Source organism: Urocitellus parryii, chromosome 11, assembly GCF_045843805.1.
Source record: "Urocitellus parryii isolate mUroPar1 chromosome 11, mUroPar1.hap1, whole genome shotgun sequence".
NCBI lineage: Eukaryota > Metazoa > Chordata > Mammalia > Rodentia > Sciuridae > Urocitellus > Urocitellus parryii.
Window position 1 is genome coordinate 24848364 of NC_135541.1, and position 109698 is coordinate 24958061.

Below are 109698 nucleotides of genomic sequence, written 5' to 3' on the forward strand. Positions count from 1 at the left end.
ATCAAGTTCCGGGCCAGCCTCAACAATTTAGCGATACCCTGTCTCAAAAATAAATAAATAAATAAAACCAAAAACTAAAAAGGACCAGGGATGTAATTCAGTAATAAGTGTTCCTGGATTTAATCCCCAGTACACAAAATAAGGACGATGGTGAATATGATGATGAAGATGGCAGTGGCTGGTGACAGCACTTGGAACATGCCAGGCATGTGTGTCCCGAACCAATTATACAATTTTCACATGTTATGGGGAACAACCTCTTTATAACAGACAAGGAAACGCACACAGAGGTTAAGGAACTTTTCCCAGGGCACACGACAGTGGAGCTGGGTTGGAGCAGGTAGGCATCTGTGAGTTAGTTGTTCAGTGGATCCCTGAGAGTTCAAGAGTTGAGAGCAAATTGCTGAGCCAGAAGGGCTACCAAGGAATGAACCACAGCCTCGCAGGGGGCTTCCAAGTAGATTCAGGATTAAATGTCCACCCAGGCATGGTGGTGCTCACCTGCAATCCCAGCCACTTGGGAGACTGAGACAGGAGGATCGAAAGTTTGAGAGACGCCTCAGCAACTTCTAAAGACCTTATCTCAAATAAAAAAAGATCTGGGGGTATAGCTCAGTGGTAGAGCACCTCTGGGTACAATCCCCACTAACACACACACACACAAACAAAAAGACACAGATTAAATCTCCAAATAAGGGTATGCTGCCCTCTCAAACCACATTTTGATGTGATCACTTCAAAATATCAAACACAAGGAGATTCTTTTTTTTAAATTTTTTTTAATATTTATTTTTCAGTTCTCGGCGGACACAGTGCTGAGGATCGAACCCGGGCTGCACGCATACCAGGCGTGCACGCTACCACTTGAGCCACATCCCCAGCCCCAACAAGGAGATTCTTAATTTAATAATTTGCTGATGCCTTAAATACATGCCTAGCCCTTTACCCAATCCACAGCTACAAGACCCATAAAGAAACTGAACTTTAACCTATGGATAATGCACATAGCTGTGGAAACTGCCTGATGTGAGGCCAGAGCTAGGATGCAGAGAGGAATGCGGATTGCTGGGAGGGAGACTGGAGTCAGGGTCTGAAGTTGAAGGCAGATACAGTAATGGGGGAGAGAAGGGATTGGCAATGAGCCTTTAATGATGATGGGATGGAGAGGCAGAGGAAAGTGTTGTTTAGGAGGCTGAATCCACAGAGTTTAGGGACATAGGGAGAGGGCAGGGTCAAGGGATTGTCCAGGTCAGGGGCTGAGTCTCCTGCCCACAGCCCCTTCACTGTCCTCTTTGCACCTTGTGCATCCCCCTACACTCCCCTGAATCCACACCACAGCATTCAGAGCCTTCAGTCTAACTGGTAATTCCAGGATTAAGTTTTGTGCAATGCTGGGCTCCTGGTTAGAATGCAAGCAGCCCAATATTGAGCTGATTCTTAGGGCAGAAACTATGTGTCTCAATTTAGGATGAGTGGAGATAGCTGTGCACTCTCAACAACAACTTCACATTTCTATAAACCTAAACAGCAGGTTTAGGTTTTAGCCACACAAAATAACTTGGCCCACAGTTTAATTCAATAACACCTAAGGCAGGCTGCCCTGCGCTGGGCTGTGAACCAGAGAGGTAGCAGACAAGACCCTGCTCTTGACCCATTCCTACTCTGACAAGAGCGACCATTGGTGAATTTTGTCATTTTTCCAAGGCAGAATGAAACATGTGCTCCCAGAGGAGCAAAGTCCCTGGAAGGGCAGAATAGGAGGAGTTGGAAAGTGGGGGCTCCTCAATGTGAGTGGAACCCCAGAACAGCAGACCTGGTAGGGAGCTGAGGTGAGGAGAGTTTCCTAGAGAAAGTAGTGTCAAAACAAGGGCTTTCCTCAGCCTCCTGGTGGCTATGACCTTGGCAAGTTACTTAAACTATCTCAGGCTGTTTTCCATCCACAAAAGGGGACGTGAGAACAGAGGATTTCGAAGGGTATTAAATGAGAATATATGCAGTGCTTGGCACAATCACTGTCTTAAAGCAAGTACTTAATAAACATCAGCTATTGTTATTATTAAAATATTATCACACCATTCAAAGCACTAAAAAAACCTTTTCCTGATTACAAAGATAATTTATAGTAGAAATTTTGGGAGTGGGTACTGGGAATTGAAACCAGGGCCTCACTTATGCATAACATGAATTATTGTGGAAACTTTTGAAAATGTAAACAAAAAATGACCATCTCAAAAGGTTTTTAAAAAGTCACCAAAGTGGGCTGGGGATGTGGCTCAAGCGGTAGCGCGCTCGCCTGGCATGCGTGCGACAACACTAGGTATTGTTGCTAATTATATAAATAAATAAATCTCTGAAAATTTCATAGGTAAAAGCATCTCTCTGCTGTTGTAATTTGCACATGGGAACTTACTAATGGCTCTCTGCCTTTTGAAGCGCTCCCCTCTCTTGGCTTTGAGGACACCTGTTCTCCTGCTTCTACTTCTCCCTACCCCCCAGGTCTGTCCACAGTCCCTCTTGGACTTTCCACCTGGTAACAAGCTTGTCCCTCTGAGAACTCAGTGCCATCACCCAATCATGCCCGACTTCAAGTACATTTGCAGAACAGACCTGTCTCCTGCTGCCAGAAGATATATCCAAAGACTGAGCAGATACAGCCAAAGCCAAAACCCGGGGAGCCCAGGGAGGCACCGACCTTCTGATGGCAGTTCAGTCATGAGTCTACCTTCTAACACCTCTTGAGTCCCTGGAGCCTTTCCATGCCCACCCCCCGACACTGGTGTGGTTCAGGAAGCATCCCCTCCACCCTGGTGACTGCAACAGCTTCCAACCAGTCTCCTTGTTGCCACGCTCATGACCCACCTGCCCTCACTCATCCCCCAGAATGCATTTCTAGATAAAAATCTGTTTGTGTAGATTGCTTAGAGTAGAATTTCCCACACTGAAGTTTCTGAGAGGTTCCTCCGAGAGGGGTTTGGTAAACACTGTCCTCTTCATGTCCCCCTTGGGAGAGCCCTGATGAGGCTAGCACTTGGCCAGCTCTGAGAGTCCTGCAGTAAAAGATGCATGTTTAGCTTTACCTCAGCATCTTTCAAAAGCAACTGTCCATGGTTTTTTCATTTTCTAAGTACTGGGAACCAAGCAAGCATTATGTGACCAAGTGCCCATAAATACATGGTGACCTGGCCTCCACCACCTGGTCCCAGCTGCCAGCCACTCTCCACAATCTTATCTGGTCACCAGCCTTGCACACCTTTCCACTGTCACATGGGACTAACTGTGGTTCCCTTTCTATCCCGCTGTTGACACTCCTGTACACCTGAACTTGTGGCTTCCTGGACTGAGAATGGCCAGGGGCCCTCTGTCTGTCCAGTGTCACCTCTCTGATGCAGCTGAAGCAACACCTCCTTGTCCTGACACCCTCTCTACCTGTGTGAGCAGACCCATCTCCCCTGCCTCGCTCACCCAACTTACTCACTGTATCAACTGAAGGGCATTTCTTTATTCACCTGTGCTCCTGCACTGGGCTGTGAGCTTCTTGAGGCAGGGACTGTCATTTTAATTGACCTCTGGATCCCAACCTCATGTTTAGGGGTTTAACAAGTATCTGTGAAACCCAATAGTCTCTATTCCTCTGAAAATGGGATAGACCCAACCTTTTCAAGGGTTAGATCTCACAACCTTCATAAGGCTTTCCATTAAGAAGCGTTCCTTCCTTCTTCGGGATGAAGAACAGAAGCACAAAGCCACCCCAGAGAGGGTCCGATCGCTAGCTCTGTGACTGGCCCTCGGGTCACAATGCAGACCCGTGAGTTTTCATTACTGAAACCATGAGGTTAAATTAGTCCTGCCAGGCCTAGTATAGTTAGAATATGAAAAGAAATGGCAACTTAAAAGAGCAGAGAGAACAGTTCTCCATAAGAAAGGTCTACAGGAATGGAGATTATCCAGGGTTATCACCAGCAGTGTTAAGGTTGAATTCTGTGATGTCCTTGATCTTAGCACAGATCATAGCTGAATTCCTATGCCATGACTCTGCCAGACCCAGAAGCTGCCATGGGGTAGGTATCCAGTAACAGATGACCACTGAGTTCTCCACTCATCTTCCCAGCTGGGTGCATGCAGGATGCTGGGAAAATCCAGTTCATCATGTTCCCAGGCTGTGCTTACACATCATAAAGAAATAAATAAACATAATGACATAGTATGGCCCTGGGTTCAATCCCCAACACCAAAAAAAAAAAAAAAAACCCCACCATAATCCTATCTTCATGTGGAGTCTCTAGCCAATGGGTCAGGGCACCTCCTATTAATAAATTAAATATTCCAATTAAAAATATCGTCAGATGTATTGATGAAAAAAACAGCAAAACAGAAAAAATGATATCTCTAATATCTATAAAGACAAGTTGAAAGTAAGTGCATGAAAAAAATATTTATCATGTAAGTATAAGAGCATGAAGATTAACGAAGTTCTCTCTTCAGATCAGGTAAAATAGACACCAGCATAATGAACATTAGCAGAGGAGATGATAAGAATGTCACCTCATAAAAATTGGTGGGCACAGTGGCTCCAGCAGCTTGGGAGGCGGAGGCAGGAGAATTGCAAGTTCAAGGCAAGCCTCAGCAACTTAGCAAGGTCCCATACAAGTTAGTGAAACCCTGTCTCAAAATAAAAAAAATAAAAAAAGACAGGTGATGTGGTCCAGTGGTAAAGCACCCATGAGTTCAATTCCTGGTACAAAAAATAAATGAATGAATAAATGAATAAATAGATAAATAAATAAATATAACCTAATCAAAATCCATTCCATAGTACTAAAATAAGAGGACATTATGTACCTCAGCAGGGCAAGCTCAGGTTCCAACTTCACTAAATATTGGTGTTGTCTGATTCAAAACTGTTTAGAAAGTTCTCATTTATTTGGGAGTCAGTGGAAATGGGCATCTTTGAAAGTTCCCACCTAAAATTAAATTCATCCTCTGACCCAAATGAGAGAATGGGGAAGGGCTGGAGTGGAGGAAACCTCTCAGAATGAAGTTTACATGTTGCCAAATCTGAACCAGACCAATTTTGATGGATCCCAGCAATAGTTTGCATAAACACACAGAGCAAGGAGCCACCTCTCTGTCAAGTAGACATGGAGGCTGTCAGGTTTTCTCCCCTAGATGGTGAACACAAAGCAGAAGGCACTCTTACCTATGGAAACAGAGTGTTACCTCATCAGAACCCATTCCACAGTACTGAAACAGGAGGACATTATATACCTCAGCTAAGTCAAAGTCCCAAGCACCAGTAGCCAATACTTGGCCAGCCATGGCTCCATCTTATATACAATTGACCAAGGGCTGCAAAGCATCTGCAAACTGGTCCCAAAACATCAGGGCATCCTTCAACTTGTGCTGCCCGAGGAAACCACACAAACTCCACTGTTTTCAGGGATCCATTTTAATGAATGGCCCCTCGAAAGGGGCATATTGTTTGTTGTTTATACATAGAGAGAGGTAATTCCATGTTGGAATAGTTAGAAATACAGATAAAAGTGACCAAGAAGACCCTAAAAGCACACACACACACACACACACACAAAAAAAACAAGATAAAAAATGTAGCTCAATTGGACTCTTAGACTTCATCAAAAGTAAGAACTTTTAGGTATCACACATGTCATCAACAGAGTAAAAGTGATCCACAGACTGGAAGAAAACTTTCACAAATCATGTATCTAATAAATGATTAACACCCAAGATGTTTAAAAACTACAACTCAGCAACAATAAAGCGAACATCCCAATTTAAAATTGGGCCAAAGACATGAATAAACATTTCCCCCAAAGAATATATCTAGATGGACAATGAGCACAAGATGATCAATAGCACTGATCATTAGGGAAATGCAAATCAAAACTGCCATCATTAGCCATCCCTAGAATGGTTATTATTTTAAAAAGAAAAAAAAAAACAGAAAATAACATGTATTGGTAAGAATATGGAGAAATTGGAACCCTTGTACACTGCTGGAACAACTGTCAGGTGGTGTAGCCAAAAGGTGGAAATGACCCAAACATCCATTGACAGGATAAACAAAATGTGGCATATACACACAACGGAATATTATTCAGCCTTGGAAATGAATGAGATCTGACACATGCTACAATGTGTATAAGCCTTGAAGACACCATACCAAGTAAAAGAAGCCAGACACAAAAAGACAGATGTTACATGAATCCACTCATATGAGTTACCTAGAGGAGTCTAATTCATAGGGGAAGAAACTAGTATAATGACTGCCGGGGACTGAGAAGAGAGAAGAGGGGAATTACTGTTTTGTGGGTATGGAGTTTCAGTTTGGGGAAATGAGAGAGTTCTAGAAATGGTGATGATTGTACAACAACATGAATATATTTAATGTCACTGAACTATAACCTGAAAATGACTATATTGGTAATTTTACATTATAGTACCGTTGACCAAGAATAATGCTTAGACATTTGTACTCAAGTCATACTCTAGAATGGACCAAGCAAAGTGCAGGACAGGTATAGAGGCCTCTAGCATCTTATAATCATTCCAATGGCTATGCACATGGACTCACCCCTAAATTATGTGTTAAACCTTTTGACAGATTGTGCAGTAAAGGACCATGGTTAAGGGCAAGTAATCCTCAAGTCAACAGCACCAGCTGTAGTCCAACAGACAGAAGTTCTTTTCAAAGCTCCACATCAGCCACATGTCAAGTCACCTCTGTCAACCTCTGTCTCCTCATGTGTACAGGGGGTCATAATTGTATCTTCCCAGAGAGCTGCAGTAATGGGGTTTCAGCTGCCACTCCTTCACCTCTAGACCCATGGCATGCCATCCTGCGCCCACCTCAGGGCAAGACTCAGAGTGCATCCTGCACAAAGGCTCGCTTGATGAATGAGGAAGAGAATGGTCTAGAGTAATAGGCAGGCCCTCCAGAGACGGGGTGGGCCAGCACCATGGCCCCAGGGGTCCCGTGAATCTCCAGCTCCACCACTCTGTGGGCTCACTGCCTCTCCTCCATCCTGGGAAACAGCATGGAAGGCACCTGCCTCACAGGGTGACTGGGCAGCTGGCTGTTAATAATAACAGCCCATCTACAATAGAGCTCTCCCTCCTCCAGAACTTCTCTTTGGTGTTTGCATAATTCCACACCAGAGTCCAGGAGAGAGGCACCATCCTGCAGGTGACTTAGTCATCATGAGCCTTGCCCAGGAGATGGCAGCTGATGCTATGTGCGGGACAATGTGGATCACGTGGAGTCTCGGTGTCTGTGGGGTTCACAGGCTGAGCTCAGAATCCACACAGGCTGCACCCCGCCACCCTGCCTAAATTCCTGGCCTCTTTCTCTGCCCTCTGGTGGACATCAGCAGCCTAGCACCTGGAGGGAGATGACAACTAAGCATTGATTCCAAGGGACTTGGGGACTCCGTGGGACCTCTGCCATGGTTCCTAAACCTCTGAGCCCTAATTTCCATCTGTTAAATGGCAACTAAAAATATCTACCTCTTTGGGCTGTTGTGAGGATGCAAAGCACACTCCCTGTGCTTGAACAAGTGTGGGTACAACTTCATCAGTCTACAGAAGGCAGAGCCTACAATTGGGATGACAAATCCTGTCATCAGAGAAGAATGTAATGACAACAAGTTTAGAAGACATGTTTGTTATTGGAAACCATAGTTGTTTACTTAAGCTGTAAATGGGCTCATGGTCCCTGGGATAATTAACCCACTTGTGGATAAATAAACTCACTAGGCTTATGTATTTTCTTTTCAAATAACCAAGATTAAAGTATTTTTCCTTCTTCAGTTGTTCCTTTTCTTGGTTTCTGACTTTACTATTTCCTTCCTTCCCATTTTGGGAGGTTTTTTATTGCTTTTTTCCCCACTATCTTAAATTGAATGCTTATCTTATTTATTTTTTGTGGTACTGGGGATGGAGCCCCCAGCCTCACCTATGCTAAACAAGCACTCTACCACTCAGCTACCTTCCCAGCCCTTCCCTTATTTATTTTTAATAATTTTATTGAGGTATAATTTATATGCCCTACAATTCACATGTTTAACTATAAAATGCAATGATAACATTAATATCATCACAATATTTTAGAATAACTCAATAACACCCAAAAGAACATCATAACCATCTGCAGTTTATCACCATTCCCACTCCCAGCCCTAGGCAATGACTAGTCTACTTTTTCTGTATATATTTGCCTTTTCTGGACATTTCAAAAAAATGAAATCATACATAGTGTTTTGAGTCTAGCTTATTTTACTTGACATATATTTTTGAGATTCATCTATGTGGTAGCATGCAGCAATATTTTGTTCTCTTTTGACATAGAATACAAAAATCTTGATTTCCCAGCCATGTTTTCCATCTTTAATGAGAAACAGATTTTTGCAGGATATGCATCTTAAGATGTGTCCTTACATCACCTGCACTCTTCAAACTTGCAAAGGGACTTTCTCACAGCCTCTACATATGCAGAAAGCAGTCCTAGGACTCTAGACTATGTGATATCTCCTTTATATTTAAGCATAATCCCCAATAAAGCCTTGTTTGGATGGTATTACTTGCTTCTTCATGATTTCTGCTCTGAAACAGCAAAAGAACCCAAGGCTGAGCTGGCAAGATCAGGAACACTTCTATTGCCAAGTAGTATTCCACTGTATGGCTGAATAGACCACATTTTGCTTCTCTGTTCTCCAACTGACTTGTGAATATTTGTGTTATTTCCCCCTTTTAGACTATTTTCAATTCTTGCTATTGAGTCTTTGTGTATATGTATGTTTTCATTTTCTTGGGGGCTTTTTAAAAATTGTTTCCTGATAAATATATTTAAAGTTAGAAATTCGCCTCTAAGTGCTGCTTTAGCTGTATCCCACAAACTTTGATATGTGGTTTGTCAGTATTTTACAGAGCTGAATATTTCTCAAATTTATGACTTCTTTTTTCCGCCAAATGTTATTTTTTTCCACCAAACATTACCTACCAATATGATAGTTTTCAAACATGTAAGCCACTGTTTTGCTATTATAATTTGTAACTTTTCTAAATCTTGGTTGGGAAACAGAGCATAGTGCTAATTCTTTATTTTTTTTATTTTTTTATTTTTTTAGAATTTTTTTTTTTAATATTTATTTTTTAGTTCTCGGCAGACACAACATCTTTGTTGGTATGTGGTGCTGAGGATCGAACCCAGGCCGCACGCATGCCAGGCGAGCGCGCTACCGCTTGAGCCACATCCCCAGCCCCAGTGCTAATTCTTTAGAATTTGTTCAGAATTCTTTAGAATTCTTTTATGACCTTAAACTATAGCCTCTATTTTTGTAAATACTCCATTCGTGTTCCTTGGGAACTCTTTGAAATAAATGGTTTCTCAAGAAGATTCTAATGTAAACACAATATGAAATCCTGTTCTTCCCCACATTCCTCACACAAATGCTGCCAAGGACCTTCTGGCAAGTTTCAGTCTGCACCTAAAGGCCCATGAACATTGCCCATAGCTCTGATGTCCCTCATTCCCTTCATCTCCTCTTCACTAGTGACCTCCTTTTCCTCTTCAGTGAACCCCATGTGGTTCTTACCATCATCCTGTGTCTTATCAAAGCCCAAGACGGCTGTAGACCACAAACTCATATCCTCCCAGCTTCTTGCTACACCAGTGAAAACACTCCTCTCCCTGCACCTCCTCCAGACTGCCAATCCACTAAACCATCAAATTTCTATTTCTGCCTTAATTTTTCTCTGTTTTTAATTACTCTTAATTGACACATAGTAATTGTACAGATGTATGGGATATACTGTGACATATCAATATATGTACCCAATTGTTGTAATGATTAGATGAGGATAACTTGAAAATCTATTACCTCAGGCATTTATCATTTCTTTGTGCTGAGAACATTAAAAATCCTCTCTACTACTAGCCACTTTGAAATATTTAATTATTGTTGTCATCATAATTATCCTACTGTGCCAGAGAACATCAAAGGTTATACTTCCTGGGCTGGGTTTGTAGCTCAGTGGTAGAGCACTTGCGTGCTCTTGTGTGAGGCTCTGGGTTCAATCCTCAGCACCACATAAAAAATAAATATATATTTTTAAAGTTATACTTCCTATCCAACTGCACCCTGGCTATCTTACTCCATTCCTCCCACCCCAACACTTTTCCTGGGATTTTGTAACCCCTATTCTATTCTCTGCCTCTATGAAATCAACATTTTAGCTTCCACGCATAGTGGAGAAATTGTAATATCCGTCTGTCTGTGCCTGACTTACTTCACTTAATGTTCTTCTATTTCTGTGAAGAATGTCAGTAGTATTTTGATAGGAATTTCCTTGAATTTGTGGATTGCTTTGGGTAGTATGGACGTTTTTTTCTTTTCTTCTTTTTTTCTTTCTTTTTTCCTTTCTTTCATTCTTTCTTTTTGCATTTTCTTCAATTTCTTTCATCAGTGCTTGGTAATTGTAGAGATCATTCACTTCCCTAGTTAAATTTAGTCCTAGATATTCTATTTATTTATTTTTCTAATTATCATGAACTAGATAGTTTCTTTGGTTTCTTTCTCAGCAATTTCATCATTGATAACATAGTCATAGATTGATAACATAGTTTAAGCATAAAAGCTGCTCAGCTGGTATGCAACCCTTTGCCTGTATAAACTGCATCAGGGAGAGTGGACCATGTATAAAAAAAAGTTACTGATTTTTTTTTTAGAACTTAACTTTTTTAATATTTATTTTTTTACTTGTAGTTTGACACAATTCCTTTTTTTAAAAAATTTACTTATTTATATGTGTTGCTGAGAATCGAATCCAGGCCTCACACGCAGGAGGCAAGAGCTCTACCACTGAGACACAACCCCAGCCAAAAGTTACTGAATTTTGTTTGTTGGTTTTATGCTCTACAATCTTACCAAATTCATTTATCAGTTTGTGGTTTGTTTGTATGGCACAGTCTCTAGGTTCTTCTATATTTAAAATCAGGGCTGGCCTTGGACTTGCAAACCTCCTGCCTCAGCTTCCCGAGTAGCTGGGATTACAGGCTTGCACCATCATACTCAGCTTATAATTTATATATATTTTTAAGCATATCAAGATTTTATTATTAGTCAACATTAATTCCATGTTACCCACATATTTACCATTTCTTTTTTTTCCCCAGTCCTTTCTGCAATCTTGAACTTCTATCTGGGATTATTTCCCTCTGTCTGAAAAATACTCCATCTTATTAACTGCAATATAGTACGGTTGGAAATTACTATCTTTTTTATTTTTTGTCTGCTGAAAAAGCCTTATGCCACCTTCATTTGGGAAGGATATTTTTGCTGAGCATAGCATTTTAGACAGGCAGTGACTCTGGGCTTTCATTGTCTCCTCGCATTGTTTCTGTTGAGAAGTTGGCTGTCAGTCTAATTAATCTTCCTTTGAAGGTAAGTTGTTCTTTTCTCTGATTGCTTTTAAGATTTTGTTTCTGGTTTTCAGTTATTCTGTCCTGATTGTGCATAGCTGTACTTGTGAATTAGACCTCCTTACAGAATTTCTGTCTCTGCTGGGCGAGGCAGTCTGCCATGGGCCCTGAGCATCCCTGCATATCCTTGCCGAGTGTGCTAAACTTCAAGGCTGGTTTGTTGGGTGCTATAAAAGTCCCTGATACTGAGCAGGTCCTGTAGCTAGTCACATAGGCAAATAAGTAGATCTAGGCAGCAAGAGCATGACTTCTATGCCGCTGCTCATCCCCCAGGAGAGAGGTCTGGCTTGTTCACTGCTTTCTAAAAAGATGCTGGTTCTTAGCTCCTCAGCTGGTGTGCAACCCTTTGCCTGTATAAACTGCATGGAGGAGAGTGGACCATGGAATATCTTTCCATGGGGGATGAGGGTTGCTTTCTGGCCCACCTATAGTCCTCTGCACTTATTGACAATTACACCGCCCCTTGGATCATGTTTCCCCTGTTAGGTCCCTGGATAAAGACAGCAGTCCTACCTGGAAAATACACTGCCTCCTGGTTTCATGTATCAGTAAAGCCCTCTTCTTATCAACAGAGACCTTGCTCTAGAGACAATAGTCAGAAACCTATTCTATACTTGCTACCTCAGCCAATGAGATGGTACCAACTCCTGCATGGCTCTGATGGACAAGACTCTGGCTTTATTTTACATTCTGAATAAACAGTGAGGAACTTATATGGTTACCACCACATGTTATATTTAGATTGGTAACATAGTTCAGGCATAAAAGTTCATCATATGCCATAAGAAAAGAAGCTACGGGCTGGGGTTGTAGCTCAGTGGAAGAGTGCTTGCCTAGCATATGTGAGGCACTGGGTTTGATTCTCAGCACCATATACAAATAAAATAAAGGTAAAAAAAGAAAAGAAAAGAAGCTACGAAGTGATCTGAAACAACCCTACTATTCCCCTCTGGAACAGAATTCAGTGGACTGAGTCAAGTATCCTGGGTACATACACAAGATCAATACTGCAGGTTGACCTCATACTGCTGCTTGGGATTCTATTCATAATCCATCCCTAACCAAGTATTGCATGAGAAAAAAATGAGGGGTATGTTCCCAGACCCAGTCAGTGTGTCTACTCTGAGTGTCTGATAGGGTGGCAAATTCACATGAATTTTTGAATTCACTTAAAAATCTGTAGGGCTGAGGTGTGCATCATGGGGAAAGGTCATCCACCCAGGGGCATTGAGAGTTGCATGTGCACCACCTGACACTTGGTGGTTTCTGCAACTTGTCAGTGAGTGACTGGGAAGGTCATGGAGACCCCAGGTGACTGAATGCATCTAGTCACTCTCCAGAGCAGGGGACTGGTTTGTCGGGTGCTATAAAAAGTTCTGGGCCCTTGGCTCACTTTTAGCTGTAGCACAACTGCTTCTGTGCACTGGCTTCATCTAGGCCCACTGCCACACCCCTGTGAGGCTGGAGGCCATGCTGATGCTCCTGCTGTTTGTTGCATGGTGAGTAATAACCGGTTTTGCCCTGACCCATTGAGCTTGTTGTCTACTTTCAACATTTATGGATCATGACAGGGTTGTTATTTGCCCTTTTTTTGGAACTGGGGGTTGAACCCATGGGTTCTTTTCCACTGAGTCACATGCCCAGCCCTTTTTCCACTTTTTATTTCATTTCAAGATAGCATCTTGCTAAGTTGCTTAAGGCCTTGCTAAATTGCTGAGACTGGCCTAGAACTTGCAATCCTCCTGCCTCAGTCTTCCAAGTCACTGGGATTAAAGGTGTGTGCTACTATACCCAGATTATTTAACATTTTTTTTATGAGGATAGAATTTTTCCTTGATAGTCCTTATTCTCTATTTTGTACTTTCCATCCCTTTGTCTCTCTGGGATTACAGGTACACACCACCCTGACCAGTTTATTTTTCTTCTAGTGGTTAACCTAGAAATTATGTAAGGTTAATTTTGATTGGTACAATCTTTCTGGCACAAGAGCTTTATAATTCTATTATTCCCCTTTTATGCCATTTTTATTGTGCCATTATAATTTTGTGTGTGTGTGTGTGTGTGTGTTACTGAGAACTGAACCCAGTACTTGATAATTGCCATTCTAACTGGAGTGAGATTAAATCTCAGTGTAGTTTTATTTTGCATTTATCTGATTGCTAATATGTTTTCAATTTCAGGGATTGTGATGGTGTGAAGCTGAGGTGCATTCTTTGTGAAGATCTATCTCCTTCTCATTCATCCTAGAGTTTAGGACAGTTGCCAGGGGACCTTCCTTGATAGTCCCTGATTCCAAACCCTGTCCACTAACCCCACAGATTGTGAAGGTATTGCTCAGCTTCCCAGCTGCCCTTTCACGAATTGCCCTCAGGGGAAAGTAGCTCCAACTATAAGGCTCACCTCCCTGAGCCTGTCCTTCCTGAGCAGCGATCTTGACCCACTTGGTAATTCTTCACTGACTCGTTGGCACTCTGCCACCTTTATGTTAGATACCTATCACTGGGTAACAAATCACTACCAGATTTATCAGCTTAAATAATGCACATTTATGATCTTGCTTGGAGTCTGAGAGAGTCTAGGAATGGCTGATCTGGGTGTTCATAATCCATCCCTAACCAAGTTTTGCATGAGAAAAAAAATGAGTGGGTATGTTCAGGGTCTGGTGAGGATCAACCAAGACGTCAGACAGGGCTGCAGTCATTGGAAGGCTCCACTGGGGCTGAAGGGATGGCTTCCAGGTTGTCACACTCACGCCTGGGAAGCTCCTCTTGTAGATCTCCTCTCCTCTAGGGCTGCTTGAGTGTGCTCATGACAGGGCAGCTGGCTTCTCACTGGAGGAGAAGGAGCAAGGAGGAAACCGCACGTCTCTAATGACCCAGTCGCTCAGTCATTTTCACTTTATTGTGTTTGTTAGAAGAAAGTCAAATCCAGTTCCTAGCCAAAGGAAAGGGACTCTTGACTTCTGCCTTCAGAACAGCAGGTTGTGACTCCACATGGCACTGATGACAGAACTGGACCCTGCGTCCCACCTGTAGGCACCTTCTATCTAGTAGCTACTCTGGGCCAAGCCCTTTGGGGTATGACTGCTGCATTCTCATAGCATTCCACTTGGCAGAGAAGGAAACTGAGGCCTAGGCAGGGCTCTGGGCTCAGGCCTAGCTGGGGAAGACCAGTGAAGTTGCCTTTGATGAGCTTGCCGGTGGGGCCAGGCCCCAGGGCTAGAGTGGAGGGAGGCTGGGATCTGGGTGTAGTCAGAATTCAGGGAACAGAAAGGCATAGGTGACTGAGGCTGCAGAGGTGGGCAGGCCCTTGAGGACCAGGCTGAGGGCTTGGACAGGTCTAGCGAAGTGGGCAAGGTAGGTGACTTATGGGAGGGACAGAGGGGTTGAAGAGAAGGTGCTGAAACTTGAAAAGGGAAACGGTGAAGCCCGACCTGGGCAGGGGAGATGTGAGTTGAGTGAGAACCAGCAGGGCTGAGTGACTGCTGGGAGGGAGGCTTATCAATGCTAATGAGTAACCCTTACGGGACAAGTTCTTTACATTTACTATTGTACTTAATCCTCAAAGCACTGAAGATTATTATCATCTCCATTTAACTGGGGAATGGGACATTTGGCAGAGGTCACAGGGAGTCCCCAAGTCCTGGGAGTCTGTCACTCAGTGTTCAGTTTTAATCCCCTTTGGGTGCTAGGCTGCTGGTGTCCACCAGGGGGCAGAAAGAGGCCAGGAATTCAAGCAGGCCCCATGTTTTCCTGAACTTCTCTTAGCCTTTCTTTGTGGTGATTTTAATGATCAAGAGGGCCCACCCTCTAGCTCTCACTTTGCCCCTAGGGTAAACTGAGGCCGGGGGGAAGGACAATAATTGCCCCACATGGTAAAATCAATCAAGGGCAGAGGTGGGGCCAGAGCCCAGGCCCCGAACCTACCAGCAGTTTTGGACTCAGCTTCCCCCTCAGCACTGGGGGAAGTGTGCAGGGGGCAGGGGGTGTGGATTCTGAGCTCAGCCTGTGAACCCCACAGACACCGGGGCTCCACATTGTCCTGCACTTAGCATCAGCTGCCATCTCCTGGGCGAGGCTCATGATGACTAAGTCACCTGCAGGATGGGGAGAGTGCCTCTCTCCTGGACTCTGGTGTGGAGTTATGCAAACACCAAAGAGAAGTTCTGGAGGAGGGAGAGCTCTATTGTAGATGGGCTGTTATTATTAACAGCCAGCTGCCCAGTCACCCTGTGAGGCAGGTGCCTTCCATACTGTTTCCCAGGGCGGAGGAGAGGCAGTGAGCCCACAGAGTGGTGGAGCTGGAGATTCACAGAACCCCTGGGGCCATGGTGCAGGCCCACCCCTGTCTCAGGGGGACCTCCCTGTTACTCTAGACCATTCTCTTCCTCATTTATCAAATGAGCCTTTGTGCAGGATGCACTCTGAGCCTGGGCTTGTGGTGGGCATGGAGCGCCACTCCTGGGTCACAAGGTGAGTGAGGGGAAGTGGAACAAGCAGATACAGGCTGGCATAGGCCTAGGGCCTACAGAATCTCTGGATCTGGGCATTGAGCAGAGAGCCCAGGGTACCGAAGGCCAAGCCTGGTAGGGCTTGTGCCACCCCTGCCTGACCAGTCCCTGCCTTCCACACAGAGTGACACACTGGAGGCCAGAGAATCCCCTGGAGGACATTCAATCCTTAGGAAAGCCGTGAGGCACTTCCCAGGGATGGGACTCAACCAGGGTCAACTGCAGGGCCTGAGGGCTCTGCTGGGAAGAAGGTTCCCACCAAATATAGTGCAGGGAGCTGCTTCTAGGGCATCCCTCCCAGGTCTTTGCCCTGCTGTCTAAGATTAGTTTGGGCCAGTGAAGAGGGGACAAGTCAGGACTGACCTTTTGTCTGGCTCTGGTAATATCCAGGTCCAATGGTGGGGTTTGAACTAGGGATCATGGGTCCAAAGTCATGTTTTAGGATTACCCTCATAGGCACTGCCCCTGAATAACAGTGCAGGGTGGGTTTGCATACACAGATGAGGTGCAAGTGGGGTTGACATCCAGCTCCACACCCTGCCCTCCTGAGCATAACTGGGGGCCCGGAGTGGGGTTGTGGGACACAGCTGCTCCTTCAGAGTCACTGTGGGTACCATATAGGCCAGCAGTAGCCCCAGTGACCAGTCCCTAAAGCATAGGGTAGGGGTAAGCCTGGATGCTGGCCTGGAGCCCCCGGGCAGCCTTCTTTGAATTTAAGAGTTGCAGTGAGTTGGTGTCTTGACCAGATCTGTACCCTGGGGTCTCGCTCAGATGGAGGGAAGGGGTTGGAGAGAGGCTCCCCCTCAGGAGGCTGGACCATTCCTCTGCAGAGCTTCTGGTGTTCTGTTCTAGATACGCCCACCAAGAGCACCCCAACACCCCAGAAGCTCATCCCACTTTTTATTCTCCCAGGTCCCCAGTCCAGCTTTACTGTCCCGAATGCCACCATGAATTAAGTCTGAATTCCTCTGCAGGGCCTTTGCTTATTCACCACAGACCCACATCTGTCGTCTGCACCTCAGACACACCATTGCTACAAGGTAGACACTCTGCCAGGGGGGACTCCCAGCCCCAGAGCCGTGAAGCCACAGCCCCTGATGCCCTAGGGGAGAGTGGCAATGGTCGGAAGCTCAGAGAGCTCCACAGAGTTCCCAGGTGACAACCAGCCTAGGATCCATGCAGCGTAGGATGATGGCAGGCCTCCCTCTGAGATGCCCACTCAGAACAGCCAGGAAGGTGTTCCAGTCTGGGCACGACCTCAAGGCCTCTCCCCAGCCTTCTGAGGCCATGTAAGGACCTGACCTGGCCAGGCCTGGAGGTCACAGTTCTCAGCTGAGGAGATGCAGGGACAAGAAGAGGCGGCCAGCATGGCGGGAGGACTCCTTTGTACCAGGTATTTTCTCAACCGTGGTGCTGGGCTGCCTGCCAGGTGCCAGGGTGCGGCTCTGTCCTCCCGCCCCAAAAGTAGCTTTGCCGCCAAGCCCTGTACCTGGCTCAGCAGCTCCTTCCCGCGCTTCCTCTGCCAGGCCCGGCAAAGTGAGAGGCAGGACCTGTGGGGCAGGCAGAGTAGGCCAGGCTCCCAGCCTACCCAGCCCATGACTCTGGCCGGCCCAGAGCCTAGACAGAAGGGATGCACTCGGGAATCCTCCTGGTATTTAGCATCTAAAACTGCATTCTTCCAGGACAATAGATTAAAAATTACAAATTCTTAACTCAAAAAAATGTGATAAAATTCAAGCAGCAATATTGGATGTGGATTCTGTCTAGATTGGAGTTCCAGCTCTACCACTTACTAGCAGTAGGACGTGCACAAGTCATTTAACATCTGTGTTGTTTCTTTGTTTGAAAAAAAGTGATGATTTTAATTTTTATTTTACTTTATTGGTACTGGGGATTGGACCAAGGGGCACTTTGCCACCGAGCCACATTTCCAGTCCTTTTTATTGTTATTTTTTAAGACAGTGGTTCACTGCATTGCTTAGGGCCTCACTAAATTGCTGAGGCTGACTTTGAACTTAAGGTCCTCCTGCCTCAGCCTCCTGAGACGCTAGGATTATAGGCGTGCACCACCACACTTGGCTAGGGATGATATTTGTACCTATCTCAGGACTATCATGCGGATTTTAGGAGCTCTCAGAACAAAGTCATAGGACATGTTGAGAGCTGTGGTTCATTGAGACAGTAATAGTGACATCAACGAGAAGAATGCTAACCAAGACTCGAGGTTACACAGAACAGAAACTCACTCAGCCAAGCCCAAAAGAGAATTGAATAACAAGTCTTCAGAGATGTCACATGGAACCCAAGCATAGTGAAAAAATAGGCCTCAAAGAGGAACGAGAACCAGGATCTTAAAAGCCATTGAGCTGTGCTCGCCTGTAATCCCAACAGCTCGGGAGGCTGAGGCAGGAGAATCACAAGTTCAAAGCCAGCCTCAGCAACTTAGCAAGACCTCATCTCAAAATAATAAAAAATAAAAAGGGGCTGGGGATGTGGCTCAGTGGTTAAGCGCCCCTGGGTTTAATCCCTGGTACCAAAAATAAATAAATAAATAATTTTAAAAAGCCATTGAGCAGCCAGGAAGCTTCTCTCCCTCTCTGGGACTTGCCATCACCTATTCTCCCTCTCTATGCACTTCTGCTTTATTCTCTCAGCAGATTGACTTTCGTCACTTCTAGGAAAACTTGTTGAAACATGGCCGACTTTCCATGCTAGGATAGGTGACTAGCAGAGTGAATTGTGCTGTGATCTGTGTCCACCAAGGTTTGTACGCTGAGAGCTTGGTCCAGAGAGGCAGTATCGGGGTGATGGTGGTATTTGAGCCAAGTAATTAGGTCATTGGAATCACTGGCCTTGCAAGTAATTAGTGTAGCTCTCATGGGACCCTGGTTAGTTTTTCTGGGAGGAGTGTTATAAAAGAATAACTCTGGCTGAGGGTGATGGCACACACCTGTAATCCCAGCAGCTAGGGAGGCTGAGGCAGGAGGATGGAGAGTTCAAATCGAGCTTCAGCAAAAGTAAGGTGCTTAGCAATTCAGTGAGACCCTGTCTCTAAATAAAATACAAAATAGGGCTGGGAATGTGGCTCAGTGGTTGAGTGCCCCTGAGTTCAATCCCTGATACCCCTCCCCCCAACCACCCCCCAAAAAAGAATGATTCTGGCCTTTCCTGGCTCTCTGGCTTTCTGTCTCACCATGTGATCTGGCTTTCACCAGAGCCAAACAGAAGCCAGTGCTATGCTCTTGGACCTCCAGAACTGTGAGCTAAATTAACCTCTTTTCTTTAGAATTTTCCCAGCCTCAAGTATTTGTTACAGCAATGCAAAACAGACTAATACAGACTGGTATCTCTGAATCTTAGCAGCAAAAATCACAGAAGGAAGAACCTATTGACTAATTTGGGCATTGCACCAAGAGCCCATCAACTATGACTGGGACGCCAGAGGAACAGTATGGGTCAGGCAAGCTCTCCAAGGGCATCTATCCCAATGGTGCTCTAGCTTTTTGGGAAAGGGCTGGTACTGGGGATTGAACCCAGGGGTGCTCTACCACTGAGGGATATCCTAGTTCTGTTTTTTTTTTTTTTTTTTTTTTTTTTGAGACAGGGCCCTGCTAAGTTTCAGAGGCTGGCCTCAAACTTGCCATCTTCCTGCCTTAACCTCCCAAGTCACTGGAATTACAGGCATGTGCCACTGCACCCATCTCCAATGGTGCTCTGAAGCAGGAGTCAAGAGACTTGCACAGTGACTAGTCCTAGTGTTGCCATGAGAAATTCCCTTTCTGCTTCTGTTCATGCACTGATTTTTACAGTTCTTTATTGCAGCACTTAAGCGGTGGTATTATAATTATTTATGTGGTACCTATTCATCACCAAACTGTGATTTTTCATTCATCCTTTTGATGTAGTCATTATATCTAGAGCACCAGGCTTGCATTAGAAGTGGAGATGACCAACTCCAGGCTTGTTGCCCTCCCAGAGGCTCAGTCTGGCTTGGCAGATCATCATGTGAAATGGATCAATCTCACCACCTGGTTCCTCCCAAGCCCAGGTGCTGGGGACTTTCCCAGATTGACAATGTCAAGATCCCACCCTCCTGTGATGAGGATCCCAAGATTCCTCAACTATTAGAAAAGGTGAGGGCCCACAGGAAATGGCTTCAATGGTGCAGAAACTGGTGGGTTTCACTTCTGCTGGGAGATTTGGGGGCCAGGACAGTCAGCTGATGAAAGGGTAGAACCAGCAGGTGAGAAGCATGGCAGTAACTGACTCCTCAGCAGAGGTGACGACAGTGCTGCTCGGAGGACCCAGCTGGCGACAGCAGGGCCTAACATGCCCTGCTTCTGGGCAGCCTCTCGCTGCTGACTTTGCTCCTCTCCACATCTTTGTTTTCATCTCAAACTACTGATCTCTTCCAAAACCAAATCTTGTCCCTGTTCCCAGCCTGAGTCACCGGGGACTAGTCTCCCTGTGAGCCAATTGGCCATGGCCTTTCTAGTATGCTAAGTCACAAACCTGACACTCTGCTTTCTCAGGGACACCTCTTTGGGTCCTCCAAATCCCTTCTCTCCATAAAGCTGTTTTTATACTTGGATTTCAAGCTGAAAAACTAAACATAACTTTTTTGTTGTTGTTTTTGTATTCTTGCTATAAAAACGTCAGTTTTAAAATTTTCTTTTTTTTTTTTTCAAAACAATCTTTATTTTTCTCTTTTGCAGTGCTGGAACCCAGGGTGTTCAGCACACTTGTCAATTGCTCTACCCCTGAGCCATGTTCCCAGCCCTTTTTCACATTTTACTTTGAGACAGGATCTATAAGTTCCTAAGGCTGGCCTTGACCTTGCAATCTTCCTTCTGAGTTGCTGGGATTATAAATGTGTGCCACCATGCTGGCTAGAACAGTGGTTCTTTTTTTTTTTTTTTTTTTTTTTTTAGAGAGAGAGAGAGAATTTTAATATTTATTTATTAGTTTTCCACGGACACAACATCTTTGTATGTGGTGCTGAGGATCAAACCGGGGCCGCACGCATGACAGGCGAGTGCGCTACTGCTTGAGCCACATCCCCAGCCCTAAAATTTTCTTTTATCCTTTGTGTGTGTGTTTGTGTATGTGCGCACACACATGCTGGGGTAGGCAAGTACTCTGCCACTGAGCTATGTCCCCAGCCTCATGAACACACTAGTCAGTCTGGCTGACTAGGGAGTAGATGACATACAAGGAAGTGGTGAAAATAAAAGGCACAAATATTTAGTTTTTCAAGCGGTTTTCTTCCTACCCATAATCAAATGATTAAAATACAAAGTGCTAGGGCTTCTAGTTGGGTTGGACACAGAATTCTCAGAGTTCAAGAGCTACAGAGAAGGGGAGGGGAGGGGGGATAGTAGACAATAGGACAGACAGCAGAATACATCAGACACTAGAAAGGCAATATGTCAATCAATGGAAGGGTAACTGATGTGATACAGCAATTTGTATACGGGGTAAAAGCGGGAGTTCATAATCCACTTGAATCAAACCGTGTAATATGATGTATTAAGAACTATGTAATGTTATGAACGACCAATAAAAAAAAAAAAAGAACTATGTAATGTTATGAACGACCAATAAAAAAAAAAAAAAAAAAGAGCTACAGAGAGGAAAACCACCAACTGAGAGGCAGGGACAACAGGAGACTTGCAGAGGAGGTGATCTATAAGCTGGGTATGGAAAGGACAGGCAAAACTTTCCAGAGAAACAGGGATGTAGGTAGAGCATTCAAAGCAGTATCCATGACTGAAAGAACATGGATCAAAACAGGAAGTTAAATTATGTACCAAGAACGGTGTTAATAAGTACTTTAAAAATATTAATTTAATCATAAAAACCACTTTGACAACCACATTTTTAACACAATGAAAATGAGGTATAGAGGCCAGGCATGATGGTGCACACTTACAACCCCAGAGACTCAGGAGACTGAGGAAGGAGAACAGCAAGTTTGAGGCCCGGCTCGGCAATTTAGTGAGATCCTATCTCAAAATAAAATAAAGGGCTGGGGATGTAGCTTAGTGACAGAGTGCCCCTGGGTTCAATCCCCACTACTTCTAAATACATACATACAGGGCTGGGGCTGTAGCTCAGGGGCAGAGCATTTGCCTAGCATGTGTGAGGTATTGGGTTCAATCTTTAGCACCACATAAAAATAAAACAAATGAAATAAAGACATGTTGTCCATTTAGAACTAAAAAATTTTTTTAAAAAATATATACAGACAGACAGACAGACAGACATAAATCCCATGCAGCCCTATCTTGAGGTCCTGAGAGTAGCTTTGTATGGCTGGTGGGAGATTCTGCTGAAGAAGAGAGCAGGAGAAACACCTCAGAGGTGTGTATGACATCTAGAGAGGACAGGCAGGCTCCTGATAGCAGAAGAGAATTAGGAAAAACTCTTAATAGATAGAAGATGCAATTAAGAAGAATAGGGATGGGAGAGGCAGGGTCAGAGGCAGAAACCAATCATCAGGAGGCTGTTGAAACAGCCTAGACGAGAAGTGACCGGGCCTGAAGCATAATGGCAGTTGGAACAGATGGGTTCCAGGAAGGTTATGTGGGTAGGATGTTATGAAAGATGTCCACATTGTAATCCCCAGAACCTGTGCATGCCACTTTACATGATAAAAGGAACTTTGCAAATGTGACTAAGAATCCTGAGATGAGGAGATTATTTAGGTTTTCTGAGTGGGCCCAGTGTAATCCCAAGGTTCCTTAATAGAGAGGCAAGAAACCAGACCGAGTAGGAGAAGGAAGGGGACAACAGAAGCGAAGACTGTAGAGAAGTGAAGAGATGTTGCTTCAAGCAGGGAGCGCAGGCAGCCTCCAGCCGCTGGAAGGGACAAGCTGTAGATTTTGCTCTGGACCTTCAGATGGAACCAGCCCTCCTGTCACCTTGATTTGAGCCCCATAAAATTCATTTCAGGTTTCTAGCCATCACAACTGTAAAATAATAAATAAATTCATGTTGTCCTAAGCCACAAAATAGTTGTTACATCAGCATAGGTAACTAATACAGGGCTGGGGTTGTGGCTCAGCGGTAGGGCGCTCGCCTAGCACGTGCAAGGCCTTGGGTTCGATCCTCAGCTCCACATAAAAATAAATAAATAAAATATTGGGTTCAATTACAACTAAAAAATAAATATTATTTTTTTTTTAAGAAAGAGTGAGAGAGAGTGAGAAAGAGGGAGAGAGAGAGAGAACTTTAATATTTATTTTTTTCATTATTTGGCGGACACAGCATCTTTGTCTGTATGTGGTGCTGAGGATCGAACCCGGGCCGCACGCATGCCAGGCGAGCGCGCTACCACTTGAGCCACATCCCCAGCCCAAAAATAAATATTAAAAGAGAGAGAAACTAATACAGGGGACTGGGGCTGTGGCTCAGTGGCAGAGTGCTTGCCTAGCACATGTGAGGCACTGGGTTCAATCCTCTGCACCACATGAAAATAAGTAAAAAAAAAAGGCATTGTGTTCATCTACAAAAAACTAATATAGATGGTTAAAATTTTATGACCATGTAGTTATAAAAGAAGGAAAGGAAGGGGTCACAAAAAGAATGAAGGATGATGGCCAGGATTTTGGCTTGGGTGATGGGGCCAGAGTGAGACCATTATCATCAGGACTGGGAATAGTGAGGAAGGAGAAGTTTGGGTAAAGTAGGAGGATGGTGTGTTCATTCTTTGACTTACCAAGTTTGATATGTCCATGGAACATCCAAGAGAAGAGTTGGGAACCCAGGATGGAGCCCAGATGCCACAGGAGTACACAGGCTCCAGTCTGAAAACTGTTGAGATGCCTTTATGGCCAGGGACACAGGTGGCCTTTGTGGGGCCCAAAGTCTCTCCTAAATGCAGTAGTAGAGCACTTAAACCCCAGTACCAGCCCCCTCCTCACACATTTCCTTCTTTAGCCGTGGGTAGAAAACCAATTCCACATAGTAGAAGTCAAACTGACCCTTCCAAGGAGGAACCTCGTGTTTCACCAGCAGCCTCACGCCTGCCAGGGCCAACAGGGCAGCCCATACAGCTCTCTCAATTGCTCCTGAAGAGCCACCCTGGCCCACTGGTCCCTGTGAAGATATCTGTTAGTGTACAAGCCAATTTAACTCAATCCATACTGTGGACAGCACCAGGGTGTTTCTGACACAACAGATGCCTCAGCAGCATCTCTCATGGGTCAAACTGAGCATCCAAACACAGAATACAAAGTGCATGGGGTAAAAGTTACACATCATTTTTTTTAAAAAAGAAGGGTGGCAGTGTGGGGGGTAGGGGGAAGCCTGCTCATCATGCAGAATAGGTGGAAGCTAAGGCCTGAGAGGAGATGAGATCCTTCAGGAAGGGCCTGTGGCCTACAAGGAGAGGTGACCAGAGAAACTGATTTTGACAGGGTAGGCAAAGTAAGGGAAGAGGCACCCCTGACTTTCTCATCATTATATTTCAAGGGCTGACACACAGTAGAAACTCATGGGATATATTTGATGAGTGAATTAACATGTCATCTGTAAAATATTAAAAAGGAATGAGAATGTGGGAAATGTGTCAATTGCACATGTCAAAAACAAAAATTAAAAAAAAAACAGATACATGTTTATTATCCAAATAATTCAGCATATGTGTGAAACTGGATTCTACTCAGGGCTCAAAATGTAAACAATGTGAGTGTAAGGCTGAACCAGGAAAATGATGGTCAGACCAGTAAATGAAATAAATGCAAATTTAATTATCTTTAAGAGGGGCTGGGGATGTGGCTCAAGCGGTAGCGCGCTTGCCTGGCATGCGTGCGGCCCGGGTTCGATCCTCAGCACCACATACAAACAAAGATGTTGTGTCTGCCAAAAACTAAAAAATAAATAAATAAATATTAAAATTAAAAAAATAATAATTATCTTTAAGATACCCTTATTCTGGGCTGTGGATATATCTCAGTTGGTAGAGTGCTTGCCTAGCATGCACAAGACCCTGGGTTCAATCCCCAGCACCACAAAAAAAAAAAAAAAAAAAAAAAGAGATACCCTTATAGACCCATAAAACTAGAAACAAAAAAATAACCAGCCCAAGTAGGCCAGGCTGTGGAACACCAGCCCCAGGGGAGAGCAACATGACTGTGGAGGATAGGAGTTGTACATGCACCCCTGACTTTCTCATCATGTGTGTACACTTAGAATAAGGGTCCTGAGGTTGCCCATAAAAGAAATCCACTTGGGCACATTTTTTTTTTTTTTAAGGAAACAGAGGTATCTCAGAAGGCCAAGGAAGCACACTAGGCCTCAGGAGTGTCGGAAATGAGGAACTGGACGGTCAACAGGAAGCTCTTTATCTAGTTCTCTTTCTTTGTCTGGCCTTCACTCCTACATCTGCTTTGTTTCTCCTTCCTTGCAGATCACTCTTCTCTGTTCTGCAGGGCACCCATTCATCTGACAAATGTTCATTTGGTGTATGCCCAAACATGGTTGTTATATTTCTGTATTCAAGTGTGCCCAGTTAAGGCTGAGTTGCAGTTTGCAACTGGGAGAAGTCTGTTGGTCCTCTGCTACTTTAAGATGCTAGGCCCTGGGGGTCTGGGGCAGTTGATTCCTCTAAGGAGGGTTACACTAATTCTGATCCCTTTTTCCACAGGAAGACCCTTCATTTCTATGTAACTGCATGAAAGTAATAAGCAAAACTGGGGAGAGGGCACCCTAAGGTAGAGAAACAACATTCATCCCTCCGAAACTTCTAAGCTCCAGGCTCTGATTCCAGCCAGAACATCCTGTTAAGCTTTTTCTTGCTTCCAAGTTCCATCCACATCCTTATTACACCTTTTTTATTTTTTCAGTGCTGAGGCCTTGTGCATGCTCTGCAAGTGTCCTGCCACTGAACTACACCCCCAGACCTCCTTATTACAGTTCATTTTTTTCATTTTCCAAATAGAAGCCAGACTCATCTTTTAACATGCAAATCCCAGTATATTCTCCTGCTAGGCAAACACACAAACCAAAAAATTCTTCAACTCCTTCCATTGCAATTAGAATAAAATCCAAAATCCATCAAGCGCTACAGGATCTGTCCACTAGCTACTTCTTTGACTTTGGCTTTTACAAATGTCCCCTCTCAGTCAAACTGCTGGAGCCACACGGGCCTCCTCTCTAGTCCTTGACTATGCCAAGGTCATTCCCACCTCAGTGCCATCACACTTGCTGTTCCCTCTTTTCCTTACCATGGTATGGCTGATGTCTCAATGCTTCAGGTGATGCCATCTCCTTAGAGGGTCTTCCCTGACCCTCCCATCTGAAGTAGCAATACTGTCCCCGCCCAACAAATCTATCCTGTGCTTTTTTTGTTGTTGTTTATTTGCATGTTCTTCCTCTCTCCCTATCAGCACATCAGCTTCATTTAAGCATGGACTTGGCCTGTCTTCACTCTTTGATACTTTCCCAGCAACAGAACAGAGTCTGGTACTTAGGGGAGAGAGAGAGAGACAGAGAGAGAGAGAGAGAGAGAGAGAGAGAGAGAGAGAGAGAGAGAGAGAGAGAACGAATGAACGAACTAGAATGACTGCCTGAACAATTATGCTTCCATGTGACACAAGTTAGCACAGCTCAGCATTTCAGAGCAGGCTTCTAACTCCACCTGTATGAACTTGCACACAGTGTTCAGCTTATCTCTTTCATTCTTGCCATATGCAAAACTGGGAGGATACGAGTACTCATCCATGGTATTGTTTTGATCGAATGAGTTCACCCACAGAAAGAGCTTGGAAATGATTTGCCATAGAATAAGCACTTGACAGATATCTTCGCTTTTATTATTCATTATTAATCAAGAGTCCGTTCATTTTTGAATTCTTAAAATTTTAATTGTCCTGCTCTCCACAACTCCTATCTTATTTTCACCTGTTTATCAGTTTCCTGTGTTCTGGGAGACCATCTGAAGTTCATTTTCTTTACTAAATTGATCTACTATGTCCAACCTAGCATTCATTGCTTCTATGCAGGTTTTACTTCAGCAACCACATCTTTAATCTCCTCCTAATCCTTCATTATCTCAGATTATTCTGTTCATAGGATTGGTGGTTCTAAATTTATTATGAGCCATTTTGGAACTCCACTGAAACATCAGTCAGGTATCACCTACATTTTCATCTGTTCCTGTAGCAGGTCTTTTTTGGAGGTAGGCAGCCCTTCCAAATCTAGAGGTAAAGTATTCTCTTTGGATTTCTTACTTATCTAGGTTACACCTACAGTGGTCAGTCCTCTTGGTTTATCCCTTCTGAGGGTTTTGCCAGAACATGGACTTTCTGGGCTCAAACCAGAAAAGTCTCAGGCAAAATGTGACGAGTTGGTCTCCTGACATTCACCTGTAGATAGCATCAAGAAAAGCTTGGTTACCAGGCATCGTGGTGCACACCTATAATCTCAGTTACTCAGGAGACTGAAGCAGAAGGATCAAAAGTTTAAAGCTAGCTTCGGCAGTTCAGCAAGGCCCCAAGCAACTTTATGAGACCCTGTCTCAAAATTAAACAAAAACAAAATGGCTGGGGATGTGGCCTAATGGTTAAGTCCCCCTGGGTTTAATCCCTGGTAAAATCTATTTATCCCTATCTATCTATCTACCAAAGATAGATAGATGATAGATAGATAGATAGATAGATAGATAGATAGATAGATAGATAAAAAGGGCTGAGGATGTAGCTCAGTAGTAGAGTACCCCTGGGTTCAATGCCCTGTATGGGGCAGGGGGCGGGGAATAGAACTGCTCTGTCATACTGAGACAGGTCCTCCAAATCTTTCCAAGGAAGAAACTATTTCTGGTAGTTAGAATACTAGCTCCTTCCAAAAAGCATTTAAACATGTGAAGTTCTCTCAGAAATAAAGGAAAAAAATCTTCCTTCAACCCTAAGCCTCCCTCTAGCAAACCACCCTCTGCTTCCTTCAAATAGAAGGTGACACTGTCACCACTTTCCTCCCTTTCACTCCTCAAACCATTTCCATTTTGTAACTCTCAACTGAATCTTCTCTAACCAAGACTACCCTTGTCCTCCCCACCAAAATCCAATGGATATTTCCCATTCCTTATCATAACATGGCCTCTCTCCAATTTCTTCCCTGTTGTCTACTCCCTTTTCAAAGCTTTTTGAGATGTTGTGTCTATGTTCCTCAAGGTTCTGCTCTGAACTATTTCTCTTCTCACTACACCCCCTGCTCAAGTGACCTCATCTTCCACAGATTCAAATACCTTCAATGCTGATGACTTAGAGATCCTATCTCCAACCCAGAATGCAATCTGGGCTCAACCCGAATATCCAGTTCCTTACTATATTTTCCATTAGGATTCTCTGAAGACACCTCAATCTCAGCAAGTTTCCAAATGAACTCATCTTTAGCTTAAACCCACTCTTCCTCCAGAGTTCTCATTTTTACCAAATGATGTGGCTCTGTCCCCTCAACTGCTCAAGTTAGAAACCTGAGCCTCATTTTTTACCCTTTCCTTTCCTTTACCACCATTTCATCAAGTCCTGAAAATTTACCTGCTAAATATCTTAACTATTCTTCTGTCTCTAGCCAATCCATTCTCCCCATTGCACAGAATGATCATACCAGTAAACACATCTGAAACTGTTATTTCATTAATAGTTTGCAGGGTGCTCTATGGCCTGGTCCCTGCACACCTTTCCAGTCTTTGTTTCCTAATGCTCTCCTACCTGGCTCACTCCCATTATTCCTGCTCATATTTTCTTAGATACATTTCCTTGAGAAAGCCTTCCCAGGCTCCTCTGGACACTCAGGTAAAATCAAGTATGTTCCCTGAACACCTTGATGATAACATTTATCATCACCACCAAAAGCATGGAAAGCTTGAACTCTTTAAGGACAGGACTTGTTCATTGATCTTTAGCACTTCAAATGGTGAAAAGCAAGCATTTATTAAGTCTGCAGAGTACATTAACAAACAGATGTTCCTAATTATAAAGCTCTTATCTGTTTATTAGATTAGGCTCCCCAAATCCTCTACTTGCCTTCATGTTATTCCAGTTCAAATTACCATGTACCTCAAGAAAAACACTACTTCAGTTGGTTGCTCATTCAAAACAGCTAGAAGCAGCCCAATACAGGAAAAAGAACACTCCTCCTAAACCAGGAGACCAAGTTCCAGTCACAGCTCTGCTACTATTTGTGCTGCTGCAAATCACTTAGCCTCTCTGGGACTCATTTTCTTCATGTGATGTTATATAAAGTGGCTAATCTAGTTAGTGTTTCTCAAAGTGTGTCCCACAGGGGAGGAGACTCAATCAGAGGGACCCGAGGACTGTGTAGCCCAAAGACCCCAAGCTGCTCTAATTTGATCTGTATTATACAGTAGTTTTATTTGGGGAAAGAAAAAAGGGAATCCATACATAAAATAAGTTTGAAAACAGCTGAACCAGATAATCACTGAATTCTCCCTTTACACACTGACATTAAAAACATGGTGAGTCATGAATGTCATTAATAAGGTTGTTTCTGAAATGCACCTGAGGATTCTGACTGCAAGCCAGACCCAATGGCATGCACCCATAGTCCCAGCTACTCTGGAGGCTTAGGCAGGAGGACAGCTTGAGCCCAGGAGTTCAAGACCAGCCAGGGTATTATGGCAAGACCTCATCTCAATTAAAAAAAAAAAAAAAAAGATTCTGACAGCAGAAGTTTGAAGAGGGTGGGCTGGCTCTTTCATTTGCCATCATGAACTGACTGGTTCCCAGGCAACTCCAATCTCATTATGCAGATCTAGCAGGACAGAGACTTTCCCCCCCACAGATAATACTTACATAGAACCTAGATCCCACAAACCCCTTGAAATTAATAAGGAAGCTCAAGCAGAAGACCCAGGCCTAAAGATTTTCCTTTAAGTCTTTTGTTAAGGCAGCCCATCACCCCAGATCTGGTAACTTCGTGTGACCCTTGCCTCACACCTGATCATGCACCATCTCAGTGACTTTGTGAAATTGGGTCCTTCCTTCAGAGGGCAAGTACTTAGGAGTTAGCATGAGTTACTAAAGACTGTTGTCAGAATACCTGGCTCTCTTGAACTGCAGCTCACTCTGAGTGACTATGTTGGACATCAACATTTGGTTTACTGGGCATCCATCTCATCCCCACCTGTTTCTGTAAAGCTGTTTGTTCCCGACCCCATTCTGGTCATACAGGGAGTTGCCATGTTCTAGAAAGTGGGCTTGCCTGTATCATCCAAGGGCAGATAATAGAATTCATCTCTACCAGTCTTTCCCTGGGATTGTTTAATCTGGTCCTCAGGTCTGCTTCTTTGCAGTAGGGAAAAGCTGTGAGAAGCCAAGTGTAGAAGTTTCCAATGACCAGCTGAAGAAATCTGATTTGCACAGAGAGAAAAATGAAGTCAGCATGCAGAGAAGAGAACCAGGGCAGAGACAGTGCTGGCAGTGTCAAGTCCTTGGTGGCAATTGTTCCCAAGGCCCAGCTGCACCCCTTGCCTTTCGGGGGGGGGGGGGCTCAAATGTTTGACTCTTCCTTGGATACCATGAGCCAATAAATCCTCCTTTATACCTAAATTAGTTCAAACTGCCTTCTTTCTGGTCCCTTACAACTGAAATAATATGAACCCTATAGTAAATCACTTAAATACTAGGAGTCTTGTTTCTTCATTTGTACAAATTACTTCAAAGGTTTTTGGCAAGGATTCATGAGATCTGTAATTTTGTAAAAACCCTGCTAAGCTACAAACCTGTAAGGGGTAATTATTGCAGATATCTGACAATGAAGAGGATGGCAAGTGCTACCTAAATAGGGTTTGGAATTATCTCTTTTTTAAACTATTTTTTTAGTTGTAGATGGATCCCGACAGCTGGCTTGGCTGACTAGATGAGCTGGGTTTAAAGGAGCTGGCAGCAGCAATAACTAAGAAAACAACGAAGAAACCACGCAACACACGAACATGAGTTTCAAGGGTGGGATTGCTCTGCAACCCCAAGGGTCAGCTCCATGCTGGGCAGTACTGGAAAAAGCAAGAGAGAAAGCGCACCCAGAACTCCCCTATTTATTGGGGAAAAGACATTCGATAGAATATTCAACCCCAATAAGGCAAGGGATAGGGTTTTGAAAGGTGGAGTCTAGCTTGATGATGTCTTGTGGTCAGCAGATTGATTGACATCTTGGCAAGTCACACCCACCTCAGGTGCTATATGGGATCACAGGCAGAGAGAGAGGAAAGGCACACTTGCAACACATAGGCCAATCAGTGCACAACACCAGACCATTCCTCTCATATGCTCAAATGCACATAGCTCACACACACAGCCCATGGATGGCTCGAGACAGATGGACACAATACCTTTATTTTATTTAAGAGGATTGATTCCAGGGCCCACACTTGCTAGGCAAGTGCTCTACCACTGAGCCACAACCCCAGCCCCTGGAATTATCTTAAGCTCAACCCTGCTATAGAAAAACAAGTGACCTGCTACCTCACAGGCAGCAATGTCACAGAAGATCTGCAATTTATCTATCTGCTTGCCCACCCCTCTTGCCAATCCATATACCCTTCTTCTGAGAATCACTCCACCTCCACGCCATCCATTTGGTTTCCATGGACACTGCCCTGTCTTTTCAGGAATCCATCTCAGCCTGGTTGATAGGCCTCACAGTAAGCACTAGACCCAGGCTGAGCTAATGGATCCTTTTCCAGGGACTTTTTTTTTTTTTCCATGTGGTAAACCAGGCATGGTAGTGCATGCCTGTAATCCCAGAGGTTTGGAAGGCTGAGGCAGAAGGATTATAATTTCAAAGACAACATCAGAAACTTAGCAAGACCCTGTCTCTAAATAAAATATTAAAAAGGGCTAGGGATGTGGCTCAGTGGTTAAGTGCCCCTGGATTCAATTCCCAGGACTGCCCCCTCCCCTACCCCGCAAAGGAAAAATACATGGTAAATATGAAAAGAAAAAAATTACCATTTTTAAAAAACTGGTAGTGGAGATTGAACCTAGGGGCACTCTACCACTGAGCTACATTCCCAGCCCTTTTAATTTTTTTTTTTTTTTTTTTTTTTTTACCTTCAGAAAGGGTCTCATTAGGTTGCCCAGGCTGGACTTGAACTTGCCATCCTCCTGCCTCAGCCTCTTGAGTTGCCAGGATTGCAGGTGTGCACCACTACACCTGGCCTTGGTAATCATCATACTATTTTCTGTTTCCATGAATTTGAAACTCCAGATACTTTATATAAGTGGAATCGTACTGTATTTGTCTGTGACTAGCTAATTTCATTTGACAGAATGTCCTCAAAGTGCATCCATGTTGCTGCATGTGTCAGAATTTCCTTCCTTCCTAAGGCTGACTATTCCATCATATGTACATACTACATTTTATGTATCCATTCATCCCTTAAGGGCCACTTGGGCCACTTCTATTCCTTGGGTATTATGAATGCTGCTACAAAAACAGGTGTATAAATATCTGTGAGATCCTGCTTCCTGTTCTTTCAGATATGCACCCAGAAAAGGGATTGCTAGATCATATAGCAATTATGGTTTTAATTTTTTGAGGAACTGCCATATTGTTTTCCACAGCAGCTGCAGCATTTCACATTCCCTCCAACAATGCATAGGGTTGTTCCATTTCTCCACCTCTTTGTCAACACTTGTTATTGTCTGTTTTTTGTTTGTTTGTTTGTTTTGTTTTTATAGTAGCCATTCTAATGGGTATTAGGGTGTACTGGGGCTTTGTGATTTGAACTAGAGAAAGCCTAGCACAACCTCTCTCCATCTGTCAAATCTGTAAAAGTGAACCTTTCGTGCTACTGGCAACACTGCCTCTGCCTGGAAAGAGAGGCTGTTGGTAGTGAGAGGAAGGTGAGATGATTTGAAGACAAGAGAGAGGATGTTTACACAGACAAGTTGTGTTTGGGAATTAGTTGCTTTTCTATCCTTGAATTTGATGAGACACCTCAGTGACCTGATTATCAATTCCCTTTTTTACTTAAACTAGTTTAAGTTGGGCTTGTTTCATTGTAATCATGAGTCTTTAAAATAAACATGATAGTAGAGCAGTTAGTTCTTTAGAAATCTTTTTTGATTTTTTTTCCTTAATTCCTTCTTAGAAGTAGATGGGGTGTGACTAATTTGTACATTTTTTAAAACCCTACAGGTATAACCCTTGGGCAAGAGGATCACAAGACTGAAACCAGTTCTGGCAACTTAGTGAGACCCTGTCTCAAAATAAAAAGGACTAGGAAAGTAGCTCAGTGGCAAAGCGCCCCGGGGTTCAATCCCTAGTATCAAAAACACACAAAACCCCTATAGGGATGTCCTTGGAGAAGCAGAGTGTAGTGGGTAGAGCACTGGATTTGAAGTCAGCCTACATTGGCTTCAAATTCTAGTTCAACAAATGTAACTGCATGTGAACTAACTTGATTGTAATAATAATTTCATAATGTATGTATATCAAATCATCATATTATATGCCTTAAAATATATAAATTATTTGTCAAATATAACTAAATAGATCTGGAAAAAATGTAAAAACTGGCTTAAAGTGAAAAACAAAAACACACACATGAAGTTCACTGAGTGCCTTTGAAACAGCAGGCACTGGTGAGTGCCAAGGATAAAGCAATGAACAAGGGACAAAAATCCCAGCCCTCCCTGAGCTGTCTGTCTAGAACGGAAGGACTATTTGCATGTCTACTCTGTCCCTGCCAGGTTAAGCTCTCTATGTTTACACCTTTATAAGAGTTGCAATAATAAATTGCCTGGTCTGTTTAAGGAAACATCATAAGGTCTGCATTTGCTTAACATACAATGGTGAACACAAGCAAGCACTCCAGTGAAGAGCAGCCATGTTTAGCAGGAGTGTATTGCAGGATGCAGCCTCAAGTAGCTACCTCGTGTCCACTGCGTTTCACACTAGTCTTAAAGCAGAATTCACATCCTGGCAGAATTTACTATCCAATGGGAGCAAGAGACAGTTAAAGGTGATATGTGGGCAAAACAGGGAGGTGGAACACAAACTTTGGAGCCACCTAGTTTCCCACCCCAGCTTGCCCTTATCTACTCCACTCAATTTCCTCAGCTGTAAAGTAGAGCTATTAATAACAATGACAACACTATCAGAGGGCTGCTGAGAAGACTAAACAAGGCAGTATATGTAAAAATACTTATGACAGTGCTTGACATGAAGTGATATATAAGCACTTGCTAATATTAATATTGCTACAGATCACATAGGAAGGAAAAACTAAGCCTCCTGGGAGGAGCCAAGGAAGCTTTCTCTAAACAGAGGACATAAGACCCAGGCCTTGAAGGATGTGGAGTTTACTACTCTTCAAGTAGGGAAAGGGGCATTTCAGGTAAAGAAAACAATTCAAGCTAGTAGGCTGACCCATGGAAGAAATCCTATGTATTCAAAAGAAGAAACAAACATAACCATACAGTTGAAGACTAGCTGGGTGGCAGACACACACCAAGGCTCCAGTTTTAGCTATTACTAGTCAGTATAAATCAGAGCTTGCAGATTTTTTTTTTCCCCTGAGGTGCTAGGGATTGAACCCAGGGCCTTGTGCATGCAAGGCAAGCACTCTATCCAACTGAGCTATATCCCCAGCCCTGATATTATGATTTTTAAGAATTGACAACAAACCATAAACCAACACTTCCACAGTATTGATAAATTTTCCCCAATGAAGCAAATAAATCCAATTTATACCAACTGACTACTGGGCACCATAGTGCCAATCCAATATACTATTTACAAAAGGAACTCAGCTGGGCATGGTGGCACACACCCTATAATCTCAGTAAAGTAGGAGGATTACAAGTTGGAGGCCAGCCTCAGCAATTTAGCAAGACTGTCACAAAATAAAAATTAAAAGGGAGTGGGGATGTAGTTCAGTGGTACAGCACCCCTGGATTTGAAAGAGGAAGGAAGGAAGGGAGGAAGGGAGGGAGGGAGGGAGGGAGGGGAACTTAATGATATGATATCCCCTGGAATGTAGATAACTCCATTTTACACATGAGAAAACTGAGGCTGCTTATATAATTTCCCAAAGTTTACACAGATAGTATGTTGAATAGGAAAGTATTCAGCTGCAATTACAAATTGTGGGGTTTTCCCCCTATAAAAAGTCTGGATAGGAGGCTGAAGGAGGAGGGTGGCAAATTCTGAAACAGCTTCAGCAACTTATCGAAACCCTGTATCAAAATGAAGGAGAAAAAAAAAAGGCTGGGGATGTAGCTGAGTGGTAGTTTCCCTGGACTCAATCCCTAGTACCAAAGGAGGAACAAAAATGTCTGGAAGTGGGCAGGTAGTCATTAGTTCAATTATTTCACAAGGTTACCAAAACACTTTCCATCATTCCTCCCCACCATCTTTTCTTTTTTAATTTTTTGGGGAATGGGGGTCTCACCATATTGCTCAAGCTGCACTTGAACTTTGATTCTCCTGTCTCAACCTCCCCAGTAGCTGTGATTAGAGGCATGAGTCACTGCACACTGTGTCCAGCTCCTCCCCACCATCTTTAACATATTCGCCACTGACTCTATATAGTCTCACATTCCTGGTAATGCTTCCCCCCCACCCCAATTCTTGCCTTAAAGTACCACCAGCTAGGATTTTGTCAAGCTTTACTTTCTGAAATATTTCAGAGGTCAGCGCATACGACTCATGAATTTCACAGATGGCAAAATAGAGATTTGCCCCTAGCAAATTAACAGAGCTAATTAGTAAAATGAGGTTGGAATTCAGTGTTCTTTCCACAATACCAATTTAGTTGTCCACCAAAATCTGTTCTCCCATTCTTTCTTGGCACATGGCTGGAGTCCATTTCTCAGCCTCCCTGGCAGATAGGTGTGGCTATATGACTAAGCTCTTGCCAATAGAAAGTGAGCAGACCTGGGAGTGTTACTGCAGGGTCTGAACCTTCAGGTGAGGGTTGTGCCTCCAGCTCTTGCCTACTCCCTGCTCCCTTTCCCCTTCCCACTTTCTGGGACAAATGATGCCAGCTTCCAGCACATAGATGAGGACAATGTTCCAGAGGATGGAGAAGCAACATGATACTGTGTCCCTGAATGACCATCTGGAGCAGAGCTGCCCCACTGACCTGGAGTGCTCTCTTCAGAAAGGCTAACTCCCCAGAGCTGTTATATGAGAAAGAATCAAATGCATTGTTCTTTAAGCTACCATATTGTTTGTTACAGCAGCTTAGTCTCTTACCTAACCAATACAACCTTGTACTTTTCTTTGTACACATGGAGAATAGCTTTACAAATGACCAGTTAGCCAACATTTTAAAAAATTGTTCTAACTGCCAAAGTAGGTGATAATCAAATAATGAAATTTCTGCATGTGGCTACTACACTAAGACTTCTTCCTGGGTAAATGGTATTTAATGACTGAATCAGAGCACTTAGAGACCCACTTAGCTTTTGTGCTTTCAGGAAATTAATTCAACAAATATTTTAATTATTCTCGGCACTAAGGACATAGTCACTGGATTCATAAGCTTGTTTTCTTTTTTTTTTTCTTTAAAGATTTTATTTATTTATTTATTTTTTAGTTCTCAGCAGACACAACATCTTTGTTTGTATATGGTGCTGAGGATCGAACCTGGGCCGCACGCATGCCAGGCGAGCGCGCTACCGCTAGAGCCACATCCCCAGCCCCCATAAGCTTGTTTTCATGTCTCTGTGTTATTGCTGTTGGTTTTTAATATTGTGTGGTTTGTTTTTGAGTTTTTATTTTGTTTTTGCAGTGCTAGGGATCAAACCCAAGGCATTACATATGCTAGGCAAGCACTCTACCACCGATCTATATCCCCACTGCTTTGGTGATTATGTATGTGTGTGCATGTGTGCATGCACACGCACATGTTTTAAATAGAAAAGTTATTTTTGTTGAATGTGAAACTGAGGTTAAGAGTATAAATAATTTTTTAAAAAGAGTACAGATAATTGCTGAAAGCTACAAAGGATCAAACTATGTATCTAGGCTATCAGCAAACTCTTTTCTTCCTCAAGCCTAAAAATTAAGCAAAGTGTTTTAACTAAGACTCCAATTGGTTGTAGCTCAGTGGTGGAGCACTTGCCTAGCGTGTGTGAGGCACTAGGTTTGATCCTCAGCACCACATAAAAATAAATAAAGGTACTGTGTCCATCAACAACTAAAAAGAATATTAAAAAAAAAAAAAAGAATACAACTGGCCAAGTAAGTGACAAATGCCTGTATTCCCAGCTACTTGGGAGGCTGACGCAGGAGGATCACAAGTTTGAGGCTAGCTTCAGCAATTTAGCTTTAGCAAGACCCTGTTTCAAAATTGAGAATAACTAAATAAAAAGGGCTGGGGATGTAGCTCAGTGGCAAAGCACCCGTGTTTAATCCCCAGTATCAAAAAAAAAAAGAACCCAACTCTTTCAAAGTACTTCTTAACTGCTTAAAACAACACTGTCTAAACTGTAAGTACACAAAGCCTAAATCAAGATTTTTTTTTTTACTGGTAGAAGCAGATGAACCTAAAAGCTCACTAAGTGTTGGAATTAATTACCAAAGCCATTTAGATAGCACTCCTGGTGGACTGAAGACTAGGTACCTAAACTTAAGGAATCTGTTCATCTGGGGATTAGCTGAGGCAGATGGCACAAACGGGTGTTCCTCATCCTCACTCCAGCTGAGCAAAGAGCCCAATGTGAGATTTAATACTCCTTCCCAGATGTCCAATGAGATTTGGTAAGAGATTTTGTAGTTGAGTGAAAAAGTGAGTCAAGGTCTGTCCTGGTTTTACCACAACTTGCTTTGTGACTGTGGCACATCCGTGTTTGGGGCCTCAATTTCCCCCTCTGTACAAGAGGCTAAGGATTCTTTAACCTCTACATTGGCAATAATCACAAGACAGAAAAATGACTTTCCTTCCTACACTCATCAGCAAAGCTATTTAGAGGGCAGCGGGCAGAGGGGAAACCTGCTTAAGGTAATGCCACACACCTGGGTACTCAGCAGATTTCTTAGTGTTCTGCCTACCCCAGGTTCTTTGCTACTGTTGAAGGAATTCCTTTTTGCCAAACTTAACAGTTTCTAAGAATATACACAGTAGGCTTAACCGTGATGCCTTGAATTTAGCAGATCAGAGAATAAACTTGTTCTTTGGGGTTTTTTGTTTGTTTGTTTGTTTTTTACCAGAGATTGAACTCAGGGGCACTCAACCACTGAGCTACGTCCCTAGCCCTATTTTGAAGTTATTCAGAGACAGGGTCTCACTGAATTGTTTAGCAGATGCTTCATAAATATTAAGCATTTTGGTTTTTTGTCTTCTTCTTTGGGGGGTGGAGATAAAAACATTCCTGAATTCCAACTGTCAAAGAGATAGTGATGAAGTTATTGCTCTAGGTATTTCAGATGGAAGGATTAAAGGCTTTTGGGGGCAAGATTATTAAAACTAGTTTTTCCTGCTTGTCCATCGAGTCTTTTTTTAAGCTTGAAAACATATTTAGCAACTTGAGAAGAGTATTTCAGAAACTAAGCTTCCTCCCTAGAAACAGCTAGCTTAACACCAGACTTAACAGCTAGTGTCTTCAGTCTCACCTCAAATCCAGCTCTATCGCTTGCTGGCTGCGCTCCTTTGCTGTCCTTGGTCTCCAACTGGTTCACAGCAATGGACAGCCTCTCTCACCCAGGGCTCTGGTGGGAAGATAAATGTATCTCAAGTGCTTGGCTCACAGGAAGCACTCATCTTAGCACCCAGTGAGATGTGGCTTCCTATCCTGCTAGCACCTTAACAAATGAGAACAGGATGGGTTAGGATATAAGGATAGTTTCTCCTCTGACCAGAGAATAAACTTGTTCTTTGGGGTTTTTTGTTTGATTTTTTACCAGAGATTGAACTCAGGGGCACTTAACCACTGAGCCACATCCCTAGCCCTATTTTGAATTTTATTTAGAGACAGGGTCTCACTGAGTTGTTTAGCACCTCCAATTGCTGAGGCTGGCTTTGAACTCACAATCCTCCTGCCCCAGTCTGCTGAGCCACTGGGATTATAGGTTTGCACCACCGCACCCGGAAAATAAATTTATTCTTGAGAATCAAATCAGTGAAAGGTAGTGAGGCTCTGAAATTCAGCACTTACTGATAAAAGGTCCAAAAGGTCCATCAAGTTATATAGTTCTTTCACTCTACCTTCTCTTCTATGCACAGATAACACATTTACCAAAAATTTCTTAAGATCCAGCAGAAATGGTCCTCCTTCTACAACTTCTTCATTTTCCCTCTAAACCAAAATTCTAGTTTTTACAGCTTTTGATTACTCTTTCCTAGACTAGTGGCTTATGTGTATGTACAATATTTACAAGATTTCTGAAAGCAAGAACCACATCTCATCTCTATATTCCCTCAAGGCTAGTCCAGGGCCTCTTACATAACAGATTCTGAACAAGTTATGAAGGGAAGAGTTATTGCTTATTGAATGCAGAGTTCCTGTCTGAAATAAAAAGGTTTTGGAATAGCAGTGGTGATTGCCAAAATAATGTGATGTATAATGCTGCTGACTTGTATGTCTAAAAATGCTTAATTTTCTGTTACAAATAAGTAAATATTTATATAATACTGTTGGCAGCTCAATAACTCCAGAAAGAGCACTTCAACTTGAAATAACAAATCTTCAATAAAAGACCTTCTCTGGATATCTTCCATGAGTAAGTGCTTAACAGATATCTGCTACGTAAGTCTATGAATAATGTCAAATTTGAGAAAAAGTTTATCAAATTGATAACAGCATATTGTGTATGAAATGGATGCAGACTTACATTTTTTTTAATATCAAAGAGGCTTTTGTAAACTTTATTTGGCTTTCAATTAAAACAGAGATTTCTAACTCAACAAGAACACAACAATTATAGCAATTATCACACAGTAGTAGCTCAAAGAATTTCAAAGTCTTTAGTCTTCAAGTTCCAGGTAACAACAATTCAGTTTGATTCCCTCCTTCACTGTGGAATTCTAAGAACTTGTCTGGTTCACTTAATCATCTTACTGGGGATGGTCCTTTCCTGCCATCCACTCAAATCCAGAATTCCTGAATTGTGGCACACAATATCTCAGTCACCTACAGAAGCATCTGGAAATTAGAAATTTTATCCAGAATCAGGGATAAAAAAAAAAAAAAAACTTCTTTTAAAAGATGTAATGAATCCTGGTGTTCACCACTAAAAAGATCCTCAAGTATAAAAATGTGCAATCTGTGCTTCTTTTTAAAATAAAATCTTTTAAGGTTCAAAGAAAAAAATTCCTACCCTGACACAATAGCCACATAAGGAGCTGAAAGACCTGCTGTTTCCATTACAGACAACATGAGACTTTTAAACCACACCACTGAATGAAAGAAAATGGTGAGGCTTTCTAAACAGTACTCCTCAGCCCAGATGTGGAGACAGGCACAGCCCTCCATCCTCAACAGTATTCCCACCACCTTTGCAAAAGCCACTGAGCATGTCTCTTAAATGCTGGATTTCAGCTCTTCATCATGCTGCTGTGAGAATCCCTTCTCTTTAAATTCTTTGTCACAGTCTGGGGAAATACTCTGGCCTTCTGTGGTATTGACAGCATCTGAGTCCAATCTTCTTCTTTTCTTCAGTTGGTGCAAATGGGATTTGGATTTTATATGTGCTGATAACACAAAACCAAACAAACAAAAGCCTCATTAGGACATTTTAGAATTAATCCTAAAAGCAATCTAACTACATAATTTTTATTTTTAATAATAAATAACAGGATTGACAAATAAACTAGTATACCTGTTTAGCATTTTTTAAAGGAAAAATAATTTATATGGCCAGCTAGCTTACAAGTCAGAAAGAACTTCCATGTATCAAGTGCTAGGTGCATCATATCACTAACCCTCACGACAATATTGCTTTTTAAATTTTTATTTTATTATTTTTGGGGATACTAGAGATTGAACCCAGGAGCACTTTACCACTGAGCTACAACCTTTTTATTTTGTCTCAATAAGTTGCCAAGACTGACCTTGAACTTGGGAACCTCCTGCCTTAGCCTCCCAAGTCACCAGGATTACAGCAACCTTGCCCAGCTCTTGTGCTCATTTTACATAGAGGGAAACTGAAGTTCAGAGAGGTCTCACACTTTGTCCAAAGTCACACAACAGGTAAACTCTTTTGCTAGACCTCATTTTCCAGAATCAGATCTCTATGGTATGGGGCTTCCTGTTACAAATACATTTCAACTCACAAGGCTAGAAATCCAAATCTTTGTCTATGCCTCACGCTGTAGCACCAAACATATCAGATGCCTCTCTCCCACTCCTGCCCAGCTCTCACACATTGTCCCTCTTGGTCTGATATCCCTAGTCCTGGATCAAATAAGCCATTTGAAGGACTAACCCACAAGGCTTCCATTCTGTGAGCATACAATGCTCCAGAGAGATAGTAAGGGGTGCTGTCTCTGACCACCTCTTCTTTGAGTCCAGAAGTGAAGCTGAGCACACACTGTGGTATGATTCTATTGCTGACCTCTCACCCCTAAGACAGTTCTCACCTTCTGACTAACTCATATAATATGTCTCATTTTTCCTATCCTGTTTTTCTTCAAGGAAATGTCTTCTGGAAATGCCTAAAGTGAAGGACAACTTGATAAATTTATTTTATGCATAGTAAAAAACATTACCCTTAAGGGCTTAGAAGCATGCATAAGTAAGAAAAGAGGTTAGAAGTCAAATAATAGTTTTTGGGGGGAGAAAAGTCAGCTTTGTTCTCCAGCTAGAGCCTAAGGCTAAATCTGGGCTCTGGACTGGCTCTCCATGGCAGCAGGAGATGGGAGCAAGGACTTGACAGATGGCACTATAGAAGGGCTTACACAGCTAAGCTCACAAAGGCTCACAAATGTTGCTTCTCTGAGGCTCCCCCTGAATGACATTCGACAAATCGAACCACTAAGTTTCCTTTATGAAACAATCAGACACTCTCTTTCCCTTCCCCTTTCATCATTATAAACCAACGACAATCAAGGCTTCTTCTGCTGGCTAGGCAATCACAGCCATCCCCAGTCTCTGACAATGGAGTTCATTTTGCCAGTTACCAGTTAATAGACCTAATCATTCTATTGGTTGATATGAGGAGAAAAATCTACTTCTCTAAGAATCTAAGCAAAGCAGTATTCTGAACAGAAGGATTCCAGCCACTGGGTAAACTATAAGCCCCACTGTGCCTAAAAGAAGCTAGCCTTACATGTTTCTAGATTCAAAGTTTGGGGATGAATCCCCTAAGCTTTGACTAGATGACTACAGAAATTCACAGGAGAGTGATATAGAGGTGGAAGGTGATTATGGTGGGGCAAATCTAAGTTCTAAAGCAGAGATGCAGAGCCTTAGGGCAGGTAGCCTGGGGGTGGTAGTGTGCACTACCTTCTTCCTTCTTTATACACACTGTTAGTTTCTGTTCCATCTTTCATCACAGTTGAGCCATTCTCACTAGCTCAACAAATTACCTTGAAAAGTACTGAAGAGATAACTATTTCTGAGGAATGTGCTCCAGAGAAGTAACTGCACTTCTGCTCCCTCCCAGCTATGCTTCTGCTTCTTCAGGTTTCTGGATGAGGTGACTTGATTCCCTTACAATCATGTCACCCCCACTGAGTTCTAAACATGAAAGGCCAAGAAATTTCTCTCAGGCAGGATTCTGAAGTCAAAGGAGCTCTAGAAAGTTAACTGCAGACCTCTGAGTAGAAATTACCTATTCCAGCTAGAGCTGGAGGGTGTAAAATATTCCTTTTATTTCAGAATGCAGAGACAACTCCCCAGATTGGGAAAGCTTCCAAGGAATTTTAAGCACAGGCTCTTAGAGGAATCTTGCTTTCCCTTTACAAATAAGCAGACTCCAGCATTCAACCTACCAAAGACCTTAAATTTTAAGGAAGGCAAGGTAACCCACCCTTACATATTTCTCCATGCCTTTCCCACACTCTACCTGCCCATTCACGGTCTCCAATGATGATTCGATCACAGAGATCACACATATGGTAACTTCTCTTATTCTCAGTTTCATTGAATAGCATCTTCATTGGAGCAACTGCAGGCTTGTGACCCTAAAAACAAGGAGGCAGAGAAGGGGAGAACAAACAATTCAGAGATTTGGGTATAGTTCTCTGATATTAAGGGAATGGGATTTTCCCAAGTTTCCTTTTTTTTACATCCAATGGAGCAGGTAGGCTGTGAACAAATTTTATCAACAGCCTTTCTATTTTTTGATACAGGGGACTGAACCCAGGGGTGCTTAATCACTGAGTCACATCCCCAGCCCTTTTTATTTTTAATTTTGAGACAGGGTCTTGCTATATTTCTTAGGGCCTCACTAAGTTGCTGAGGGTGGCTTCAACTTGCAATCTTCCTGCCTCAGCCTCCTGAGCTGCTGGGATTACGGGCGTGCGCCACCGTGTCCACCTAGCAATAACCTTTCTAAATGTGAAAGTAGAAACACAATGACCAGGGATCTAAAAGCAGCCAGCCCTATCTGCTTTATTCCCTGAAAAAAGAGGTGTGTTCCCCAACATAGTAACAAAAATATCAGTGAAGGAAAATTACAATAAACTGTTCCATGATTAATAATCACCTGAATAAAACTTTGCACTATATCAAGAGCAGGTTCAAGAACAGATTCCTTCCACTTTGAGATATCAGACACCTCTAGGCCATATACTGGAGGGACACTGGGACCAGGTCCTAAAGATGACAAAGAAAAGTTGTGAGAGGTCATCCTCCAAGACCCAATCCATTCTGTCCTAGGACTCTACAACCCTCAAGAGTAACACACAGGGCCAAAGAAATAAACATTCTGTCCATACTACTCATCCTTATAAATATTAACCACAATCCAAGAAAGACCTATAAGGTTGGTGTTTTTATTTTGTTTTATTGTTTTGTGTATTGGAGATTGAACCCAGGGGTGCTTTACCACTAAGCTACATCCCCAACACTTTTTATTTTATTTTATTTTTTTAATTTTGAGACAGGGTCTCATTAAGTTTTTGAAACTGGTCTCATACTTGTAATCCCCTGCCTCAGCCTCCCAAGTCACTAGGATTACAGGTGTGCCACACCTGGCAAGATCTTGAAAGTTAACTAGTCTGCAGCTAGTAAGTCTGGTTACATATCCAGAGACTCAGGTGCAGAATCTAGCTAATCAGTAAAGAAATCAAAATGGAGTAACAGCTCTAGTGAACACTGTATGGGCTACAACATAAAGACAGCACACAATAGAAGGAAATAAAGAGCTTTACATGTCTGAGTTCCATGTCATCTTACAATTATGGCACTCTGTGGCAAGAGAGTTCTCAGCTTTCTTTGGGAGCAGACATATCCCTCTAGTAGCCTAGCATTCATGAAAATCCTTGATAGCATGCTGATGACCATGGGCTGGGAACAATAGTATGAGCCAGGAAGCTGCAGAATCTGGGAACTATAAACATGTCCTGGAATTAATCTAGATGACTCCCTTCTTTTAAGAGCCTATTCTAGAGGAGTATTCAAGAAATCCCCACTGGTAAATACTTCTGAATGGAGATGTGGCTGAAGATAGCAAGGAGCATAGCTGCAGGCATTTCACCCAAGAGCCATCCATGTAGCAGGACTTTAGTCTCTGTTTGCTGGTAGCTTCCTCAGTCTACAGACAAACTAAATTGCTTTCTGCAGGTAGGTGAAGTCAGTTGACTAAAGGCAAAGAGCATCACCCCAAGGACAAAAAAACATCAAAGGCATCAGAATGCCAACGTCTGGCAGGTGCTGGCCTTTTGATTGTGCCAACCACAAATAAGATTCTTTACAAACTAGACTGGGCTGCACCTGCCACCACACGGAAAGGTGAGACTGGGAGGGTGCAGGCGGCACCCACAGTACACCTGGCCTTGGCTAAGCTTTGCACCTGTTTCCAGGCCACTCTACATTTTCCTTTCTCCTCTAAGTCCTTTGTTGGGCTTCTGTGCCCTGTCTAAGCACCTTTCAACAAGTTCTCGGCTCCCAGCTGCTATTTCTGGCTTGGGTCCAAGGCCAAGCTGGGGTGGGGAAGTCCCTCTGGCTCCTTGCCAGAACCATATCCCAGCAGACCAACCCTGACCAATCACACGTGGGTCCTGACTTACAGAGCAGCTGTGCCTTTCACTCTAGCACCAGGACTGTGCTGGCACATACACGAATGAGGAACAGGCATATGACACACTGTGCTATCAACCCCTCCCCTCAGGGATAGGGGAGTGACTCTGGCTTTACCACAGGAGGAAGTTCCAAATTATTACAAACAAGCCTTTTGTTACTCTTATTGTCAGACTTGGGAAGAAAAACTGCACTTGAAATTTGCAGTACTAAACTTAAACTTTAAATGACACAAAGACTTCCCCTCTATCATGACATGCAGGTAAAGAAGGATATGTAGAAGATAGCAATCCAGTGGTCTACAACATGGATCAAGGTGTTTTATGTGTTCACAGAATACACACTAAGGAGCAGGGGTAAAGGTTTCAATGGGCCTTCCCTGTAACTGAAAGCAAAAGTCTACTGGCAAACAGTAAATAAAGGATGAATCAATAGTATATTTAAAAAGTATCCACAGATAAAAATGGAGTTTCATTTAAATTAATCTCCTTTTAGCTCAAAAGTACACAATTTCTTACCAAGGCCCAATACTAATGTTGTTTAGCTAACAGTATAACTAAAAGAAACAAGAGTGTAGATTTTAAAGTCAGTCCTGCATTCAATATCTACTACTAGAGGATTTGAGGCAAGTTATTTAACTTCTTCAGGACTTCATTTTCTCATCTGTAAAAACCCCCATCTTTGAAAGTTCAATAATACATGTACATCACCAAGTTCAGTGCCAAAGACACAGTACAGAGTCAATGAATGAGAATTTTCTTCCTCTTCATTTAAGAGTTCTGCTCTACTAAAGTTTCAATTGAAACAACTTAAGCACCATGTCTGACTATAAAGAAGAGGCTGGAATAAGTGGTGAAGGTTTTGTCCCCACCCCATACTAGAGATTGAATCCAGGAATACTTCACCATTGAACTATATCCTCAGCCCTTTTAAAAACAGTTTTTTTAAAATTTTGAGACAGGTCTTGCTAAGCTGCCAAGGCTGGCTTCAAACTTGCAATCCTCTTGCATCAGTCTCCTGAGTAGCTGGATCACCGGTGAGCATCACCACACCCAGCAAGGTTTACTCATAATCATCTGGCCCAAGAACCATTTTAATTAGGAAAGCTCTTAACAGAATTCTGATTGCTCTTCAGGTGCAAAACTAAAGCTAAAATCAGCACCAAACACCAACTCTGCCAAAGAAGCTGCTGTCTTATACCTATTTGCAGCCAGTACCATCTGGTGAAGGGATAAAGAATACTCCTCAATGGAAACATATTATTTTTTTCCTGAGGTGTCACAAAAAAATATCCCTGAACAATCATTTATGTAATACATACTCTCCTAGGTCAGGTCCCAAATCTTAGAACAGGTCTGACACTAAATTTCACTTTCTGGGTGCTCAGAGTATACCTATATTCTATTAAAAATGTGGGCCCAGAGAATAAAGTTAAACATGAGACTTACTGCTCAAAAACCGGTTTTTAACCCATCGGTTTTGCTTCCGGGCATATCTCTTAGTTACTTGTTTCAGAGCCTCAATACCTGAAAGATATGGTAGGTACAGAAACATTTAGGTAAGTATATCTTTCCCCACCAAAAGGCAGGCCCTCCCAGCCCAGCAGCAGAGAAAATCAGCACACAGTTAGCTTTGAAGGATGATAATCTCAATTCTGAGCTGAAGGTAATTTGGGACTCTTCTAGCCTCAGCTCTTGCTCAGACCATACCAGCAGGGTAGTCTGTCACCCAAGGATGTCCAAGACTAGTTAGATAGGAGGAATTCACACCTTTCTTTAGAAGCTGGTTACTAGTCTCTGGTGTGCATTTTCCCTCAGTGATCAGGTACTCGTGAAATTCCTTGAAGCCAATTGATTGGAAGATACCATGTTGATAGTCCTGGCTGGGAACAGGAGAGCATCAGCAGATGAGCCATTGCCTCTGAAAGCTAGCAGGGGCCTTGGATGATCTAGTTGAGCCATTTCATTTCAGAGAGCCATTTCATTTCATTTCATAGGAAATTGAGATCCTGAATAGTTCCTGACACTGAAATTCTCCCTTCCCCTCCCCACTATCTCCCAAATTACTTCCTTGTATAGTAACTCCTTTGAATGTCTGAAAGATGAGAAAATTGCAACTGTAATAAGTACACCAAACCTCCTTTCAAAAAAACTTGCCAATGCCAAGGACAAAGGCTAAGAAACAAATAGATCCAAAACCAGTATTACATCTATGGTCTTTCAACCATAGACAAGGGATGGAGAGTAAATCAGAGTAATAGCTAAATCCTCACCAATTTTCTGAAATGTTCTTCTGATTATACCGTCTGTGAAAATCTCTTAGTTCCTCCAAGAGCCCAGCAGTAAGCATGTCATCCACTCTCTTATCCAAGCGCTCATCTAGAACTTGAATCAAATTAGCCCATGAACCAGCAATACATTGCAGGTACCTACTGTACGCTTACATGATGAATGAACAGGCTGTTATGAAGAAGAAAATGTGTTCAAATGGAAGAAAGAATTCAGACTTCAAAGATTTTATAATAATTCATGTAATATTTACTCACACTTCAACAACTCCAAATAAAAGTAAAATAGCCAGAATGAATCACATATCTTCTCATTATATAAACCCAAAGCATAAAATTATAGATATTATGAAGGGTAAATATTGTTGTATGAAATTTATATTCATTTTTTTAGAGGCAGGCAGCTGAGGGTCCCCTGGTTTATCTTTATTAATTTTGGTCATTGTATTTGCTCATCTAACTTCATATTACTTTCCATTAAGAACCTCCCAGATGACTAGAGAATATCATCCTAAGTAAATAAACCAATCCCAAAAAACCAAAGGCTGAATGTTTTCTCTGACATGCAAATGCTAATTTCACAATAAGTGGGGTGGGGGGAGAATAAAAGTACTTTGGATTAGTAAAGGGAGATGAAGGGAAGCAAGGCAGAATGGAAATAGAAAAGACAATAGACTGAATCAGACATTACTATCCTATGTGCATAAATGATTACATGACGAATGTAATCCTACAACATGTATAAGCAGAAGAATGAGAAGTCAAAATACAAAATATATTCCACTATCATGTATAACTAATTACAACAAATTTTTAAAATATTTTTTTAATTAAAAAAAAAAGGAATCCCCCAGATGACACCCTGGATAAGAATGCAGAACTTTAACACAAAATCATCCTAGGTATATCTTGAACTGAGACAGATAAAGGAGCAAGGAGTGAGAGGTCATAATCATTCAGATATGGTAGCCAATAACAGGTTTATCATGAATCAAATACTATTATTTTATGATAAATTATAGCACAGGCTTTTATTTACAAAAATGTCATTATTAAAAATTATCTTTTTCTATAAACTCAAAACTGGGAATAATTTAACAACAAATTTTCACCATTTCAGTTATGCTCTTCTAAATCTCTATCATTGCTAGTTCTTGGCTTGTAATAATAATAATCTTTCTTCTTCCTAAAAAGTTTTCATTTATTGAGGACTTAACCATGTGTACCAAGGCACATTCTGGGAACTTTGTATGTACTTTACTTATATGCTCACTTATTTTGCAGTGTTGGGGACCAAACAAGCACCCTACCACTGAGCCATGCCCTCCCACAACTTTATATGTATTAATTCATAGAATCCTCAATGGTGCTATAAGATATAAATATCTCCATTTTATAAGAGAACTGGGGCTCAGAAAGGTAAACCAACTTGTCTTAAAAACTCACATAGGTAGAAGGTGACAGAGCAAGAATGAGAAATGAGACAGTGTGCCTCACAGCCTGTGCTATTAATTACTATGTAACACTACCTATCCACATAATAATCTCATCTTCCGAGTCCTAGCTCATCAGCTACCTTTACAAATTGATCCCTGACTTCCCCTAGAAGAATGCTCATTATCCTTCCTCTGTGGTTCCACAGCACTCTCTCTTATTCATCTCTGAAACCCAAGTACTATACAGAATATTTGGGTACACGACACTTCACTGATGCTTACTGAATGTTTGCTGGATGAATAAGTTACTACAATCACAGGGCATTATTATACTTTAGCAAGAAAAACACATTAGGCAAGCTAACTATCATATTATCCATTTTTTTAGGCCTACTACTTCTAGAATAATTAGAATTCCAGTCTCCAGTCAACCCTGAGGTCAGACCTTCTTCCAGAGGAAGCCTTCCTTCTTCTCTTTCTCCTTTGGACCTTCCCTGGTTGGCAGTTTATTTCCTCCTCCACCCATCCCCTCCTTTCTCACACTGGCATCCATCCTAGTACCAATGCTGCCCTTTCCTGCCTTTGTAAACAGACAGTTAGAAGAAGGGCATTGCATCTAAGTCAATGAGTTCAATCCCAGTACACATTAATAATGATAATAAACTTAATGGCTAATACTAGTTTAGTGCTTATTATGAGCCATTTGTAGTTCCAAGCATTTTATATACTATACAGTAACTTAGTTCTACCTCAGATAGTCTCTAGGACAAAGGGTTTTACCTGTTTGGTCAGCATAAAGCCAAAGGATGCAAGGGTTAGGAAACTTTAGAGGACCTCCAAGAGGACCACCACCTTCCTCTGCATGTTGCCGATGTAGAAATTCACTATGAGAGATTCCTGTTTCTTCAAACACTTGCAAGCTCCTAAAGTTGTTTCAAAGGAGATGAGGGAACCCATAAAAACAATTAGGAAATATTCATTCTCAAGTGAAACAAGGAGAAAACCTGTATATAATAAAAAGCCTCACTTTCATTTGCACTGCATAAGTCCCCCAAAACAAGGTCCAGAGTTACTCTATTCCTATAGCTATGTGGAAAGAATTCTAAAGAAAATTCTAAGTAAATGAGAAATAATACTATTCTTTTACACATGCATTCTAAAATCAGTAAATAGGTTCAGAAACTACAGGTTTCTTCTACATAAATAGAATGTGACTCACTCACTTTCATGTGAGCAGTAAAAGAGCTTATTTGGGGCAGTTTGAACAAGCTAACAAGTCTGGTCTCGCTGGAGTGCCTTTCCCACAGTATAAAAGTATGCTGTATATCCAGCTCATCAACTTTCTTCTTAAATATGTCTAAAATTAATGAGGAATGCTCCTGCTAATCCAGTACTCTATTAGCACAAAGATCACTGAAGAAATCCACTTCAGTCTGGATCTACTATATTATGCAGGACAGGTAACTGAACTCCCAAATCTAGACTCCACCACTCTGGGTGATTGCAATTTATCAGCTTGAAAGTGATCCTTCCTTTCCTGACCCAATTCCACTTCCTGAAACCCAAACACAAGAGTAAAGACCCCTTGTCTTTCAGTATTAATGGTCAAAGAGGATCTATAAGAGGAAAAAAAAATGTAACAGAGGGCTGGAGAGAAGCTCAGTGGTAGAGCCCTTGTCTGGCATGCACAAGGCCCTGAGTTTAACCCCAGAACACATAAAAAAAGCAAAATGTAAAGAACACCACAATTATCTAGAGTTTAGACTATAAACTCAACCCTAAAGAAAAATAAAAAGTCCTTCAGACAAGTGTAATGGAGCATGCCTATAATCCCAGCTACTCGGAGACTAAGGCAGAAATACTGCAGATTCAAGTCCAGCCTGGGCAACTTAAACCATCTAAAAAATTTTTAAAAAAGGGTTAGGTGTGAAGCTAGCCCAGTGATAAAGCACTTTCTAGCATGTATGAGGGCTTGGGTTCAATCCTTATTACTGCCAAAAAAACAACCAAACAAAAAATCTGTTCTCCAATCCTCTCTAGAGGATAGACACTTATCTGGCACAGTGGCACATACCTATAACTCTGGCAATCAGGAAGCTGACGCAGGAAAATAGCAAGTCTGAGGCCAGCCTAGGCAACTCAGCAAAGCCCTATCTCAAAATAAAAAAATTAAAAGGGCTCAGGGTATAATTCAGTGGCCAAGCATCCCTGGGGTTAATCCCTGGTACCACAAAAAAATAAAAACAAAAATAAACAAAGGAGAGATTCTAGAACTCTTCTTGGAAATTAGTAACCCCTAATATGGCACAACTCTCTTTTCATTAATTAGGGGATACTAATTTACCTCAGCAAATATAGAGAGGTGATAAGAAAGAAAAAACTGATTAGCCAAGGAGAGAATAATAAAAATCAAACTCATGTCATAAAAGAATAAAAAAAGAATATAAAAATGAATGTTTACTTTTGTGTTACTGAGTTTTATAAAAATTGAAAGATTTCTACTAAAATGCTTAAAATACAATGTTTGGATACTGCAAAATATAAACTTTATTAATCTAGAACATGGCATTCTTATCAGGGTGATACTGCTTTCAAAGGGGTAAATAAAGCCAAGAGCGGTGGCCCACACCTGTAATCCCAGCAGTTTAGGAGGCTGAGACAGGAGGATCTCGAATTCAAAGCCAGCCCCAGCAAAGCGAGGTTCTAAGCAACTCAGTGAGACCCTATCTCTAAATAAAATACAAAATAGGGCTGGGAATGTGGATCAATGGTTGAATGCCCCTGAGTTGAATCCCTGGTACCAATTTTAAAAGGCTATGGGGGAGGTAAATAAAACTTACAATGGTATGTGCCTCTCCAAAGGACAACCCTACCTGAAAAGACCTTATTATTTGCGTGTATGGTGTGGGGGTACTCGCAATTGAACCCAGGGATACTCTACCACCAAGGTATATCCCTAGTCCTTTTTAAAGTTGCCCTGGGATTGTAGGCATGCACCATCACACCCAGCTTCAAGACCTTATTCTTAGTGTAAAGTTTCTTTCAGGTGGGAGGGGAGGAGTTTATAATTAGGAAAAAAGTTCTAAAAAGGTTTCTGGGGGGCAGAATAATGAAAAAAGGATTAAAAAACACTGATCTAGAAAAATCATTTGAGTGGAAAACTTTATAACTGCCATCGACACCAACACAATATCAATATAATATTTAATCTGTATAACTACCCATATAGTATAGTAAGTCCTTCACTAGATGTTTCACTCTGTCAGATGTGGTAATCACTACCAACACTGCAGAAAAACAAAGCTAACAGATGAGGCTGCAATTCCAAATAACCTAAGAAAACATGACCTTATGAGTGCATTCACTACCTCTGTTCCCTGCAAAAGAAAGTCTCCATGTACAAAGGTGAGCTGAGCTATGAGACAGTTTATAAAATCCACCTCCCACTGGGAAAGCTGCTGGGGCAGAATTCAGCATTGCACAATCAATTATGAAACCCAAATCACAATGTAAACGGACTGCATGCCAGAAAAAATTTATATGAAAACTGTTATACAAGCAAAGATCAAATAGAAAATGAAGCAAGATTACATAGGCCCTAGGGGGAAATGATACTGTACTATGCATTTAAAATGTAACAACAAAGCAGGGTGCAAGTATTTATTGAGGGAGTTGGGCTGAGACAGGAACTCAGGGCCTCCTAAACTGCTGAGCTGGAACAACACATCAATCTCCCCTAACTGCTATTACCAAGCCTCTCTGTCACCTAGGCAAACTGAACATCTTACTACCCTTCAACTCTAAAAAAATTCCAGGGCAGCAGGCCCAGTCTTTCTTACCTGGCCACTTTGCGCTTGTCATGTGGGTGTAACTTGGCAGCCATTTCTGGGTCTACCTGGCTTAGGCGTTTGTGGAGTACATAACCATCCTCCTTTTCAAGCTCCGCTTTTCGGTCAACCACTTTCTCAGTGCCCATCTCTTGGGACTATTAAATGAAGGTTTAGAGTAAATTTAATCAACAATTCATTAAACATTGAGAGAGCATATATGCCAGGCACTTTACTCAGTGTTAGGAATACAGAATAGAGATGAGTTAGATCTTACCATATGGTAAGAGAGATAGATCATAAACCCAAAATTCCAATACGCTATGGTAAGTGTTGTGAGACCACAGCAAACAAAGAGGAATGAGGGCTTACGGTGTAGGGAAATACTCATCTACCCTTGCTTTCTTGTCATAAGCACAAACAGGTACCAGAGCTACCACATCTATTTTAATATCCAGGAATCTAGCTCAAACAGCAGACTAGAATTGCCATCACATTACCATATGTAAAGTCTCACCCTACACAGTAGCATCTCCACAAGAAAGGCAGTGTTAGACATCTCTTAGTCACAGATACTGTGCTGCCAGCCAGGAAATGCTGAATCAGACTAATGGACTGTTTACTTACATGGAGATGCTAATTAATCCACAGAAGAACATTTTTCCCACCCACAGTCCTTGCCCTTAGGTCAGCCTTGAGGAGCACACTTCCAATATAAAGGTAGCATTTGCTTCAGAATATTAAGTAGGAAAATTACAGTTGTTGAGTACAGAAATAAGCAAGAGTCAATTTTCTTCCCTCTAAAACTAGCTGAGGAACTCATTTCCTCAGTGAGTTACAAGTGAACTAAACATACCTTGGTATTAACAAGAACTTTCCAGAGCAGAGACTCAATGTAATAATTGGTTCCTCCCACGACAATAGGAATTTTGTCTCGAGCAAATATATCTTCAATGTGAACATTAAGAAAGACATCACGATATTTAATATTAAGAAGAGAATCCTGCCAGGTGCAGTGCACACCTGTAATTCTAGTTACTGGGAGGCTGAGGCAGAAGGATTGCAAGTTCAAGACCAGCCTTGTCAACTTAGAAAAGACCTGTCTCAAAACGAAAAATAAAAAGGACTGGGGATGTAGCTCAGTGGTTGAGTACACCTGGGTTCAATCCCCAGTACTGTTTGAAAAAAAAGAGAAGAGAGAGAGAGAGAAGTCTGACTCACTTGGTAAAGGGAGTATCAGCAAGAAAGCATATTTGTCTGCAAAGGTAGAAACCAAAATGAATTGATACCAGCCTGGAACATTTCCTTTAAGTTCAGAATAATTTCCAATTAGCTCTGGAGGTACTTGCATAAACCACATACAAATGTATGATGGTAATTCCTTCCAGTTCTCTTTCCTTCCACTTTATAGTGGAAGCTGCTCAGGAAGCCACCAAGGTGACATTCAGTGTGAGACTTTTGCCTTCTAAGAAAAAATATAACCTGGTTTCTGGTTTCTCTAAGCCATAGTTCTTAGCATGTTTTTACTATTATGTGGTAGCAATGAACATTTTAGCCACTTGAGACCTCACCAGATAAACTGAAACAAATAGACAGACATCAACCTTCAGATTCCAGTTCTTGGGCAAGTTCTCAACATTGAACTTCAGGTTTCCCCTCTGTAAAATCCCCATGAGTTCTTATGAACATATATAATAATATACGTATATGCTACAATGCCTGAAAAATAGTAAGCAGTCAAATTACATTAGTCACTATTGTTTTTATATCCCTGCTACTTTGGATTCTTTTAAAAATTTCTGTTGAACAGATAATTATCTGCTTTAACAGATTCTGAGAATTATTATTCTGAGAATAAATTATTTTGAAAATAATATAATAAAAAATAGACTTTTAGTATCCAGATAAGGAATCACGTACACATTGCTTCCCTTTGCCAGCCAATTGTGGGCACAGAAATAGATGATCTCTTTTTACAGAAGCCAACTAATCCTTAAAATGTTGGGGAGGCAAGGCACAGTAGCACACACCTAAAATCCTAGCAATTTGGGAGGATGAAGCAAAAGGACTGCAAGTTCAATACCAGCCTCAGCAACTTGGCAAGATCCTATCTCAATAATAAAAAGGGCTGGGGGCATAGCTCAGTGGAAGAGGACACCTGGGTTCAATTTCTAGTAAAGAAAAAAAGAGGGATGGGAAGAGGGAAAGAGAGGGGGAGGTGGGAAAAGAGAGACAGAGACAGAGATAGACTGACAGGAAGACAGACAGATATTGGGGTGAGCTGGGATGGAGTGGGAAGAAAGATGTTTTCAATCAAGGATCACAAAGAAAAAAACACTATTTATTTTATTTTTATTTTTTTGCAGTGCTGGAGATCAAGTCCAGGGCCTCACACATGTTAGGCAAGCACTCTACCCCAACCCTTTATTTTTCTAAAAAGAAAAACAAATTCTCTATTCTCCCTTTAAGTATAGGGAACATATAATTACAGAGTAAAGCCAGGGGAAGCAGTCCACACCTGTAATCCCTGCTACTCAAAAGGCTGAGGCAGGAGGATTAAAAGTTCAAGGCCAGCCTCAGCAACTTAGTGAGACCATGTCTAAAAAATAAAAAGAGCTGGCGATGTACCTCAATGGTAAAGCACCCCTGGGTTCAATCCCTACCTAGTACTACTATTACTATTACTACTACTACTATTACTACTACTGCTACTACTACTACTACTACTACTACTAACAACAACAACAACAACAACAAAAATAACGGAGTAAAATAAAACTTCAATTATATAATATATAAGGGAAAGGGAACAAAGAAAAGAAAGGGAGAAACTGATAAGACTCCAGAAGGGGAGAGAACAGAAAAGAAGGAAGGAGATGTAATTGAAAGTATTAGGTGGGAAAAGGGTTAACTTGTCTGCCTAAGTCATGAAACTACTGTAATTTGGGGAAAACTCTTCTCTCAGGGCCTCGGAACATTCACCTGTCAAATTAAGAAGGCTGACTGAAGATAGAGGTAGAATACCTGCCTAGGACCTGTCTGGATCCCCAGCACATCAAAAAAGAAGACTGACCAAATGGAATATTACTCAGAAATAAAAGAGAATAAAATCATGGCATTTGCATGTAAATGAATGGAGCTGGAGAAGACAATGCTAAGTGAAGTTAGCCAATCCCCCAAAAAACAAATGCAGAATGTTTTCTCTGGTATAAAGTGACTGACTCATAGTAGGGTAGGGAGGGGGAACATGGGAGGAATAGATAAACTCTAGATAGGGCAGAGGGGTGGGAGGGGACAGGAGGAGGCAGGGGGTTAGCAATGATGGTGAAAGGTGATGAACATCATTATCCAAAGTATATGCATGAAGACATGAATTGGTGTGAACATACTTTATATACAGAGATATGAAAAATTGTGCTCTGTATATGTAATAAGAATTGTAATGGATTCCACTGTCATGTTTTTAAAAAAGAAAATCAATTAGAAAAAAAAAAAAAAAAAGACTGACTGAGCCAGAGGGTTGTAGGTTGGGGTAGCTTCCAGCTATTCAGGAGGCTGAGGCCAAGAGGATCACTTGAGCCCAAGAGTTGAGGCTAGTCTGGGCAACACAATGAGACCCTATCACAAACAAAACCAAAAGACTGACTTTTTTTTTAAGATACTTTCAGTCTGATGTTCTGAATTGAGGCATTTCCCAAAATTCATAAATCTAGACTAAAAGTGATCTAATGAAGTCTTCACCTGTTGATTCCAAGTCCTTTAAAAATCTTAATTAGCTCTTCATTTTGTATCAGTTCTTTCTGAAAAAACCAAACTGTCTTATAGCAAAAACTTACATTTGGTAATGTATTAATTTGTAACCAGCTTTCATATACATTATCTCATCTGATATAATAGCCTTGTGAAGTAGGTAGAGCAGGAATTATTATCTGCATTCTAATCTCTGCCCATTTGATTGGCAAAAAAAAAAAAAATTGCCTCATTATTTGATTTGCATGCCCCTGGTTAACAGCAAGGGTAAACCTTTTTCATGTTTATCACTATTTGTATTTCTTCCTTTGTGAATTATATATATTTATGATGGGAATTAAAATATGTCTATTATAACCTTTTCTGTGTTACAATTATTTTCCCCTAGGTTTACAGTCTGTTCTTTTTTTCTTTTTTGGTACCAGGGATTGAACCCAGGGGCACTTTACTGCTGAGCCACATCCCCAGCCCTTTTTATTTTGAGACAAGATCTCAATAAATTGCTTAGGGCGTTGCTAAAGTGCTAAAGCTGGCTTTGAACTTATAGTCCTCCTGCCTCAATCTCCCAAACTGCTGGGATTACAGGCATGCACCACCATGCCTGGCGTGATCTGTTTTTAAATTATATTTGTAGTGAGCTATTTTCCTTCTTTTTGAACTATAAAATATTCCATACATACAAAAGAATATATGTAACACATATAAATTATGAAGTCTAGTAATAAAACACTGACAAACCCAATGTAAGAAATGGAGTACTCCCAATTCCTTTGAAGTCTCCTATATATTCATTCCCATCCCAACCTCTACTTCTCTCAAAGGGAATCAACATTTTGAATTGCTCTGTTTTTTTAGTTTGTTTTTCATCATCCCTCACTTTTCTTATATTAGTACTGGTATGTATGTATCCCTGATATATATGTATTGGTTAATTTGCTTATTTTGTAACCTTTATAGTATCATGCAATGACAGAAAGAGACATGTATCCTTCTGTGATTTCCACATTTATATTGTTTCTGAGATTCTTTCATGTTGATTGATGTAGCTGCAATTTATTAAATTTCACTCTTTTAAAGTACATAGCTCATATGAGTGAGTAAAGTAAATTTTATACATTCTTCTATAAATGGGAATTTGGGTATTTATTGTTTTTGCTATTAAGTGCAATACTGATATAATAAAATTTACCAAATACCTTCTGATATACTTGTGTCAAGAGTTTTTCAAGGGCATACACCTACATGTCTGGTTGAAATACATTCTCATTAATACAAAGGTTTAATTCACATATTTAAACTAGTTATTTTCTTTTTAATGTATCAACGAAGCCCTTCCCTTCTTTTAAATCATTTAACTACTCAAATCAATCGTATATATTCCCATTTGTTTCAAAGTTTCATTATAAATACCTACATTTAACTTTAAAATTTATCTGGAACTTATTATATCACATGTAAAGCACCACATGTAATGAGGACCTGACTTGTTTTGTGGTACTGGGGATTGAATTCAGGGGTGCCCTAGCACTGAACTATGTCCCAAGCCTTATTTATTTATCTATTTATTCATTTATTTATGTATTTTCCAGTACGGGGGATTGAACCCAAGGTATCTTAACACTGAACTACATCTCCAATTCTTTCTTTTGAGTCAAGGTCTGGCTAAGTTGCCCATACTAGCCTTGAACTTGCAATCCTCCTGCTTCAGCTTCCTGAGTAGCTGGGATTACAGGTGTGAGCCACCATGCCCAGCTAGGACATGACTTTATTTTTTTCCAAAACAATTAATTTCCAGAACAATTATTAACTACCTCATTATTTCTTTATTGTTCTGAAATGACACCTTGATTGTAAGATAAATATATACATTCATTTGAATCTGCAAATGGATTTTCTATTCTGTGGCATAAATTTATCTAGTATTATATAAATTCCATGCTATTATAATTATTATGCTTTTCTAATATGATTTAATATCTGACAGTTCAAATGTTAAAAACAGTCTTATTTTAAAATATAGTCTCCTCATATTTTTTTCAAAATTTTCTGTTTTATCCAGAACTATTTTTTCCAGTCCTCCCCTACTCCATAATCCCTCATTATATTTATAAATTAATTTTGTATCCCCACTTAAAGGATATACAAAAACTAAAGCTTGTGGGAGTTAAGTAAACTTCACCCAATAAAGTTCAGGCAGTCAAAAGAGGTAGTTTTAGAACTAGAACATACATTTTCTGATTCCTAAATCAGTGTTCTTGTCATTAAAACAATTTTTCTCAAATTTTAATGTACTAATTCTTATTAAGAGTTACCTGGACCTCTTTATAATGCAAATACTGATATAGTAAGTATAGAATAAAACCAAAGATTCCGCATTTCTAACCATTTCCAAATGGATGCTGATGCTACAGTCTAAGGATAAGACTCTGAGGAGCAATAGCACTTTATCTTTCAATCCATACAGATCTGTGACATTAACTACTGATAGTGAGGTCTTGGGTGTGCCTGCTTGGAAGAAACTGCCACCAAAAGAAAAGCTCTTTCTTGGCTTAGACTTCTTTGCACCTCCAAGCCTAGCAGATGTCTTTCCTTAAGGATATCAGAGCAGTTGCTTTGTTCCTGAAGTCCACCACTGTGTAATTGGTCACAAGAGGATCCACGAAGCTGATCATATGGTGCTGGCAGATTCTCTGCTCTTGGGCAGAAACCTTGTTGGTGATGATATCTAGCCCTTCATAGACCTAAGGGAAAGAAAATTAATGTGAGAAAGTCATCTACCTTCATAAAACGCACATTTAATGGGTGGGAATGGTTATCTATTCCTCCTTCCAGATGAACGGCTGACTAACCCGAAGTACCAGGTCTACCCTGTATCTAAGAGCACAGTCATATCCACAAAGCCTAAGTCAATGAAAGAAGAAAACAGAGCATTAGTTATCTTATCAAATAGTAGTTGTTAGCTCAGACTTAAAGATAAAAAGGATATGTAAATTAGTGACCAAATGAGAACTGATTCTGCAAGATTGAAATAAAAAGGTTCTCCGCTCTTATAGCGGATATTTACTGAGAGGCTGACAGGAACCCAAGAACATAATATAAATTGTAATGTGTCTCCATAGGACTTCAGTATCCCATTTTTGAACATAAGTTTAAAAGACACTAAAATTTTCAACCATTTAAAAAAAAAAGAAAAAAGAGATTCTCTGCTGGGTGTGATGGCACACGCCTGTAAACCCAGCAACTTGGGAGGCTGAGGCAGTTGTAACATGAGTTCAAATCTAGCCTCAGCAACTTAGTGAGGCCCAAAGCAACTGAGTATGACACTATCTCAAAATAAAATATAAAAGGGCTGGGAATATGACTCAAATATTAAGCACCCCTGGATTCAATCCCTGGTACAAAAAAAAGAAATAGGTTTTCTAAGCCTAAACTTTATACATTTAAAAATGAGTGGGTTGCCAGGCATACTGGCTCATGCCTATAATCCCCCTAGCTCAGGTAGCTGAGGCAGGAGGATCATCAAGTTCAATGCTAGCCTCAACAACTTAGCAAGGCCCTGAGCTAGGGATGTGGCTCAGGGGATAAGTGCCCCTGGGGGTTCAACCCTGGTACCAAAAGAAAAAGAAGGAGGGAAGGGAAGAAGAGGGAAGGGAAGGGAGAAAAAAGGAAGAGGGAAAGAAAGAAAACAGAATCGAGTAGGTTGTTTTATTTATTCTATTTACCACAAGCCTCCAGAAAGGTAACATTTTCATTGTTCATAATTCTAACTTCAGGATGCTCAGATATTTTTTGGATTTATTAAATGGCTCTAAAAAGTTTTTGGAATTTGTATAAGATTGGTTCCATTTTGTAGAGAAGTGGCCTATCTACAAATATACATAATAAAATATACATACACATATAGGGGCTAGAGTTGTAGCTCAGCAGTAGAGTGCTTGCCTAGCATGTGTAAGGCATTGAATTCAATTCTCAGCAACACATATAAATAAGTAAATAAAATAAAGTCTACCAACAACTAAAAAACATTTAAAACATATATATGTACATGTATATACTTTAAAGTCAGAACTTCTAAGACCACTGTACTCTTGTGGAAACATTGTGATCTATCCAAATTACTGCTTCAGGGGGTCAGCGCATACAGTCTAAATACTCAAAGGCAATATCCTGTCTGTAAGCTCTTGATCTGCCAATTCAACTAAAAAGTTCAAGTGTACTTTGTCTAAATGCAAGGTCTCTGATGGAGAACAGATCTGAAAATACTAGTTTGAAAACAGGAATGAATGCTTAGGGATTAAATGTTCTCTCTGTAATCACTGATTCTATGTGGAGCACTGAATGAACAAATAATAAGTTCCACAGAGCCCACAAAGATGTTAAAAGCATTTTTTATCTCACGTTTCCCTTTACTTACATGGGTGTCAAATAAGTATAGTACAGTGTTATGGTTAGGAGGAAGAACCCTGGCGCCAGGCTGCCTCAGATCAATTTCTAGCTCTGCCACTTACTAGTTATTTGTTCCTGGAGTACTCAGTTACTAACATCTTTGAACCTCAATCCCTCATCAGTAAAATGGAGATAATAATATCTATATCATAGGATTGCTGTGAGGATTAAATAAATTAATTCATGTAAAATGCACTTGGTTTTTGCCTGGTACACTGTAAGTACTATGAGAGGGTCATTATATTAACTACCTGTATTACTATCACTCACTCCATTACTACTATCACAATAATACCAGGAGAAAGGGAGATACTTTTAGTGTCATTATTTAACACTATGAAGCCTGTGCACTCTTAGTTACTAAGGTTACTTAACCAATCACTATATAAGCTATCTTCAAGGTAGTAAAACTGTGAAATAGTAAAATGGCACATAGAAAAACAAACAAAAGGTCTGGGGATGTGGCTCAAGTGGTAGCGCGCTCACCTGACATGAGTGCGGCCTGGTTCGATCCTCAGCACCACATACAAACAAAAAAGATGTTTTGTCTGCCGAAAACTTAAAAATAAATATTAAAAAATTCTAAAAAAAAAACAAACAAACAAAAGGCTGGGGTTGTGGCTCAGTGGTAGAGCGCTCGTCTGGCTTGTGCGAGGAGGCCCTGGTTCGATCCTCAGCACCACATACAAACAAAAAAGATGTTTTGTCTGCCGAAAACTTAAAAAATAAATATTAAAAAATTCTAAAAAAAACCCAAACAAACAAAAGGCTGGGGTTGTGGCTCAGTGGTAGAGCGCTCGTCTGGCTTGTGCGAGGAGGCCCTGGTTCGATCCTCAGCACCACATAAATAAATAAATAAAGGCATTGTGTCCAATTACATCTAAAAAAATAAATATTAAAAAAAAAAGAAAGACAAACAAAAAAACAACCACTCCTAGAAGAAGTATCAGCTGACTTTTTCTCTCATTCAACCTTTGCCTGATAATAGAACTACATTCTTACATGAGAGATCTGCATTCTTACATGTGACGGACTCTTAAATCATAAGGTATTGTTTTCTGCCTATTTGAACAAGAAAGATGTCCTTCTGTCACTATAAAGTGTTGTAGGGTGTATTACACACCAGTATCTTCCACTGTGCAAATTTAAAAAAAAAAAAAGGAGGAAAAAGTTAATAATTGTGTTCTCCCTCTCTCTTCTCCCACAGTCCTTAGCTCTGCTGTAGCTCAGACTTCCACATGATCCAATGTTAAAGAGCTTACACAGCAACAACTCGATTTTGCCAATAGAGGATTTCTAATGCTGGTAAGAATGTCACAGTTAAAAGGACTCTCATTTTTCACACTAAGATTAATGTTAAGGAAACATATAGTTACAAATGTTCAATTACCCATCCCTCCAAAATGGTAAACTAACTATAAACATCTCTATAGCACATTCTATCAGAGACCCAAGATAACTAGCTAAACTATCATCTTGTGATCTGCCACCTATTTTTTAAAGGCTCTTAAAATGGTGAGTCTAGCCAGGCATAGTGGAGCATGCCTTTCATCCCAGTGATATAAGAAGCTGAGGCAGGAGGATTACAAGTTCAAGGCCAGCCTAAGCAATTTAGCAAGGCACTGTCTCTGCTAGATGTGGTGGCGCGCACCTGTAATCCCACCCTGTAATCAGGAGGCAGAAGGATTGCAAGTTCAAAGCCAGCCTCAACCTAGCAAGGCCCTGAGCAACTCAGCAAGACCCTGTCTCTAAATAAAATATTAAAAGGGCAGAGGATGTGCTCAGTGGTTGAGTGCCCCTGGGTTCAATCCCCAGTTCCAAAAAAAAACTTTAAAAAAGACCCCATCTCAAAATAAAAAATTAAAAATGCTGAGGATGTACCTCAGTGGTAAAGTACCCTTGGGTTAAATCCCCAGCAAAAACAAAAAAAGACACTGAGTTTAAACATACACACACATACGAGTAATTCTAACAGAAGGCAATCCCAGAATTAGGCTTTTTTTGTTACTAATTGAAGTGGCCTGTTACACTGTTTAGAGTACATAGAAATGCCAACAAATAACAGGGGGAAAAAAGAGAGTACTAAGGATTTAAAGAAAGAAGAATACAAGCTCTTTTTTTAATTTTTGATGAAACTTTATTTTTATTCCTTTATTTATATGTGGTGCTGAGAATTGAACCCAGTGCCTCACACATATAAGCCTTCTACCACCAAGCCACAACCCCAGCCCTTACTCTTAAAAGTTAAAAAATTTTAAACTGTAACTCATATAATAAAAAAAAACTTTATTACTAAAGTAAATTGCCATCATTAAGTGATGTTTAACTCTTTGTTTCCTCAACACCAGATTAAAAGGGATAGGACAGAAAGATATGCATAATACTGACGAGATATCTGATGATGAAGAATTATTGTTGCCAGGCACAGTGATGAACACCTATAATTCCAGCTACTTGGGAGGCCAAGGCAAAAGGATCACAAGTTCAAGGCCAGCCTCAGCAACTTGGCCAGACCCTTTCTCAAAGTAAGAAATTAACAGGGTTAAGGGGTATAACTCAGTGAGAGTGCTTGTCTAACATAAGCAACATAATTAAAAGGAGCTACATTAAAAGACATAGCGCAGTAACTCCCAGTAAAATAGCATACAGGGGGGAAAAAAGGAAAGAAAAAGAATTATTATTAATTTTTAGGTATAATATGGTCCTATGGTTATATATATCCTTAACTTTAAAGGACTCATGCATGATGAGTGTAGAGCTCTCCAGAACTGCAAAATGTAAATAGAGTCCTTAACTTTTAGAGGTATATAGCATATTAAAGAATATATAAAGCCAAGCTCAGTGCACATGCCTATGACACCAGCTATCATTCAGGGGCTGAGTCAGGAGAATCGCAATTTCAAGTGAGCCTACATAATTTAGGAAGATCCTGACTCAAAACAAAATTAAAAAGGCTGAGGATACAGCTCAGTGGTAGAGCACTTCTTTAACATGTTTGAAGCCTTGGGTCCAATCCCCAATACCACTTTTAAAAAAATGAGAATGTATAAAAATGAAAATACAGTCATGGGCTGGAGCAGTAGCTCAGTGGCAGAACACTTGCCTAGTACATGAGAGACATTGGGTTTGATCCTTAGCACTGCATAAAAATAAATAAATAAAATAAAAAAGCATGCTGTCCCTCTACAATAAAAAATAAAATAAAAATACAGTCACATACCACTTAAACTCTGAGAAATGTATTGTCAGGAGATTTCATCTTTGTGGAAACATCAGAGAATATACTTGCACAACTATGATGGCTACAGTGTCACTGGGCAATATAATCTTGTGCCATTACTGTCAAAAACCTAAACATAATTACGTGACTAGGGATGTGCACTGCAAGAATGGGGAGAGGAAAGTAACTAAAACTGAATAAGATTAGCCAAATGTTCCTAATTACTGAAGCTAGGTGATGGCTATGTAGAAGTTCAACCTAATATTTGCTCTATTTTTTTTTAATGTGTTGGGAAATTTTCACAACAAAAAGTTTCTTTAAAAAGTTTTGACCCAAGGGCTGGGGCTGTAGCTCAGTGGTAGAGCACTTGGGTTCGATCCTCAGCACCACATAAAAGTGAATAAATAAAAGATATTATGTCCATCTACAATTTTAAAAAAGTCTTGAGCCAGGTGTGATGGCACATGCCTAAAATCCCAGCAGCTAAGGAGGCTGAGGCAGGAGGATCACGAGTTCAAAGTTAGCCTCAACAACTTAGAAGCCCTAAGCAACTTAGTGAAGTCCTAAGCAAATTAGGGAAACCTTGTCTCAAAATAAAATAAAAAACCAGCTGGGGATGTGGCTCAGTAGTTAAGCACCTTTGGATTTAATCCCCAGTACACCCCCCCAGAAAAAATCTTAGATGTATTCATCATGATGTCTATCTGATAAATTCAATGGGGTTGGGGGTATAGCTCAGTGGTAGAGTGCTTGTCTAAAATGAACAAAGCTTGGTTTAATCTCCAGCACCACAAGATATAAAAAGTGGGTGGGGGAGAAAAAAATAGAAATAACAAATGTTGACAAGAATGCAGAGAAATCAGAATCCTTGTATATTGATGCTGGGAATTTAAAATGGTGCAGCACTCAGAATGGGGTAGAAGCCTCTTGAGCTTCCAAGCTCTGGGCTAGCTCCCTATGGGCAGGCTCCAATGCTGGCTGGCTCTGCAGGTTGTAGCCGACGTCAATGCCCAGATGGCCTCTAGGCTGATCCTGCTGATCCTCCTGCTGTAGCTGCTGGCTGGAAATAAAGCCACCTCAAATCCAAACACCACTAGAACTCTAGGGATCCAGAGAGCATGCAAGAAGAAAGGAAAAAGTATTTTGAAGGAAGATATCAACACATCATGAAGTCTCCTATCTGGCTAACAACCCATTTGACAACCAATTCAACAACCAAAGTAATAGCTAGTACCACTGATGAATCTACCACTTAGTCTTTCATTCAACCAACTACCCAGCTCCCACAGAACCTACTCGACCCACTACAGGGATTCTGCCCCAGGCCCAGCACACTCACTGATCTGATTTGGACAGTCATTAAGCAGAACCCACACTAAGGGAAGCTTTGATAAATTCTCCCTTAAACTCTACCATGCCTTCTCAGAGACGATAAAGGCTGAAAACAACACAGCCTTTTTCCCATTCAACATCATGAGCCTCCTTTCCCAGGTGCTCCTTGAGGCTGGGGACAGCATCAAGAGAAGCCTGGAGAGTATCCTCTCCTACAAGTAGTTCACCTGGGTCCACCAGGCCCTGAAGGCCTTCATATCCAAAGGTATCACCTCAGCCTCTCAGTACTATAGCCCAGACCAGGCCATAGGAGATACCTCTGTGAATACCTCTCAGGGTCTGTATGGCAGCAGCTGGAGATTCCTCAACAAGGAAAGCAATGCCATCTCCCCTGGGTGGCTGAGAACACCAATCACAAGATCAGTCAGCTGCTAGGCGTCCGGCCTACAGACACCAGCCTTGTCCTTCTCAATGCCGCCTACCTGAGAGCTAAGTAGAAGGAAAAACAAATAAACAAAAAAAGACCAAAAAGATAGAAGGAGTCCTTTCACTTAAAAACCTGTGATTAAAGTGCCCAGGAAGAGTAGCAAGAAGTATCCTGTGGTCCATTTCACTGACGTGAAATCAAAGGAAGCTCATGATGTTGAATGGGTAAGAAAGCAGCTCTCCCACAACCTGAGTTTTGTGATCCTGCTGCCCCAGAAGATGAAACACCATCTCCAAGAAAGAAAACAATCTCTCAGCCCCACTGTCTTTGAACTCATCATGAAAAAGCAGGAGTTACCTAAGTTCCTCCGACTTTCCTTAAGACCTTCATAAAAGTGAACAGCAGCTAGAACATGCTGTCATCATGAAGAAAACTATAATCCTTTGACTTGACTTATGATCTTGACCAGTGCAAGCTGACAGAGGACTGAGATCTTCAGATGTCTGTGCTGGAGCTGACGAAGACAGGTAGAGGCAGCTGTGGTCATCTGTGCCCTACAACTGGCTGATCTTTGAGGTTCAACAGCCCTTCCTCTTCCTGCTGTAGGAATCAGCAACACAAGTTCCCTGTAGTTATGGAGCTGGTCCATGACCCCAGGGCTTAAGACCTGCAGGGGTCTAAGTTAAGGCAAGTCCTACCACCCAACCCTCAGCTCTCCCAGTTACAGCTCTGCTACTTTCTTCCTGGACTTGTCCCCATCCACTTTCTACCTCAAGTATCCTCTCATCCACCTAAAGGGCTCCCACAGGGTCTAGCAAAGGGACCTGCACCCATCTGACCTTCCCCCTGGCTCTATCATGTTCTCCAACCCCCCCACCCCCCCACCCTTTTTTTTTTTTTTTTTTTTTTTGCAATTTTCTCTAGTTCAAATTCATCAGTCTACAAATAAAACCTAGGGGAGCAGGGCATGATGGCACATGCCTATAATCCCAGAGACTCATGACACTGAGACCACAGGATTGCAATTGAGGCCAGCCTCAGCAACTTAGTGAGGTCCAAAACAACTTACTGAGACCCTGTGTAAAATAAACAATAATAAATAAAAAGGACCAGGCATGTAGCTCAGTAGTTAAGCACCCCTGCATTCAGTCTCTAGTACCAAAACAAAAAACAAAAAGCCTAGCAGACCACAAAAAATAAAATAGTGTAGTCACTATGAAAAATATGGCAGTTCCTCAAAACACAAAAAATAAAATTACCATGACACAGAATATGGTAATTCTTTTGGCATAAACCCAAAAGAACTGAAAGCAGGATGTTGAAAAGATATTTATACATCTCTCCCCCGCTGTCCTGCCCTTATTGAGGATTGAACCCAGGACTTGAGCTTGCTAGGGAAGCATTCTACCACAGAGCTACACTCCCCAACCCACACATCCATTTTTATAACAGCATATTCACAACAGCCAAAAGGTGGAAGTAATCCAAGTATCATCAACAGATAAATGGACAAAGAAAGTGTGGTATATATCCATATAGTGGAATATTATTCAGCCTTAAAAAGGACAGGAAATTATGATGCATGCTACAACACAATTGAACCTCAAAGTCATTATTGCTATGTGAAATAAGCCAGTCATGAAAAGACAGTTAATATGAGGTACCAAGAATATGGTTCCACTTATATGAAGTACATACAGTGGTCAAATTCATGGAGACAGAAAGTGATGGTTAGCTGGGCAAGGTGGTACAGGCTGTAATCACAGCAGCTTGGGAAGCTGAGGTGGTGCAGGCTATAATCCCAGCAGCTTGGGAAGCTGAGGCAGGTAGATTGTGAGTTCAAAGCCAGCCTCAGCAACGGCAAGGCACTAAGCAACTCAGTGAGACTTGTTTCTAAATAAAATACAAAAAAGGGCTAGGGATGTGGCTCAGTAGTTCAGTGCCCCTGAGTTCAATCCCTGGTACCCTCCCCCACCACCACCAAAAAAAAAAAAAAAGAAAGTGATGGTTAGTGGGGACTTGAGGGAGGGAGAAATGGAGATTATTGTTTAACAGATACAGAGTTTCAGTTTGGGAATATGAAAAAATACTGGAGATGGAAGGTAGTAATGGTCATACATAGATGTGAATGTACTTGATGGTTAAAATGGTAAAATTTAGTTTATGTATACATTTTTACCTTTTTTTTTTATGTCTGTGTGTGTGTGTGATGGGAATTGAACCCTGGGCCTTACACGTGCTAAGCACACACACTACCACCAAGCTACACTATACCTCCAACCCTATGTATATTTGATCACAATAAAAAAGAGTTGGATGAGGGCTAGGGATGTGGCTCAAGTGGTAATGTGCTCACCTGGCATGTGCGGGGTGCAGGGTTCAATCCTCAGCACCACATAAAAATAAAATAAAGATGTTGTGTCCACCAAAAAGTAAAAAAAATAAATATTAAAAAATTATCTCTCTCTCTCTCTCTCTCTCTCTCTCTCTCTCTCTCTCTTTCTCTCTTTAAAAAAAAAGAGTTGGATGATAGCTTTTAGGCACAAGGCAAAACCTGTGCATATTAACCATAAAATAAAATTTTCAAAATTACTGGGAGCTGATAATGCTCTATTTCTTAAAGTGGGTGTTCTTACACAGGTATTTTCTCTTTTTGATAATTATTGCACTATAGTTATAAATTATGCATTTTAATATACATTATTTATCAACTCAAATAATACTGCATAGTTAAAAATCAAAACACAGAAATATGATACACATTTACATCAAAGATAAATATCTAAACAAAGCTAGAAACCAATTAATTTTGCAAATGTCACATTTGGTTCAGGTTTAGATAATACTCATATTGTAAATATCATACTCATGTTTGGAATTTTATTACCTGCCTAGAATACTGTTCTATCCAGTCAGCCTAGTTTGCAGCTGAATGCCTCACATGTCCCCTTTTATACAACTTCAATCATAGTTTCAGTGTTCTGCCTGTGAAATAGCCAGGTGCTGGGAAAAGCTAAAATGATCTGTACTATTTTTCAAAGGTAGCATGTTACTGTTCCCCTCTTCCAGAGGACATCTATGACTGTGTACACAGAAATGATTGTGAATAAACTGGGTGTGGTGGTGCACACCTATAATCCCAGTGACTCAGGAGGCTGAGGCAGAAGGATTGCATGTTCAAAGGAGGCCTTAAAAAAAAAAAAAAAGGCAGCCTTAGCAATTGAGGGAGGCCTAAATAAATAAATAAATAAATAAAAGAAATTACTGTGAATAAATGCTTCACTCTGCACAATATATTTTGATAATATTAAGGGACCTCTGGTTTCTTTCTGAGGCCTGACAGCTGAAATATTCTGAAAAATTAGTGGTTTAACTCACCTAGCCAACTATCTAACACAGTTGACTTATCTCAGCAAACATTTACTAAGAGTCTATGATGTGCAAGGTACTCCTTAGGATGCAAGGCATGAGCCAGGTGCGGTGGTACACACATGTAATCCCAGCAGCTCGGAAGGCTAAGACAGGAGGATCACAAGTTCGAAGCCAGCCTCAGCAACAGCGAGGTGCTAAGCAACTCAAAGACCCTATTTCTTTTTTTTTTTAATTTTTATTTATTTTTTTTAGTCATATATGATAGTAGAATGCATTTTGATATATAATACATACATGGAATGTACATACATCAATCATATTGCAAAGACCCTATTCCTAAATAAAATACAAAATAGGGCTAGGGATGTGGCTTGGTGGTTGAGTACCTCTGAGTTCAATTTCCGGTCCCCCCCCCAAAAAAAGATGTAAGGCATGCAAAAAAGATTTAAAAAGAGCTCTTATCTTCAAGGAATCCAAGCTGGCAAAAGACACAGATAACTGAAATAAAGGGAGGTGATATAAAAGTTTATAAGTGAGAGAGATCAAAGTTTGTGTAGTCTTCTCAAAATATCATAACCATTAAACATTTAATGTTCTAGGCATCAAACAGGGAAATAAACCCTGTGCTGAGAGTTTATTTCAAGACTAAAAAAATTGTGGGAAAAGAGCACAAGGCTGAAATAATGTTAACTCTCCAAATCAGCAGAGCTCAAGCACCCAGAGGAGCTAATGAAGGCTAGAGAAACCTATAACAGAGACCAGGAAAGCCAGCAGAATCTAGGAGTGGTGGCTCTCAACTGGAAGTGATTTTATCTACCAACACACATTTGGTAATGTATGGAAACATTTTTGGTTTGGGTCCCACAATTGTGGGAGTGGGAGTACTACCAGCATCTAATAGGTAAAGGTCAAGGATGCTGCTAAACATCCTACAATGTAACAACCCCACCTCTTCAACAAAGAATTATGTGGGCCCAAAATGTCAATAGTCCTGAAACTGAGAAGTCCTGTCTAATGAAATTCCACTTGGAGAGACTCCCCATAATCTTTAGGTGTATAGCCAAAGACGTCATCTATTTAAAGCTCCAACCCTTTAAGGCTGCCATGCTATAAGGTGGCCCTGATGAGTGTGCTAATCAGCAGTGTCTTGGACTCAGGGCAAAACTAGCAGTGATGCCTCAATAGCAGCTATCCACAAGCAAGAAAAAAGACTGCCCCTAACTGGGTTCCTTCACTCCAAGTTATTTTCCCCTTTTTTTACTTCATTTCCTCCCCATTCCAAATTAGATCCTAAAGTCCTTCAATCACTCTCTTATCTCTACAGATTACACCCCTTGAAAACCACATCCTTGGATTTATGGATCAATATAATCATCTACCTTCTCTGCTTGTTGCCCCCTATCATTCAATGGATATCTCACTCAATGAAATCAGTAATGAACCATGACTGCCAAATGTAACACTTGTCAACCAAGTTCTCAAAAACAAGTAATAGAAAAAAGATAACAACCTGATAACTTTGTCTTCATAAATCAATCTCCTGGGGCTTCAGTGGCACCATTCTCTGGAGGATTTCTTCTTATTTCACTAGACCTTCCTCAGTCTCTTCTACTGAAGCCAACCACTAATCTATTAGTAATGTCTGTCATGGCAACAATACTGAGAAATGGCAGTCTTTATGGCATCCACCTGCCATTTTTTATATAAACTTACTCTACAACCATTTTTGTGCTGATAACTAGGTTGTGGATGTGGATTTCAGGAGTTACCTCTTGTGATACCTAACCTGGACGTTGTCGTAATCAATGAAAACTGTATAGTATGATGAAGAAGTTAACAGTAAGGACTCTGGAGCTGGACTGCCCAGATTTAGGTCCTGGCTCCACCACTTAATAGCTGTGTAACCTTTGGCAAGTTACTTAACTTCTCTGTGCCCAAATTGCAACAGTCAAGCTCACAATAGATATACCAGCAAATCGGGAGTTTAAAAGAACAGTCTTCAAGGCTATAAAATTGAGATAATACACCAGGAAGTGGGAGGTTGAGAAGTTAGCTCAACCTTCCGAGATCATACAATCAGCTGAAATACCAATGACAGGATCCCTCATTTATATAGTGAGATAATCTTAACTTTGGCCTCAAAGTATTATTGTGATGATTAAATGTTTAATATATGCAAAGCAATGGAATAAGGCCTTCCCCTAGAGGCAGCCAATAATGTTATCTAGTTTGCTAGCTATCATTATCATCTTCACCACCATGTCATATAATCATTACCTCAAACAGGCACCTGAAACCTAAAGTGAATTTATTATCTTCTCATCCATACTTAGATAAATCACCTAGATAACCAAAAATTTTGAAGCACTCTTAGTATCTCTTCCTTCCCATGTTTTCCATCTATCTCCACTTCTGTCCACACTAGTTCCTAAAACCATGTATTATCTCAAAAGTCCACCACCATCACATTTTCCACTGCCATTACATCAACTAGAGTCTTCAAAATTTCTCAAATAGATTAGTCTATCAGTTTCCTTACTGATCTTCCTACCTTTAGGGTATAACCTCTCCAACTTATTATATCCAAACTGCATCTTTCTAAAATGAAAATTGGAACCCATCCAGCCCCAAATGCTTTAGCATCACTTGTCTTTTTTTTTAACTAATTTTTTAGTTGTCAATTGACCTTTATTTTTTACTTATTTATATATGGTGCTAAAAATTAAACCCAGTGCCTCACACATGCTAAGCAAGCGCTCCACTACTGAGCTACAACCCCAGTCCCTAGCATCACTTCTTTTTGAAAGCTGTCCCTAAGATCTCTTCCCATCTTCTCCCTATCTTTGCTATATCCTCTGTTCCTACAGCACCCTGAAGTTTCTTTTTTGAAGGAACTTTCTGTATATGACTTTACAAAAGTTCTATCTTCCCCACTAGACTACAAATTCTAAGGGAAGAAATTATACATGTACCTCTAGCCCCAGCATCTAGAACATCTAAGAAAAATATTCAATGACTACTCCATGTATGAAGTATAGACTGCTAGGTTTTATCCTTTCACATCCTTATTGAAACTCAGATACATTAGGAAATCTACCCAAAGTCACACAGGTAGTTAGTGACAAACTGTGAATCCATATCTTCTGACCTCACAGTGTTCTTTTCCCACCTTGTTGCTAGTTCCTGTTCCAAATGAATCAGCTTTATGACTTTGGGAAATCACTTTCTATCCTGGAACCTCAAGTTTTTCATATTCAACATTACTTCTAGTTCTAATAGTCCAAGCTTCAGGGGGAAAAAAAGAAAAGTTTGGGCATAGATGGGTGAAAGGGAAAAAAATTCCTTTAAAGGAATTTAGTCAAATTCAATTAAAGAAATGTTGAAGAGTAGGGAAAAGGCTGATCTCCTAGCTAACTTTGCTTTCTTAAAAGAAAACTTTTTTTTAAAAAAATTACAACTTTATTTAGTTAGAAAGAATGAATCAGCTGCAGGAACTTCATGGGCAATTATGCCTTTTAGTTTTGCTCAGCAAAAATTCAACTGCAAACCTGCTGAATAAACTTAACAGATTAAGATGCTCAGAAAGCAGGAGAACTTCTCTACCTGCCCTGCTAAGTTCGTGTGGTGAGAGGAATGGTTTGGAATGTATAGTGTAGATCATGGCTTTTAGTCTTCCTCTCAGTGTATCTCTTTAAGAGAAAAGAGACTAGAATCATATAAGGTCATACTTTTCAAACTGAGAAGTGCGTAAAATACGTGATACACTCTTCTAGACCACTTTACTAAATGATGAAAAAAATTTTTGAGTCATTTTTACATCTAAACATAAAGAGATTAAGGCAGAGAATACAACATTGGCACATACTTTTAAGATAAAACATGAGAAACTTTGCAATACCAAGCCTCCGCAGTGGCTGCTTAGAAATCTGCATGCAAAAACCAGAGAAGTATGGCTTTAAGGAAATTCAGAGGTCACCCATTCAATTCAGTCACTTGTCACTTTATACTTGAGAAGGCTGTGGTTCAGAGAGTGCCCTAGCCATATATAATTGGCCAGTAGTAAAGAACACACTCAATCCTGGATGCTCTGCCTATACCCCAAATTGTTTCTGCTGCCTCTTCCCAGAAGAATTTTTACCCCTCTTTGAGGCTGGTCTGTTTCTTTGCTTGAAGTAATGAATTCATACTAAAGTGAAACAAAATTTCAGAAATCAAAGAGAAAACAAGCTGAACCCTTTCCAGGTTCTCAAGAGCAATTATGAGAGAAGGTGAAAAATATATTCACAGACAATGCCACCATGACTGATACAGATACAGAAACAAAGGACTCAGCTTGAGAAAATAAAGCTCATAATAAAGTTGCCATTCTGTGGCCATCTTTAGGGCCTTAAAATGGGCCCATTTTTGATAATTTTGGTGATATGTTACCTTAAGATACCTATGATAAAGTATGTTATCTGACGTGCTTCATTATTTGCATGTGTATATCTAAGTTGAGAATGCAGTCTCGTATAAAGGCACCACACTGTCTGGTTTCAAATTTTGGACCTACTACCCGGCTAAATAAATATCCAGGTTAAATATCTAGTTTGCTTTGCCTCAAGTTTCCTTATCTGTAAAATGGGGATAATAAGAGCATCTACACTGCTTATTAGTTATTATGAGGATCAGAGTTAATACATGTAAAATGTTTAGAGCAGTGCCAAGCAGATAAGCTTAATCCTTGACTCCTGGAAGTGAGACCTCTGGCTAAGTCAGGTTTGAAGAAAAGAACCATAAAATACAAAACTGGGTATGGTGGCAGTTACTTGGGACACTGTGCCAGAAGGATTGCAAGTTCAAAGCCAGTTGGTTCAACTTAGTGAGTCCCTTTTTCAAAATTAAAAATAAAAAGGGGGGCTGGGGATGTGGCTCAAGCGGTAGCGCGCTCGCCTGGCATGCGTGCGGCCAGGGTTCGATCCTCAGCACCACATACAAACAAAGATGTTGTGTCTGCCGAAAACTAAAAAATAAATGTTAAAAAAATTCTCTCTCTCCCTCTCTTTCTCTTTGCAAAAATAAAAATTAAAAAATAAAAATAAAAAGGACTGGGAATGGAGCTCCAGCGGTAGAGTGCCCCTGGCTTCAATCACTAGTACTGAGGAAAAAAAAAAAAAACAGCTGAAAGACCCACAGTTCCTGATTTAATCCCATGAGTTTCTCCACCCTAACATATCCAAAGAGGAAACAAATCCCCTCCCCAAAAGTCAGTGATTTGTTCAAGTTTATTTATATAAATATACACACACACATACACACACACACACACACACACACACAGTGAGTTATATAACTCACACATATATAGTGAGTTAGTAGCAAAGTTGAGACTTAAACCCTGTTCTCCCAGTAAATAAAAGTGTCTACCAGCCAGGCACGATGGTGTACGCCTGTAATCCCAGTGGTTAAACCCTGTTCTCCCAGTAAATAAAAGTGTCTACCAGCCAGGCACGATGGTGTACGCCTGTAATCCCAGTGGCTCAGGAGGCTAAAGGATTGTAAATTCAAAGCCACCTCAGCAACAGTGAGGTGCTAAGTAACTCAGTGAGACCCTGTCTCTAAATAAAATACAAAATAGGGCTGGGGATGGGGCTCAGTGGTTGAGTGCCCTTGAGTTTTTTTTGGTCCAGGTACCAAAAAAAATAAAGTGTCTACCAGGCTGAATGAAGACCTTAAAGACTAAATTTGGAGAGATACTGACATCTGAAGATAGACATTAATTAGCATTTAATGTTAATCAATAGATATTTAATGACTGCTGTAAGCCTATGTATCAGTATTTTTAATACTCTCTGGGTAATTCTAATGGGCAGCAAGGGTTCAGAACCACTGTTAGAAATACTGTGCTAGGCAGTGAGATGTAAATGAGACAACAGAAAAAAAGGGGTGGGGGTGTGCATGGAAGTGAGCACATGCAAGACAAGGAAACTGAGTAGCTAACAAAAGGAATACAGACCTAAACCTGGACAATGCAGGACCTCAAACTTATCTCCAAGTATGTGCAGGGCACTCCAAGAAAGAGCAACAGGCACAGAAGTCAAGGAAGACCTAAGTATATGTTCACTAACACTAGAGAAATCATGACTTCATTATTCAATCTGTAAATTCCAAAAGCTCAAATGATTATAGATTTCAGACAAGATTCTTTATAAAAGAATGGTAAACTGGGCACTGTGACACACACCTATAATCCCAGCTACTCCAGAGAGTGAGGCAAGTGGATGACAAGTTCAAGGCTAGCCTGGACAATTTAATGAAATCCTGTCTCAAAATAAAAAGGACTAGGAATATAGCTCAGCAGTAGAGTGCCCTGGGTTCAATCCCCAGTATCATAAAAATCAATCAATCAACACTAAAACTAAAAAAGCATGCAAGGATATATAAATTTACGCCAGGCACAGTGGTGGATGCCTATAATCTCAGCAGTTTGAGAGGTTGTGGCAGGATCACAAGTTCAAAGCCAGTAATTTAGAAAGACCCTTAGCAACTTAGTGAGACCCTGTCTCAAAATAAAAATTTAAAGAGGAATGACGATGTGGCTCAAGGGTAAAACTTTCCAGGGTTCAATCCCTAGGACAGAAAAAAAAAAGAGAGAGAGAGAGAGAGAGAGAGAGAGAGAGAGAAAACTAATTGTTTACCAGAATGAAAAAGATGGGTAACATACAAAATTTTAAGAGTGAAGGGAACAAACTTTCTTGAAAGCAGTATGTCAATATGTATCAAAATGTAAAGACAAACAACCCAATTTAAAAACAGAGCAAAGGACCTGAATAGATATTTTTCCAAAGACACAATGGCCAACAAACACACCATCATTCATCATCATGGAAATAAAAATCAAAACCACAATTAGATACCACCTTCATACCCACTAGGCTGGCTATAATTTAAAAAAAAAAAAAGTATTGGAGAAGATGTGGAGATACTGGTACCCTAACACACTACTGGTGGGAATGTAAAATGGGGTAGACACTGTGGAAAACAGGCAGTTCTTCGAAATTAAACACAGAATTACATGATCCAGCAATTCCATTCCTAGGTAGATATCCAAAATAATTAAAGGAAATAAAACTGAAAATAAGTAATCAAACAAATTCAGACTTATGTATGCTCACAACAGCCCTTTTTTGCTTGTTTTTTTTGTGCTGGGGATTGAAACCAGGGCCTTGCATACTTGAGACAAGTACTCTGCCATTGAGCTACATCCCCATCCCAGCAGCACATTTACAACAGCTTGAAAGTGTTAATGTCCATCAAGAGATAAACCAATTGTGGTCTACACATATATTATTCAACCATAAAAAGGAATAAAGTATTGACTATATACTACAACTAATGTAAGTGAAAGAAGTCAGATACAAAAGGTTACATATTGTATGATCCTATTAATATATAAACTCAGATTAGATTATAGAGAAAAAAGCAGATAGGTGGTTGCTGGGAATTGAGGGAAAACTGAAATGAGAATAACTGCTTAATGGGTATGGAATTTTCTTTTCAGGATGAGGAAAATGTTTTGCAACCTGACACAAGTATTGACTATATAATGTTGTGATTATGCCACTGCATTGTTCATTTTAAAGGTATCGATGTTATATGGAATTTAACCTCAATAAGCAAAATAACAAAATAAATATATCCTCTGGGGCTGGGATATGGCTCAGAGATAAGAGAGCTTTCCTGGCATACATGAAGCACTGGGTTCAATCCCCAACATTTACCAAAATAAGAAACACACACACACACACACACACACACACACACCATAGAACTGTATAAAACTGGTTGTGGTGGTGCTCACCTGCAATCTCAGCTACTTGGAAGGATGAGGCAGGAGGATCATAAATTTGAGGCCAATCTGGACAATATAGTGAGACCCTGACTCAAAACAAAATTTACAAGGACTAGGACTATAGCTTAGTGGTATAGCACTACTGGATTCAAATCCCAATGTTGGGGGGCGGGGGGCTTACACAACAAAGAGTACACTTTCCTTGAATGCAAATTTCAAAATAATAGGAATGTCTGGGGAACCAAGGATAGACTACAGACTACAACAAATGAATCTTAACTGTATTAAAAATGTCAGACATAACTTCACTGATGGGGGTGAGGGGGCAAAAAAAAAAAGGAGCTGACCTAAGTAACTTTGTAAAACAATGTTATTACTTCATACTGTAAGGCTAAAAAAAAAATGTACACACTGTACTCTAGTTGGTGAATCCCTTTCTCACAGAAGTAACCACTGAAACTACTTTTCAGGTTACATAAATAAGTAAATATATAAAACAAAAGCCAGATTCTTATTCTCAAAGAAAGAAATTACAAATAAGCAGAGAAGCCTAGAATGAACCCTGTTGTTCTGGATTAGTGTGAGAGATACTGATATAAATTAATGCTTACTTTTATATACAGATAGATACAGAAATATAAATATATATAAGTATGTATACATGGATTAGTGTACACACATATATTTCTTAATTCTTCCAACCGAAGGACAAGAAATATCTTATAGTGCCAGAGAGCAAGCAAGATGGAACAATTTCAGGAGAGAGAGAGAGAGAGAGAGCGTGCGCGCGCGCACGCAAACAAATAAAAATAACAGGCTGGGGGTAGGAGTGTAGTTGCTAGTGGAGTGCTTGCCTAGCATGCCAAGGGCCTGGGTCTGATTCTCAGCACCACCAAATAATTTATCATCTATGTATTTTACATATAGCAATCACATGCATATATAAACAAAGTACTAGATTATAAATCAAATAATAAATAAATATCCATAATGATATGTTAAATAAATGGTATAAATAGAGGAGAAAAGACAAGTCTTTTTTGGGGGAGGGGGGATTGAACCCAGAGGCACTTTACAACTGAGCCATACCTGCACCCCTTTTTATTTTGAGACTGAATCTTGCTAAATTGCTGAGGCTGGTCTCAAACTTGCAATCCTCCTGCCTCAGCCTCTAGAGTATTATTATTTATGCATTACAGGCATAAACCACTCTACCCAACAAGACAAGTCTTCTTTAAAGAATTTCAATTACTAATGAGAAGGAATAAGGAAAATTACTATAGCAATTGGGACAGGAAAGATTTGCTGATGAATGCTAAAATCAGTGTGAACAACTTAAGGAGAAATGGGATATTTGCATAACCTCTAAATACCTCCCCTGAAATACATATTAATTACTATGGTGTTTTTAATGTGTCCACAAATTCTTTATATTCCTCCTTTCAGGAAGTCAGGCTTAATTCTCCCATTCAGTGTAGAACAAACTTGGCAACTCATTTCTAGTAAATGAATACTATCATATTATGAAAATGGAAAGGCAAAATAGCATGCAAAAGGAAAAAAAAAAAAAAAAAACATGAGTTTACAGTGGAGAAACCTGGAAGCCACACACAACCTTAACTAAATGATCAAGGTTAGCATCATGAGTAATGATACCATGTAGTGAGATATGTTGCAATGACAAAGGTACTTCATTTCTTTGTTTTCCCCAAATCTTTAATGCCTATTTAATCTTGAGAAACAAAACCCCAAATTAAAGGACATTCTAAAAAAGAGCTGGCCATTACCTTTCAAAAGTATCAAGGAAAGTCAGGCAGGTCTGCAATTCAATCACACCTGCAATTCCAGCTACTCAGGAGGCTGAGGCAGGAAGATTACAAGTTTAAGATCAGCCTGGACAAGTTAGTGAGAACTTGCTTCAAAAAATAAAAAGGGGCCAGGCTTGATGGTGCACACCTGTAAACCCAGCACTCGGGAGGCTGAAGCAGGAGGATCCCAAGTTCAAAGCCAGCCTCAGCAAAAGCAAGGCACTAAGCAACTCAGTGAGACCCTTTCTCTAAATAAAATACAAAATAGGGCTGGGGATGTGGCTTAGTGGTCAAGTGCCCTTGAGTTCAATCCCCAGTACTAGGGGGAAAAAAGTATCAAGGACATGAAAGACAAGAAAAGACTAAAATACTGCCCAAGATTGGAGATAAGGACACATGATGACTAGATGCAATATGGGATCCCAAGTTTGATCCATAACAGAAAAGGGACATTGGTGGAAAACTGGTAAAATCCAAGTCTACAGTTTAGTTAACAGTATCATATCTATGTCAATTTCCTAGTTTTTATAAACATACCATGGTAATGTAAGATGTTAATGTTAAGACAAGCTAGATAAAGAGTATAGAAGAACTTTGTGTACCATCTTTAAAACTCTTGTGTAAATCTACAGTTATTTCAAAATTTTAAAACTAGTAATAATGTAGAACATTGTTTCTCAACCTCAGTATACTATTGCTATTTTGAGACAGATAATTCTTTGTTGTGGGGGGCTGTTTTATGCCCAGCAGGATGTTTAGCAATGTCTTTTGCCTTTACCCACTGGAGGCCAGGAATCCACCTGGTCTCAGTTATTACAATCAAAAATGTTTCCAGCAATTGCCAAATGTTCCTGGAAGGCAAAACTGCTCCAGATTGAGACCTCTAATATAGAGTTATATACATTAACAAAAAATCCATAACATTATTTAAAAAAAAAAAAGCAGTGTGTAAACTAGGAGTGGTGGTGGCATGCTTGTAATCCTAGCAACTCAGGAGGCTGAGGCAGAAGGATCAGAAGTTCAAGGCCAGCCTCAGCAACTTAGCTAAGACCCTGTCTCAAAATTAAAAATAAAAAGGTCTTGTAATATGACTCAGCAGTTAAGTGCCCCTGGGTTCCATCCCAGTACAAAATAAATAAATAAATAAAATACTTTTTTAAAAGGAGGCTAGTAAAGGGCCCCTGGGGTCAATCCTAGCATGGGAGGGGGAGTAGATAGTTACCCCTGGATGCAGAGACTATATTTTCTTTGTACTTTTCTCATTTGGAAATTTTTTTCAATAAGCATGTCTCATTTTTTTTTCCAAACACAAAAAAGGCTTTGTTCTTATCTTTTGTTTTCCCCCAAATGCTTCCAATTCAATAACTATTGGTTTGTTTTGAAAATGTCAAAATGGTTACCTCTTCTCTCCAGCCACAGCCTAACTCCAGTCCCTCTAATCTAGGCTACTGTAACAGAATGCTAAACTGTTTTTCTTTCTTTAACCCATCTCTACCCAGCCACTGGAGTTACTTTGTAAAATAGATTTACAACTGCTTCCCTGTTTAAAACCCCAGACTTCATGGCATAGCTTTTAGGGACCTCAAAAATCTGTGATCAGGACCTGTATTTTTAGTTTCATCTCCTATGACTATCTCTCAAGTATTCCAAATAGTTGTTGGCCATTCCTTGAAAACATATAAAAGAACCCTTCCTCCACTTTGTTGCTGTTATTTTTGTCAGGAATATTCTTCCTTCTTCTGTGCCTGATAAAATGTACAAAGTGCTATGAAGAAAAAGAATGGGGTGGGAGACAAATGTGTAAACAAACAGGAAGAGCTGAAGGGACAATATAGAACAGCACAAGGTAAGAATTCAAGAAAGTAATTTTTGGTAGGATAAAATAATAGTGCCTATCTCAAAAGGTTGTGGTAAGGATATTAAAACATGTAACATATGTAACATATATCAAACTTTCAGAACAGTGCCTAATATATATATGTTATTTTTTTCATCCTTATTCTTTTCTTTCTTTTTTTTTTGGAATAGCGATTGAACCCAGGGGGGTGCTTTACCACTGAGATACATGTCCTTTATTTTTTTTTTTTTTTAATTTTTAGTTTGAGACAAGGTCTCACTAAGTTGCTGAGATCTCAGTAGATTGCTAAGGCTGGCTTCAAACTTTCAATCTTCCTGCCTTAGTTTCCTGAAAGGCCAGTATTACAGACATACGCCACACACCCACCTTCAGTATTATTATTTTCATTGTGCAGTAGTGGAGGCTTCCCCTCTAGCTGCCACAATTGGATGGAGCAGTAAGGCACCTACTCAGAAGCAGGGCCCTAAAGGTAAGAATAGTGGCAAACAGAATCCTGTTCTGATTTAAATCTATCTCAAGAATTGAACAGATAACATGAGAACCCAATTCATTTACATCACATTAGAGCACATACATGAATTCTATATACATCCCAAGTAACTTTAACCTTTCAAATATATATTTCTTTTGGAAGGGAAGTTGCTTCAACACCCCACCCCAGGCACTGCAGCATTAGGGCAGCACCTCATCAAAGGAATCGGAATTTGCAAGCCTTGTTTGTGCTCTCCTGTGGCTTCCCATTTGGCCAGTAGTCACTTCCCTTTCCTTATATAACATGGAAAGTTTGACTTCAGAGTTCTCCCATTAGCTGCAAAAATGTGATCATATATGTACAGCCTACCCAGTTTAACACTGTAGCCAAAAAAACTAAATTTACTTACAATGGAGGTGAACCAAGGAACCTAGAAAATCATCATTCACACATATATTGGATAAGAGACAAAAGCCTTCAGATTTCCCTCACAGTCTCTTGTCAGTCTCAGTCCTTTTTAAAACACTGCTCTGCCAATTGTGGCAAAAGCCTCTGGATAGGCCCCATCTCTCCTGGCCAATAGGTCTCTGCACCTTTTATTTCATGTCCTATTAAACTACTATGATCCACCATCCCATCTCCCCTTTCACATCCCTCCCCCATGCATCCCAAATTGTCCTTGAGTACTATCAGACGGACAGTCCTTTAGTACAAAACACTATTCCTAAACTATGTCCCAAAGCAGACAAAAAAGAACACAGAGTTCCACATCTGTTAGATGACACATACCCTGCTTACTAGTCAGACTGCCAAAAATCATTTGCTTCTCCTCTTGTAAGTTTAGGCAAACACAAAGGGAACTGTGCTCCTATGTCTGACTACTGCTTCTCCACAGGACTTGAAGAATTAAAGCATCAGAAATACTTCCTCTCTATAAACCCAAACGGAACACTTTGTTTATTTTCTCTCAGCATATAGTCGGTAGTCTGTATTTCCAGGCAGTCACTGTACATGTTTGGCAAGTGCCTTCAAGTTTCTCAGTACAATGTTTCATCCAGTCACTGAAGGCAAAGCATTGTACCTTGAATTTACATGCCAAGGAGATGACTCAGACTGAAAAGAAGACCTTCAGTATCATCTTTCTGCAATATATCAGACTCTACAAATGAGTTAGAAGACCCAGATCCAATTCCCAGGTGTGCGAGTCTTTTACAGTATGATCTCTAGTCAGCTCTTTAATCTTTCTGTACCTCAGTTTTTCCATCCTGGAAAACAGGGATTATATTACCAGTCTCTACTTGAATTCAAACTCTCACTACTGAATGCAAAACAACCAGGGTTTGGAAAAAACAGAAAATTAAGCACAAAGGTGTCTCACTTGTCAGTTTGGCTGTGGAGAAATCCACAGTAGAACCCAACAGGAGTCCCTAATCGTGTAATTCCTCAGAAAGCAATTCTGACACTCCATTCCACAAATTACATGCAGAATAGTAAGAAGCCAGAGGCAAGGCAGGACCTTCAGGCGCTAGGTAGCTATAGATACAAGTCACTGTATTTCTCGCTCCAAGACAAAATTACTGCTCTAGACCCTTAACCACTGTATTATGGTTTTACCTCATAGAGCTACTTCAATACCTAAAGCACCTACTTATTCAGTGTTTACAAAAGCAAGTACTTTTCACTGCATTCATAGAATATTTGTCCTCTTGTGACTGGTGTATTTCATGTAGAATATTTTCATGGTATATCCACATTGTACCATTAATCCAATTTCCGTAATTTTCAAAGTTCAATAAAATTTTCTGAAGTTTTTTCCTCCAGACCACCTTTCCTGGTGGAGTCCTATGCACATGCACACTGTCCACTTTCCTCTTGCCTTTTGCTTAATGTGAAAAGTAGATCTTTCTGTGTTTTGATTTTAGTTTTGCTCAGGTTTTTTTTGTGTGTGTTTGTTCATTTGTTTATCTGTTTTTGTGGTGCTGCAGATTGAGTTCAACTAAGCTCCTGAGGTTGGCCTTGAATTTGTGATCCTCCTGCCTCAGCCTCCCACATTGCTGGAATTACAGGCCTGTGGCACCATGCCCCATTAGACCTTTTTAACTGTTTCGTTAATCTTTTTTTTTTTCTTTTAAAGAGAGAGTGAGAGAGGAGAGAGAGAGAGAGAGAGAGAGAGAGAGAGAGAGAGAGAGAATTTTTAATATTTATTTTTTAGTTCTCGGCAGACACAACATCTTTGTTGGTATGTGGTGCTGAGGATCGAACCCGGGCCGCACGCATGCGAGGCGAGCGCGCTACCGCTTGAGCCACATCCCCAGCCCTCGCTAATCTTAATTAGGCAGAAGGCCATAAGATTATTGTTTGATTTTCTGTAGCATCTCCTATGTAAAAATGATTTCACTTCTAATTTTTTAAATCCCTGATCTTGATGCTGGGAATGTAGCTCAGTGATAGAGCAGTTGCCTACCATGCCTGAGACCCAGGGTTCAATCCCCAGAGCAGAAAAAATAAAAAATAAATTCCCATTCTTGGCTTTGTAAGTGGATAATTATAATAGTCTTCTTTTCCTCCCCTTGAGTTTTTCTAAATTGTTTTTGAGAGCCAAAATTTAAACTATTGCCTACTATAATTCTAAATGTATATAGAAGAAATATTTAGGGCAATCGTCTTATAAACAAGGGTAGCTAAGAACCATATATGGAAGTAAAGTTTCCACACTTCACTCAAACTAGTAAAAAAACATGATACCAAACTATGACAGTTATACTACCTACAGGGGTCATTAAAAGGCTTTATAAAGAGCCAGGTGCAGTGGCAAATCCCTATAATCCCATTGTTTCAGGAGGCTGAGACAGGAGTTCAAAGCCAGCCTCAGCAGAAGCAAGGCACTAAGCAACTCAGTGAGACCCTGTCGCTAAATAAAATACAAAATAAGGCTAGGGATGCGGTTCAGTGGCCAAGTGCCCCTGAGTTCAATCCCTAGTAACCTACCCTCAAAATCAAGATGAATTAATATAAACTATAAAAATATGTTTAATTTTCAGGGATGTAAAAAATACAGAAATAAAAAGAGAACAGAAAAATGAATAAAATGGCAGACCTAAGCCCAAACACAGAATAATTACATTACTATGAATGTTCTTAATATACCAATTAAAAGACAATAATGGGTAGAACATGACCTAATCATTATCATCTACAAGAAACTCACTTGAAACATTATGCTTAAGCACACTGAAAATAAAATGGGAAAATAATATTTTCTTAAATGTATGCACCACATTTTATTTATACATCTTTGGTAGAAGCATGAATTGCCTCCATCTTTTGGCTACTGTGAATAATGCTGCCATGAACATGAATGTACAAATAAATATCTGTTCTGGACATATATATGCCAAGCACTCTCCCTGGAAAGAAAATGAGCTGTAGGGGGTTGCCTTGGAATGACCCTACAGTCAAGGTAGGACAAAGGGATGAAGGTATGAGATGCAAGACAATTGAAAATTTAGGGCAGCGTTTTACAACTTTTTTTGTTTTTCCTCACTGAGACACTTCTGAATATAAAAGTCTGGGCAGCATGTTGAAAGGGATACTAAAATGTAAATATTAGCCAGTCACTGCAGCACAGGCCTATAATCCCAGCTACCTGGGATGCTAAGGTAGGAGGATGGTAAATTTAAGGCTAGCCTTAGCAACTCAGCCAAACCCTGTCTCAAAATAAAAAATAAAAAGGACTGGAGATGTGGCTCAATGGTAAAGCACTTGCCTATCATGGGCAAGGCCTTGGAAAAAAGAAGAAGAAAAAAAAAAAAAGAATGTCATTTTTCAGGCTGGGTTATATAGCTCTGTGATAGAGCACTTGCCTAGCATTAGTTGTATATCATCAAGGAAAAGTTGCTAGAGGCCTTGCTCACTGAACAGTAGTCCATGTAATTTAGACACTTTATGTCTCACATGGCTTGCCCTTGAAACACACACACACACACACACACACACACACACACACACAAACACACACACACACACAGAATGGCATTTTGTTCACATTTGCCAAATATATTCCAAATAAACCTGAAGTCACTGAAAGGCAGCATATAATTTCATTGGCTAAAAAACAAGCAGGGCAGCACTACTCTAACAGGGGCAGGATGGTGAGCGAAGACAGAAATGAAGAATTGTGCATACCCACAAAGAATGGCACATGGATAATTTATTTCATTATTTCAACTTAAAAGTAAAAATAAAAGCAAAAATTTTTAGTAGGGATCAAGAGAAAATATTATGAATATCCAAGGTATAATCAAAATTAAACACAATCTATAAACAGTTCAGAAAGTTCAATAGTCTTCATTGTTTTTCATATATTAATTAATCCTCATAGCATCCGAAGGATGAAAGAAATTTAACTCTCATATTCCAGTTACAACCACATAAAAAACTTAAATGTATTAAAATTATAAAATGTACCCTTTTAATAAAATATTTCACCAAATATTAAAGATCTACCATATCATCAGCACTACATGAGGCATAAAGTATTCCACCAACCAGCCTATTCTACTGTGAGCAAGGCCTCTAAAACTTTACCCTTAGGCACACAGCTTTGAGTAAAGAAACATTCTGAGTATGCAATCGCTATTACAGAGTTATACGCAACCCTCATTACCAGAACCCAATAAATTACTTAAAAATAGATGTAACGCTGGCCACAATAGCACATGCCTATAGTCCTAACTACTCAGGAGTCTGAGGCATGAGGATCACAAGCTTGAGGTCAGTCTCAACAACTTAGCAAGATCCTGTCTCAAAATAAAAAACAAAAGGGGTTAGGGACAAATATAGATAGAGATATATAAATACATAGATATCTCAATGGTAGCATGCCTCTGGGTTCAATTCCTAGTACTGCAAAAATAAATAAATAAAATACAAAGGGCTAGGGATACTACTCAAAGGTAGAAAGCCCCTTGGTTCAATCCCCAGTACCAAAATAAAATAAAATAAAATAGATGTAAAATTAAGCTGATTTATTAAGAACACTTTTTCCCCCTTTTTGGTACCGGGGATTGAACCACTTGACTACTGAACCACAGCCCTAGTCCTTTTCATTTTTCTGTTTTGAGCCAGGGTCTTGCTAAGTTGCTTAGGGACTTACTAAATTGCTGAGGCTGGTCTCAAACTTGCAGTCCTCCTGTTTCTGCCTCCTAAATTGCTGGAATTACAGGCAAGTGCCACAGCACCTGGTGAGAATACTTTTGACTGGGAATTCTGGTGGTATAGGAAGGGTAACATCTAAGAAAAGACCAGAAAAGCAGGCACAAGCCACACTGTTATGTAAGAACAGAGGTTCCATCAGGCAGAGATAACAAGTGCAAGAGTCCTGAAGTGGGTTTTTGTCTAGAGCATTCTCCAAATATCCACTAACTAGACTTCCCCTTAGATGCAAAATCTTCCTGATCTCCAAGTTCACCATTCTCCCAGGCGTCCAAATCTGAATCCTGAACTACACTGTACCCATTTTTCTCATCCTTCCTCAATCAATGACCAACTGATATCAGTAAAATAATAACATGATATTACCTTCAAAACATTACATCTTTCTTTTCTCCTCCATCCCTATTAACACCATACCAACTCAGAATATAGAAATTATAGAATGGAATAATTGGAATGGTCCTTAGATATCATTTGTGTAACTCCATCTTACTAAAGTCCATATTAATCAAGTCTCCAAAGTATCAGGTCATAGAGCCAGGCCTGTAATCCCAGCAGCTCAGAAGGCTCAGACAGGAGGATCTCGAGTTCAAAGCCAGCCTTAGCAACAGCGAGGTGCTAAGCAACTCAGTGAGACTCTGTCCTTAAATAAAATACAAGATAGGACAGGGGATGTGGTTCAGTGGTTGAGAACCCCTGAGTTCAAACCCCAGTACAAAAAAAAAAAAAGTATTAGGTCTTAGATCTATTATTAATACCATTCTTCTGTATTTTTGTATGCCTCTCCCACCCATCCCCAAGTCCAATTCAATACATATTTTGCTCACAAATGCATGCTCCTTACATACTGCCTTCATCATGTTACTCATCTCACACCATAATATCTATGATACCAAGCTATTTAACAGTCTCTTTACTATATATTCTTTGACCATTTCATATTTTAACTTTTTTCTTTCTTTTTTTTTTTTTTTAGTTGTAGATGACACCATACCTTCATTTTATTTATTTATTTTTATGTAGTGCTGAGTATTGAGCCTAGTGCCTCACATGTGCATGGCAAGCACTCTACCCCCAGCCCTCATCTTTTTTTTTTTTGGGGGGGGGCTGGGGATTGAACCAAGGGGCTTGTGCATGTGAGGCAAAGCACTCTACCAACTGAGCTATATCCCTAGCGCCAGCCCTCACCTTTTAACTCTTGTGTTCCTTCCTTTGATATGTCTTTTCTTCTTTCTTACCTATCCAAACCTGACCTATTTCTCAAGCCCATTTTTAGAGAGCATTCCATGACTATGACAACCTTCAATGATTTCAACCTTCTCCTTCTCATGAGTTTGATAATATTTAATAGTTTATCATCAAATCTAGTACTTTCAGTCTCACTTCCCCCAATCCTGTCCACCTTGCAAAGCACCATAAATGTCTCTGTTCAAACACTTACTAGCTCTAACCATATTTCATATATATATATATATATATATATATATATACAGATGTCTAATCTGTATATACATGACTCCTTAAGTACAGAGATTATGGCTTTGTCTCTGATCTTGCAGAAAGCAGTAACTACTATATTTTTAACTCTTACTTCATACCATATAGTGTATTAAGTGCTTCACATAGTTTATCTCATTTAATCATCACAATAATGTTGTTACTATTTTCCTACTTTATAGAAGAAACAAAGGCACATGGAAGTTAGGTTAAAATTGCATATCTTGGAAAAGACAGAGCTGGAATTTTAGCTAAATTCTGTCTCCCAAAGCTGGCACAAAGCCAAATGCAAACGTTTTGAATTATCCTTTCATTTCGTGTGTGCTGATGGGCTTGTCACCCCAAATGAGCTAATAAGGTAGAATTCATGCTAAAGGGCTTATAGAGTGAAGTGGGGAAAAGAATTGCCCTTCCTGTTAAGTACTCATTGGAGGCTAGGTTCAGTGACAGGCACTTCATGTCCAACATCTCAATTACTGTGAATATGCTGAACTGTAAATTCTCTTGAATAAACAATTGTTGTAATTGCTCCACTAGATTCACCCAAATGTCACCCACTTTCAATCAAGAATAAATGCTCCCACCTGAGATGAATAAGATACCCCTCCCAACTGAAAGAAGAGGGAAAGACCCCTCAAATCGCTTAGCCAACAGGGTTGAGAACTTCAGCTTTACCACATAGCTGGCCTTCTTCTGGGCAGACCATCCGGTTCTTCATTCAAACATTCATGATCTCATTTACTAAACATTTCCCCACTGTGAAGTAGATGACATTTCCTCTACACTATAAGGTCCAAATAAAGGGCACTGGTAATCAGAAGTCATATGGCCAATGCAGATTCTATACTCGAATCCAGGTCTCCTGCTTGCTGTATTCCATCATGCCAGAAGAAGCTCACAGGTGGCATCTAATTTTTCATGGTCTCACTAGGTTAAAGTTAGAATTACAGCAAAAGCTCTTCAATAATTTAATTTAAAAAGATATTCATTGCACGCCTATATGTCAACCTTGTAGGTTCAAATATCATCTCCTCCATTTATTTGCTGTGTGACACGGAGCAAGTCGTTTCACCTCCCCCCAACACCCTCATCTGTAAATGGAGAGATGATCATAGTCTGTATCACACTGCAGTGTCGTAATTGTGTCGGCATACGGTTGACACCTAGTAAGTATGGTTTCCCTTCACCTAGCCCCTATGGCACACAAGCCTCAAGTTCACTCACTACCGCCACGCGACAGGACGTCCACTCCTCCAAAGGCCTGCGCGTGGCCCTCAGCGTTCCCAGACCCGGGGCCAGACGCACTACCATACCTGCATGGAGTCAGCGCTGACGATCTCTCCACCAAGCCGCTGGCCTAGCTGCAATGCCAGGGTGGACTTGCCAGTGCCGGTAGCCCCGAGAATCACTACCAGAGGTAGTGTCCGTTGCAAGCCCCGAAGCCCAGGGCCCACAGGAACCGCTCGTGCAGCCGCTATCGCCGCCATCTTTGAGTCATTTGCGCATGCGCCGGACACTGTCTCCATAGCAACAGTCACTGCGCCGGCGCGTATGTCAGGCTCTAAAGGAAGGATGCTGAGACAGAAGGGCGCTACTGGACAAAGGTCTCTACTTAGGAGGCTCGCGCGTGATTGCCATAAGCTAGCTGGCAACAGAACCTCACCTGCCTGCTCTCTTAAAAGGGGGAAGACAGCCCCATCTTAAATAGAGGCCTCCCTATCATTTCTTATTTCACGGCACCCAATTTTTTTCTTCATAGCACTAATTAGAATATATAACTGTATATTGGTCTCTTGGTTATTTTCTGACTTATACTTCCTGCTGTAAATTCCACAATGGCAAAAGAAAGTCCTGCCTAGGCTATTGCTGTATCTCCAGGGCCTGGAAGCAGGACTTGGTAGCGAATGAACACCCAATAATTGTTAAATGGACAGAAAAAAAAATGACTTGCCTATTTAGTGCTGGCGCTAGTGAGCTTAAAGGTGTGCCATTCTCCAGAATCAGTTCTGCCCAGTTCTCAGACAAGGGCGGCTGCTCTACTGTTTTCATTCTGCAGTACAACGTCAGATGGAATCAGAAACCAGGACAAAACTTTCCATCCCCTTGGCCAAAGGATGCAAGAGATAAAATGAGAACAGAAAAGCAAACTAATGAACAACAACCCACAATATTAGAAGAGGAAATGGAAGGACAGCAGAAAGGATAAAATAGTGACAACCCTCAGATTAAAGTGTGGGTGGGAAAAAATAGGACCAAACAGGACCAAAATTCGGGAAATTCCACATACCCTTTTAAGAAATTACTTTGTAATCAGATGAACCTGTGACCTCCATACACTTCACTCCGTGACCCCCTTCTGAGTATTGAGCCTCCCAGATGCTCTACCACTGAGCTACACACCCAGCCCCTAACTTCACCTCTTAACCTCAGTATTCTTCCAGAAGTGCCATAAGGAGAAAATTAAATAATGTCTGAAAAGTCTCTGCTACAATGCCCCAGGGCATAACAACCACCATTTGTTGAACACTTAGTAGTATTATAATTTTTATATCCCATCTGCCTCCCTAAAGAGATAAGAGCAATCTAAGGGCAGAGAAATTTTTGGTAATGTATAAAAGTGCCTAAAAAACCTATTGTGATAATCCCTCTTTAGCCAAGTTAAGAGTTTTGGGGATGGAGATTTCTATCAGTGTTAAATCAGTGCTGGGGATGTCCTGCATATGCAAGGCCCTGAGTTTTATCCCCAACACTACCAAAAAATAGTTACAATTTGTTTTTCCTGATTATTGGTTCTGCCTAGCTCTCAGGTCAAACCTTGTACCAAAGGAGTGACCCCTGGAAATTTAGAGCATATCATGGGCCTGCCTCAAATGACTGTCAATATATTTCTCAATCATTTGAAATTTTTTTGGCATAATGGCCACTCTTGCAGTCCCTGCCTGAACCTTGTAGCCTCCTATGTTTTGAGGAGGAATACCAGTTTCCAGTTCTGGATCCCCAGTACTTCTTTTTCTCAATCCAGACTGCTTTATCAAAAGCCATGTTCTCTCCAATTTGTGATACCCGCCTGGGGCTGGATTTAAAAATGGAGATGTGTGGCCTCATATTGGCAGACACTCTCACATGATGGTTGTTAACTGTAGAGTCTTTGCTTGGATACTTTCAGAGGGTATGGTTACCATGACAACCACCAGAAAGATGGCAGACCAGAGCTTGATGGACATAAGGAAAAGGGAGGTTGATTTCATGATGACAATCTGATGATGACAGAATATGCTCATTCACAGATGGAATAACACTGTCCAAGTCATGACCAGGTGACTGTTACTAGAGAGGGGGGAAAAAAAGAGGGGGGGTGAAATTTACCACCAAGAGACTAGAAAAGGAAGAGGCTGGTTACCAAGGCAACTAGAGAGAAAGGAATGAAAAAAATAGGGCTTCACCACAGCAGTAGAAAATTACTTCTAGCCAAGCAACACAGGACTGTTGCTATAGAAACAAGGAGAACAGGGATCCTGTAGACCATGGGGAGAATTATCACTGAAATGCTGAGCAGGAAAGACTCCTAAATCAGAATGAAGTCTGTGATCCAAAACAAATGAGGAGAAGTGAGAAAAACATAGTACCATTTCCATTCATTGCGTTTCTACAAGTCAAGCTAAAAGGAAATAGGAATGTATTTTTATAAATTCGTTATGCTGTTTTATTTGTACCTTTACTTGTCTCCTAAATGATCTTCTGAACTCTAAATTATACTAAAAACAGATTCTGAAAGATAATCTGTAACTTGAAATTCTAATCAGAGACATTAAGTTTAAGGAAAAATTAGGAAATTGAAGGCTATGACCAGAAGTTTATAAGTATTTCTAAAACAACAACATAAAAAACCCTGGAGTGGGAAGCTTTACAAGGTAATAAGAAGACAAAAGAAGGCAAAAGGAGTACCATGTCTAGGTACTGGTCTTGACTATTCTCCTTCTTATATGAGGCAAGATGGGACATAGATCACTCTCTTCTGAAAGGAATCTCAGGAGGAAAGAGAATCTGTCACTTAAAATATAGGTATATACTAAAAGAAAGCTATAGAAGCCCATCTCCAACATATTTCATACATTACTGATTATTGTGGGCAAAGAAATCTTAGTTTGTTGGTGCTGTTGTGTTTTGCAGTGCTGGGTATCAAGCCCAGGGCCTCACATATGTTAGACAGGTGCTCTACTACTGAGCTAAATCCCCAGCCCCAAAAATCTGGTTTTAAAGGCAAAAGTGCCAAGGTTATAAGAGCATATTTAAAAGGCAGGAAAGAGAGGTGTTGGGAATACTCAAATTAGTTGGAGGGTAATTGAACCCAGGGGCACTTAACCACTAAGCCACATTCACAGTCCTTTTTAATTCTTTGTATTTCAATACAGGGTCTCATTAAGTTGCTTAGAACCTCACTGAGTTGCTGAGACTGACTTTGGACATGGGATCCTCCTGCTTTGGCCTCCCAAGCCACTGGAATTACAGGCATGTACCACTGCGCCCAGTGTCAGCCACCTAATTTTCATCCCCTGGGTGTGTGTGTATTATATCCTCAGAGCAGGCATATAGTCAGGCTGGGTCCTTCTGCACCTACCTCACCTTCCTTGAGAAATTGAGAGCAGTATGTGGGGTGGAATAGACATAAGAATATGATAGAAAAGGAGAAAGAAAGTGGGGGCAGAGGTAGGGAGAAAAGTCTGGGTGATGAATTCATAAGTGTTTATTATATTTTCTTTTCTCTGCATACTTTAAATAAATTTATTTTTAGCCAAGTGTGGTGATGCACACCTGTAACCTCAGTGATTCAGGAGGCTGAGGCAAGAGGATCACAAGTTAGAGGTGAGCATAACCAACTTAGTGAGATCCTGTCTGAAAATAAAAATGGAGAAGAAGAAGAAGGAGGAGGAGGAGGACGAGGAGGAGGAGGAGGAGGAGGAGGAGGAGGAGGAGGAGGAGAAGAAGAAGAAGAAGAAGAAGAAGAAGAAGAAGAAGAAGAAGAAGAAGAAGAAGAAGAAGAAGAAAGGATGGATTTGTAACTCAGAGGTATAATGCCCTTGGGTTCAATCCCCAGTACCATAAATAAATAAATAGATGTTATTATTTTATTTTTAGAAAAAGAAGCGTGTAGGGGGAAGGCAAAAGGTGAAGCCATTAGAATAGAAGGTTGATTTATAGCAGATCACCTGGGAAGTTTGAACATTTAAGATGGAATTATAGAGGATGCTGTGGCATTCAAAACAGAAAGAAACATATGCCGTGGGAGGCCTGAAGCATCTATCTCCATGGTAAGAAAGAAAAGATGGGTCAAGATAAACCCTAACTTTTTAATTTGTTTTAATATTTATTTTTTAGTTTTAGGTGGACACAATATCTTCATTTTATTTTTATGTGGTGCTGAGGATCGAACCCAATGCCTCATGCATGCTAGGCGAGCGTGCTACTACTTGAACCATATCCCCAGCCCACTTTTTTATTTTTTAACACAGCTTTTTGATACAACTCAAGATGCCCTTATAGCCCAGACTTTATGATAGTTAGGTACCCCAAAGGAAAAGAAATTCCTGTGAACTTGATGCCTATATTTGACTCACAGGGCTTCCATAACAAATTATCATGCACAAAGTGACTTAAAACAGAAACTTATTTTCTTGTTCTGGAGGCTAGACGTCTGAAATCAAGCTGTCTGCAGGGCTCTGTTCCCGATGTTCCCTCTAGGGAAGAATCCTTTGCATCTTTCTGCTCTTGGTAGCTACCAGCAATTCTTGATGTTTCTTGGTTTGGTTTGTGACCCTCCCCATTTCTATCCTCTCTTCACGTGGCCATTTTCCCTCTGTGTGTATTTTCTTTTTAATGAAATATAGATATAGGGGTTTTAAATATTTTATATAGATGTTGATGGACCTTTTTTATTATTCATTTATTTATATGCAGTGCTGAGAAGCAAACCCAGTGCCTCTCACATGATAGGCAAGTGCCGTACCACTGAGCCACAACTCCAGCCCCTCTGTATGTATTTTTGTCTGAACTACTTCTCCTTGGGACAATAGTCACTGGATTAGGGTTTACTTCACCCTTATACATTATGTCCTCATTTTAACTTGATTACACCTGCAAAGACCCTGTTTACACATAAGGTCACATTAACAGGTTCTGACAGTACACAAATTCTGGCCAGAGTATGGTGGGCATTATTCCCCCAAGTACAGTGGCTGTGAATAATCATAATATCTTACATTGTTTTAACGAATTGCTATTTCCATTGGCGATTGGCCAGATCAAATGTGGGACATCAAAATTTTTTAAAACAAGTAAGGAGAAGAAAGAGAGTAGAGTTCCCTTTTTAAGTTCCAGTTCTAATTTCATGACTCCTTCAAGCTCTCTCCTTTTCTCTAGTGACTTCACAATCTGGGTTTTATTCTTTTTTTTTTTTTTTCTTTTTTCTGGCAGTACTAGGGATTGAACCAGGGACGTACCAAGGATGCTCTACCATGAGCTATGTCCCCAGCCCTTTTTTTTTTTTTTTTAAATTGTAGATGGACAGAATGCCTTTATTTTATTTATTTGTATGTGGTGCTGAGGATCGAACCCAGTGCCTCATGCATGTTAGGCAAGCACTCTGCCACTGAGCTACAGCCCCAGCCCTCCCCAGCCCTTTTTATTTTCTATTTTGAGACAAGGTCTCTGGCTAAATTTCCCACAGTGGCCTCAAACTTGTGATCCTCTTGCTTCAGCCTCCAGAGTCACTGGGATTATAGGCATGAACCACTGTGCCCAGGCCAGATCCTTACTCATCTTTATCTCTTAAGTCTCAAGGTGATGTTTTTTCATTCAAATCCCTTTCTAAAGCTCCAAAGTCACGCTTCCAACTTTCTGTTGGTTGATTCAGTTTGGATGACCCCATCACCTCAATCTCATTGTATTCCAAACCACAATCAGTTTTTCCCCCCGACTTCCCTATTTCACAAAATTGCAAGAGGATGTTTGCTTCTGAAAGGATTCCCTTCAAAACCTGGCATAGCCCTCATTTTGTAAAAATATCAGACTACCCAGCTAGCAAATCAGACTATACCAGATTCTTCCCCCCTCCCCAAGATTGATACATCATTCCCAACTGCTCCTTGCCATCGATGTTCCTACAACCTAAGACATCCTCCTCCTCAGGACATCCTCCTCCTCTTCACTTAGCCAAATCTTAGCTGTACTTCTAGTCTGAGTAATCTCCAATAGGAATTTTCCCAATGATTCCAGCAAATGAAGTTTTCTTTCCCTTCTTAGGAAATCTTTCCCTTCTTAGGAATCCTTGTTTGACACATACATTGCCTCTTTTGTAATCATCTTTTTTTATATACCTTTATTTTATTTATTTATTTTATGTGGTGCTGAGGCTTGAACCTACGCTAGGCAAGCACTCTACCGCTGAGCCACAACCCCAGCCCCCTCTTTCGTAATCACCTTTGCAAGCTCATAAACTTTTAGAGGGAAGAAACTATAACCTCATTTATCATTGCAGACACCAATCTACACACTTATACCAATTTTCCTCTAAGTGTGACCTCATGAGTCCATTACCCTGCTGGCCTGTTAGCAGTACAAATTCCTGGCCCTGACCTACTGCAGCAGACTCTTGGGGGTGCATAGACACACTCAGGTTTGAGCATCACTGCCTTAACAAGATTTGCTTTGAGTACTTACTAACTGGATGGAGTCAGTTGGCTCCACCTGTGTGTAATGAAGAGCAATGGAGAGTCTGTGTGTTCAACACATTACAGACACACAGCCTCTGCCCACCATGGGCCAGGGACACTAGGGACCAGAGGCTCAAGTCTCTGTCCTCCCTTCCTTCTCTATCTCAATCTCCCTAACCTGATTACTGCTTCCCTTTGCCACGCCTTGAGGTATCAATGTGTGTATCCATTCGCTTTAAATTCTCCTTCTGGGAAGATTTCTTGTTTTGACAATTCTTTCTGTCCATCACTTTCAAATATGACTAATCTGTATTCTAGGTGTGACTTGTTAACATGGTTTAAAGAAGACTAATCATTTGCTGAGCACTTACCATCGCTCACAGCAACTCAACAGAGGAGGTCCTATTATTTATACTTATTTCATAGATGAGAAAACTGGAGCTGAACAAGGTTAATAACTTGCCCAAAGTCATGCAGCTAGAAAACTGCACAGTCAAGACTTGGAACTGAGATCAGTTGGGTGTGGGTGACCACTTAACCATACTGTTTCCGGCAAGTTTAAAGGCAATCCAGGCACATACTGGACCCCTGGCACTGAGGTTAATCGTTTAATAACACGCCTGATTAGAGACTTTAAGAACATGTTTACATTTCCTTGCCAAGGGACTGGTAACATTAATACAATTGATCTCTTTGGTGTGAGTAGTTCTAAATAAATAGACATTATCAAAAGCAGCCCACTGGGTTTACAGTAGAAATATCCACACACCAAGGGAGATTTAGCTGGCACGTTTAGATACCTTCCTCTTCCTCCCCAGTCACCCAGTCATCAATCGTCTCCCAACTGGTTTTTCTTTTTTGTTTTTTCTTCTTTCTTTCCTCCCTGCTTTCCTCCCTCCCTGCTTGCTTGCTTGCTCACTTGCTTCCTCCCTACTGGTGATTGAACCCAGGGTACTTAACCACTGAAACAAATTCCCAGTCCCTCCACTTTTAAAAAATATATATATATATATACTTTCTAGTTATAGGTGGACCCAATATCTTTATTTTATTTTTACATGGTGCTGAGGATCAAATCCAGTGCCTCATATGTGCTACAACTCCTGCCCCTACCAGTCCTTTTTGTTTTTTGAGTCAGGATCTTGCAAAGTTGTTTAGGGCCATGCTAAATTGCTGAGACTGTTCTCAAACTTGTGATCTTTCTGCCTCACCTCCCGAGTCATTGACATTATAGGCATGAACCACCACATACAGCTTCAACTGTTTATTTCTTTCCTAGAAAGGAACATCTGTCACTCCTAACACCTACCAGATCAATAAAGGTATTCTCATACTCAAACTAAAAAGTTTTTTCTCAGCAAAAGAAACAATAAGAGAGGTAAATAGGGAGCCTACATCCTGGGAACAAATCTTTACTCCTCACACTTCAGATAGAGCCCTAATATCCAGAGTATACAAAGAACTCAAAAAATTAGACAATAAGATAACAAATAACCCAATCAACAAATGGGCCAAGGACCTGAACAGACACTTCTCAGAGGAGGACATACAATCAATCAACAAGTACATGAAAAAATGCTCACCATCGCTAGCAGTCAGAGAAATGCAAATCAAAACCACCCTAAGATACCATCCCACTCCAGTAAGATTGGCAGCTATTATGAAGTCAAACAACAAGTGCTGGTGAGGATGTGGGGAAAAGGGTACACTTGTTCATTGTTGGTGGGACTGCAAATTGGTGCAGCCAATTTGGAAAGCAGTATGGAGATTTCTTGGAAAGCTGGGAATGAAACCACCATTTGACCCAGCTATTCCCCTTCTCAGTCTATTCCGTAAAGACCTAAAAACAGCATGCTACAGGGACACTGCTACATCGATGTTCATAGCAGCACAATTCACAATAGCAAGACTGTGGAACCAACCTAGATGCCCTTCAATAGACAATGGATAAAAAAAAATGTGGCATTTATATACAATGGAGTATTACTCTGCATTAAAAAATGACAAAATCATAGAATTTGGAGGGAAATGGATGGCATTAGAGCAGATTATGCTAAGTGAAGCTAGCCAATCCCTAAAAAACAAATGCCAAATGTCTTCTTTGATATAAGGAGAGTAACTAAGAACAGAGTAGGGACGAAGAGCATGAGAAGAAGATTAACATTAAACAGGGATGAGCGGTGGGAGGGAAAGGAAGAGAGAAGGGAAACTGCATGGAAATGGAAGGAGACCCTCAGGGTTATACAAAATTACATACAAGAGGAAGTGAGGGGAAAGGGAAAAATAATACAAGGGGGAGAAATGAATTACAGTAGAGGGGGTAGAGAGAGAAGAGGGGAGGGGAGGGGAGGGGAGGGGGATAGTAGAGGATAGGAAAGGCAGCAGAATACAACAGACACTAGTATGGCAATATGTAAATCAATGGAAGTGTAACTGATGTGATTCTGCAATCTGTATACGGGGTAAAAATGGGAGTTCATAACCCACTTGAATCAAAGTGTGAAATATGATATATCAAGAACTATGTAATGTTTTGAACAACCAACAATAAAAAAAGAAAAAGATGTGAGGGAAGGGGAGGGGGGATAGTAGGGGATAGGAAAGGTAGCAGAATACAACAGTTACTAATAGGGCATTATGTAAAATTGTGGATGTGTAACCGACGTGATTCTGCAATCTGCATTTGGGGTAAAATTGGGAGTTCATAACCCACTTCAATCTAATGTATGAAATATGATATGTCAAGAGCTTTGTAATGTTGTGAACAACCAATAAAAATTAAAAAAAAGAAAAAAAACAACAACAAAAAAAATTGGGAGTTCATAACCCACTTCAATCTACTGTATGAAATATGATATGTCAAGAGCTTTGTAATGTTGTGAACAACCAATAAAAAATATATAAAAAAATAAAAAATAAATAAAATTAAATTAAATATTGGAAGTTAACCTGGAAAAAAAAAAGAAAAAGAAAAAAAAAAACAAATGCCTAATCATAAAAAAAAAAAAAAAAGGTATTCTCATCCTCTTTTCCCTTCTAAAGTGAATATCCTGGAATATCCTGACCTTGGAAGCATTTCAGACAAATTCAGCTCATCTAAGATAGTTTAGTTTGTCTCAGTTCCCCCAAAACAATTGCCATTAGAGACAGGATTAAAAAGGCACCTTAGGAGGTCCTTCCAGTGTCAAAGGAGTGAATTGATCAGAGGTTGAAGAGGGCTCCAAAGGTGGGAGGTGAAGTCAGTGCCTTAGTGCTGGTCTGTATATGTTTTGTGCCCAGCTGTTTTATAATCCACAAAAAGAGAAGAAATATTGCAGTGAATGAAGATTCCTCTTCATTTTAGCATTTCTTTTTCTACTGTAGTTGGTTTTTGAATGAGGATGACAATGGAAGAGATGAAGAATGAAACTGAGACCACTTCTATGGTTTCTATGCACCTCTATACAGTCATGTATCCTGTATTCAATGAGCTAGAAATAGTAAATTTTTCTGCAGCTCAGACACTGAGAGCTGCTTTCATTAAGGCTGAAAAAGAAAATCCAGGTCTCACACAAGATATCATTATGAAAATTTTAGAGAGAAAAAGTGTAGACGTTAATTTCACAGAGTCCCTTCTTCGAATGGCAGCTGACGATATAGAAGAGTATATGACTGAGCTACCAGAGTAGAATTCCAGGATCTAAATGAAAAGGCACGAGCACTTAAACAGATTCTCAGTAAGATCCCAGATGAGATCAATGACAGAGTGAGGTTTCTGCAGACAATCAAGGATATAGCAATAAAAGAACTTCTTAATACAGTGAATAATGTCTTCAAGAAATATCAATACCAAAACAGCAGGGCACTTGAACCAAAAAGAAAGAATTTGTAAAGTACTCCAAAAGTTTCAGCGATACTCTGAAAACATATTTTAAAGATGGCAAGGCAATAATTATGTTCATAAGTGCCAACCGACTAATTCATCAAACCAACTTGATACTTCAGACCTTCAAAACTGTGGCCTGAAAGTTGAATATGGTGAGAGATGTTCTTCTCAGTGGCAGTGTTAAACTGCCTTAATCTGTAAATTTTAAAGTTTGTATAAATTATCAGTCCCTCCTGAAGGGATCTAATCCAGGATGTTGAATGGGATTATTGCCATTTTACACCATATTTTTATAAAACGTAGTTTAATCATAATCTCACACTGAAGATTTTGCATCACTTTTCCTATTATCATTCTTTAAAGAATTATAAGCCAAAAGAATTTATGCCTCAATGTGTCATTATATAACATTCCTTAAAAGAATTGTAAATAGTGGTGTTTGTTTCTGACATTTTAACTTGAAAGTGATATGCTGCAAGATAATGTATTTAACAATATTTGGTGGCAAATATTCAATAAATAGTTTGCATCTGTCTTTTTTTTTTTTTTTAAAAAAAAGAAGGCACCTTAGTCTTTTATTGGCTAATAGAAAGGATGGCCTCTCTTTCCCATATCAAGTATGACTGCTCAGCCACTCCTTATTGGCTACATGCCAAGTTGGGCATGTAGTCCCTTAGGTGTACTATTCAGAGATCAACCTAATTTGTAGAAATTGTTCACTGAAGCCCAGGAATAAACTCCTGGCTATTTTCAGACAAAGATAGAGGTAGGAGTCTGTAAAAATGAGCTAGGAAGGAGCTTAAAATACTTCACATTCCAGAAACACCCTCCTTTCCCCCCAGGAGATGGCTTTATTCCCAATCATTTCTCAGCAGAGTTGACTCAAAAGGAGCAGAAACTTGGAGCCAGGCAACTGGTACTAGCTGTGTGGGCTTAGACAAATGGTTTAAATATCTGAGCTTCAGTTTGGTTATCTGTGAAATGGGGCTGACACCATTCGATCACTAGTTATTTTAAGGATTAAGATATGCAAACAACTGGCATCAGTGCCTGTCCCCAAGGGTCTCCGCCATTTTATTGAATGCCCATGAATTCTGTGGAGGTCTAGTAAAGGGAGAAAAGTCTTACAAATTAGTAGTCTCTTGATAAAAGGCCTTGAGCTGGGATATAACTCAGTGGTAAATGCTCACTTTGAATGTGCAAAATGCAAAGCCCTGAATTCAATCCCCATTTAAAAAAAAAAAAAAAAAAAAGGAAGATAAATGGCCTTAAAAAAGGAGGATAGGGCTGGGAGTGTAATTCAGTGGTAGCATGCTCTGGGTTCAATCTCTAGCACTGAAAATAATAATAATAATAATAATAATAACAAATTGGGAGTTTTAAGAAAAGTTTTCCACTATTCCAAGTCTATTTTTATAAAACATCCCCTTCAATTCTCAGTTTGTGAGTAGGGGTAGTGTGGGGTCAAGTGGAAAGTTGACCTGATAAGAGACTGAGCAGCTTGGGATCCAGATTTGACTATGATACTTGAAGCAGAAAACTCCCTGAGTATGAGAGTTCCATATGGCAGATATTGCTTACTTACCAGGTTGTGGTGAGGGGTACCTTATAAATATGAGGAATGAGAGTAGCTTCTTGACCCTAGGAGTTAAGGTAAGCAATACCAACCTGAGCCCCAGCTATAAGGTGGGATTAGTAGAGGCCAAGAGGCCTCTCATCTTAATGCTGGTGACCTTTCCAAACAGAAAATTTTTTGTTTTGTTTTGTTTTGATTTTCAGTCCCAGAGGGGGCCTCTTTGGAGCAAAACTATCCAAACCCTGCAACAACTGCTACATAGTAGCTGGTCATAGAACATTTGCTCTACTTCATCCCAATAGGTGGCAGGCGCAATGACCCCAAAGACAGTTCCAGCAAGTAGTTTAAAGTGATAGAATTCCATGTTTACTTCCTCCATACACCCTATGCTGACCAAGCAAGCTGATAATTATTATGTAGTGGTTGAGACCTCTGGCTCTGGAGATAGGCAGAGCTGCATTTAAACCCCAACATGCTCACTTAGTATAACTGTGTGACCTTGGTTAGTTTTGTTTACTCCCAGGACCTCAGTTTGCTCATCTTTAGTCCTGGCAACTCTTGGTGGGGCTTAATGTGAAAGAGTGAGCAGAATACTTAGACATAGGCAGTGCCCCATAAGGAAAAGTCAGTGATCATTTCTCCCATGTAGAATTCACAGCAAGTTTATGAAAATATGGGCAAGAAAGAAAGCCTTCATTTTCCTGTCATTCATAGAGGAAGAAAAAAGTCATGTCGCAATGAAAATTCTCAGAGTTACTGAAAAGATCTCATCAAAAGTTCATCACACCTCTAAACAAAAATAGTCCCATCCAAGCATCTTGGAAGGTTGAGGCAGGAGAATTACAAATTTGAGGCTAGCTTGGGCAATTTAGGGAGATCCTGTCTCAAAATAAAAGGGACCTGAGCTAGCCAGGTGCAGAGGCGCATGCCTGTAATCAGAGCAGATTGGGAGGCTGAAGCAGGAGTATGGCAAGTTTAAAGCCAACCTCAGCAACTTAGCAAGGCCCTCAGCAACTTAATGAGAACCTGTTTCAAAATAAAAAAAATAAAAAAAGCTGAGGATGTAGCTCAGTGGTTAAGTGTCCCACCCCTGAGTTCAATCCCCAGTACCAAAAAAAAAAAAAAAAGGGCCTCAGGGGTGGGGTTGTGGCTCAGTGGTACAACACTGGCCTAGCACCACATATAAATAGATAAATAAAATAAAGGTCCATCAACAACAAAAAATATATATATATTAAAAAGGCGGGGGCTAAGTAAGATATATCTCAATGGTAAAGCACAGCCTATCATATGCAAGGGCCTGTGTTCAATCCCCCATACTGGAAAAAAGTAAAAACATAAAGAATATAAGGCTTTATAGTTCAGAAAACAGTTGGAAGTCTACTTCATTTGAAATCTACAACCACTATGTGAAAATAGCATTTATTCCCATTTCAAAGATAAAGAAACTAAGCATTCAGAAAGGCGAAGCTAAGAGGCCACAGCAGTGTGGTGCTGGGATTTCAAGCCTACTTTACAAATTCAGCACTCTTTACAATTCACAAGAGAATTTTGTTTTCACCAAGTACTGAGCCTACATTGTTTAGACATGTCTGAAATGGCATTTTAGGAACCCAGAGTGGAATGACCAGGTTAGCAACATGATTGGAGAAATGCAGCCATCTGGATCACTTGTGGCTACCCTGAAATAGCTTTTCTTGATTCAGGAGGACTGGCATTGCATAAGCTGCCACAACTCTGACATATTTGAGAAATCTTTTATTAGAAGATGTCCCAGAAGGCAACAGTTTAAAATCAGGCAATCAGTAATCACAACTAAATACAAAATTGCAGGTAAACTTGCCTTTCAAAATAAAATCAGACCCTTGCAACAGAATTGCCCAGGAGGGTTTTTTTCCTTGTACAAAAACAGTTAACACCACTTTGCAAAATGCATACAAAAATACAGTATAAAAAAAAAAAAAGACTCACCCCAGCATAATACCCAGCAGCAGCTTATAAAACACAAGCCATCAAGGTGAGACATTAGTAACCTACTCCCCTCCCCACCTGTCCTCCTAAGACAATTCCAGAAGTCAGCTGGCTCCTGAAAATCCTGCTCCAGAAGGTAGAGTGGCTAGTTCCAAAACTTCCATGGGATTCTGAGGCCAGGAAGCAAACTCAGAAAGAAACCATTGTGGACAGTGGATTTGGAAATAGCAGCTGGTTTTACAGAGCCTCAAACTGTGCTTTCCTTCCCCCCTCCCCAATTCCAAACCCAGAGCCAGAAGGCACCTGCTGTCCTGGGCAGCAGAGAGGCTGATCCTTCTTCCAGGACAGGCTTAGGGGTTCCTGTGCTTGCCCACATGACATTTGCTGGGTTGGGTGACTTTCCCAGATTGGAGGCTGTACCTGGATTCCACTTAGAGCTAGAGAGTCCAGCTGGGGCAAAATCCATTATGGTTGGTTAAACAGAGCTCCTGCAGGAGCTTTTAAGACCCACCAAGAAATAAGTCCACCTTCTGGAGCACTGGATGAGTCCTAATGGCTCTCAGAACCTCAGTAAGGCCCAGATTCTGGGAAAAGGATCTGACTCATGTCAGACTATCAGGGAACCAGGTTGGTGGTTATAGAGCCAGCAAGCTCCTTGGAGTTGCATGAGAAGGACAGGTTTGCACAGTTCCAGTAGAACTTCAAACGGAGTCAAGGATTGAGATGAGAGGCAGGTAGGTAGAAAGAGGAAGAGTTACAGAGTGCTTCCTTCTGAGGTGCCTTATATCTGCCTTGAGAAAAGATCCCATGATGGGCCTCATATGCCCCTTGTAAAACACCTGGGCAGGGAACAAGTTCATGAGCCAGGACTCCAAGCCTTTCCCAGGCCCCAAGCCAGGATCCATTTTCCTGTTTCTTGGAGGAAATATTTCTGACCTGTGGGAAAGGGCACTGTAGAGCCTATTGCATAACAAAGGCAGAATGAGTCAAAAAAGTCCTTTAAGTAAGGACAGAAAGGTCCCTCCTTCAGAGAGGGCCCAAAGGGCTCTAAGACAAAGAATCTGAGGCCAAGCTCTTTAAATGTTCTCAAGATCGCAGCATTCAGAGTGGGTAGAGAGGTGTCGCCTAACATAATATATACTAAAGATTTGCACTCCTTAGGTACTGTAAAGTGTCTGACAGTGAGGTAATGGTCCATGTTGTTCAAGTCTGTGAGCTTGCCTTCACCCAAGACAGCTCCTGTGTCTCCTGGAAAAAGGAGCCTCAGGGAGAGCATCCAGGCCCAGCTGTCCTTGCATCACCCCCAGAGACACCAGCGGGAGCATCCTTTCCTAGCCTAAAGCTCCTGCAGAGTGTGAGATTTCATGCAGGCTGGACCCCCCCACCCCCAACATCCACCACCTGTTGCATAGCATCTGTCAGCCTTTTCTTCAGAGCTACTGAGCTAGGCAGACCCCAAGGCTCCTCAGTCAGCTGCCTGCTGAGAAGCCAAAGGCGCCAGAGAGGACACAGCACTCCCATGAGTCAGGAAAGAGGGAGAGCTGTTTCAAAGTTTCCAAGAATGCAAGCCCTTATTGTGTGTGCACTGGCTGCAATGCATTCTGGGATCTACTGTTCAGACTGTCCCACCGTAACCAAAATGTGCAAATTACTAAAGGGGAAAGGGAGGTTAAAAAATACTCTGTCTTTGTAAGACAGAAGAGTCAGGCTTTTTGGTCAGTTAGTAGCCACTGAGGTACGCAATTCTTTTCTGCAGTTGCTGCTGCCGGCACCGGAGCTGCCTTTTCTCTGTAGCCATCCTCTTCTCAGCGCCCACCAGGGCTTGCAAGTATTCCAAGGCCTTGCTCAGGATCACTACTTTGGGGGCCTTAGAGCAGCTGGCCAGGGTGGGTACCTGGTCCCTCAGGGCTAAGAACCGAGAGCGGAGGTCATTCCGTCTTTTGCGCTCCAAGAAATTATGGTTCTTCCTCTTGGTCACATCCTCAGTATCAGAACTGACAGGTTTGGGATGGCAGGACTGGGGAGTCTCACTTTCCAAGGGTGGGGGGCTCACAATCTCTTCATCCTCCTCATCCTCCTTCTCTTCAGGGGCTTCTCTCTCCAGAGTTTCTTCTTGGGGACCCCTCTCTGGAACCTCTTCTTGGGAGCAACTTTCTGGAGGAAAACGGGCAGCATAGTTGTGCTGTTGCTGATGGATGGAGATGTGGAAGTGTTTCATGCAGGGATCCAAAGGATCTGCTCTCACCGTGATGGTGACTGGCTTCCGTATACCCAGAGACTGTCTCTTCTCCACTGTCACAACATCAATTTCTTCACTCTCTGTCCAAGAGGAGAGATCAAGAAAAGAAATACATCCCATGAGAAACATACGTAGCTCCTACAGCTTTAGCTCTCTATGCTGGGACTTAGGAATGATAGATGACATTTTCCCAATTTAGATATCCAGAAATTGAAGTGAGGAGAAAGACAGCTGATTCATGGGGGTAAGGGCAGAGTGAAGGAAAGGAGGGGAAATAAGCAAGAAGAAAAATATTCTCCAATTTCCTTTTGCAAAGCAAGGCTTAGATAAGAACAAAAGGCAGACCCAAGCCAAAAGCCCCCAGTCTGTAAAGGCTCTCCCCTCCCCCACTGAGGGGATAGAGAGAAAGAGCTACCGGCCTGGGACAAAGTTTAGCTATAAAGATCTTCCCCAGTCGGGCTCTTTCATGCCCCATCAGAATTGTAAATGAGGGGTCTGTGGGCAGAGCTGCCCTTTGTTCCTGCCCAGCACAGCCTGCACTTGGGAATTGTTACTTTTCACAAGTTATAAATCCTATTATTCCCCCACCTCTCTATTCTGCCATCTTTTCAGTTGAAGATTCAGAGAGGGAGAGCAACAACTATCCCTCCTCACCCACAGAGGGGAGGGAAAGGTTTTCCCTTAGGACTATTTTGCTCCTGGGTTCAATGGGTTTCTAAGTCATCCATCATTAATAGGTCCCCTACCCCACCCCCTTTTCTGGTCCAGAAGAGAGTTGGAATCATAATCACAGGTCGGGAAAAGCTGCAGGAACTTCACAAAGGTAGCGACCATTTCCAAGCAACCTGCATCAGAGGGAGAGAATGAGCAGCAGCAGAATGACCCAGATACCCTGACAAAATACCAGGTATCTGGAGACACCTAATGTATCCTTATCCTTCCCTGGCTAGAAGGTCTGTTAGATTAACCCAACCAAGGGAGAGACAATTGGGGGGAAACCCTTCTGCTCTCCACATTTTGCAGACCCCACACAGAAGGCCACCTTAATGCATTCCCATCCGACAACAGAAGAGCTCCGTTCTCAGCCTCTTTTGCATATCAGGAAGCTTGAGCCCCTTTGTCAGGAAGGCTTCCATTGTGTGGACAATCGCATTATTTCTCCATTAATAAAACCTGACCATTCAGCCTTCCTGGCCCCAAAGCCTGTGATTGGCTGGCTAGGCTGTGTTTGGAATGCTGTTTTACCCAGCCCCTAACTCCTATTGGCTGAGCTCTGCCGTCAATCACACTCCCCGCCCCCCCCATTGTTTGCAATCTGTTGCATTTTGTTCTAGGCCATGTGGCCTGAGAGTGAACCAGGAGCCCACAAACAGGTTCGGGTTAAAGGGCAGGTCAGAAAATGATTTAGGAGGTTTCCCTACATCCCAAACCTTCAATTTCAAACCTCATGGCTGGGATGCCTCTATCTAAAAAAGAAAAAAAAATGTAATACACAATCCTCTTTTTCAGAGAGCAGCATCTATTCTACCCAGTAAAAGCCCTCAGTAGGACAATCAAGTACAAGTACAACCCCCTCATTGCAAAAAGAGAAACTGAGGTCTGGATCACGAAGTTCACATATCACCTTTGTAATGTTCTGGATCTCAAAATTAGCCCTCTAAAACAATGCTCTTTCCACTTTACCACTCCACCAGTCTTTGTAGAGATACATCTTTATTGATCTCAAGATTCTCATTCCAGACATTAAATAAACACAACCTCTTGGGTGTAACAAGAAAGCAGGTTAAAAATGACCTTAATGCAGGTTAAAAATGACCTTTTTTTTGGGGGGGTGACTTTTAATTTTTCTTGTTATCTTCATTTTCTTCCTTAAGGGTATGACAATTTCCATGCCCTCTTCCCTAATTCCCTCTCAAATGTTCACATAAAAGTTATTCTTAAAAGCTACAGTGAGTTTTCTCTGTCCTGATTTATGTAGGTATGCAGGCTAGCCTCAATCTACACCCTACAAAAGCGTCTTTCCACTATTTCTCATAGATACAAGTGTCTAAGAGGTTGGGATAAGAATCTGGTGGCATAGGATGCTCCGGTCTGCCCTCATCAAAGTTTGCACTTGCATCAAGGATGGGGGAGGAATGAGTGGAGCTTTAGGGCCATGATCCCAGTACAAAGCCCAGAGGGTTGGCACAAAGTAGGACCAGTGAACATTTACTGAATGCAAGAGAGTAGTTGAAGCCCACAGATACACTGAAAAGGAACTAGAATACCTTTCTATCTTAGACCAAAGCATCAGGCACAGTGTAGACCTTCTCAGATAAGTGATCATCTAATCATCAAGGAAGTGGTGCCTGACTGGGATGGAGGGTTAGGAAAAGAAGTTGGCTGGATGGCAGGAAGCTGGGCCTCATTTCTAGTAATTTCCTATCTCCCAGCCTCATTTTTTCCATCCCTTAACAGGGAACCTTCATTTCTCCCCTGTCTCACGGGGTGATGATGAAAATGCACAAGTGGTAAGGAGTGGGAGGTGCAGGGGGAGGGCATTATTGGCATTTTAACGTAAAGCAGGCAGGAGATCTAGGTTTTTAACAGAATGAAGGCTTTGCTTTGTACAAAAAACTCCTCAGTTTCTTCTCTCCCAAGGGGAGTGTGAGTTTCCCAAGAATATCGGGGGAAACAAACAAACAAAAAAAAAGCGTCAAGCTTGGAGTGACTCTAAAAGGACCCCTTCCAACCTCCCAAGGACAGAAATCCCCTACAGTCCAACCCGAGTATTGTCCTCTCTAAGCGCCAACCCTCACCATGTCACCCCTTGTCCCCCGGGGCTCCAATCATCATCGGAGGGACGCTGGCTCCCTCCCCACTTCTCCAAACTGTTTACCAACACACCCACGTGCCAGACAGACACTGCTAGGGGCTATACAGGGAGCTTCAGGCAGAAAAGGGGGAGGCCACGGAGAAGGATTGAGAAAAGCCAGTGCCTGACCTTAGTGGTAGAGCTTTGGTCACCTATGGGGCGCCCCCCTCTTAGATGGCCCCGGGCGGTCCTTACCCGAGTCGCTTGGGCTCTCGGACCCAGAGCAGGCCTGAGTCTTGGGTTCGCCCAGCTGACAGGGGGTGGCGGGCGCCGGGTTGCCGGCTTCAAGGCTGGGAGTGCAGTCCGGGGTGGCGGGCGCCTTGGGTGGGTTCCCCCGGGGCGCGCCGGGGGTGAGCCGGTCGCTCACCGCTCTCTCCAGCCTTTCCCGGGCAGAGAAGCCGCTCCACATGCAGTCACGGCGGATGATGGAAGCGTAGTTCCTTCCCCAAGCTTTAGAGTGACCCCGAGATTCCGCCTCGTCCCCAGCGCCCCCTCCGGGCCACGGATCCGGGGGGCCAATCCCAGGGGCTGGGTCGCCGTCGCCGGGACCAGAGCCCCAGGGCGGCGACGTGGGGGGCGACGGCACCAGCTCGAATTTCTTCCAGATGTCCTCGCTGGGAGCCGTGGAGCGGTAGAAATCCTCCCCGCAGTCATAGTCGTAGAAATAGTGCTGGTACGAGTCGAAGTCCATGTCCGCTCCCTGTGGGAGGGAAGGGGGGGGCGTGCTGACTGAGGTGCCGGCGGAGGAAAGAGGCAACCCGGGTCCCTCCGCACAAGCTGCGGGGCTTTCGTCCTTTCCCAACCCACCGAATTACAGCCCGCCCGCGCCCTGCCCTTGCGTCCCGGGAAGCCTGGCCCTGGGTCGGAGTACCAAGAGAAGACGATCACAACGCCGCGGACCAGGCTACAGGGAGCGAGTTCAAAGCAAACTTTGCCAGCGCCGCCCGGAGCGCAGCTCCCAGGGCCCGGCCAGGTCGGGCGGGGGCGCGCTGTGTCCAGAAGACAGTCTGCAGCCTGCCTGTTCCCCCAGGATCCGCGCCCGTGCCGGGGCCACCCGCAGCCTCACCTCGCTCCCGCCGCCCGCCACCTGGAGCGGACCGGCTCCCCGCCGGCTCGGGGCAGCCCGGCAGCCCGCACACACACACATGCGCGCCACCGAGCGCGCGGCCCGCACTCACGAGCGCGCCCCGCGCGCGCGTTCCCCGCCTCGCCTGCGCACGGCGGCTCGGACGCTCCCGGGATCGGCGCGGGAGCGCGAGCTGCAGGCGCATTGTTTCCCGGCTGCCTTATATCTCGTCGCGCGCTCCGGGCTCCGGGACTGGGAGGTGGGTCCTAAGGGACAAGCTCCGCCCCCGATCCGCCCCTCTCCCGCCAGTCGACAGGTGGGGACATCCCCACCTCCTGGTTGCACTCCCTGGCTCTATTCTACGCCTTGTAGCCTCCAAATAAATTGCACGCTGGGGAGAGCAGAGCTGGAGGCGAGGTGATGCAGCCCCGGGGTCGCCTGGTAGAGCAGCGAATCCTTAGACGCTCACGGATCCCGG

General features: G+C 41.3%; 2 protein-coding genes and 2 pseudogenes across 3 annotated transcripts; 2 read left to right on the forward strand and 2 right to left on the reverse strand.

The window, feature by feature from the left end:
- Positions 1-39838: 39838 nt before the first annotated feature.
- On the reverse strand, positions 39839-89427 carry Trit1 (tRNA isopentenyltransferase 1). Of its 2 annotated transcripts, XM_077791247.1 has the most exons (11): positions 89254-89427; positions 59062-59204; positions 53570-53666; positions 52726-52871; positions 49667-49809; positions 47436-47547; positions 46933-47045; positions 46612-46689; positions 43629-43738; positions 42987-43104; positions 39839-40671 (listed from the first exon to the last, which is right to left on the reverse strand). In XM_077791247.1, exons 1-11 carry the CDS (start codon positions 89425-89427, stop codon positions 40502-40504), a joined length of 1404 nt encoding a protein of 467 aa, XP_077647373.1. In that variant the 3' UTR covers positions 39839-40501. The 2 variants fall into 2 exon arrangements, with proteins under 2 accessions (XP_077647373.1, XP_026249186.2); XM_026393401.2 differs by lacking the exons at positions 53570-53666; positions 59062-59204.
- On the forward strand, positions 65135-66552 carry LOC113186102 (plasma protease C1 inhibitor pseudogene; annotated as a pseudogene).
- Positions 89428-99023: 9596 nt separating the features above from the next.
- LOC113186111 (programmed cell death protein 10 pseudogene) lies at positions 99024-99654 on the forward strand (annotated as a pseudogene).
- A 5117-nt stretch (positions 99655-104771) lies between these two features.
- Positions 104772-109301, reverse strand: Mycl (MYCL proto-oncogene, bHLH transcription factor). The gene is made up of 3 exons (XM_026393465.2): positions 109221-109301; positions 108350-108854; positions 104772-105380 (listed from the first exon to the last, which is right to left on the reverse strand). The coding sequence occupies exons 1-3, from the start codon at positions 109299-109301 to the stop codon at positions 104782-104784; spliced, it is 1185 nt and encodes a 394-aa protein (XP_026249250.1). The 3' UTR covers positions 104772-104781.
- Positions 109302-109698: the final 397 nt, after the last annotated feature.

What these genes read in the sequence shown, in the direction of transcription:
- Trit1 (XM_077791247.1), bottom strand. Translation starts at nt 89,427, where the DNA reads ATGGCGGCGATAGCGGCTGCACGAGCGGTTCCTGTGGGCCCTGGGCTT. An exon ending in TCAGCGCTGACTCCATGCAG is followed by an intron (nt 59,205 to 89,253) that starts GTATGGTAGTGC and finishes TCTTTCCCTTAG; the next exon opens with GTCTATGAAGGGCTAGATAT. An exon ending in TAACCAGCTTCTAAAGAAAG is followed by an intron (nt 46,690 to 46,932) that starts GTGTGAATTCCT and finishes CATATCTTTCAG; the next exon opens with GTATTGAGGCTCTGAAACAA.
- Mycl (XM_026393465.2), bottom strand. Translation starts at nt 109,301, where the DNA reads ATGTGTGTGTGTGCGGGCTGCCGGGCTGCCCCGAGCCGGCGGGGAGCC. An exon ending in TGGCGGGCGGCGGGAGCGAG is followed by an intron (nt 108,855 to 109,220) that starts GTGAGGCTGCGG and finishes TCCCTCCCACAG; the next exon opens with GGAGCGGACATGGACTTCGA. An exon ending in CGAGAGCCCAAGCGACTCGG is followed by an intron (nt 105,381 to 108,349) that starts GTAAGGACCGCC and finishes CCTCTTGGACAG; the next exon opens with AGAGTGAAGAAATTGATGTT.